Here is a 144,179-nt window from a genome sequence, read left to right on the forward strand (position 1 = left end):
ATTTGGTTCAAATAATTTGTCAGGGATATAAAAATAATACTTAAAAACGTACAATATTTTAAACGAAAGAATTAAAAAGTACAATATCCCTGAAAAGCGAACATTCTTAATTTCTTCGAACATCGCATTCATTCTTGAAACACCATTTCTCCAGGTATTTTTCTGAGGTCATCGGGTGAAGTTAGGCGAAGCCCGATGCATTTCACGCGTGTCGCCCTCCCGTCTTGTTCTATTTGCCTCTTCCTATAATAAGCGGCTAGGCGCGACGCAAAAGAGAGCGTGAAATATTTTCTTGCTCGACGTTTTTTCCTGGAGGTGTGTGTGCGCGCGACAGGCGATCGCGTAATCGTTTATTTATAACGGAGCAGCCGGCTGCCCACGGTAAATAGCCTACGCCAGCCAAAGATTCCCGTCTTTCCGTCGGTGAGTCTGCTCGGCGAGCGAGCGAGTGGAGGGCCGGCCGCGACAATTTTTCGAGGCGGTTCCCGCAATCTTCGCGAGCCGAGCCGAGCCGAGCCGAGGTTGTCGGGTTGCTTTCGGAATGAAAAGCCAGCAATTAGCGGACCTCGGCGCAAACACGGGGGATGAAAAAGAACGAGAAGCAGAAGAAGAAGAAGCGTGGAAACGGACGACTCTTTAACGGACTCTTGACGCGAGTGAGCTCCTCTGGCCGGATCCCCAAATTAAAACCGTCGAGGGGAAAGAAAAAGAGTGCAGCGGTCGGGTCCGTGTTCCCTTCGCCTGGCCTCCGACGGCCACCGTCTCGACGGAGGTGGACGTGTAGATGCATTTAATTGTTAAGTCACTCTCGAGATGAGGGACCGAGGGCAACGGAAAATAGATCGAAGCGGAGGCAGTGCTTGCATACAGACAGATAGAAGAGACAGACTGAGAAGGCTCCTCATTCGTAGCACGGAGCTCGAGATCGCAGTGGGCATCCATTGGCCAGAACTATGGGGTGGGTTGGCAGCGCTATGGGCTACTATCGGCTCCTTGGGGATGTTTCCACCCCTATTTCTACCAACTACCCCCCTTACCCGTGTACACCGAATACACTGGTATAGTTATACAGACTCGTACGTGCCGGGCTGTTGGGTATTGATCGTCGTTGCTTCCAGAATACCACGTTCTACCCATTTCTCCTTCACCTGCAGTAGCACGTCCTTACACATCCTTGTTCTCGTCCTTCTCTCGGTCGGGGGTGCATCTCTCCCCTCTACACCTCCTCCTCCATCGCCTCCTTCGCCAACCACCTCGCACCCGCCGCCCCTCCTGACACGGTCCATGTCCGATTTCTATCTCGCAGTTAGTCGCGGAGTTCAGCCAGAATTTCGATATCGAGATTTGTTACGTGATGCCGATATCAAATACCCGTTCTCTGACTTTTTGCGCGTACACGTTTTTAGGGCGACTAGGACAGACTGGGACAGCTTCCAGAGAAAAAAGATTGCTTTAGAATTCTTGATACCTTTGCTAATCAAACTGTTTTTACAGATCCAAATAAAAAAGAGTCTTAATGCTTTATAGGAGCCTTTTTTCACTCTCTTATATTCCACCTAACAATATTCTTTACAAGTCCATAAAATTAATAGTAACTCAAACCATGATTTGAACATACGTTTCCTGTCTTCGCATCAATTTCTGCAGCTTCCAAAAATAATTTACGCTTAATGAATAAATAAATCAATTAATAATTTACCCTGCACAGTTCCCTATTCCCTATAGTTCCCTATCCAGAACGAACCCAACAAAGACCGTATTGTTTAAATAAGAGATGCCATAAAATTATTATGCTAATATAATCGTCTCCATGGACTTACAAGCGTTCAACTGGTCGACGAAAATCCGTGACGACCTCTTTACGGAAATACTTGCGGTGCAGCGAAAAAGTAAGAACGGATAAAGGGCGGAGAAGAAAGGGCGCATCGAGGGGCGAACCGTGGACGCGAAAACCTCCGGTAATCGAAGACTTTTATCTTTATTGCTGAAATTCCGCGTATCTTTGGGAGCGAAAGGACCGATGGAAATGAGGACATTCCGTTCCCCGGCTGGATTGGGTTTCGACGATTAAGGATCCTTCTAATCCTTCCAACCTGACGTTGTATTCTGCGGCCACTATTCCACTCCCCCCCCCCCCTCCTTCTCCCTTCCCAGTGATCTTTCTCGTGTACGTTTCGTTCATCGGGAACTTGCTCGCATCCGCTGGATTCACAAATAAATACGCCGACGAGCTGTGCAACTATTTTCAACGTCTCGGCGGAAACGTAGTCAATATTGAACGCGTCGCAAAACAGTTAACGCGTTTGCTGCTCCGAAAAATTTCTGCAAAATCACGTGGCTTAGTTATGTCTTAGTCGGTCATCTGGTTCGCGTCATTTCCAAATTAACTCCTTGCACTATGATTCCTTTTTCACTATGCTAATTAGCACTTATTTATCTTTAATAATTTCTCTAGTAGGATCAGACAATTTTTCTTTCTTGTATTGCCTTTATTTACTTTCGTTTCTATAGTTTAATAACAGAAGAAATAAATTTTATTTCGATTTAGAAAAAATTAATAATATTTATGCTTAGCAGATCTTAGATGAAATCTTTATTACGAGTCTGACTCGTGATTATAGTGCAAGGGGTTAATCATTTCGTTAACGAGACTATACTGCTTCAGATATCGCTTTATTCATTCTTTTAGATTGCACAGATATAATTGAAATTTCGTTCACGCAGGAATGTTGCAAACGAAAATTAAATCGTGTAAGCTATGACGAACGCAGCAGTCAACTCGTTAAGCAGAGACTGCATAATGCATGCTATTGCACGCAAGTGCTTGTCCCGCGTTGTTTACTCTTTTATTTTTATCTTGACTTGTTTTACGACCCTTATTATAAGGAAAACTAGTTCACGCGAAAGACCCTATTGTATATTTTAAGTGTAACGAAGATAGGGGCAGGAAGTTACCTTTTTCGTGCTACTTGCCATTAAAAAATAATGTTCGATAGCTACTCCGCGGTCTTTTTATTCGAATTGCAATAAATTGGAATAAAACAGAAATTTGTTTCCTTTCCAAATAGGAAAACTAATTGATTTTTCCAATGCTTTTGCCGTTCACCTGTTACATTCATAAAATTCGCAGTCTATTAATAACATCGGAGAAAGAATGAACCTAGCAAAGGAACACATTGGATACAAGAGGCACGGTGCGATCGTGGAACGTGCCCGTTATAAATCGCGGAAATAAAATCCTGATAACGCGGATAATATCAATTGAGCGACGCAGAAAGTGAAATGAATAAAACGAAGTTCCGAGGTTCGAGGAATACCCGGGTATAATTCCATAAGGATTTAATGGAATGTGTTGCGGCTCAGCCGCCGGAACAATGGCAAACCTTTTCTACTTACTCGGTTTTCCAATGGAAGCGCGATCGATCAAACACGGAATATATGATGCCGGGATTTAATCGGCCTGAATTGATTCAATTGACCAGTTATTCGATTATACTATTCTTCCGTGATGGGAACAGACGTAAGAATTCACCTCGCGGTGAATTTATATTTTAATATCAACAGGAAGAGATTGTCAATTCGTTTTGATTTGATAGAAAAGAATCTGTTCCATTCGTTTAATCAACGTATTAAAAAGACGTTGTTCTACATATTACTTCGAAATTTATTTAAATTTTGGTTACCGGACTTCGTGTCGCTGGGAGTGATCATTTCCGGTTGGCTGTTAATTTATTTATCGCTGAATGTTTAGACCTCCAGTGTGCATATCAGCGTGCTCTGTCTCTTTATTTAATATACCTTCGCGGTAGTATATTTCTCTTAATCTTTCGATAATTTTACTCGGTGGTATATTAAATTATTTTAATCTGTTATGTTGCACTATTTTATCAATTTGATATATTAGAAAAACTGTGTAAATGTGATTAAATCGTCGCGATTAAAATTTCTAATCGTTAGGATGTATATTTTTATTAATTTCTCAATGACTGTATTTAGCCAATTGTAAGACAAAACCAACTGGTTATCCAATAAAATTTATTCGCTTGGTCCGGTTAGGATATTTATTTACGCGACCATTTATTTCTATATTTATTGCAAATGGATGCAGGGGAATTCTTTTTCCAGTAGCATTTAAGTAATACGTTCTTCCACCTCATTTTCCTCGAAATTAATTAACGATTCGCTACGCTTCCAGCACTCTAGGTAGATGGCCTCATAATTCATCAGAGTATTTCTTATCTAGGGTGGAAAAGAAATTCACGTCTTCGCGATAGCGCCTTCTCATTGTCCGGCGAGGGGTGGGGGTAAGTTAGAATGGTAGATGCTTAGGGTGGGGCGAACGGCGCGGGGAAACACGTTTTCTAGAGAGGGTAAGACGAGACTAGCGGTGGTGGTGGTGATGGTGGTGGTAGTCTAACATTTGCAGGGGAATATGAAAGGGGTTTTGCAAGGAAAGGCGGGGTAACAAAATGGCCGCGGCCACCGACGTAGGGGAAGTAAGACATTTATCCGTAAACAACGCTGCGTTGGCTTTTGCTCCTCGAACTTCGAAAAAGTAACTCGCTCGTTCGAGAATCCATGTTAATTCCCCGAGACTGTCTTTTGTTAATTCGTAACGTTATAAACTAAAACTGTTCGATTAATTTTGCACCCCTGTGTAAATTCGCAACTCCCTTTTGCGATCATTCTCTACATTTAACAGAATTACTATTAAAATACAATTTGTTTCCTTATTTATGAGATTTCGTATTAATTCTTGCATTGCATTGATTAATTAATTATTTAAATTAAACAAATTACTGGCACATTACGAGCAACAGAAACATTGATAGATCTACAAGAAGTGCCTAAAAGACAAATTTTGAGATGTTGATTTTGAGAATTCTAAGTCATAAATAGTAATAATTGTATAATTGTAAGAATGGCTCCCAGTCCGATTGTTGTTATTACAACATAATATATTAATATTATTAGATCTCTGTATTTATCATAATTCGATATCACGTAAAATATATACGATTTTTCTATTCATGTTAGTTAATTTAATAATTGCTTCCACGTAAAGGTCGAATAGCAAGATCATCGATATTACGAAATTATTAATACGAATAAGAAGATTATTTCGAAGGATTAGTGATGCCGTGGTTGCACCGCTGCTCGTACAATTTAAAATCGCTCTCAAATACACGAGACATCGTTACATTAATTATTCGTAAGTTTATTTTGAAACATCCTGTAGACACACCGTGTCGCGTATCACAAATGTAAGTAACCCCGTGGTCGACCCGACATATGCTTCTAAATTAACTCCGGGTCTATTCTATTAATTAATCTCATTACTTTAACATCTCTGCGGATCTGCTTTCCGAAATTTACATCTTTTGTCTTGGAAACGTGTCACCGTGTTTGTCTCGTTTCTAAACAGATTAAACTCTGACGCTGACTTCAATTCAATACGTTTAATAAAACAAAAAAACATACGAACTTTTATTTTCATATCGAAGTATGAATTACACGTTCCAAAATTATTAATTATTCAATTTTGTGTTAAATATAAGCGTGGAAACGTTCTACTGCGCTTTGATTCAATCCCTAATACCGTAATCACTATTTCGTTAAAATTATCGATTTTATGTAAAGATGATAATGCGCGGGGAATTATTTGCTTGTTGTTGAAATAAAATACTCAATGATTTTCGGATAGGAAAATGTTCGCGGTTGGCCGTGTCGCGCGCATCTTACAAAATCCAAAGACATTCGGCCGAACAGTTGCCTAAGGTTCCCGACACGATCACCACATTATTAACGTCGCAAGCTCGCATCAAATTGTGGTTAATACCCAGCCATTCGGTAATCCTTTATTATGGAGCGGAGAGCGGCATTAGCATAAAAACATAATTATGCAGGTGCGTCAGAGTGCACCGTCCATAATATTCTGTAATAGGGGGCTCGATAAGTTGAAAAGAGCATTCTGCATATTTCGTTAGTATCATTAACCGTAACAAATTTTAATGTCATACATTTTTCTCGCCTTTAGTTTTCTATCATTTACATGTTAACGATTCTGGTTAGCAAACAACATTTTGCCATGTCATTTGTCAGACACGAATGTTTATTCGTGCTTATCAACTTTTCAACTTAATTGTAGTAAATTTTATTTTAACGGTAGAAAGGTCAGGATCAAAATCATTCGCAAAAAAATCAATTTCAGTTTAATGTTCTTGCTAATAATTTGAAAAGGAAAGTGTAGCTCTTAGTATACTACTCTTTTTATTTTATGCTTAACCCTCGGGCGGACGCGCCTTTTTCGACACCTCCAGCGAGCGCGTCGTGCGCGCAGTGTACAGGATGAACGCCAGGGTAATTTCAAAGAATCTGGCATGTCATCATCAAATAATCATTATACACGGTATGTCCAGGATTCGAATGTATATTCTATATGTTTTATAAGCGTATTACAATAAAGTATTAAATAATAATCGTATTATGTATTAACAATTTAGATACGCGCAACCCTGGGAGTGCAGGTCTACTCGAACCCGAGCTCTCCCCATCATTGTGCAATTGATAAGCGTCCTGTTTAGTTTTATGATTTCATAGTTCCTTTAAACGTAACAGCCACACCGCTAGGATCGTTGAGAAATATATTAAACAATGTAGTTCTTCAAAATGTTTAAAGGAGTTCCTCACTTGTCGTCCTCACGTTAAAAATGAATATACGTAACCGTTGACGCTGTTTCAAAAATCTAATAATAAATTTATTAGCTACAAGGAACCACGACTTTCAAGGAATCTTCGAGATTATTTATCTACCGAGTCACCGAAACAGCTAATTGGCACGTAGAAACCACGTATCAAGGGCAACCCTATAGCCACCCTCGCGGCGAAATCGCGAGCTACGCGCTGACAACCATGATTTTTCCGTGGGCGCCGTAACGAGGGTCGCGCGCGACGTCCTCGATCGCTAGCCCGTGGAAGGTTACACGGCTTATTGAACAATTAAACGGAGGGCGCGTCACGAAAAGTAGTCTGGCTCCGATCGGAGAAGGAGCCCGGGCTCGTCTTCTCTTTTTCTCCTAGTAACGGGCGATCGTGAAAGTGCGGTCGGTCGGGGTACGCGATCGATTCGGTAGTAAAGTGCCACCCGGTACTCGGGCGGAAAATAGCGTTCGGTGGATGTTGACTACAACCGCTCTACCCCTTCGACAACTTGAACGAGAATGCCTGGTTGGATGTATATAGCTTTACAGGAAGTCACTCTGTACCTTCGTTGAATGACCAGTACACGTGGCCGGGCTTTACGTGCTGGTGTGTTCCATAAGTATACGCCGCCGCGGCGCGTCGTGTCGTTGTGTCTTTCCCCGTGTGCCGTGGCTAGGTTCACAGGGTTGCATGAGCGCGAGCGCTCGCGCGCGCGCTCCCGTGCACACGTTCATGTACGCGTATGATACGGACGTACCTAGATACGGATGGCCGGGCAGGCTGGACAGAGATGGTGGTAGCTGCCCGGACAGAGAAATGAGAATAGTGTCGGTCTACGAGCTGAGTGGAGTTGGTGAGCAAATTGCTCAAAGTAATTAATCGCTTTTGCCGGGTTGGCTTGCCACGCTGCCGGCTGAAGCTCATCCAAGGGGTGGCACCAGGTATCCTAGGAAAAGCTATCGAGGGACTCCGGTTAAAATGGCTGACTTAATGAGTCTGCCGTCTAGGTACACCTGCAGAATCTTCGAATGACGATCATCGACCGTTCACGCGGCCGCCTGTTGACCCATCTTGGCCATACGCGATCTCGTTTCCGGGTGGTCGTCCACCAGAAAAATCCTCCGCGACCCCTGTCGTCCGACGGTGGGGGGCTCCCTGCATATCCGACCGGTTCGGATAACTAGCTGTGCCCGATGCGGCTCTCCGAGCGGGATCATGAATTATAAAATAATTTTGTAATATGTTGTGTATTTAATATGTGGTTCGGTTGCGTCGGGAACAGTGTTTGTCGGGTATTTATTTTGGAATCATCCTGCTTTGCGGATATATGTGGTCCGCGCAAATATTGAATCGTTGCCATGTAAAATTGGTAGACCGTTATTACAAATTCCCCGGAAAAGCGATTACATGCGACCATGGAAATAAATTATGTGATGCGATTATTAAATCCGTGCGCGCCGCCCGCGCGTTGTTATAAACCATGTACTCAGCAGAATATCGAATTAAAATATTTTAGGTAGAAATGCTACTTCCGACTTGTGTATGTCCCCGACCATTGTAACCCGATGATGACACGCGTGATAAACAGTACTGCCGCGATTATCCTCTCTTTTGGCGGCTCGTCGATCCTAATTTCGTGGCCTCCGCACTTCTTTCTCGACGCAGACAGATTTCTCGGAAGCCGCCGAATGAAATATCAACGACAGCAAGGTGTATTGGCGCTGATACTTCTTTGGCAATTTATGAATACTTATTTTTAGACTGTAGTTATTTATGCGATCGCGCAAGTCAAGTTCTTCCAATAATTTCGATCCATCGAGCACGATCATCAAATTCTTCCACAGTTTTTACTGTTTAACATTCGTTCTCTTCATTTTAAAAACAGACGATCCACGGTCTACCGATTTTCATGTTCCATCTTCTTCGAAGCTGACGGCACCGTCGCGAAGAGATTTTTCTTCGGCAAGCCGGCGAATAAAATCTCGATGACGGTTCCTTCGTCGCGAAAACTCCGGAAATAGCAAGTTGCCGGTGTGCATCGACACTCTTCAGGGAAACATTCCAAAACCGAGTGGCCGCGACCTGAAATACCGTCATATCTCGCGCCAAGGGAGCTCCGGAGATTGTTACTCCTTCTCGCGAGAGGCTGCCGGCTACGTGTGCGTGCGTGCATGTGCTTGGGTTTCGACGTGTCCCACCGCGCGTGTCTGCGTGTCCGTGTATATTGCAGCTGAAACTCGTAGAAATTGCAACTAGCAGCGCTTGCGCTCCGCTAAACGAGAGAGGACGGAAAGGGGGTGAAAAGCTCGAAAGAGCAGGGAGGGCGGCGGAGTGCGAACGCAGGATAAGACGCAGACAGGTTGCTCGACGAGCAACAAGGAAGGGCGAGAAGGAACACCGGCTGGAACAAAGGCGTGAATTTGCTGAGCGCCGTCGGTGGAACAAGGAGGAACGGGAGACAAAGCGATCCCGAAGGAAGACGCTGAACAACGGCGAACAGAGAGAGAGAGGAGGGGGGGGGGGGGGGGGTGGTCTCGGCGTTGATGAAAGATGAAGACAGTTTGCGTGACAAACAGAGGGCCGGGAGGCAATGGAAGGGTACGAATTGGGCAATAAGAGACGGACTAATTGAGCCGCTGGCAAATGGAAAAACTCGGAAGAACCAGTTCTGCGAAGGACAAGAATGAATCGCTGGGCGAAGACGCGGGAACGAGAGGATAATGCGCGGGCGGTGGACGAATCGGGGATACGGAGGAAGCTCGGCGATTTAACGAGGACGAAGGTATACCGGGACCTGGCGGTGGGAGAGAGACGTCGCGGATGCCGAAATGGAGAGGATAAGATGCAGACTGGCGCTGGTTGAACGAGGAACGGGAGAGGTAGACGCAAAATAGGGTACGGCCGGAGTAAGCAAGGATTAGAACGAGATGCGAATATCTGGGCTTAGCACGGCAGCCGAGGGTGGGGCGGTTCGCGGCGAGAGGGAAGGGGATGTTTACAGCGAAAAGGAGGAAAAGAGGACTTGAAAGGCTCCCCACCATCGGGGGGATACGCTGGGTCGTTCAGGAGGCAGCCGTCAGGAGTCGACGCCGCGAGCTTTTACGTGCCTCGAAGAAGAAGAAGAAGAAGAAGAAGGAGACGAAGAAACGACTTTCCACCTCCAGAAGGCGACCGCCTCGGGTCACCACCACCACCCAACGGAGCCTAGAAAAGGGGTGGTTGCCTTCATCCGCGGAACTGGGCGCGACTAACCTCTATTGATCGTAAGAAGACTTCCACACCTACAATCCTCACACTTTCATGCCGCAGCCTGTACCGGGTGGTTCGCCGGTAAATAAATGATCGGGCTGCCTTCGCGCGCTACAAAGCTTATCTTTGCGGTTGCGTTTTTTTTTCACTGCCGCTTTAATTAACATTATTGAAGAACCTTCATAGCTGTAATCAATGAAGCTGACTTAGCTTATTCTAATAGTCGTGCCGATACAATTAAGCCTTACACTTTCCATTATTGCTTTAATTTTCATTATTTATGAACCTTCTCCGAGATTTACAATGAACGTAGTCAACTATAAAATGTCTCATTTAGATGAAACTAACTGACACTCAAATCAAATTGAAATCATGTTTAAACAAAGACGTTTAATGACGTACAAATATGACCTCTAATGTCTTAATTGCAGTTGACGAAGAAGAAGTTTTTAAATATTATTATTTTCTCTAAGATCCAGAACGAATCTCCTGAAATATGTTTGTATCGTTGTCAATCGTATATCGAGAAGACTAAGCTCGATAGGTGTTGAATTTTTCTTTCGTTCGGGCACACCCGTTAAGTAGTAGATCCATTCAGATAGGTTTTGCAGGTCTCCGCGGTAAGAAGCGCAGCTTCGGCCACGACATAAGAACATTGTTGCCGGCGATGGTGGTGGCGGCGATGCAAAGGGGTTCGCCGGAGGTTGCCACGGGGTGCAAGGAGGGGGCGAGACGGGAAACTAAGTTGTATTGATCCAAGGTTGCAGGGGTGGAAACCAGGCAGGGTTAGTACGTGTTCTTAATCGCCAAGTGACCACCCTCGCTCTCTTCCTCTTTCCCTGTCCCCCTGGCTTTCCTCTCTTCCTCGGTCCACGTCTCCTCTTCCTGTTTCTCCACCTTCCAGCCCCCAACCAGCGCTATATCCGACCGGCTAAAGGGGTCTCGGTTCTCACCCTCGAGAGAACCGGGACCCTCCTTCCACCTTCCGAAATCGCCGACGCAATTCTGTCCGGGCATTGTCTCAGGATTAGGTAAGGAACAACGGCATTGTTCTCTGCTCTATGATCCGCTGTTGCATCGATGAAAAATACGCCTCCGTCGAAATACCTCTCCGATAATTATATTCTCGATTCCCTCGCCCTTCGACGTTTCAGATTTCGGAGCTGAGGGGTGGTTGTCTTGTGTGCGAAATAAATTTGTGCTAGTTTCTCGTATTAATCAAACGATTATGTAATTGTTTTATGACATTCGAGCTAGGATATAATTGTGGTTGATATAATAAGATGCGAAAAATTTTGTGAACGAGTTTCAGTAAATATTTTGTCCGAAAAATGTTGGAAGATCATCGGGTGCTCATAAATACGTCTGCAATAAAATATTGAAATCGATTCATTGGTAACATAGCAATCCAAATGGTACTGATACGTTTCACCAAATTCTTTTTATTCCACGCAGTCGAAAGTGATCCCTGTCTACCGTTGTAGAATTTGCAACTCTAACTCACTTAGAACAGCAGAGAAATTCTAGTTCTCAGCGATACAAATAAAATTCAACGCCGACCCTCCCTCGACGGAGGAATGTCTTCGAACGAACGAAATCTCCGTTACCGCGAGATCATAATCTCGTTACGGGTTCCCGTGCCGAAGACATCCAACGCGGCCCAGACAATTTCATTACAGCCCCCGCTCCACCTCCCGATGATCCGAAACGGGGCGTTCAGTTTTCCGTGAAAAGTGAAACGGGCCGCGGTAGTTCGAGAGGCTGACAGAACGTGTCTGGCAGCATATTATGTCGCTTAAAATTCAAAACGGTGAAAGATATCCGCGGAGGTGTCAGCATTAATTGGATTCTGTTGAAACTCGTATGTTACTGTCCGCGCCGACTGGGAACGCAGGAAAGGAATGGCGCGAGGTGCCAGGGGGCAGCCAGGGGGGGGGGGGGGAGGTCGAAAACACGATTAACGAATATGCCGGCCGCTTTGCTTAAATTCGAAATTGGCCAGGTCAGATCGCAGCCGAAATTGTGTACGACTGCCGTCCGCTCGGCCGTCACGCGGAGTAAATTATTGAATGATAATTGAAATTATGGAACATAATTAAGCGCCGCTTTTATTCGCGTTGGTCACGGCGAGGTGCGGAGGGGGCCGGCCATCCTTATAAACATTCGCATTAACGAACGGCGTGGAATGAAATGAGCGATCTCATCGGTTAATCGAGCGAACAAAAACTATTTTTGGAACCGGTCTTGTCCGGTCGACGATTCCCTGGTTACGTCAAGAAAGAACACCAAATGTCACGTATTTATTACTTTAGATATGTTTTTTCTCAAAGCTGAATCGCGTAATATCGTTTAAGTCTGCAGAATTTGTTTCCAAGAATCTACAGTTGAATTAATGCAATTGCAAAAATTATGAGATGCAGCGGCGTCCCTTTGCAGCCACAGAATTGATCGGGTAAAATGGATTCGCTTCAACCGACGATCGATAGAGTCTTCCAGTCGGGGGCAGGTTCTCCCAAAAATTCTCTAGACTAGTTCCAGAAGAGGACACTGTCCCACGACCTTCGGACCACGTCTGAAATTCTTCCCCTCGCGAGAAGTTACCCTCTTCGAAATCCGGATTCTGCGGTCCAGGGATTCCAGTAGAGGAAGCTGACCCGTGGGATTTTCGGATGCAACAGTGCTGGACCCTCTATTTCTAGTTTTTCCGCTCTATTCTCGAACGGGGATCTTGCGCTCGCAACGAGATACGACAAATCGTGTTTCATCTCGTGGACATTTATATTATATTATATATTAATATATTGGGTTGGCAACTAAGTAATTGGAGATTCAATGCAAGAAGGAAAATTCAATCCTTTAGCTTAAAAATATAAGTTTATTCAATTAGACAAATCAATTTTGACACTGCCTTCCTTTCAAGGCTTCATTTTAATATACTGTATATGTCATATACATTATGGTATACTGTATATACCATAAAAATCGTGTTTACGATGCTTGCTTTTTTGGAAATAATGTAATAAAATATGTCTAACATGCGCTTCTTGTCCTTCCATCGTCAAACAGTAATAAAAACGAAACTAAATAACTAAGCGATACAATTTTCTTACTAAATTGAAGATGAAAGTCCAGACGGTACGGAAACAATATAACTTAATTACTTCGAATACGTTGATAAAACAGAAGAATGTGCTAAGACCATCTATTAACAAAATCCGCAATCACTGAATTGCCAACCCAATAGATTCGCAGATGTTTCATTCGCGTGCGTATTGTTATATTAAAATTATTTTTTAAACGGAGTCCACTTCAAGGAGATGTCTGAATTTATTCGATTGGAGAAAAACACGTTTGACAAGAATTAATTGCTCGTTTCCTTCCGACGTGCGAAGGAATCTGTTGGAAATAGTCGTTTAATTAATTAAGTCCGCGAGATCACGGCGTCGGAACACCGTTACAGAATTCTTCTTCGATTAATCATGTTTCTAATGTTGGTGAAACGTTGAGCGAGTGTAACACTTAATGAACGTTTCCTCGACTGCATTATGCTTTTGGCGGGGATCTTTAATTCTGACAAATTAACTTAGCTTCCACTATCCCTGTAGAGCAGCGTAATTTATCAGGAAAAATGACCGCTCACTGATACGATTACGAGCGACTGTTTTGTATTTTATTTATTCAAGTCTACGATCAAGTCTGCGTTTACGATTGTTAAAATGATCGCCATAGGAACGTTCGTTCGTAATCGTTTAATTCACAATTTTAATATTATTCCTTAATTAGTATCGCCGTTAAATAAGTTCGACTAAAAACAGTAAGAAATGCGAGCGGTTTTTCAAACACGACGAGATCGATTAAAGAGAGAATTGTCATTTAGAAGAGAGACTTGGAGCGCGTGAAGCGCGCGGTTATTTCGTGGATCCCAAAAATAGGAGATTCGCATTTGGTCCTTAATTTCCGTCCCGCTGGTATACAGAAAGCGGCGCGTTTAGGCGACCGGAATTCGGAAAAAAAGTCGACGCGGCGGTGCCGGTTTTTAATTTCCGCGCGCACGGCCGGCGAGCGCAGAAACGCGTCCCGGAACGATTCTCCCGTGGCCGTGGACGGCGTCGGTCCGTTCCACGGCCGTACTAGCTGTAACACGGTCCCGCAGTTACAACTGCGCTGATTGTGTAATTTCTCGCGTTGCTGTGATAATATTTCCGCGTTGGCTCATTGGGAGGCGCGGTTCGGCCGCAAACAAACCCCGAAACAACAATTGATTCCGGCAAACACGTCGCGTCGAGGATCCGTGCAAAACAACGAACAAGGGATTTTCTTGCTCGCCATCGGACAGGGGGCCGGCCCGGCCACGAAATTTACGGGATTGTATCCGTGCGAGGGGCTTTTTGCTCGGCCACGACACGAGTTTGCTTTGTCGTTAATTACGCGCTGATAAGTTCTCAACTACGTCGCGACACCGATTTTTTTGCCGATCCTTCGCTAAACTTGTTGACCGCGCACCAACTAAGATCCTCTTTCCTTTTTGCACGCGCCGGAGATTTAATTCCGCTGCCCCGATCTCTTTTTCCTCGGCTCGAATGGATCGTCTCCCGGTGTCTTTATCCCCAGGAAATTCTACCGGAAAATCGCCGTCGAGAGCACGATATAACGCGCGGTGAACGAAGACTTCTAATGAGACGTTCTTTCTAATAGTTTATTAAACCCTCGCCGTACTTTGACGAGTCTGATTCGTGATTATGATTTCCAACAATAACCTGTTAAGTATGAATGTTGTTTCGTCTTTTTAAGTTGAAATAAAATTCTGTATTTTTACCATTAATATTTAAGCGCTGCAGTAGTTGTAAGCACACTATAAATATTAATTTTATCTCTCCTCTAAGAAATTATTCCAGTCTCATTCCAGTTTCATATAATACTTCACAACCAAGTTTTATCTCTGATGTAATTTGTAGAATAATCAGTTCAACGATTCAGTAATTTCAAGATCGTGTAAAATATGTACTAAAAATATATTTAAAGTATAATTGATCTTATAAGAAAATTAAGCGTTCACATATAATCTGACTGCATTGAAATGCCCATTGCAGCGCATTAATAACATTGTAGATTGTAAATCCGCGTATCACGATCGTGAGCAATAAAACACCAGGCCTCGTGACAAACACCAGTCCTGTACCGATGCTTTTTAATTCACTCAGCGGTTGCAGCGCGTTCGACTGTGCCCGATATGAACAACCGCCCGAACGCAAAATCGGACAATTTGCAATTTAACCCGTGAACGCGATGCTTTTACTGTTATTGCAACGTAAAAGCCGTACAACCCTTGAATTACCATACCCCTGGCGCGACACTTTCTCGTGTAACTACATCACGACTCTATGAACCGGGCTACTATTTAGCTAATATATTATGTCAATTCCGTCCTTTCAATTGCGAAACAATATCGGAGGTAATTTTCTGTCGACGAACTTCCGAATCCAGTTGATCGGCTAATTTTCAAAGTTTTAGAATCTCTGTTCGGTAACTCGGCTGTTAATTATGCGCATGCTAATTATAAGGAGCCGGAATAAGTGACATTTAACGCCGCGACTGAAACCCAAACAACCTTTTAAGCCCGGAGACGAAACGTGCAAATACTCGAAGAAACTCTGGTTAATTCGCAAACAGGTATATCGATCGTGCGGTGTCCGTCTTTTAAACGCATTTGCAGTTTTACTTAATGTCCTGCACAGTTCTCGAACGATGGAAAGTTTCTTTGAAGCTGTTACACTGCGAAACGACCATTTGATTACATTTCACTCGCACCAGATTACGCGAAAGGAATGCGAATTGGATTACAGTTCGGTAGGAGTAATTTAACTCTTCCTTGAGGGAATACCGGAGAAAAATACGAAGGAAATTCTAGGAGCCTGGCCATCTTTGCGGAAACGTTAAGTAATGTAGCCGGAGGGGCGCGATCGGTTTACTCAGGATCTCCTTCGTCGGTCCCTCGAAAATAATTACACTTTCCAATTTTACGTTCCCTATTACCGTTTCTACGTTTTAGTCGAACATCATTTAATTATTGCTTTTACAATATTATGATTAAGACAATTGGTCAATTAATAAAATTATTTTAATAGGACAAAAACCACAGATCACGAATAGCGAAATTTACTGACTTCCAATAAAATATTTCGTTTCGAAAAATATATATCCTCTACGAATAGTTTTAAAAAACTGAAAGTATAGGACGACGTTTCATGCATATAATGCGTGATTGTAGATCTCATAAATATGGCTGGGCTGTGATTTTTATGTAAGTCTAACAAAAAGTGAGATTACGAAACTATGAAGCTGGTATAGAGAAGTAAAACTATTTCACCTATTAGAATGATTAAAAAGGAGGATCACAGTTTCGTTAAACATTCTTTTGCTACTCGCTTCCTTTCATAAAAATTACAATTTTTTGAAAATAGAAAGGAAGAAATTCCAAAAGCAGAGGAACAAAACAAAAGGACCCAATCGCATCGCAACGAATGATTCATGTAAGCAAAGACCAGGCAAAGGTTAAGAATGACGTCACTCGCCCTGAACTTGCAGCGAGCTCGTATTATTCACGATGCGTCCAAATAAATTCTATTTGTTTGTTCAACAAGCATCGGGAGCTGGGCTCAAAGTTCGCGGCAAGGGCTTTCGTCCCGAAAATCCTGTTTTCCATCCGAATGTCGGGCCAATCTTAATCGGCCGACGGAAATATGTTGCGAGATGTATAATCCTCCGTAGGAAATGACGTCATCACTCAGTGCAACGTTAGAGGGAGACAGGAAAAGGAAGACAGCGGCGGGGGAGGGGCGGCGTGAACGTTGCACGAGGAGCCGAAGGGGTTCGTTCGCGATGGAGAAAGAGGCCGCTAGGCGGATCCGCGAAATAGACAGAGATAAATAGAAGCCGTGATAGACTGTGTGGGATGGTCGGTGTGCGTGGTATTGCACGCAGAGGGTGTACACCAGAGACAGATCGTGGGAGAGAGAAAACGCGCGAGGTGGGCCGAGTGCTGGAGAAAGACGGGGCGAAATTGCGAGACAGAGAGAGGGAGGTTTTCGCGAAATCCCGGCAGGTAGCCTTGGTTGAGTTATGCTCGAATTTCCCGTCAACACATCCGATGATGTCTACGGTAATGTAACCGAAATGTATGAACGTTTGCACGTGTAAATGTCCGCCGTTGCGACCCTCGCGACGCTCCTGCGTGTAACTCCACGCGCGATCAGAAGTCCGTGTCACGAATCGTACGATTTACACGCCGATAGGCCCGTTGATTATTTATTGCGGAGACTTTTCACGAGCCAAACGCATTCGGCTTCCCCATTTTCGACTTTTTCTATCGTTGGAGAATTTTGACTTCACGTGCATTTTTGAGAAATGGCATTTGGCATTCGCCGAATCGTAAGAAGAACATATGGGTTAATGGTTAAACTGATAAGCTAATAGTTATACTACAAATTTTTATACAAATGAAAATACTATTAGTATTTTTAGAAAATTAATAGTTGCAACAATGTTACTTTAATATCTTTATGTCAGTGATGCTACTTTGGTGATCTTTAACTCCCTAGTTTACTAATTTTGTTCATTAGATTTCTAATAAACTATCTGGTAAAATAATTATTATTGTAACATAAGAAAATTGAGAAAATGAGTACAGTGATAGAGATATGAGAATGTTTCACGTTTCTTGAAAAAGATGCTTTGAACAAAATTTATTTCAAAGCATAGAATATTTTGAAATGCCGGAGCTACAGTTTTATGTTTAAATTTTGTTATTTCGTTTCACGGACGCTCGTTACTTATATTTGAAAAACACCCTGTAGATTAAATGCGGGCGTGACGTTCTACGCCGACTTAATCGCCTATTGATCGAACGGAAGCATATTTTACGGTGATAATAATTTATGTTATGTAAGAACTTAATGACGTGTAAGAATGGGTTCTAAATGTGTCGTTGGAGACACTACACAGGGTGGAGCAAATGAATCGTAACACCTAAATGTGTCGACAGTCACGTCGTAGGTACATGAATCTACGGTAATTGTTACTGTAAAAATGCGGAGCTGTTTTATTAGAAGACGGAAGCATTGTTAAAGCTGGCTCATAAATGTACTTTTGTATTGATTGTGAAATGTGCTTCTGTAAGCAGTTCTGTATTTTATCTATAAGATAGTTTCTATAAGTAACAAAGTAAAAATTGAGTGTCAATTCTAAATGAAAATAAATTACGTGAATAAATAGAAATTATGGACAATTCTCTTGAAACACAAGTAAAATGATTTCCAAATATTACGATTTACCAACCTTAAACTATCTTTATATAACAAACAAATAATTTCGACAATTTTTTCGTTTAACATATACTGTTTGGGTACGATATAATGTTTGTTACAAGACTCTCGACTGTATCAAATTAATGCATAAAAGACACTGACAATAAACAATTAACAAATAATTCAAATTTTCAACTGGTCGGTTTCACCCGACCCAAATATGTATGCCGTTTACCCAAATAACCTCAGAAAACTGTGTTTCCTTCCGTGACGAGAGATCCAACCAGTATCGTCCAATAAATAAGCCGTGGATCGATAATTGATCTACATTCCGGCGCCTTACTTTCTCCGTGTAGCATTTTCTGGGTGAATTCGGGCTGCGGCACGGAAGGATGGAAAACAAACGGCCAGTTCGATTCTCTTTTAACCCCCACCTCGTTCCTGCTGAAACACCCGCATGCGCCGTAAAAAAGCACAGCTGCCACGGGTTCGTTTTACTCTTCGGCTTCGTCTACGGGTTAGCCGATAAAAAAGCTCTCCGGCCGAGAGACTCTCGTTCGACGCTGCCGCGGCGGACGTGTTTCCTTCCCGACGATATTTCGTGCAGAATTTGTTGTTCTATCGCGTATTCTTGGTGCCCGGATAATCGTTCTACGTGCCTACGCACCTGGGATCCCGAAGGGAACGCTTGGAAACGATCGGGAACGGTGGAAGAAAGCGTGAACGAAGAGGGAAGAGGATATTCTCCCGTGAGACGCGAAGAAGAAGAAGGAAGAAGAAGAAGAAGAAGCGGAAGAAGGAAAACAGCAACAGACGAAGGCGGAAATTTTAAGGATATTACTTAATTATCTTGCGCCACCCTCCACCATCTGTTCTCGTGAATGTTCTAGTCGACGTCCATGGCTTCCACGTCGGCTATAAGGGATGCTTCTCCGTGGAAACCCGGGGGTGAGAATAGGAACAGACCACGCCTCTTGTCTAAGGTTACCCCCACTTTGATCCTCGAGCAGTCTCCCTCTGCCACCGTGCGGGAAACCTAAGATTTTTCCACTTCACCCCCTTCCACGCCTCTTGCCGCCAGTACCCTCTTGGCTGCTACCCCCTCCCTCGCCGCTTCTTCACCCCTTACATCCTCTCCGCCGCTCTCCTCGAGGAGAGTATCAACCCCCCTTCTTCTATTGATCCGGGTCTAAGGTTGTTTCTTGTGCCCTAGGAGGTGGTTACTCAAATCCCGCTGGACCGAAGAAAATCCGGCTTCCACTCCTTCTTTTTTCTTTCACTTTATCTCCCTCTTCTTCTCTTCCTCGCTTCTTTCCCGACACCCGCGCGTAACCTTGAAAGTCAGCCTTTTTACTCGCCGTCGCGTAATTTACGGTGCACTTTAACGGGATTTCTCGCGGTCGATGCGACTCGCGCGAACACGCTTTCCTCCCTTTTTCCAACGGATTACCGTTTTCACGATTCGCGATCTTTGTTTTTCCATCTACGATCGGCCACCGATAATTCATGTCAAGGTTATGCCACTTGTTTTGTTACACGGAAATTGGATTTCGACATTTTTCTTGACGCTTTAACTGCTGAAGGTATTCTCAACCCTTGATTGGTCAGGTGCTTGTTTCTGTACCTTGAATATTTTTTAATAGCTGACGATACGTCGCGATTTATTAGTAGACTGTGGATATTTGCGTAAAATCGAATGCTGCAGGATTTATTTATGGAAACTTATTGATGCAAGAGTCTTTGGTATTTTGAAGTTGAACCGGAAACATTATTCGATTTTATGGAACCATATCTGGATGCATAAGTATCTGTAATCTAGTTAGTATGAGTATAGTTTTTGTGATGTTACTTATTTTACTTATATTAAACGTGTCTATCTAATTGTTAGTATTTAAAGAAAATCATAAAATGCATCAACAAAATCATAAAATCGTCAGAACCAAACTAAGGGTTGAAAGAAGCGTAATAAAATATTTAAATAATAGTGTTTCGATTTGACTGGTCAACAAAATTTTTGTCATAGCTTAAAATAGAATATAAATTTCTAACCCTCCTAGTTGAAATAGACGACATATTTATAACCCTTCGCAACTATTACGTTAAAGGATCCTCATCAGTTTCCTTCATTTTTATCAGTTTCGTTTAAATGTCTTGAATAGTTCGACTTTTGATGCTTCATTGAATCATGCCAGATTCCAGAGCTCTGTAATTTCTATATTTAGAGAGTGTCGGCACTATCCCGGGTGTCATAAAAATCCAGAAATCTTGCACCGCGCGAGGAAACGACGAAACTTTCGCCGACAAACCGCAGCCGTGGATGTACAGGTAGTTTCAGGCGTGGGTGGAACAGTTTTATAGAATCTCCTTTGGCAGTACTGTGCGTGTACAGTATGTAACACCCAGTCTACGTTCTATGGTGAATGAACGCGGTGGTTAAGAGAGCTCGGGGCGGGGAAGCGGTGCTTTAGCCAGCGGCTGTTAAACACGCCGGGTCTTATCGGTAAAACTGTTCTGTACAGGACCAGCACGTTCAGCCATTGGCCACGAGAGTATCTGTAGCCTTATACTCGTCTGCCAGGTATACATGTCGGTACATTATACAATATTAATGCCTGCTCGCTGAAATCGCTCATGCGAGGGACTTGCGGTTGGTAGCCGGGGATGCAAGCGAACTTGTTTTTCGTCAGCTGGGATCGCTGCTCGTCGGCTTCGACACCATCGATTTAGCTTCTTCCGTTTCCTCTTCTTAACAGCATTCTCCTAGGTATTTTACTTCGATATAAACACTTCGCATCCGTGAGACCTTGATTCTATAGCTGAATGTTCCGCAGCAGCGTCGACCCCGCAGGGTCCATCATCGATCAGCCATTGAATTTAGAAGGCCTCCTATTGAGAACGCGGCGCGAGCAAAGAAAGTTCAACAAGTTTCCAATGAATCTAGTTCACTCGATCGTTCCAGTTTCAGTATCGTATGCCGAACGCGTCTGTTACTTCCACAGGCGAACGATTCTCGGTCGTATCGAATTTTTCGATCTCACCAGGCAGATTCTAGCGTGAAAATTCTTGGCCGGGATCGCGGGGCTGTTTGCTATTCTAGTCCTCCAGCCGCCACGAGACCGTATCCACTGAAACATTAACAGTCTATCGTGGAATCCTTAGAGCCTGGCATCTCTAGGGCAGGAACATCATTTAATTTGCATCGATATTTGCTACTTCCCAGAGCTCTGCTCGATAGATAGGCTGCGTTATATGAGTGGATACATAAGCTGGATCACTTATAAGCCTATAAGTACATATGTATTTGCGGCAGCGTTTCTCGACATTAGGCGAGCCGGGGGGGAGAGGATAGGGCCTTAGAGGTCTCCTGGCAACCAAGCCTATCAAACTATCTTACGGTCTCACCCTTACCGTACCTTTCCCGAGGCCTTCCGCAATCTCCCCGCCTCCTCCCGGAATCTCACTTAGAGCCTTTAACGACTGACCCCGCGGGAGACACGGCGGAATTGAGAAAATTATCCTGGCACCGATGTTACACGGAGACGATCACTCGTTTCTCACGTACCCTTTGCGCATCCCTATAACGCCACCCTCGTGCCCGGCCATGGGGCTTTACACTCGCGCAAGAAATCCGGCCGGGAGGGCGAGCTAAATGGCCGACAGGACGACTGCCATCTTAGTTGGGAGTTAAGGAAAGGGTGGTGGCTGGCAACCCTCGGGGATAGTCTCTCCCCCCAATTGCAAAGGGTGACGCTATGATCCATTATGTTTACCCTAGAGGCTTCCACTGCGCCATGATGCTGTGCTATGGACGCCACGCAATAATTTTTGCGAATGTTTGACCACGCTGATACGCTAACATTTTCGTTTCAGCGTTCTCCATGGCATAAGTTACGTGAGAAACAAACAGTAAAGATGCGAGATGAATTTATATGTTATTAGAATTTTGATTTGATGCTCGTTTATTGATAAATATTTTTGTCTTGCGCGAAAACTTTCATACGAATGATAATGTATATAATTTGGTATAGAAAACAGTATATATATTTATTTATTTATTAATATATTTATATATAATTAAATATATATATTTATTCGATTAATTAATCTCTTAATTGCATATTGACAAATATCTCTTTTTCCTGAATTCTGATCTCTCTTTTTCTGAACAAATGCATCACTGTACACAATATTCCCCAAGACCGAGTGCATATAATGCATATAATGTTCAATTTATTTGCTATATTGTAAATTCATTTAGACTTCCAGGTGTCGGTCACACATGGGAACGTAAAAGCAACAGGAAACTTTATTCCGATCGACGGTTATTCCCTTCGCGATCGATAAGGAGTTAGGTACCTTGAAAAATGCACTAGAGACGCACGATCGTACGTGTGCATCCGAGTGCAGTGTCAGTGGACACAAGTGTGTGGATCGTAGAGGGACACCGAGGACCAAAGGGTCGGTCTGTCGTCATTCTAGTACGGTTACAGCGGCCGCGGAGCTCGACAGAAGTTGTAAACTTTATGGTAAACCGTGGCGGCGGCGCCGGCCACGGCCGGTAAATGGGGAAGGTGCCGGTGCAGCCGTGTGCTTAATCCAATCCGGAGTTTGTTCTTTCGACGATCGACGTAATCACCGGCCGCACGTAGTTTCCAACCTGGCTTGACCGACCTAACACTTCGTCTAAGGTTGAACCCTCTCTCTCCGCGTATGTATCTAATTTGTCGGTGTTTGTCGATGCTCGCGCTTCCCGCGTCCTCGTGTTCCCCTAATTGCTCCCGATCGCCGACTTTTCCCGAACCGACCGTACGAAACGATGCGTGCGGCCATCGCTATCCTAAGCGGTCACGGGAACACGCCAACTCCTTTTCTTTTTCTTACGCATCCTCTGTAGTTCGTGCTCTTTTCTGCATTTATTCTGCACATTTTTTTTGGCAATCAGTAAAATAGCAAACAGATTCAGACTTCGTTCAGATTTTCTTCAAATATTTTCTGAAATCTTTGCTCTTCGGAGTCTTTATGGTTTGCACAATTTATCGTAAATTGTAAGCAACTAGTATTGTACCTAATATTGCATAGAGATTACTTGAAATTTGGTTTTCGAATTAAAATGTGAATTTCAACTGATAAAGTAGAATTTTCAAGGTGTAGACCGTTTTCACAGCAAAATTATATTTTTTTATTTAAGGAAAGACTTCCACTTTCTTATTCTTAGATCTAATCGTGTTAAGACGATCGCTATTATTACTCATTCGCTTGAATCGTTTTTAATAAACATTGAAGTCCGAATATTCGAAATATGAGAAAACCAGGGGATGACTGTTTAAAGAGAAACCTTCGCGACATTATTATTCCAAAAAAGTGGACATCAATGTCACTTCGCAACTCTATGGAGATTCCATTTAGCTATAGTGATGGACTGCCTCTATCGGAGGGTGTTTCGCCTGGGACCCGATTAATTATGGGGTTCCTTTTGGGGCTGCGAAACTCGAGGCTTTGAGCTCAGTCGGGGGCGAGCGGGTCGGGTGGGAAGTATAAGATACATCCATGGCCACTGTAGACACTCGGCTTAGCTTCCTCAGAGTATTAGATCAATAATTCTAACCTTAAACTGGCTCAGTCACGGGCATCGAGAACGGTACTCGATGTAACGCGATATTGCTTTGCGTCGAGTAATATTCCCGGGCGCCTTTATGCCGCGGGAATATAATGTTCCGATGTAAAGTTCGATATTTCGTTTCACCGAACTGGTCCCGACTAAGCTGAACACCAAATTCACAACTTCCCTTATCCCAGTTACGATTCTTTTTCCCATTTAATCGAAGCGAGACTATTGAAACCGTATCATCAAAATACTGCGTTTAGAAGCAGACCATGAATGTTTATGAAAATTAAGTGAAATAGAAATGACGAAAGTTATCTCTTGCTAAATAATATTAACGCGTTGATTATCACTTATGAATTTTTCTCTGGTTAGCTTTAGAAGCAAATTTTTAGTTAATTGGTTAGTAGTTATAAATATTATCTTCTAGTTTCGATTTTTTCGGCGATCTCGTTCGATTTTCTAGCAATTTAGAAATCAAAATCTAATACACATAAGCGTTGATTTCTTTTTGTTCGGATTTCTTTCGTTTATCACAACGTCATAAAATCTTCAGTTTAGCAATTGTTACAGCCAACTAGTTTCTATAACGAACATGTGAAATTTCACAGTCCGTTCATAATTTCCGTCGGATTGTAATAAAATGATAAAAAATACTCACCATAAAAATCGTGATGATGTTCCGGTGATTAGGCCAGATCTTGCGGAACCTCTGCACAGAGTCACCAATCGCCAGCCGGTACGAATTTTATAGCGACACTTTACGATTCGCGTTTCCGAGAGCAAATTTTTACGAGAGCCAGAGGGGCTCTGCGGCGCGACGCGACGGCCAGGAACTGTCAGTAATCGTTGGATTATGACACATTGCTTTACGAGCAAAGGGGATGCTGCATGGACCGCAGCATCCCCAGCACTGACCGACAGACCCAGATTTCCGTCAGTTGAAATACGCGAAACTGGTTCCCCGTCGATGATGCACGCAATTAGGAAGAGGAATTTTCTTCTTGGATTTCGAATCCCGCCCCACTCCCGGCGATCGTGTTTTTCGGGAGCACGGAGGATGACCATTGGTCCACGGGCATCGTGAGAACTCAGGGTGGTCCAGCGCCTTGTCGCCCCGTGTGGCCGGAAGAACAGGTTCTTCTTCGTCTTTCGATTGTCGAACCGTCGATTCCCCCTTCACGGATTTATGACACGTATCGCGCGTTTCTAAATTGTCGACAAATCACGTAGCAATATGCGGTTTGGTCAGCTGCCTCGGGGAGAGTAACCGTTGAGAGACTTGTCGTTTCTAATTGCAGAATCTCATGAGTTTTTAGAACTCGTTGCTGGGACATGGCAGTGCATATTTTTAAATTATTTTAGCATCTCTGAAAATCTTTTAAACTCTCTGGGGATCTTTATTTAAACAGGCAATCTTTGTAACTCAATTTTTATATAAATATGTTTTTAAATTTTTTTTTACTTTGTTTCTCACCTACATATTTTTCTAGCAAATACGTAAAATCCGAGGTCTATATAAAGTAACAAAAGAAAAAAAGATCTTATTTAAATTTTATTTTAATTTATTGCATCTCTTGAGAACTTGAGATTATGTTTTTTGTAATATATTCTCACAAGTATAGATTAAGAAAATAACAATTAAATATTTGCTGAGCGTTGATTAAGAAAATACCAGTTTAGTTTAATTTTTCATATTCTGTCACTCTTATGAGCAATGTGTAACAAGAGTAGTAATATCAAGTTACAACTATAAATATTAAACTATAAATATTAAACTATAACTATAACTATACCATTTCGTAAAAAACCTACAATTATCACTTAACTTTTCGTTTAGCTATCTTTTGTACAAATTAATATACAACATCATATTTTACCTAGAATTTTTTAAACAATATTTGCATCATCTGTTTTTCATTTGACGACATTATTGCGTAACAGACATCTGCAATTTGCATCTTCTATATCCCATCGTGTATTTTCAAGAGCCGCAAGTAGTTGCAACATCCGAGAATATGGATCTTTACAAAGTGGTATTAAAATTTGTATTAAACCAGTTACGACCAGTTTCGCTTTCCCGTTGTTAACACGCCAAGGGTGCGCAGCAGATCCTTGCGTTACTCTCGCGTCTCGAGAGATGACCACAGGTCAGACACCGTGAGAAAAGTGCTTGGTCCAGGACTGCTTTACGCTGGAACAGGTTTTCACGAAATCAGTTACGCGACATAGCGGACCGATCCGCTGATCTCTCTCCTTGACTGGACCTGTTCTAGGGAACTTTCCTCCAAGGGATGCCAGGGGTCCAGTCCTCTGAACAAGTTTAAGAACGTATTTAAAATTAATTCTGCAAGAAGCTCGCACTGACGGTTCCGAAAATATAAATTATTATAAAATTATTTAAACGATATATTTATAGGTAGAACTTAGAGATGGAACAATTATCCAATAAATTACATCAATATCCGGAAACAATGTTTAAAAGATTTGTTTAATCTACTTTTTAAGGAATAGCAAAATTGCTACGGATTTTTACTTTTTTGAATAATTATAAATTGATTTATTATGTTATTAAACATTATAGGAAATTTTTGGTATTGATATGTTTGAGATGAATTTTCTGAATTTATTTTGTTCATTTCAAAGTTGGATATTTTTGTATACGATCTTAATTCTTTACCGATATTATTAACCAATAATTTGTTATCTATTATTGAAGTAAAACGGTTAGATTTCATATTATTACATAGTTTTTTAAATATTAGATATTTTTCGTAGTGGATAAAATAAATGAAACAGATAAAATAAATATTGTTCAATGCTAATATTATGAAAATATAAAAATTTTAGTTTACGACCGAATGATCGGTTGGTAAAATGTTAATTGACAATACCTAATGATACAATAGAATATATAAGTTGTTAATGCAAAGTTGAAGAAGAAAAAAGAACGTAGTCGTGTACATAGTTTGTTCGTAATGGTTGATTGAAGCATCCAGTGAAAACATTGTGTTTCGTCATTTCATTAGGAGCGGCAGTTACAGATTTACTGGGTGTGTTACTCAGATAATTAAACGATTAAACGCACCCGAGGGGTTACGTCGTCTTTCTCAACTTTTCACCTCTCCGTTCATCCCACTTGGCCACGATCCTTTACGGATTATACGGATCTATCGTTTGCAAAATCGTATAATACCACAACGGTGCTTAGGCGTCCAAGGGTTGAAACATAGGTTTAGGGTGAGTGTGTGCCGTACCTAATGTTCGTATCATTAATCGAGCGTCAAATAACTTCGCGCAAAATGGACCCCCATATTCAACGGAATTTTCCCTACAGTCGAGTAATTCTATAGAAACGTTATTGAAATGAAGCCCCCTTTTGAGCACACGTCATCTATTCACATCGCGACGAACAAATTTTCACTCGGTATCGTGCTCCATCGAAATCATACGATTCACCATTTTTTTTTTTTCGAAGTTAAAGCGTCGATTAAAATTTATTTCTATCGCTAATAAACGAACCGATAGCGTTATTTTACGGTCGCGGAGTTCGTTTCGGTTTAAAATAAATAAACGCCGGTACACACCGTTTCTAGTAATTAGAAACAAAAGGGAAACGTTATTCCGGCGAATTTCCGTTCCACGGTCCGATAAGGAAAAACACGTGCAAGCATAATTGAATCTATTCTATTCCTTGAATTTCATTTTAAAATTAATTTCGATTCCGCTACCAATTGCCCGGCGGTTTGTGCACTTAGCTTTTCATTAAATGTCTTATTCCACGATTATGGCGGTCTTCGTGATTGCATAACTTCAACTACGATTGCACACGAATTCCATTTCGAGTCGATTGCAGTCACGACGCAGTAGCAGCCATATTTGCATGGGTTAGGAATGGTAGTAACAGAGTCCGTTGATTTTCCGAGAAATTTGTGCAGAGAGGGGATTGCCGAAGACACAAACCGCAATTCCGTTTGTCGATATATGTTGTTTGACTTGAAGAACTCGATATCGAAAACATTTCCCGGAAATTCTTGTTTCGCCGAACGACTGCTATTAAAACAGCCGAACAATTATACCGTTTAGTTCGCTCGTTAACATAACTTGCAAGCGTTTCTCGAATTCTCTATTTAAAATGTAGCAATTGTCTGCGATTTAAGTCACTTGTAATGTGAATTTATTTAATTTCTTTATTTTTTTTTATGAAATCCTAAAATTCAAAGTGACTATCGACTTTTTAAATATTTTCAACGAAGGAATAAAGGCTGAATTCTGTATATTATTTTCAAGAACAATTGTTTAGTGAAATGTTTGTACTGTGAACTCTTTCTTGCAATTTATCACATAAAACCTATAAATTATTTAAGAACATGATGCGAGTTCTACGTCGAATATAAACATTAATTTTTCATTAACACAGCAAACCGAATTTTCTTAGAACTCGTAAGACGTAAGCGTGTGAAACGTGTAATCACTGTGATAAACTCGAGTACGGTAGCTTCAGTCTCATTAACTAAATTGCTTCGATCTTGCGGGACTTTTCAGGGTGGTAGTTCAGCAGTCGGCGGGTTAAAGCGAACCCGATCGTAATTATCTACGCCCGTGAAAATCGTGGAAGAATGAAGCAAACCTCTCAGATAACTAAACATTTTCTCTTTTTACGATACAAGCGTCGTACACACCTGACGGAAATTCGTTCTCAGCGGATCGATACACAAAAGTCTTAGACTAAGGGTAGATTTAGATTTCACTGAAAACATTCTATTCTTTTACAATAAAAATATTTGGAACGAATAACATATTTCACACCGTTGAATTTTCTGATCGTTGCTCCTGTATTTCAACAATTTCAACATCTGTTAGGACATCGCATACTCCAAAGCAACATTCTTTTAGACCCCGATCTTTTCCCTCCGCGAAGCATCTTTCGATCCTCGCGAGGCTCGCAGATGTTGGCAGTCTGCTGACTAGTTTCTGGGAGGAAGGTAGCCCGGCAAGGTAACGAGAGGCTCTGGAAAGGGTTGGAAGACGGGGTGGAGAGGAAGGGAGAGACACAGGGCCGGGTGGGAAGAGTACGAGAAAGCAACGACGTCGGTGGTTGCGGGGCGGCGGTGAAGTCGGGGATGGAGGTGCTGGAGGCCGTGGTGTTTGGAGGTTAGACCGCAGTTACAATATCGCTTGATTAGAAATGTACATAGCGTATATGCGCGCGGGCCGCATATCCAGATGGTAGGTGGTTGGGTCGGGTCGATGCCTGGGCAACTCCATAGTTTAATGCACGAACCGTAGAACTTGCAATAAGGAAGGGTTGAACGTTGGAAGGGGGCTCGGTGAAGCAGAGGTGAACAAGGGAGTGGGTCCTGGGGGTGTACCGGGTCCCCGTACGTACGCGGGCACACACGGTTAACGGGAGTTCCAGTCTGCAACATAACGCGATCGCACTACTTGCACCGTGGATGCTGCCCCTCCAGAGAGAATGCCCGTGGTCTCATATACCTTTGTATATCTTCGAATTCCCACGAAATGGTTCTGTGGTACCGTTCTGACGTCACCCGCCAGCCTCCTCAACCCTCCTCACGGTTGTTTCCTACGAATAAGCTCCGTGAAGAGGCTCGCTTCTGGGATTCCGTTTGATCGGGGATTCGTTAATGGCAGATCCGGGAACGGTGGAAGACGGATGCGAAGAACCGTGGATACCGTTGCTTCTTCTTGATTCGAGATTCTGGGTAAATTCGTTTGCGATATGGATTTTCTCGACATTCAAGAAAATGTTATCTTGATTCTGATTTCATTCAATTTTGGTAATTATTCTTTGATGATTATAACAGGCAACGTATTAACGTGAGAATGAGGTATGGAAGACAGTGATATAAAATAGATAGACAATAATTAGTTAGGGAAAGCTTGCTATTGACAAACGGTTAAAAATATTATTTTGAATTATGAACTGGTTTTATCAATTTCGTTAGTTTTCCAATACGAATGGTATCGATTATGGGAAAGCTTAAGACGATTCCAAAAAAGACGCAATATTAATTTTGCTAATAGCGCATGATGCTTCGTCGAAATATACAAAAAGTTGATCAATTAATCAGGCGTATTTTAAACTTGTATAATTTGATATCTTAATGGTTAACGTGTTAAATTGTTATTTATTTCAGATTTTCTACGGAAGTAAACTCGTTAAAGGTGTAACTATGGATATTAGTTAAATGTTCGTTCTTTTATATATTATATCTTTTATATATAGTATATATTTTATATACCGCAATCCATAAATTACTAACAATTTGTTTGAGATATTCTAAGATCATATAATATTTAAATGAGCATAATAATTAAATGAGAATTATGGTAGTCTGAGAAGCAGATACTTGTATTTATACAAATCTATTTTCCACCATTTCCGTACGAAACCCAACGTTTTTCCAAATTTTACGCAACACAGGGCACGGTTCGAATAAAATCGATATTTTCAGAACTCAGCCATGCATAGAAACAATGATTTGCTATTAACGTCGGTAAATGGCCGTATACATTTAGCAAAATACGCATTTATGGCTGTCGGGCGTCTGTGTGCGAAGACGGTTCCTATATTAGTGTTATACCTTAGTTCCTAAATCAGCGTGCGCTTAGACGTCTATGCTACCGGCCACTGCAGCTTCGTCCTCGAGGAATATTCAACCATTCCTCCTGCTTTGCCCTCAGCTTTCTCGTTTCTCGGTTGCTGCTTCTCTTCCTCTGTTGCTCTATCCTCGATTCGCCTAAAGTTTGGAGAGCTCGCGCTTGAGAGGAAACGCTGAACGTCACTGCAATATCGCCTAATGTTCTCGAAGAAGATGGCGGTTGTAACGTTTGATACGTTCCGTGTGCTTGAAATACACATGATTTCCCTTTGGATGCCATCCATGAAAATTGGAAGCACGATACAGGACCGTTATCTTCTTCAAAGAGGTTCAAGTGAAAATCTAAAACCGAAAATAATCCCGAATACTTGTATTCCAATCTCTGCGGATTTTTATATGAAACAACGCGTCTAGACGCGGCGCTATAAGAACTACAATCTCGTGTTACACACTTCATTAACCAGAGTACGAGCCAGCAATCTTCAACTAAAGAGTAATTAACCACAGCTCGATTTACCTCGATGCTTGTAATTAAATCGGCAAGGTCAAAGGGGAGTATCTTTTGCACCTGTTCGCACGTCGAATGTTGGCTCGCCTAAACGCGATGTTATTTTACATCCTGAACACTTTAATACCGCGATTACCAGATTTTATTCAGCGTGACAAAAATTAGTAACGATCGGTGCAGAAATTTGTCCACGACAATACACAGTTCAATAATTGATTAAACTGTCCGAAGATCGTTTAACGTTCAATATTTCGTAAAACAGCTATACGCTACTTTCGTTTCACAAATTGACTTACGTTTTTTGTCCGACCACAGCCTTGCTCACAAATGATTCCATTATGGACAAAGCCGTGATTCACCATTTCAGCTACCACAACAATGAACAATAATCTTCTGTTGGCTCGACCGCGTTCAGAAACGATTTCGAATTCGAGGCTGAAATATTCGTGGAACAATGGCGACTAAGTTCCTTGAAATCCTCCTGTTCTTACTGCAGCGGAAGGACCGTGGCCGGGCTGACTTGCACACCGGGGATAGCCGGAATAAGCCAGGCCCGTGCCTACGGCAGAGTGTCTCAGAGCGGAGGCGCAAGACAAACGACATTGTTTTCGGGGAGATACCGAAAACACCGGGAGGAGCTTTCCTAGCAGTTAATTAGCTGAATAATGCAGCGTTAATCTAGTCAAAATTGCATGCATCTGGACCACGCACGTAGTTTCGTTCTGGCAAACTCACGAGCTCCGCCGTTCCCCGGGCCAAAGTATATGTACACGTGTACAGACGCGCGCTGATACCTAGGCCGGCTCTGCAAGTACGGGCACAAGTTGGATTCACTTCGGCCGTGCTGCGAACAGCATCTTCTGGTCCCCTGAATATTTCAAGAATATCATTTGCCGGCAACCCCCCCTCGCAACCCAAGATACGGCCGTCTCCTATAATAAGTTCTCTCCTTCCTGGCGCAATATTTTTTTGAGCGCACTGTTCGTTGCCTCCCTTGAATATTAGTTACATTTTCGTACTCTCGTGTTAATAGAATGGACAAATTAAAGGACATGTTGTCAGGACTTGGTACATTAACTCAGAATTGGTTTATGTAATTGGTACTTATGAAATTTACGACCATTTCGTTGTTTTTAATCTTTTTCGTTGCCTTTAGTACAATATTGTAATCTTATTTTTTAATTAAGATATTGTTCATTTACACGTTTCGAAGAATACAATTTTGTGGATATCTACGTTTTAGAAATTATTCGATATAAATATTTTTATCAGTGCTCGTTTCGTATATCTACATTTAAGTTTTAAGAACATGGTCAATTATAGTAATTATTTTTGAATATCTCGTTAAAAGGTTAATATTTGATTTATAATTTCGTCGATCAAAATTATAATGGAATATATCATCTGACAGAAAATGATAGACAATTTCGAAAATTGCAGGAGAATATTTCGTTTCTTTTCCCCTATCTTTATTTCTGATTGTTCGTTACTTGATAGATTCGGACAATAAAAAGCGGTTTAGTGGGAAACAGAAGACTCGAAGCCGGCAAGATTCTTCATTGTTCGCCACCTCGAAATCCACAGTAGCGTCTAACCGTGTGATCGAAAGTAATTATATTAATTGCGTTGTACATCCCTGGCGCTGTTGCATAGTGTATTGGTTCGTCGCCTGTTCGGTCAATTTGTCGTGTGCATGCGTGTTTGTCAGCACGTGGCTATCCGTGTGTACATGGCTCACGTGCCATCCTACGCAAGTGTCGAAGGGAACTAATTGTAAGTGCGCAATTAAATGTTAACGAATTTACATCTACTCGATGCACTACGTCGTCGACCCGAAGGGGCTGGTCTCTTAAATAAAGGCTCACCAATCGGTGATTCTTATTTTAATATTTCGCCTTTATGTGAGTTTATGTGGTTATACCAAATTTGTCTAATACGTCATTGTTATCGTTATAATTATTCTATTAATTATTTTATTAATCATTTTACTAGTGATTTTAATAATTATTATAATAATTTTTTTATTAATTGTTTTATAGAGATTTGAATGAAGGGGAAATTTATTTTTGTATCTAATATAAATAAATGTACTACTAATTTTCGTGAGACTTCTTGAATTTAAATATTTGACACGTACCATAAAATTGTTTACTGTACATGAAATAAAAATCGCCTCAGATAAATAAAACAACATTGTTAAAAAACAAAGTGAAACGATTTGATAAAATTCTCGTTCATTGTCTATGGCAATCTGTTTCATAATCAATGAGGAATATGAGAACTGACATTTCGAAACATAAGAACACTTTATTGAACATTAATTATTCGTAAAAAGTGTGAAAAGTTTTCCCTGATATAATCTAAACAAAAATATTATCTAAATAAATTAAATCTAAATTATATTATCTGAAAAAGAATTCTAATTCGTGACGTTTTTTTTCGGAGGGATATTTTTATTAGCACGTATTGATTATGTTCTATTTAATCGCGTAGCTATGCCGACAGAAATTCCAGTATCTATAGAACCGAAAATTCTGGTATCGTTTTCGAAACACGGCCGGGGCGACTTCGTATTTCAATTTTCTAGCGATGGAAAGGGGAGCTGGACGAACGAGGACGCGAATCCCACGCACGGTTCTCAATGTTAGCCACCGCACAGGCAACGCCCGTCATTTCCTTATAATTACTCTATTTCCTCCTGCGCCTATAGTTGTCTGCTGGTAGTGGTCCGTAGGATGGAATCGGTGGTAGAAAATTGGTAGATATTGGAACGCAACATACGATCGTGCGGGTGAAACCAGTAGGAGGGGCATAGCTTGTTCGTTTCAAGATATCGAGGAAATGAATGGGATTGGCTGCCGGGCAAAATTGCACTGTGATAATTACCTATTAGCTGCGCTGGCACCGTTCGCTATCTAAAGAACAATACCTGTCTTCCAATCGTGCAAATAATCGTTGAATTTTGGGCGTCTTCTTTGATACCGCCAGCTGTCTGAGATTGCGTATAATCGATACATATTGTAAATACTTTAATTCGAAAAGAGTTGTTCATTAGATAAACATATTCGATGGCAGTAACATTGTTCATATTTCAAAGTCTTAAACAAGATTTAGAAAACATTCGCTTTACCGATATTAATAAATTTCTGTCTGTTAAATGCTTTTTATGAGATTCAAGTAGTACAATTTAAACCCTATAGACTGTGATCATTAGACTGAGAATCTTTATGCACTTATGGCATGTGCAGATTTTTAAATTGGAGAAAATGGACAAATTAAAAAGATCTAATAGTTAAGAAGAAATAATTAGTGAAACTTTTCTCTAATTCTAATCTTTGTAAAATAATGTTTGTATAAATATTCGCAGTTCAATAACCATCATCGAATATGCAGTCTAGTTTGAAGGAAACTCTTCTATCATTGTAGAGTGTCGTGTTTTATCACGTGTTTAATCGTGTTTAGAATAAGTGAAATACTTAAATACCATACTATTTATTCAGAAACAATTTAAAAAATATATTAAATTTAGCGATATTCCAGAATCTAGCCTCAATGGTCATCGCACGATGAAGCATTGAAAAACTGGTCAACCAATCTCCTTTGATCTTAGCTCAACAAAAGTCAACGAGGAAATATCAATATCCACATATCATAAATTACGTTTTATAAAAGGCAGAACTCCTTCTAAAGCGACCAGCAAATATTGCAAATATTTTCGGATCCTGTGGCGCGGAACAAGATCCAAGGATAGAGGAGGATACACGAAGGTCTAGCCCTAGCGGACATCGCATGCCAATAACATGAAAATCTAAGAACTGGCCAAACAATTTCCTCCAACCCGGACTCGGCAAAGGTCAACAAAGGAGAACCAACATCAAGGTACCGTGATTTCCGCTGGATAGAAGGCTGAAGCATCGACATCGTCCCCGGCGTAAGGAGACCCGGAGATGACGTTCGATCGGCGCCACGAAATCCTCGGTACGCCCGACGCCGGTTCTGGGCACGTTAAGAACGCTCTGAGAACTGGGTCGCCGAGCGCCGGGACGTTCAGCCTTTCAATCTTCATCCCGGCCGATAGAGATTCCGGTCGGTGCTCCGTGTTTATGCGGTTCCAGCGGAGTGTGCAGCAACAGGGTTACTGTGGCGGTCCGACCTCGTCTTTCCAGATAGAGAGACGTCTCTCTGAAGACTGGAAACCCGCGATCCCTGGTGCAGACCAGCCGAAATGCCTCGGGGTTGATTGATTAGAGGGTACGCCGTAGGAGAGACCCGTAGTCGAGCTAGAGTTCCACGGTGCGGGTTAGTTCGGCAGGGACCCTAGGTTATTTGGGGGCGGTGTGGAGACGCGGCCCGGCGTTCGTTCTAGCCTGCACCGACCAGAGGCGATGTCGGGGGTTGCAGGGGGCTGAAGGCGGCGGTGGCGGCGGCGGCGGCGGCACGGGGGCAGGAGGAGGGAGGGGGTCCGGGAAAGGAGAAGTAGGCGGAGGCGGAGGTAACGCAGGGTGCTGGGGAAGAGGTCAGAGGAGAGGAAGAGAAGGAAGGCTGTAGGCGGTAGTTCGAGGTGCTACAGTTTATAATAGTTGCCACCGCCCTCGGGCCAACCAACCCTGTCCGCAACTTCTACAGAGTTGCTTAAACCTAACCTCCTCTCGGATCCTGGACGATCAAGTCTGGTCCAGCGGTAAGGTCAAAGAATCGAGCTTCGGTGGCTGCCGCCGTTGAAATCGACTTCCGTTTCCTCGCGTCCGGAAAGAGCTTTCACGAACTTTCCACTGTTTTCGAGGTACGGCTCGCTCGGTTCGGATTTGGGACGATAAGGGCCGTGGAAGGTCTTTGGGGCAGCCAATAGTATAGCGGCGGCCGGGGACATGTGTGCTATAGATTAGTTTGTAGTTGGTTGTTCAAGAAAAAGCTGAGTTATTAGTTGCGGCCGAGGCTCGGGGAACTGACGGAAAGATGACGAGGTCAGGTGAGTTCCCCGCAAGGCTTGCTCGCAATCGCAGCATATGGTTTCATGTTTTTTGGATGGTGGAAATGAACTAAACCCTTCTAGTAAGGAGTTGTTATATTATACTGAAACGATAATTAATGAGTTGGTTCATTGGACTTGGGAAAATAGTGTTATCGAACCAGCTGGACTAAAAAGTTGCATCACAAGTGCGTTCCGAATCATTGCCACTTGACTGATACACTTGAAGAAGAAGATTCGATCACTTTTTCTCTGAGTGCTTTTCATTTTCCATGATTAATCTACATGGGGGTAGCTTATTTTGAAATAACGTAACATTTAGTTTTGTACAAAAATTCATGAAAAAAGAAGGACTGAAAAATATCCAAGTAAAAAAAGCTTATTTGCTTTACTTTTTGAGACGCGTTAATCCGGTTGGTAGATAACTACTCTTGTTCTTGATAACGTACTTGCGACGAAAGAAGCAGCTTGTACGTCCACGGGCATACGTGTTCTCGAACTACACAGTTTCTCGGTGCTGTGACAGCGGCCTCCGTTATAATTCTCTGTTATCTATGGAAATTCTAAACCGTACTAAACAACAATATATATCCCAAAACTATGTAATTCTCCGCGAGCGTGTACACGATATACAATATTTAGTAGCGGAGTCCCTAAACCGATCCTCCGTTCTACTTTGTATTATTCTACCGGATTTTCGAAAAAGCTCGATCCTTTCGATAGATTTTTGTTGAAAGGAAATTTTTTACACCGCTATCAATCACGCACAATAAATACCGGGAATCCTGGAAAAGTTTTTCGTTCGACATGACGTTTTAGCCGTTTTCCATTCGATATTTGTCATTATCGGTGATATTTCGAAATTGTCGAAATTGTTGAATGATGCGACGTTACAAAATGGATAATCGATGGATCCTTAAAAAGAGCAGCGCGTCGAAAGTTAATGAACCACGCTTCTGTTTGGACACTGAAAATATATTCGAAAAGAGAACTGTAAATTGCAAGTATGTCTAGATGAAAAAATTTGACATTTTATTAATCTGGGATATTGCATATACCTCAGCCTAGCGATCTTATTAAATACCGATTGAATGAACAATGTACCGGCGCCTTCAGACTACGAATACCATCGTCGTCGAGACACCTTGTGACGTCTTTTAGACATATCGTGCGCGACGTCTTTCCTTACCACAAATTGCAAAGCTGGGGGCGGTATAAAGGGCAGGTAGTTCCCCGACGAATTTCTCTGAACTCGTGGGACTCCCGATGACGTTATCAAACGTACGGAGCCCTAATTAAATAGGTCCCGCGGACCGTGAGCTGAAGCTCTAATCAGGCGTCTCTAGGAGTTTTCACGGTAACTGGAGCATACGTTGAAGACCTAAAAGACCTGGTACATATATGGTTGGAGGGACAGGAGGACAGGAAGATGGATCGTTGCTCAGGTCCTGCAGCAACGTCCTTCGAAGCTGTCTGTGCCTTAGGACAGCACGTAATCATACCAGTCCGCTATTACTTCCTATAACGCTATCTACGCCAGGAAACGCCATTGCTCGCTCGTTCCTACGTAGGTACGTGGTCCAGGGACGCCGAGGATGATGAGATCTGCAGGCTTGCATCCTGATGAGACTATTAGGATGGCTTGATAAGTCCATAATATTCTGGTCGATGCCGGCCAGCGACGTCGAGTCCACCCGGTGTCCTCGCCAAACCGCTACTCCCACCCCAAGCACCCGTACACCCCCACCGACACCCGCCCCCTTTACGTCCAGATATACGTAGACTACCTTCGGTCAGATTGACGACGAGATAACTGATGCTTCCATTGACTTTGTTAACCTCAAACTCCGATCATTCCGCAACCGAGGTAATCGTGGCTTTTGGTCGCCGAAGGATTTTACACCAGATTTCACGTCAATTGTTCCTTCGCTACCATCCACCCTTCTCTACCCTTTCCCTGTCGCCATTTTATTTTTCTAGCGACTACATTTTCCCGACGTTCCATAGTTATCGTCAAAAGGAGCCAATATTTGTTGGTTCACTTTATTGTTGCTGAAATCGTTAAGGAAACATTTGTTGCTATTGTAATTGGATCTGGAGAATTTAGTTAAACAATAATCTGTTCCACATGTTACTAGACTGCTTATTTTATACAAATAATACAAATATTTGAAGAAATTAGAAGTATTGCTGTATTACCCATAACTTGTTAAAATTAGTTAAAAAAGTTGCTGTACACAATTTTTATTTTACTTAAAAATTCGCAGTTTAACTATCAAGATTATTACAAATTGTCTTTAGATGTAATTGTATTTTTCTCTGATGATATTCTCCAAATGCATGTTTCTAAAAATGTCTAGATAAACACTTGACAAATTGCTAGTTTCGTTCAATTATTTTATAAAAATCATATAAACAAGGGAATAGCATCTCTGATGAATTAGAAATCTTCGTTCCTATCAGTCGCTTGTTTTAAAATTATTTATAATATAATCTAATTGCTGGTTACGACCATAATGGGATACGTGAACGGCGAATTTGAATTTTCAGAAGCGACGCGTTGGTTGTGCTCGTGAAAAAAGTGAAACTTCCGAGACTGTTCAATCTTTGTTCCGCCTCTTGTGTACGACTAGTCGGTGTCACCCTCTCCGAGCGGTTGGAAATTAACTTTGAGTATTACAGATGTCGAGGCGCGCCGCGGCGAGAAGCTAGCACCTTGTTAGTCTGACAAATTCAGTCTGTCCGCCGTCCCCCCTTCCTTCCGTCTTCCACTTTGCCGTATCAGCATTTAGCTCCGTTCCCAGAGAAACATTCGCAAGTGAGCCTCTTAGATTTCGACGTGGAGGTAGGTCCATTCGTGAATTACGATTTACCACGTTCACATTGGGCCAGCCATAATTCTCTCGAACTAAATGCCTCGTTTCGTAGGCCACGGTTACCCAATATCATTTAACGATCCCCGCAGAATCCTTTTTTTTGATAGATCTTCTGCTTAGTGCCACCCTTGGCTAAGGAGTCTATTATCCGTCTTAAATCGCATAATTTTAAAGGTTTGGTTCACTAGCCTCGATCAGCAAGTCTCTTTTGAAAGTACCTTTTGTTCAGCATCTTTTCAGACTGTTATTAAAATTTCCTTAATTTTGTTAAATTGTGATATAGGTAGTTCAATAATATTCTGTAAATTCGTCTTTAGATTTGTACTTGTAAATTAAGAAAAAGAAGAAGCTCCAGAAAATTGCTTATACGTTTATGAAATAATTCTGTATCGGTTGTCATCAATGGAAGACTTTAACCATTCGACAATAAAAATAAGATTAACATCGAAGACGTGACAATATCAAGAGAATGCCAATGAATGTAAAACAGGAACGAATCTAATAAATAATCGGCGAAAACAATAAATTTAACTGACAAAGTTAAAATGCAAGGCAAAAAAGGAGGAAAAAGGAAAGCTTGAATGTCTCTCGAGCCGTTCATTTTTGCAGCAGCTCGTATAGCTTGATACGTGAAAAAAGCGTTCTAATTTATTTGAATTGATGCATTCAAGCAATGCGGCAGCTCGAGGAATGCCACAAGCACCTGTCCCCGGAGGGCGGTCGTTCGAAATTGGCGAGAATGGAATCTCGAGCAGTTCCAGAAGTCACCATCCTTCCAGAGGGTGTCGATCGTTGGTGGAACGGTACTTGCTCGCTTAATCGGCCAACCCCGCGCCACCCCGACCGTTCCAAGCCCTGGAAAACCCTTTCCACTTTCCTGTCCACGGTACAGGGAATGACTATCGGAAAGTGATATCGAGGATTTCCAGGGCTACACTTTGGTATTGCACGATTCCGTGGCACTTGCTTTGTTTCGTGCCAGCCGAAATCGAGGCTCTATCCGCCCCACGACCCGGTCGTGTGTCCGTTACGGGTGGGGCCGAGGAATGGGGGGGTGACGAAGATCGGGATGAGGCTCGGCCGACGACACACTGCCGCTCATCCGTAAGGGTAATAGAATTGCACGGCCGAGGAGTGCCAATATCCGGCGCGGGCTTGTCGGCGGCATTTAATTGCATTAGTATTTCATCGCGGAACTCGAACAGATCCGAGACTTTTCGGTCGTCCGTCCACCGAACCTTGCTTACGTATTCCTTCGGGTATTCGTAACTTCTCCGGAGAGAAGTCGCACGGAGAACCCAAACAACCCTCTTTCTTTCCTTTTAGGAAAGATAAAAGGAAAAATCTTGGCTCCGGATATTATTCTTCTGTTTATTTAAGTACCTTTTCGAAACTCTACGTCTCAATTACGAATTTACCACTATCATTTATAAATGTATGTCTACGGTAAGTCTCGATTATTCGAACATTCATTGTCAGGATTCTCTATTGTACATATACGTTCCACACGTGTTGGCACAATACTAAGGTAATCCATATGCAAAACGAGTTATCGTATACATCAATAAAGTAAAAATGAAGGATGACATTTCCCAGTATTCTTTATTATCTTCATTCTTTGAAGCTTAATTTCTTTTATGGTATGTGAATTGTCAATTGAAATAGAGCTAAAATGTGCACTGGATTTTTATGAAGTTTGGGGACAACTAGAAAAAACGTAAAACGAAATAATGTATCAGTCAAGGTATTTAAATTGTATGGTACAGGGTGATTCACTAAAGCTCTGACAAAACGTAGCTCCGTTAATATTAACGATTAAATTATTAATTAAAGGTCATATTTTTCGAGATTTATATGTATATATATATATATATAATATAATATGATAATATATATAATATTGTATATAATGTATATAATATAATATAATAATATATATATAATATTGTATATAATATATATATAATATAATACTATATGTTTTTAGTAAGTTTTTCTTATGCAATGATCTCCATTTTATTACGAAAACTGAAGACTTCAGCTAACATTATTAATTTTATCACGTTAACTGACTCTTATAACATCGTTTCTGAATTACCAATTGAAAAACAGCGATTTTCTAGAAGAAATGCTGCGAAAGTTGCGGGTCATCAGAAGGGATTCGAGGCAGAGTTGAAAGCATCGGCCGGGAGGGTTACTGTCCGGAGAAAATGATGTGAGAGCTTATGGAATGGCGGTCTAGTCCGGCGAGATACCTATGTACAGTGTGCTTTCACCTAGCAGCGAGAGATAATACGACAGGGTAGTAACAGCCAGAGGTTTATCTTTGCAGAACCATAAAACTAACCCGTTCTACACTTGACGATGGGAGCGGCGCGGATGCCAGTCTACAGCTCGTTTCAAAACTCGTTCAGAATTTCATCGCGTAATGGGGATTTTAATGTTTCTACTCTGATTATACTACACTTTTACGTGGTCGGCTTGCATTCGAATTGGGGGCGAGTTTCATATTTTCGCAGGAACTCGTGTTGCGCATAAACACTCGCAACGAAACCATGACCATCGCGTTGCTCCTATTTATTTAACAAGGTTAATGCATCGTTATGTTATTCGACTAATCTTTATATTTGTTTTTAGAGAAATATAGACATACTTCAAGTGTATGAAAATGTAATAAAGCTTATGTTTCGAAAGAGTATGCAATGTGATTTCATTGGATTCCAACCCTCTATTCTCGACTACTTGTATGTAGTCGTTAACAATTTATAAGGTGTGTGTGTAGATGAGGATTGCTGCTGCTTTTATTAATGATGTTGATCATAAATATTAATAACAAAGTATACAACGGTAAGAGAATAAATTTCATCTTATGTAAAATGTAATAAAAGTCATACCAAATCTCAGACAAGCTTAAAATCTATTTTAACCTCCGTACGTTCTTCAGGTAAGAATTCACCGGATATAATTTAAATACTGCAATTAAACTCTCTGATTGTAATATAATTTTACTGGTTGGTTTAAAATATATTATTACATTAAAATATAATATTATATAAATAATGTTTAAACAACCCCTTGTGTTATATCAAACATAACAATCTAGAAATCCTCTGAAAGATCAACGGACCGCCGATTTTCTTTTTAAATAAATACAGCCCCCCCCATTAACCGTAGAGTTGTTCTACGCAGGCGTTCGACAAATTAGTCTGTAAAAGTTGAACTTGCATAAATATTGATCTAGTCGGAGGCTCGTATTTGCTTTTGAATAGTTACCAGAGCAAACGATCGCGAGATCAACTTGTCGACAGCAGCTGAATAAAATGAGAAGCGCTTTGAGGCGATGCTGCGCGTCTCGCGATTAGGGGCGGCCGTCTCAGGTCGACGGGGAGATCGAGGGGGGGTCTCAGACGAGTCAGCGTATCCTTTCGGCGTTGAGTTGATATTTCAGAGGCGTGTGTACACGGCGATCGTAAATTGTAAAATCTATCAAGACCAACGCGGTCGACATAACTCAGGGGGTTGCTATCCTGGTGGTATGAAGCATGGCGGCCAGACTCGGCATAAATACCCGGTAGCAGAACAGTGCAGGAGCAGAGAGCAAGCCCAGACCCGTTGTGGCGTGGCAACATCATCTATCTCGAATAATTTATTATCGCGCGACTACCGCGTCCTCGAAATCCGGACAAGAACGCAACTATAGGAACTGCGAACAGGAAACGAGTGTCGTGCATTGAGATCCTGTTTGCGGATCTCGAGATCCATGAGCGAGATCCCCAACAAAACATCCTCCCCTCTGCTGCGCGACGAATCTGGTTCCTTGGAACTAGGCCTGCGCCGAATTAGTTAATTTATTTCAATTCAAAAATCAGACTGATATCCTCCTTAGATTGTCTTAACTATCTTGATTGTTTCTTTTGTTATGTTGAACAATGGAATCGATGACTTGAAGCTTCTTTAAATAAGATGTTGTTTCTAAAATTTATATAGGTTTATATTATAAATTCGTACTGGTGAGTATAATTTTTTAAAAGAAGGAAATACCTTTCAAATAACATTTCTGTGATATAAATATAAAATTTATTAGCACACACCTATGTGTGTACTATATTAGACATAGTAATTTTGTGTTACTCCTATATAAGATACAGATATTTTTAATTCGTTTTTATTAATTGTAGAAATATTTATATCAAGTAAATGTTTAGCATTGTTAGTTAATACTATATTGTTTAATGGCAGCAATGTATAAATTGGCTAACGATGATTCGAACTTTGTCTACAATTAAATAAATATGATGTCTTTGTAGGTAACAATAATTGGAAATAAAGTAGCGTATTTAAAAGCATTTATACTATTAAATATTTTTATAATAAATTCACTGGAGAATTTAGGAAGATTTATGCTTTAAACCAACGTATTCAACGACTCGAAAAATTAGCATCCTCCTCTGCGAACGACAAAATTGGGTATTAAATGGTGTTACGAGCTGAGCAAGACCAAAATTTAGTAGGATTATAACCTGCGAGGAAGATTGTGCAATGGTTGGTTACATAGGCAGCGCTTCGGAGACGTTCATTGAATGTAAATTAGTCGGAAAGGTGGTGGAGATCGCCGTGCAGTTAATCAGGTAAAAAATGATGCACCGAAAGTCATGCTAGTAGCTGATAATGTTCATATTAAGTTAAGTAAGTTCTTTAATTCGCCAAAAAGAAGTTTTTAATGTTCCCTTATGGTCTTTCTTTTCTGATCTACAAAAATATGTGTCTATATGTGTCTTGAAAATGTTTTAGTTTTATCTTACAATTTTAATATAGTTAATTTTTGAAAATTTGTTCTCATGAAGATAAAATAATCGGTAAAAAAATGTATATAAGTATGATTAGGTGGTACCAGTTTTGAATCCTTAGTATTTTTTTCAAGAATGGTCGAGAACGTGTAACCATCGTTAAATTTTGTCTCCGAGTACATTTTTTCGTTTTTGGAGGATTATAAAATTTATTGATTCGATTTTAATGACACCGTATTTGGAAGTCCGACCATTTACCATCCTATACTACTGCCCTTTAATGTCGCATGGCATTGGAACAGGACCACCTAGGAAACTCGCAAAAGAGCACGGGACGCTGAAGTGCATCGTTACACGTTTATCGTAAAAGTTAGCTAAATGCCTTTCTCATTAAAACTTTGTTAATTTCGTTTAGCATCGGAGCACCAGCAGCAGTTCCGAAAGAATGATCTATAACTTTTCCTAGAAAAATTAATCATACCCGTGCCGAACCATACCCTGGATCATTCTCTATGAAATCGAGAACAAAATATCACAAAAATTCGAATACCTAATTAACAATTTAACGTTTAAATAATTCTTTCATACATCGCATTGGTGCTGACATCTACCGGAAGAGTCGCGAACATCGGCAGCAATTCGAGCTTCAAAGAACGCCTCGTCCGAAAAAATGACGACAGATGGCGCTGGCTGGCTCTCTCCGACTCAAAAGTTACATTTTTTCCCTTTTTTGGGTGCCATGCTTTTTCAGCTGGCGGGTACTTTCAAGTTTTCAAACCGTCAGCGATTCCCGCGGTTTTCTTCTCGTCGTTCGAGAATCAGAGGCGTATGTAAATGGTAGTGTTCGTGAAAACATTTAATGGCTTTTTTCATATTTTGTCTAAGATATTCAGGGTTGCATTTTTACTGATCCAGCCCAGCCCAGGTGGGTGGTCATGGGTGCCGGGCGTTGCGCGTTCGAAGTTACCCGGCAGTCATCGATTCGACGAAAATGGCATTACCGGGCTGCTGGATCGAACGAATCATCCCCATACAGCATCGTTTCCCCATCTTGGTATGCGGTTCAGGTGTAGACGCGGCGGAGGGAGCAAACAAGGGGCAGCACTCTGTTGGCGGGCAGATTTTCAAAAAACTGGAGGGTCTGCGCGCGCTTCGCCTTCATTGATCGGAGGGTTGTGACCGTTGGCCACCCTCTCCGCTGCGCCACGGACGCGAACTACCCTCGACGTCGGCCGCCGGCCGAAGAGGGACTCGTTCGTTCTCGACTTTCAGGGCGGAGCCCAGGAATCTCCAAGGACCTTTCGTTCGAAAAAAAATTTTGAAAAATCGGCGACGAAAAAAACGGAAAAAACTGCGGGGAAAAAAAAAGCAGAAAAAGTCCGGAAAATTTTAAAAATCTCGCCGTTCTCCGCCGGAACTCCGACCTTTTTTCCTGGCGATGCCATTTGGGAATTCAAACGAGGGGGGGAACTGAACGATCATCTTTCTTTAATTAGGAGATTCTATTTTATTTCACGTTCCACCGGCAAGAAATACACTTTTCATTCGACCGCTCGAATCGCGCATGCCTGAAAAATCGGAGAGAAAAATTCAAAACGGGAGTTTGCCGCCATCGGATCCTCGGATGCATTTTCTCTTGTTCCCCTATAACGTTCGTTTCTAATCAGTATTGGAAGGGAAGTCTACGGTTCATAACGTAAGCCTGTAGCTGTTGAAATGGAATTACATCGAGCTCCGCAGGGTGCGGGGTTAGGTCCGGTGTTCTCGGTGCTCCCTGTGCGCTGGTTGGTGGAAAATCGGCCAGCGAGTTTCTCATTACAGTTTCGAGGGGATTTCGAAAAGGCCCCCCTTCTCTCACCTTCCAGTAACGGACCGGTATACCGCAGCATTTTTCAGTCTACGGGACCAAACCCTGGCAGGTTCTCGGGGGTTCGCTCGAGGGGGTTGAGGATGGATACACCAAGGATCGGTTAAGAGGGAGCAGGAGGGAGAGCAGGAGAGACGAGAACCCCTGGGCCGAGGAAAGGACGAGGAGGAACGAACACAGCGGTGGTGGAGGAGGCGAGGGAAATATCCGTATTTGAGACAAAGTCGGCCTCGGCGCGAGAAAGGGAAAGAGAGGAATATGGCAGGCCATAGAAGAGGAAAGAGGCGAAACGAGGGTGGAAGCGAGACGGGGCGAGTTAACCTAACCTCAAAATTCCAGCATCAATTCTGGAGCCCCTCTAGTGTCCCACCCAGCCGGTGCAATTAGGAACTACCCCTTCTATCCTATTCTGGCTCTATCCTCACTTCCCTTCGACCTCCCACCGTGGAGAGCGGCGGGACCACGTGATCCGGCAACTACACTCTTGTTTTTAGGGTGGCGGCCTGGGTGTCGGTGTTGGCGGGCGAGGGAGCAAACCGGAGGAGGTGGAGGACGAGGAGGAGGTGGAGGTGGAGGAAGGGGACGAGTTGCCGGGTAGGAATACCATGTCCGCGTCGCCATGGCTACCGTGGGGGGTGGTTTATACTTGAAGGGTTACCCCCGAGGTACAGTCTCTGCAAAATCCTGAAAACTACCAGGGCCATGTTACATCTGCAAGCGGAAAAAGTGTCGGCTGCGGTCGACGTACTTTTGGCCACGCTTTCACCCAGGGGCTTTCCCTTTCGCGACCTCCACTGTTTACATCGCTTAAACGTCTAAGACAATTAATGACCGGGTTTTCGGGGATTTCCCTTGGTTTTTCGAGGCACTTCTCTTTTCTACCCCGAACCTCAGCGATCGTTCTCTCTCTCTCTCTCTCTCTCGATCTCACTCTCTTTCTCTCTCTTTCCTTCTCCCATCTCTATCATCTAAGATCCCACATTACTGCACAAACGACTACTTCATTTCATCCATATAATTTGGTTCTATCATTGCTCTTTGTCTTAAAATGTCTTAGGAATCCATATGTAACATCAAGAATGTTTTTAAAGCAATTAATTTTATTTTCAACATTGCATATGCAGATGACGAAATTAAATATTTCTATACATTCGTAAAGTGTAAGATAAAAGTGTCATTATCAAACGCTTATTAGATAATATAAGTACTACATAAATACTTTTCTAAGCCATTATACTGTTTAAAAACTGATTGTTTATTGTTCTGCCGAATAGTCTTTATAAGCGAAGATCCTGGTTGCTTGAAGTACACTCGTGGATCCGGTAATGGACAGTTTCATTTCTCCAACGTGCGTATTCGGCGGGGCACGATCCTGGATGATAGTTATGAAAACGATTATGTTTATTATCCAGGAATGTAGTAAAAACGAACGATATTGTCGAAAGTGACGACGTCCGGGCATCGCCGGTGTCGTTTGGTTCGCGCAATTTTCCAACTGCAACGCCGCTCGCACGTACACCGGCCGCTGTTCAAGATAAGACACCGGAGTAACATCTAACGTTATCGAGCTGAAAATGAAGCGCGCAGTTTTTTTCCCTGGTTTCATTGGCTTTTTTTTACGCGGCAACTTTAGATAACGATTATTCGCGAATCAAAACGGCGCCACGCGAAAAGGCACCGTATTAAACGCACGTCGAGTCACGCGTTTCGAAAATTTGGAATTTCGTGGTGTAACACGCTATTCCTAATCTACTGACGAGACAAACACGCTGCGGAGATAACGTGTCGTCCGTGCAGGTTAGTTTTGTGGCCCGAAAATTTCAATTTCCCGTTCCCTCGCCTTCGAAAAGGATTATCGATCCCGAGTCACGGTGAAACGACATCAAGAATTCAAGCTCCCTTTTAGGACGGTATTTTCATTAATCCTGTCCCGCCCACAGTGATCTATAATTATAACATAAAACCGACGAAATTCGCAAGTGCCGGGCGGACTCGTGTTTGTTCGTCGAAAACTTTCGCCGGACGTGTGGATCGGTGTGTTCGTCGAACTTTCGGAAAGCGGGTTTTTCTGTATCCAGCCCCGATCGCGCTCAAGTTACCTGCTTAGCCGAATTATCGATCCACTCTGCCGCGTTCTGCGACTCTTCCGGCTCGTTCGGCTCGAGCTTTACGCCCGAATCGAACATCGAGAATTCCATCGGGCTCGAATCGATTCGCGTCCGATGAAGAAAACGAGTTTCAGCCGGATCGAGCCGTCGATCTTCGCCGAACTTTTTCCGCCCGGTCCGGCTCCGCCGTGAGAAGGGAGAGGAGAAGTACGGACAGCGCCGCCGGGGGGGAAAGGGGGTGCGTAATAGGCCGGAATCACAGCCAATAATTCAAGCCCGTCTCCCGAGCCTTTATCGCAAAATTCTAAACCGCCCCCGTGGTCGGCGTATCGTTTACGCGTAGCAGGTGCGCCAAATGGAAATCTATCGATGTTCTACTTGTTCTACCTGGCCGTTCAGGACACGTCCGGCTTCCCCATTGGCGGACGGTTCGTGGGCTGCAGTAGAAATGTATCCGCTCTGGCCAAGAACACCTCGCGGTTTCAGATAATGCAGCCGAGCGGAGATCCAGCGTGCCCTAAGCTCGTTAGAGTTACACGGCCGGCGCTAAAGGCAGCGGGAGAGGAGGATGCGGACTTGTCAACACTCAACGGACCGAATTCGCTAACGTGCTGAACCTAGTCGGACGCCTCGAGCACAAGCCACAATCTAATCATGGCTCGCCGCATTCGCATCCCTCATTTTACAGGACCTACAAAATACCGACCACCTTGTATCGGTTATTCCTTTTGAGTTTTATCGCCGACGGCCGCGAAACCAGTCTCCACTCCGCCCCAAGAGCCATCTCCTTGTTCGGGCCAACGGCATGCGCAGAATTATTAAGGTTTGTTAGGATCTTAAGGACTTCGTCTTAGCTGAAATTAGGTATCTATTTTAGAAGCTGAACGTCTAAGACGTATTCGTAGTGGTCAATGCATATACCGCATGCTCCTGCGAGAGTCAAAATCCGAAATTTAACAAGGAAAGCGTCAGACATAGCCGCGCCGATTCAACGAAATTTGGCAAGCTAATGTATCTGTATCTACGATAACCATTGCTAAAATTTTAACTGCGCACGGGCAGTCAATTATGAAAAATTACGTGTAAGATTTGTAAAATATTTTTCAGGCTGCAATGCTTGTACTACATAGTGTCTAGTATTGGACGTCGACTGTTCTATTGGAATGTATGTGCTCGCTGGAATTTTTACTAAGTTTACAAGTAATTTTCTCATAATTGACCAATCATACGCGGCTAAAATTTTAACCACGCCGATTTCAAGTATCAATGTGTCAATCCGCCAAATTTTCTCGAAATCGGTGAGCGATCTACGACCGATCCACCTCGCGTGGGTCTTCTGCGAATTAATTAAACGCGTGAATAATTCTGCATTAAAAATAAATATCCGGGTTCTCGGATGGAAGTCGTTGCCAGCGAGCCGGAGCTCGCTGCTTTCCGGTGTAGGCAGCAGAAATGATGCACCCTGGGCGTGCTGGTCAGCGACGAGTCATCTACAGATGATCATCTGATTCGGCCGGTGTAGTATCTAGGCGGCGATCAGCCACCACTATAGCTACTAGATGAAGGCGGAGTCTACCCCCGTAGTAACATAGCATTAGGCAAGCTTTTCATTTTATTGATTTTTCGAAAAAGCGCGTGCGCGGCCGGAGCTGCCCTCCGCACTATCGCCTACGAGCTGCACCGTGGTCGTGAAAAGCACTCTCATCCCCTCTTTCGTACTCGAAGAGTCCTATCAGGTTGCGCAGCTCTCCCTTCTCCCTTCCCCACGGCCGCGCGCTCGACGAGCGTCCTACCGTTCCCGCCGCGCGTCTACGATTTTTGAATTTTTCCCCGAGAAAAACTCGTGGAAAATTTCACCCGTTTTTCCGACCCGCGGAGACGCAACAGTTTTTCTCCCCCCCTCTCGGTAATCGTATACGGCTCGCTGGAGGTTTTCTTTCCTGCAATTTATTCTCCGTCCGAAGAACGAGTCTAATTGCTGGCATCGTTTGATCGTTTCTACGGTGATAGATTTTTTTTTGGGAAAAATCTCACGGGCTTGGGAATTCGCACGATCCCCTCGCCAAACGATCTCTTTTTTTTCTTAAGTATTACGTATCAAAAAACATGAAGACGTAAAATTAATTCTGAAAAAAGGCAATTGTTTCTGAAAATAAAGTCGGATCTGTTTTATTTTTTGCCCTATCAGTTTTAATAGGTTGGAGATAATGTATTTCCAAATTTTTGGTTCGTTCTTATCGTCCAGTGTTTCGCTAACACTGAGTTTATTCGAACGAATCTGCTGCGACGTTGTTGGCCGACGGGTTAAGATTCGACGCTGCACCATGTTTTTGTAAAATTGCCGTCGGAAATTAGTCGATATCGTACGTATTAACGAAAGCAGAACGATAGTGGAAAAGTAGCGAAGCACCGCGGGTCAGCGTTCGATCGTCGGCGAGGATTCGTCGGCGACCGCGAGCCCGGCGGAATATCAGCGAAATTAGGATGCATTATGCTCAGGAGGGAGACAGCAGGGTTTGGTGATTGAGCCTGGGCAGACGAAGATCCGTCCATAGGTCGAAGCTGGGAAAATGAAGGCTTAGCCGGCGGCAACAAACATTCATTATTACTCGACGCAAACCCTGTTCGTTCTCTTCCACCTCGTCATCCCACCCGGTCATTCTCTTCCTTGTTCTGTCTCTGTCGCTCCGAGGACGTCATTGCGTATTGCTGGTTGCCCGGCCGGCGAGTCGGCGTGCTGCCATTGGTCGACGCGGCTGCCGTGTTTTCCGAAATCATCGGGTCTCTCGGGCGCGCCTACTCAGACAGGCGAGCCGGCACGCATAAGCGTATATACGTGTGCCCACCTACGATGAGTATGCATAAGGCGTTGTTCCACGGACGCGGGACCAACACCATCGAACTGTCCTCGGCCGGTCCACGCTTACACGCTCCCTCCCACGCATACACGTACCGACGTAGTTTGCCGTCGTCATCAATCATCGAATGCCACCGACAGCGCTGACATTTCCCGCAAAAAGCACACGCACGCACGCAGCCACCGTACGCACATCGTGTTCACTCTGCGTCGCCAGAGCACCCGTGTCTACGTGGCTCTCTCGCCCGGGGAAAGGGTCGACTTCCCTTAGCGGCGCGACCCTCTCCTTCTCGCTCCTGCCGTCTGCCTTTCGTCGTCTATCGTCTGCCGTCCGCCGTCCGCCGTCCGCCGTCCGCCGTCTTCCGTCGCGTCGCGCCGCGTCGCCGTCGCCGTCGCAGGACCTTCCGCCGTGGGCACACGCACACACACGCGGGCCGTCGCGTGCACCGACGTGAGAGGAACCGCGTCGCCTTGGACCGACGTTCGGCTATCGAGAAGACATACCGTCGCGATTTCGTCGATTCGCGAAATCACAACGGGACGAAAGAACGGGAGCGGTTGCCGCGCCGCGTAAAAACGCAGAACTGAATCCGCGGCCTGGCCACGGGCACAGAGGGGTACGCCGTGGCAACGTATGATTGGCAACAATCGGCACTCTGATCGAACGTTTGTTTCAGAACACATATGCATTCGTCTCGCTCTCTTCGCCGTCCGTGTCAGCTCGCTCTCTCCCTGTCTGCTACCCTCTCTTTTTCTCCTTTCCTTTCCTCCATCCCTTTCATCGCATCGCCGGTCTCGCTTCCCCGCGCCGAGCCAACAGTTTTCCTCTCCTCTGTTATCCACCGTGCCCGTTTCCCGTTTCTGTTCCCCGATTCCGCCTCTCGCTTCCACGGCCTGGCCTCCTCTTCACCTCCTCTTCCCTCCTCTTCGGCCGCGTTCTTTGTCCGACACGCGGGCTCCGGTCGACCGCTCTGTACGTGCATCCCCGGGCTCTTCGTCTCTCTTTAATTTTCCTCTTTTATTCGTCGCCTCGCCTCCCGCCGATAACCGGCTCGCTCTCTTCCGCCAAAAGGGCTGCCACCCCCTGGCACGCGTCGTCTCGCTTCCACCGGCGCATTCTCTTTCACCAATGTTTATATATCACGACAGGTTGGTATGCAGGGGCGTACATCATACCCGGCTAGGTGTGCGTGTACACATGCAACCGGGTTGCGCGAGACCACACATGCACCAGCCGATGCTTCGGCACGCCTGTGTGTTTCCCTGCCGCCTCCGGCCTCTCTCTCTCTCTCTCTCTCTCTCTCTCTCTCTCCGCTTGTCCTCCTCTATTCGGCGTCCCTCCTGCCGCCGCGCCAGAGGTAACACCGTGTGTACGTGTCGCCTATCCCGAGCCTGTGTACGTGGCAAATGCGAAAAAATTGGCGGATGTATCGCTCGGAGCTGTCAGTGTGCAGAGGATCGGCCACGTGCACACCGTGTACCGTCGATGTATCAAACCCTCGCGCACGCGTGTACACGCGGACTGGGTCAGTGGAGGATCTTCCCTCCTTTCTTCGTAGTTTCTTTTCGTATCGGCGAGCGTTAAAATATGGATGATCGATTTTTAGTCGACGCCTACGTACAGCCCCCACCGACGCTGTTGCGTTGGTCATTGATGGGGCACGATCGCGCGCCTCCGTACGCGCCGTAACACCCCGGGTCTCTTGGTGAAAGTGATCCTCGTTTGGGCTTTCCTTTTATGCCTCTGTTCTGAATGATTTGCTTCCTCCAGCGAAATATCGTTTCTCCGTGGCCGTTCTTTTTTCGCGTAAGCGGACTTTTTCTTTCCTCCACGCATTCGGGAGCTTTTTCGTTGGGAACTTTTCCCACCGAACGACCTGCGGGGGGTCGAGGTTATTAATATTAATAGGAGCTGAATATGCAAAATGAAATTATACAAAAATGGATTTTGTGTTCTAGTTTTGAGGCGCTTTATTAGAGCTCGATCTTTTATTAGACTGTATCATGTTATGGACGCTGAAAGTGGTCCCTTTTTGTTGCGGTATACGCGGTCCGCCGGATCTTTGAACTTGCAGCATTTGCGAATTTGTAAAACATGGGGTGGGATTTATGTTATGAAAAATTAATAGCGTTGTTAGTTTAGGTTTGTTGCGAGGGATCTAGTAATCGACCGAGGTCATTGAATGAGTGGAAATATATTTCAACGCGGTACAGTTGGAGGTATTTAAATTTTCGGAAGAAATCAAGCTCGGTGTTGCACTGTCTTTTATAACACGAAAGGATCTTTTAGGAAAATTCATTTCAAAAAGTAGAAATTTCGCCCTCTAAAATCAGCATGAATAGAATATTGTTAAACGAAGTTAAAATAGTTCAATGTCGATAATTTCAAGTAATGTAGCATTAAAACAATGAAAATATAAATTGACTCCACAAATTGCAAAAATACAGTGATCGCAACAACGTAAACTTTGTAGTCCACATAAAAAATGATTGCATTACAAAAAACTATCAATTTCCGTCTCAAGCATCAAATTATGATATAAACACGCCTCGCACGTGAAGAAATCCGTTAATTATGTTAATTTCACATTTTAAATTTCACTGCGTGATTAACTTAAAAAAATTAAAATTTGGATTTTTTATGTTCCGCAGTAAAAATACTCCTTCCGATTTTTCCGTAGTTCGTTAATTTTTTTTTCCCCGAGTGTAAATTCGATCATCGCCGGTGGCGACCCTTACGAAATCGCAGGGAATTCGTTGCAGCCACCCTTAGGAAGCATGGTAAGTCAGTTCTCTTCTTCCATGGGGAGCGGTCGGTAAGGATGTCGCTCCTGAGGGGGTAGGTTTCGCGTCGTCGCGGCGGGGATTTGCGGTCGTCAGAAAACGAGATTGATCGTGGACACGAATTTATTGGAATTTAAACGTTTAATTGTTCGATCGTAACTGGCCGCGGTCGGCTCCTACGGCGGGTTATGTAATGCCGCAGAAATATCGGGTGTCGGCGGCGTAGAGGTAGGGGAACCGGGACGGTCAAAATAGCAGGGATAGATCCTTTTTCCGTAAACGGGCTTTGGCGGAGCAGCCGCGCCGAGACAAACCGCACGTCGATTATAAAATCGTTCAACATCGTTCCCGCCGGCCGAATTTCCGGGGCAAACGGTTTTTATCCATGAGGTTACCGGAAACCGTAGAGTCAGCCACTGCGGGCCATCATCATCAAATTTCACTTCTCCCGCATTTTATGATTATGCGCCGCGGCCAGTGCATTAGCATCTTTCCCCGATCGTTGGTACGGTGATTTTCGCGACGGCGCCCCTCTTGTTTCGATCAAAACCGTCCGCGCCGGGCCGCCTGCAGCCCCGATTTTCCGTGTGCAGCAACGCGGCAAGGAAAAACGAGAAAAACTCCGGCACCAAATAGGGGAAGGAAGCGTATCGGCTGGAGGAAATAGCCGCCCTGGCCTTATTGCTTCGCCGTGACACCATCATCGTCGAGAATGTGCTCCTATTTCGCCTCTGTTGCTTCTTTTTTCGACTCGCGCCACTGTCGACGACTACATTTTACGTGTCTCGTACAATTTCCCTATTAACAGAATCTACGACGACTCGAATGTCTTCCAGCGCAACAAGAAATTATCAATCCCTAGCCGTTGGTCGCATTAATTTCTTTCATTATTTTCTTGCTGTGAAAATAGCGGGTCATTATACGAATATATGTATTTTATCATGCATTGTTCTTCAGTATAGAATTTATTCGTTACTATAATTTGTTACCTCTAGCTCCGTACCAATTTTCAGATTACAATTCATATTTTTTTATTCAGACTGCCTATCTGATTTAATTTTATTCTATTATATCTGAGTTAATTAATTATTAACAAGAGAGCTGACGATTAGACTGAGTATTTTTATGCGAAATAAAAAATGTTTCTATTAATCGAAAACGATACAATAACAGTCTCGAATTTTTTAAATCCACAAAATCCGCAATCTACCGGTGTTCATTAAATTCGCGATAATAATTTCAGATATTTTTGTCTTACATTACTCTACCAGTATATTTCACTTTTGGTAAATGAAAACGAAGGAATGAAATTCGAAGGAACTGTAGCAAAAATTTCGATTAACTCGCCGACGAGCTCCCTGACCTTTTAAATATCGATCGTCACGGGAACAGGCCAGGTCTCAATCGGTTCATTAAGAACTGTCCGCGCATTCTGCCCACTTTTCATGACTCTTCGCCGTTAACAGTGCCCGGTGGCGGAATTCTAAGCCTCGATTGCGCGGCACGGTAAAGTTCCAATGAGCTCTTGCCGGCGAAATGAGCACTCAGCCATCTCGCTGTATGCCCCATAAAGTCGCACGGAAAATCATCTCTTAGGATGAAACGACGCGTGGGTAAAACGTAAAATGTTAGGACGTAAAATCGTCTCCCCCTTTCCTTTTTTTTTTCTCCCTCTCTCTCTCTCTCTCTCTCTCGTCCCGGGGACCGCCATCTCCGTGTGGGCACCGGCATTTCGGGTTGAATGAGGCACGCCGGGAAATCGTTCTTTTGGTACCCCCGGCCAGGGAATACCACCGGGACCTTCATGTTCTTCGGACGCGGAAGGTCGTTGGCGTTCCGTCGAGACCATTCAGAGGGTGGCCGTGGCATTTTTTTTGTTTCTGCAAGTTTAATCATGAATAGGGATCGTTATACTTTTACCTTATGCCGTATTATTCAGCGAAATATTTCATGATTCTGCCGGGAACGGAATTGGTGGGACGCCGGCGACGCCATTACGGTCATTTGCGACTCGGCGACTTATTGTCCAATGATGAGGGTCGAAATATAAGTATTTGCGAGCACGGCGATGCGCAGTTGAAATGGAAATTTCAAACGGAATTACGACTTTTATTCGGATACTTTATCAAATTTATTGTTTATTTTACTGTATGCGGGATGATGCGCAACTCGTTGAATCGGGTAGTTAATGTAGAAATATCAATCGAGCATAAATGGCATTTTGGATCTTCTGCTGCAAACATGTGCACACGTTGAAATCATTTTTAGAAGATATTGTCTTCTTTGCATTTATTCTGCTACGTATGTAAATGGCAGAACGATTTTATATCGAAGAGTAACAGATTTAAAGATTATAATTACGTTCTCATTTCACCAATTTGAAGATGAAGTTTGCCTATTAACGATTAATAGGTATCCAACCAGAATATCGAGTTATAATCATGAATAATCAATGTATGTAAATTTAATGCAAAACGTGATTTAAAGATATTATTATAAAAAGTCATTTGACAAATTACGTTAATGTACTTATATATAGTCATCGAAGGTGATATTCAGAAACATTCTAAAACGGTATACAATTTTAACAATCGGACTACATGAACAATTTTATTTAAAAGACAATGAGCAACAAAACATGTCTGTTTGAAACAACAATACTAGAGCATGAATATATGAGAATTTTTTATGATCATGCTACATCGAAAAAGCTTAACAATTCTTTTATATAACAATTTCAAGAACTTTTGTTGACTTATTGGTTAACCTAATCGTATGCGCTTCGTATGAAACGAAATAAAAGTCTACTCTTCTATTATCAATATTTAAATATTGAATTAAAGATCAACATGTAATTAAAGAAATTTTATATACTAAAAAAATTTTTTATAATTTATAATAGTATAAAGTTCAATGTAATTTTAATGAATTAATTTATTCTGTTTAATCTATTTCTCTTTAATCCATTAATTCTCGCTGTTGATGCAGACAATTTTTGTTTCTCATAAAAATCCGCAATTTATTTATTATTACGAAGTAGTGCTTATCAACATATGCTTAAGCGTATCTGTGAAAAAAAGAATTACAACGCGAAGGCTTAAGATTTTCATGTCGCGAGTCAGACGAGACCCGGGCATCGTGGTCCGAGTGTTAAACGACAGATTTGTCGGCCGAGACATACTCTAATTTCGCATATGAGGGGAATTCGATTGACTCGATAGCGGCGCGTAGCTGTTTGTACGCTTTCGCGCGCCACATCGGGCCGTCACTAATCGATTTCCCCGATGTAGTCGCGTGCAACACAGAATTGCACTTTTTAGATTGTGTGTCGCGCGTGGCCGCGAACGTTACCCTTTTTTTCTCCCGTCCCCTTCCGTCGATCGGAGCAAACAAAAAAGAAACAAGCGCGACAGCGCGCGCGCGCGGGCGCGAGCGAGCGAGCGAGCTAGCGCGATCGCGAGAGTCGATGCCCATTGTGAGCGCCGCGATCAGGCATTTTTGTTGAAATAATTAAAAAAAACGTCTGTTTCGGTAACACAATGCTCGAATGAAGCGTCGGCTCCGCCGATCCTCGATATTTCAGCATCGGAGGACCGGGCATTGGAAGGACACAATCCTCTCGCCTGATTAAACAGCACGCTAATTCGGCAAACTCATACATCCTGAAGCGAACGCACGGTAAACTGACATCGTGTAAACAGGACACCCGTTGAATCCTACGAAAATATTGATTGGCGGTAGAGTTCCGCAGATATGACTTCGATTCCTTTGTACGTGTGACAAATACACGTCTGGTCCCGCCTATTTAGGATCGTTCCCTAGATTAATCGAAAATGCAGGTGGAGGCCGAGAGCCGGGCTGCCGGCGGGCCGCGTCGCGCCGCGCCGCGCCGCTACAACCGGCCAGGATATATTCCTGATGGTCGATTGAAAATTTTCTCATCGATTGCAGTGCCACCGGCGAGAAAAAGCCGGCGCGCACCGATTCGGGCTACCGCTTTAATCACCTGATGTACGCCTGAAATCGTAATATAAGATTAAATTAACGCTCTCCGCGCCCACTGTTCCTCGCTTTTTGCACGGCACGCAAGCGTCATCTATCCTATGGGAGATTATTTTCCGATCGGTAATGGCTAGTTTGGCGCCGCACCTGTGGTTTTCGCGAACGAACCCAAAAGTTTCGACGCGATAGAATTTCGTTGTATGAAAATAAACGGCTCTAATGAAAACAGGGGATGATAGATCTTAGGATTTTGGTGATAGTCATTGTTAAAAAGACGAGAAGTGCCAACTCGATCTTATTTAAAAAATTCTTGGTCTTGCTTATTTTATCTAGCGCGAAACGTTTTCGAAGGTCTAAGTTTACTTCCTTGCCTTAACCAACGTTTAATAAAATTTTTAAAAAATGTCTACGATAATTACAATAGCGGGTTTTTTATTTGGAAATTTCTAAACTTAATTCAGGCCGTTTCCCATGTTCAGGATAATTTCTGGAAATATCTGTGCTCATTAATTCTTGCATTCAACCACCGGCACAAAGAGCGTTCGCCGTAATGCGGCTGAGAAGTTTTATAAACGCAAACTCCTAGGAAAATTTTTGTTTTTGTCTAGGAGCATGCAGATCCCCCAGTCGTAGTTTAAGCTTAAGGTTCTACTAATTAAGTTCTTTCACATGGTTTTATTTCCCGGTCCAAGCTTTCTCTTCTGTTATGTTTTATTAATCTACAGAAATAGTTTCCATCGTTGATTTCAAATTACCTTGTTAAAAAAATTAAGCGGAAGAATTTCGAATGGTTGAAAAACGTGTGCAAATTGAAGGCGGATTTGAAGAAGTTTTTTCGAAAGAATGGCCACGCGGTGCAACGTAATTAATGTAATGCCAGTAATGACGATCGTTACTCAAGCTGATATAAACGTCATTTGGTCTACAATTATCTGATGTATGGCCCATTCTGTGGTTTACAACGTCCGAGAACTATACGCTATTCCTATCCGTTGACAAAGCGGAACTTACACGTTCCATCTTCTGTGCTCCTGCGCGAGAATTCCATCTCCCCATCTGCGTCACTTACACGTCGCTTCACCCCTGATCCATGATTCCCTCATTCATGTGTGTACACATTAGCGCGGTGACGATCCGTTGTCCTGGTATGTTAAGATATTTGGCAACCGAACGACTACCAAGTCCCCCTACTGCAAATCCAGCTAATTGCGGGAAAACATTGATCGATGAAAATCGCTGAAAGATTGAAACCGCGAGCGTTCGGAACACGATGATCGATCGAATTGTGAGAACCGACCGATTTTCGTTTGCGAACCGATTGCGTGTTAAAATATTTCTACCAGCGAAACACCGCGCGGAACGGTGTACAAGCGTCGTAATTTTTGTTGTGCTCGACAGCTTTGTCCGTGGCCGTTATTGAACTTCTTTCTCGCGTGCTTAAGTCTGTACAAATATTTGCGAACGTTCGATTATGCCCGTACATGCCCTATGGTCGCGTTTCATACTACGCCCGACGTAATTTCTATGAAACTATTATCACATCATCCGGACGTCAAAAGTTTAATAAAGCCGTTGCTCGTATGGATTGCTTGGCGAGCCGAGTGCCGCTTTGTTTGATAACGCGCACTTCAGTTCCGGCATAATTAAAATTTTGGAGACCTCCGCTTTAGCTGTGTTTCAATTTCACAAATTGTCTGTAAGATTTTCCGTTCGGTCGCGTCCGTGCGCTCAAATCGCGGCGTCGTTAAACTGCAGTTAAAGCGAAAGCATTGTTTAGAATATTTTCAAATAGTTTTAATGAAAGTGCCAATTAAAGTGCTAACGAAAAGTGTCAACAATTAACTTTTCATAAAACGCCGAAAAACATTGTTTTCAGTTTCGCCAATAACTAGCCATTGAACAGCATTAATTAATTGCTGCTTAATGAATTGTTTGCAGGTTTGTCAATAATCGGCTATTACCTTCCAACAATTAATTCCGTATAAATCGTCAGAAAATGAAACAAGTTAAGTTGTGTTCAAATATTTTATTCACCATTGAAGAAAAATATTCTCATCCAAGGTCAAAAGTTATAAAACCAATCGTCCTCGATCTTCAGAAAGGTTATCCTCGTCGTATTTAACCCTTTGCACTCAAGGCCATTTTAGCACTAAATATAAAATAATTTTTCTGTCTTATAGTATTTTCATTTTGAGCGACGAAGTGTATTTTATATATATACCAAATTAATTCTCGTGATTCATACTAACAGTGGCATGTTTAACAATTTTTCTAAAATTAAACATTGTTGCTATAAAAATTATTTTGAAGGGTGAAAGAACAATATCAGTGGTGCCTGAGAGTCACCATTCGAGCGCAAAGTGTTAACCCTCATAGAACGAACGTAGGTCACTCGCGATCCGGTTCTTACGTCGTCAAACATTTGTTTATCGGGGATTTTGTCATGGACCAGAAACGGCGCGAGAGCGTCCTCCGCGGGGTCCAGCCTCCTAGGGTTAAGTAGCGCTCAGCGTTACGTAGTTGCGAGAGAGTGTTCTTAGAAAAAAAGGTGCTCGTTTCTGCTGGTCCGGAGGAGTTTTGACCCCGGGCCGGCCGCGATCATTCCGCCGTGCAAATATTTCCAAAAAGGACCGTTCTCAAGTATTGACTGGAGTCCGGCAGGCCGGCCGAGGGCTTTGACGTTTTCGTCAGGCCGGGGGGGTGCAAAGTAAAACTTGCTCGTCCCACTTCGAAAGTCCTCACGTACTGACGTTTCGACTTTCTCTCTTTTTCCCCGTCTGTTCGTCGCTTTCCGCATACAGGTTTCAGCAAACTGCAAACTGTCGGGACATTCTGCGGGAAAAGCTCCGCGTCGGCCGAGTGTGTTCACGGTGGACGTTCTTCAGCTTTGACTTTGCATGGGAATGTTTTTCATTTCCGTGTAACGTAGAAGAACGCGGGAACGTACCGCGCATACGTAAAACTTCCCCGCAATGTGAGCAGTCGTAATGGTTCTGTTATGTAAAGCAGCCCCCGGTGTAGCAGTAATCACACCCCCCTCCCCCCCCTCCCCTCAAGCCCGGCCAGCCATCCCCCCTACTTCGACTCCTACGGTTTGCGTTCGCCAAATTAAAAATTGCAATTTCCTATTCGTTACCGGCCGGCTAAATGCGTGCATTTATTAGTAAAAAGGAAAAAACCGGAATGCGTTCACCCTCTAAATAGAAAATAAAAGGTCAATGAGAGGGAAAGAGAGAGAGAGAACAAAACGCCGGAAGGTATTCGGAAGGTCGCCGCCAAACGGTACCGCTCGATTTCAAAAGTGTACTGACGCGCCCCACGTACTCCGTGACCTACAAGTGCCGAGTTCTCGATGTATCAATGGACAAAACAGAGCGTCTCGCATCGCTCATCCCTCGCGCCGTCACTCCCACCCGTCGCGGGTCTTCTCCCTCGCACCTGCGAATGCGTGCGCGAATCCCTGGCTAAACGGTCCGCCCGGCGCTGTTTCACGGGGGAAAAAATTCCATTGTGACACGGCGTAGCGTCTCGCAAATTCTGGCATTGTTTCAGGCGAGGACAGCCGCCATTTTTCCTTCCGTCGTGCCGAACCGTCAGGGATGGAAGCGGAAAGAAAACTGGGAAAGAAGCGCCTGATGTACGCGAATAAAAAAGGGCACCAGGAGAAATGTAGGAATATAACGTACAGTAGAACCTCGTTTATCCGAACGCGTTGAGGGGACAAAGACAGTTCAGATATCGGAGATGTTTCGATAATACGATTGTTTTTTCAATTTGATCCTTATTCACACAATTTCTACGGATGATCGAGTAGAAAAAAATTTACCATTATGTTTTAATATTATTAGTAAAAGTTAATTGTTTTGTTTGTTCTTCTGACACATTATCCTTTTACGTCGTGGAGAATAAATTGCCTAGTATAATCTTGTTATTCCGTTTTGCAATTTGTACTTACATTTAAGAATACGCGTTTCTGTAATTAGGAATATGCTCGACGGAAGTTCGGATAATGAAGACGCAATTATGAGTTCGTACGTCTGAGGTAGAATATAAATTCGTTTTTATGAACAAGGTGCGGACAAACGCGAGATCCTATTGTATGGAGGAAGGAAGTGAAGAAGAACGGAGGTATTTAATTGTAAGTACAGAGACAGGCGAGGCCAGACAGGAATTTTAGAAGGAAACACCTGATATATATGCAGGTAAATGCGGGTTAAAGAGACGTGAGGAAAAGCAAGGGTGGCAGAAAGTGGAATATGAAAGAGGGTAACTAGAAACTAGAGCTAGTAGCTTCACTAAGATATGTGAAAACCTCGAGCACTCGTTAGATACCTGAGAAAAATTACCCGGGTGCCTTATAGAGCCACGTGATTAGACTGCGAACATTCGTACAAATTTTAGTGCGGCAAACTGTACGAGCTGACTAAAGTAACTCGATCACCTTGAATAATTATTAAACGGATTTTTTTTTCTTATAAAAACTACAGAAGACGCGGCATTTTACTTTATTTTTACGCGGCAGATACGTATTTTTTCAGGATGGAGACGTTTAGAAATTTTTAAGGTTATCTAGGTCTGTAAAAACCTTCTTTAATAAACACACCTTTGTAGGCAATATAATATTAACAAGGTTGTTAATTTCATTTACGATTGTTAAATTACAATATAATTTCGACTGCATTCTTGCGTTGAAGTTGGAGTACCTACTGCAGCTTCCAAGTGTCAGGTATGTATAAAAAAACGCCTTCTTTAATCTATAATAAGTATTGGAAAAAATAATAAATTTTAATTTCATGTTAAAAATGTTTATAACATACATTATTGGAGGTTGCTCGAGGTGAGCAAGTGGGACACCCTGTATATTTTCATTTTAGATCCGTGCAACAAGGAATAAATAAAATAGGTTTTAAATACAACTATTTTAATTAGTACATGAAATTCAATATGGTCGCAGATATTATTTATTTTTAAATTATTTGTATTTCATCACTTTTGTAAGGTTATGGCTCGATATTTTGATAGAATTTCCTATTTAACGACAATACGTATAAAGGCGTAAAAAACACTTCTCCGAGGCGTTCTTGCATGCGAAGAGATTAAAAATATTTTTTCATAAATAAATGAAACAAAATCAAAATAATGGACTTGAACGCATCTATTTCGTGCAGCCGAGCCGCCGGTGAATTCTCCCAAGTACCAGCTGTGTGAAAGCGTTGAAGAAAAACGAGAATAGGAACGGAGGTGGTAAGGAGGGTGCCGCCGCAAAAGAAATAACGGGAGACAGTGAAAAGGAAAGGAGGTAAGTATAGAGGGACCAGGCTGAAACGAGAGTGAAAAACGGAGGAGATCAAAAGACAATCAGCCCGGGGGTGGGGACCAAAGGAGGACAATGACGGAGAAGGCGAGAGGGAGTACGGCCGTGGGAGGCCTAGGGGAAGCGGATCGAGCGAGAGGGACGGCGAATTAGGGGTTGTCTCCCCTGGAGAGTAGTGGCGGTTTCCTCCGAATTCGGTCGGAGCAGGATTGAGTCGGTTTTCCCTGCCGCTATATTCGTGATGCGTAACCTAGCATAATACCGACGCGGCCGGCGGCGCGGCGCGGCGCGGCGTGGAGCGGCGTGGAGCGGCGCGGAGCGGTGCGGCGCGGAGCGTGGCGCGTCGGCTGTGTCGGCGGCAGCGTCGGTGTCAGCAGGCGACGGGGGTGCGGCAGGCGTCGTCGTGGACGGGCTGCCGGTCTGCCGACGTTGGCCCAGGCTGTGTCTCTCATTGATTACGCGAGAAAGAGGGAAAATTCCGGCCGCTGTGTGCCTAGAAAGGTGGCGTAGGCGTGGCAACGCGTCGGCGTCACGGCGCCTTATTCGTTGAAAACTTCGCGCAAAAGCACCGCCCTCGCTCGCGCGGACGCCGTGTCCTCGGCACGTGTGCGTAGCCCCAGCTGGGCTTTTCGAGGGCCTCGTCTATTGTACGTACGGCTCGCACGCGTACGTATTGGAGGAAAGAAGGACAGGGAGGATGGATACCACCCCAACAACACCCTCATGCGCCGCGACCCTTCTCTGCCTCGAACTCTTCCACCCCTAGCCCAGGTTCTCTCGTCGGCGGCGGCGGCGGTGGCGGCGACGGCGCCATCATTCCCCGCCAATTTTTTTCAGATTTTGGCTCCCTCTGCACGGTCGGCCCTCGAAACTTTCTCTCCGCTTTCTCGCTTCCACCCTCCTCTCGTCTTTCGCCCTTTCTCACCCCCGGCTATCACGCTCTCCCTCCCGCCCGGTTTCCCTCTTTCTCTGGCTCACCCTGTCGCGTCGTCTCTCCTCTCGTCTCCTCCTCCTCCACCTCCTCTTCCTCCTCCTCCTCTCGCCTCACCCCGGTACGCGACGCGCGCGTTCTCCGTTCAGGTTCGCTACCTCCTGAAGAATGGAATGGCCAGGGTAGGGATCCCCGTGTCGGCTGTTGGGGGGAGGACGCGGAATAAGCGGAGGGTGCAATAAAGAGGGAAGAACTCTCGAACGACACGATAAACGACGAGAGGAGCCTCCGTGTCGAGACGCGGGGTCGATTTCCGTTGGTGGAAGTTTTTTTCGGTGGGGACCGACGGACGGACTCGGTCGGCGGGAGGTGGATGGGGCTCGCGGGGGTAGCCGAGCGCGCGGGGCACCGCGGGGTATGCCATCGCGTCGTCTCTGCCTTCTCCCGGCCTTTTTCTTTTTGCCACTCTGCAATTGACGACTCTATTACTTCTGCAAAAGAGAGCCACGTACAGAGGGACCGAGAGGGCGAATACGAGGAAGGGGAGGAATGGAGAGATAAAGCGGCTTCGTCTTGCTGGTAACTGAGGACAGGGGTGAATGCCGAGGATGGAGGGAAATATTTTTCTTTGTTGTAAACGAGAGTCGTAACGTAGAGACGATTACTGTTGGCTTTCCAGGTGTTTCTCTTGCAGTCGCTTTTGAATAAGATTGATAAGCTTTGGACGTTTAATAATATTTCGACCGTGCACGTGCACGCACACGCGCCATATTATTCCGAACGTCCTCGACTTCCATTCCCAATATTTTCTCCGGTCGCGTTCACCGTTAATCCTATTGCAATTGAATTCTTCAGCCGGCCCCTTTGGACGATATCAACATAATTTAACGCGCCTCTCGATCGGAGTTTCTGTTCACTTAGGTAAAATAAAGTGCGATGGGGTAAAAATCCTTCTAACCGTATCGTGTATAGTGTGTCTAAATAGTGATATGATAATTTGTCCCTTTTGAATGTGTAACCATCTCTCCGAGCCAAGTTTCTACTGCTGCATGTAGTCTATTTAATTTGTAAATACATTATGGGTAGCATTTTTTAATTACGTAATTGGTAGCTGCATCATTTTACAAGTACATTTAATTACGTTTTAGATCTTGAAGCCTGATAATATGCGCCGTAATTATGCATTTTCTCATTCACTTGAGGTGTGTGTGAACTCAAAATGAGTATGACGTAATCATCAATATCCATTCCTGTGTTTACGTATCGTGCGTCCAAAAATCTGTTAAAGAAATACTTTTTTTCGATTTTATAAAAGGTATATATATGTGTGTAGATTGCTATGTTCATGAAGTTGGCATTTACGAAACTCAAAAAATTGATATTTTGCTTTGACCAATCCTGCAGACACACAGATTATATTCCTATAACTTTATATAGAAATTCAAGGTATCCATAATTTATCCAGCAGTTTTTTAGTAGCTAGTAGACGAAGTCACGAAAGAATAATTAAACGATCCTTTAACAACGGTCCTTTATCTTTCAATTTGTAAAAGAGACAAACTGTACATTTTTCGTTCCTAGTGCATAGTTCCTCGTGCTTTCAAGCAAAGTCAAACAACTAGGTTTGAATAGTTCCCATTTTTCATATACATTGATAAATATAGAAATTCGTAAACTAAACTGTAATCGTAATACTTATGTACCTAAGTATTGTGGAGCAAATATACTTTACTGTCAAGTAAACAGATCTGAAAATTTCAGCAAGACGACGAAAGTACGATCAATCTCTGCGCAAAGAAATATGAGAGATTATATTTTAAAACAGAAATTTCCTCATTATCGAGTGGTCCCTTGGCGTTGAACACCATAATTACCGATGAACCGTGTCGTTGAAGTAAGAGATAGGGAAAATTGCCAACCTTTTCTTCGTTTACTCGCGTCCGAAGAAGGAGGCGAGAAAAATTACGCGAGCAATCCAGGGATAATGGGAGGAATAATTATCTGTTCATTCCGCGATCGTCGCAGGCAACGTTCATTTACCATAACAGATCGTCCAGGTATCGCGCCAGTGACCTAACGACGCGGATCGTCTTGGCGGGATTGAGTTATCGTTGCCGTACGCACGTGCTCGAATTCCAGAGAACGCGTGCGCGTATTGACACTCGGGTATCGAACACACTGACACTGTCCATCACCGGGGCAAAAGACCAATACCCCGTTACCGGTGTGCTCGATCGCCACGACCACGTGCCCGAGCATTCACGAACGAGCCGTGAGCGGACGGACTCGCGCGGGGCGGGGGGTGGTGGAGAACTGGACGGGGTTAATAAGTGGTCGCGGTCGTCGTGCGTGGTTCGTTCGTGCCTGGAGCGTTGAAAAATTAGGTTCCTTACAAAAAGCACGACGAAAAGGGGGATTTTCCAGGGGCTCCGGCCGGAACGAGACAACCGTTATACGTTGCGGCGGGTGGGGGAGCGGAGCGGCGGGGGTGTGGTTCGAGCGGGGGGTGGCAAACGAAATGAAAAAGTTACGGGACGAGGCGGGAAATCGAGCAACGTAAATACGAAGCACGTTGCTATGCGCCGTAAGCATCCCGCCCAGGCGGCCTTTTTACAAAGGGTGCCCCGAAAGTACGGTACGTGTTAGCCAAGCGGAGTAGAAAGGAGCGAATGAATAAATTAGCCTCCGTCCGTGTGACAACGGTCAGCGGGCGAAGGCGGAGGGAGCAAAGGGTCGGGCCACCGTTGGGCTGACTGCCTGCCTGCCAGCCTGGTTGACTGTCGGCCCCCGCCATTTTGGAGAACCGGGCCTCCCCAACCGGGAAAAACGACCAGCCCAGTGAAAGGTTTTTCTGGCCGTGTGTCGCATTTTACGTAGGTCACCCGTGTTTTTAATCGTTTTACATATCTTCGTCGGAATTATTGCGTACGGGCACCCCTGTTGTCCCCGGGCCTCTTTAATTTCCGGCGGACCGGCCGCGCCGACGGCGAAACCGGAAGGCCGCGCTGAATCTTGAGATTAATTTGAAAACCGGCGGAGATTAATTATAGATTCGGACCGGGCTGCGCCTCGCGGCGCCGCTACGCGTGCCCTCGGGGTCAGAAGCAACACTTTGAATTTGATTGTACGATTGTACGGAAATTATTACGTTTATCTAAAAAATTGTACATCAGATCAAAGATCGTGATTTGCAGAACTTGGTCGTTCTTAATTGTTTCCATTTGTATACAAGACAGAGAAATAATTGAAGCATTAGCATCGACTTCAGTCGTTTATAACCTTTAAAGCTAAAGAGAATCATTTTAGTCTATTCATCCAGGTGTACTTTGTACAAGAAATTGCACTATGTCTGATAAATTCGATCTTTTAATATTTTATAATTCTAGCGTGAAGAGATATTGTGTTATGAGTAGGGAAAAGGTTGTTTCAAGCTATTAAATAGATACTTAATTCGTTACATATATAAATCAACTACACATTTATTACAACACACTGGCTGTAACAGATTTTGTATGATTTACATTATTTTCATCCTCTGTTACTTTCAGCTCACCAAAGTCCAATAGATCGTTTTCACAGTTCGTTGGCAAGAAATTCAGCTCATTCCTTCTCGACGATTATCTAACAAAGAATTCTACACAGAGAATCAATATTTCTGCGGGATGACGAACGAGATATCTAGCCCGATGTATGTTCCGGAATTCAAATAAGCGATTCGTTTGCAACGCGAACGAATGTCCGTAATCTTCGCGTACCCGCAGACTGTTAAATATTACTGATTCGATCGGCAGTAATGGCTCATCGTGAATTCGAAATGGTAAATAGCAATAATTAAATCGGAAGTCGAGCGAATTCTGCACGTTGCGCCGATGAATTCGACATAATCGCCGACAGATTAACCAATAGCGTGGCTAATCACTGCCGGACACGACGAGCTCGCGTTAGTTGCGTTTTAGTAATAAATCGTGTCCCTCGCCGGCGGTCATCGATTATATGACCCCCCCGCTCTTCTAAGGAACTTTGCATTCCTCGAAAATGGTGCACGCCGGATCGATCGATTATTCGATACTCGAGCCACCGTTGCAGTCGATGTGCATCACAACTGTTCACACGCGCGTCCGAACGTCGCGTAAACTTCGCTCGTTGTAACACGATATTCTTCTCTGATTACTCTTTTTTTTTTCCATTTGACAAACTAGCAAATGCTTGTACCATTCAGTCTGGTAAACCACGCGACAAACTGTTATGGAAGAAAAAAAAATACTAAAAGAGAAAAGAGGGTAAAGGAAAACGAAAAATTGTTTGAATACTTTACAAGTGTTACAAGTGTGAAAATAATTTGTATAGAATTAGAAATAAATAGGGGAGGATCGCAAGAATATTTTGGACGCATCAAACTTTGTAGCTAGCGAAGCTTCGATGAGAATACCGCGAGCATTAAAGACGTTACAGAGAGTAATTAGTATTTATGAAAAGCGTTCAGTAATCAACACAATTGTTCACACCTTTAAATAATTGCAGGTCTCGTGGCCGCGGGTTGATTAATGTCAGCGGCGTCGATAGGAAATTCCCATTACGCGAGTGAGGCAATCGACACGGTCGATTATTGGCGTTCGGATCTTAAGTCGTTCATAAATCCGTTTTTTATCGTTGTACACCGGGGCATTGAATCAGGGCCGGCAATTGCCGGCGCGGGGATGGAACTACAGCAATAGGTGGACTGGGGGGGAAGAAGAAGGCTTTGTTTAATATCCAATTTCCGAGACGTCAATCCCTTAACAAATTACCGGTCATCTCTACTGTGTTCCAGCGGAGCTCATCTCATTTCCCGTTTTCTCTACACGAACACGATCGTAAGGAAGCGTGTCTGTGTGCGAACTGCGTGCACGCATGATGAGAGGCCAGAGGTTGTCGGCCAGGAGCGCGTGCAAATCAAATTTCTTCGACTTTGATATTTTCTTTGTGTGTTCTGAAAGACCAACGCGATTACGGGGCACATACTTTACGGAAATTCTTTGTGATCTAAGAAGGATAAATTAGGCACTTTGTGGTGACAGTCTCCTGAGAGTTTTTAATTGTAGGTAATTACGCGTGGTTTATAATGTTGGTTGAACTTGTACGGCTGCGCGAGGTACATGACAGAAGGCAGGCTTTATTTTTTTAATACTAGGTTCCTAGAAACAAATAATTTCAAAGTGTGAATTATTAAAATTGTTGGAACATTGCTTAATTTTAATATAACTATATTATAATATAATTAGTATAGCGGAATATGAAAATGCATTGGACGTAATCGCATCTCAGTACAAATTTAATACTAAAATATATTTAATTTGTTTCAGCAGGATTTGTAAACTTATCGAGCAAGAGGTTAATAACTCCACGGAAATTAAAAATAAGAACAGGAACGAACCTCTGTATCGCAAACTGACGGTGAGCAAATGTTCCCACTTGTAGCCAATCAATTTTAATAAGTCCCGATAGGTTAAAATAAATTCGCCGTTTCAGTTTCCTTTGATATCCTCCCGTCCGCTTTTGTCTGATCCATCTTGTTTCAGCGTTTTTATTAATTTTTATCGGAGATACGTATCCGGCATCGCGCAGTCCTCCTCCGGCACCCTCACAAAGGACAACGACGCAGGGAATATCTGACAAATATTCCGTGACAAGTGTGTAATGGCGGCAGGGAGCGGACGTCAGACACCCGGTCGCGTAATTTTCGCCGGTTTTCGCGGCGCGCAGTTTCGAGTTTCGCTTGTACGTAATCACGGCCGGTGACCAGTATATTTTTCGTTCGTTATTTTCATTTGCATCCACGGGGAGAGGTCATTATGTGTCACGCCGAAGGCTGAATTACGCCGCGCAGCCCTTCGTCGCAATTAGAAACGGAAAATCGGCACGGGCCAATTTTGTCAGATGGCCGCCGCGTGCCCGGAATACGTTGATACGATCGAATCGGATTTTTTGTTGGTCGCGAACTTGACGAGGCCCTCTGTCAACTTTTTTTCTCCGCCGCCGCGCGCCCCGCGCCGCCCCTTTTGCCCGCGGAAAAATCGAAAGTCCGCGCGTTCTAGCGCGTCTCGCATTGGTCAAAATGGTCCATCTACTTGAACAAAAAATTGTATTCTTCTTACGTAATCGGTTACAATCATTCCGACTGTTATGGAGAATTTCTTTTCTCAAATGATCAGCTGTTTTATAATAACATTCATGTTGATATAGTTTAACGATCGCTTCTGGTAGATCCGTTGAGAATCCAGAAAATTGTAATTACAATTCATCTGTGTGTATGAAACAATTTACAAATACTGTAAAAAACTAAAAGTAGCTAATAAAATGCTACAAGCTCCGATTAAATGTTCCTTACTCCCTTCTCGATCTTTTAACAAACTTAACTGACCAATCCACAGAAGTTGTTACATATGTTGCGAATATAAAACAGACAGGACACGAGAGGCGAGGTATTCAATTGGGTATAGAGCTGCTATGAGGCGTGAGCTGGTGGTTTTCCTTTAGTAAAGCGTGGATGATGAGAATTTCCGTGGTCGTTGCTAATCGAGAATTTCGACCACTGCTTGTCGTTTGACGCAGATGACTTTCTGTTTGGTCACCGGCAGGGAGTCGATGGAAATTGCTTACTTAATGGAGGCCCGGGCCCTGCTTTTATGGACTCCCTTCGACCCCAATGAAAATGATTTAATGAATCATTAATGCAAAATCGATATTATAATAACCGTGCGTGATGGATGCTTCGGGTTTAATAGAATTTCTTTCCACATAATTATCCGGTTGGTCGTATCGAACGTTCGCCGCCGGTTTCCTTTGAACTTCTACATGAACGGGCCCGCGTTTTTCCGGGGCTCGCGATAATCAGCAGCTTTGTAACTAAAACCATCCCCTCTCGTTCTCTCTTTGTGTTTTTCAAAACGCTCGATTCCCTTTAGCCGGCTGATCGTCCAGGAACACCCTGCGCATTCCCGTTGTAAAAAGTCTCGCGAAGATAATTTAGAGCTCCCGTATAGTAGAGAGACGCCCGATAAATAAAACCGTAAAAAGGTCTTGTGTCCCCCAATACCGGGTTTATGCTTGTCTTTTTAAAAATCTCTCGTTGCTCCTCTTTCCTCCTTTCCTATTTCGAGTCGGCGATGGGAAGCCCGTTTCAATCGGCGACACGGGTAGCGAATCCAGAATTTGGAAAAATTATATTCGGCTAATATCGGGGCGAAACTGCGTTTTGGACACGTGACACGACTATTATGTCGCTCGTTGACTTCGTGGAATTTTTTTATTCGATCGGCGCGCTTTTATTTTATCGGAAAATGAAGAATGTTAATGAACGTTTCAGCAGGGATTCGTGGAAAGGGTTTCTATCGGAATTTTGGCGACATCGATCCACCTCGCCGAAGTGCTCTTTCTTGTTGCCTCTTAATTATTATGCGTGTTTCAAATAATAGGCGATTAAATTTCTCGACTTTTCTGTCCAGCAGATTCTGACAAGGAACAAATGGTTTTAATTATCGGCTCTCTGGTAGTATAGAATGATAAGCGTTTGATCATTGTTTCAAGAGACTCTCTGTCCCAGACTGAAACTCTTTGAATGTAAATTCTGCTCTACCTTGGTCCACCAATCGCTCTTCATTGAGAAAGTTGTCGAAACTTCTAAACGGATGGTAATCTGTGTAAGGCGAGACAGGAAGACTGCTGGTTTGATTGTAACTACTTTTTAGTAGTTTTTTCTCCAAGTTGCTAGACGGTTTTCTGCAAAATTAAAGAATAGACTGGGTCCAGCGATTACTATCTTTTATTCACGACTTCGGAAGGAACGTTAATTTCTTCTTCAAGAATAACTAAAGATTGATGATAAAGAACTGATAATTTCTTAATAAATTGTTTAACACCGATTTCATTCGTACATCAACGAGCCACCTCGAGCAACATAATTTAGCAACTTTTTGTAGGATTACATTAAAAAAGAATTAAACGACCTGTTATAGTAAAGCCACTAAAAAAATCTACACGGTGGCCTGCGGTAGCTAAAGCGTCAAGTTTACGTCACCACGTGACTGAAAACCGTCAAGCGTAAATTAATTCAACGCTACCAATTTCTACATAGCTGAACGAAGTTACCGATGAGTTTCCACTCTTAATTGAAAGTCAAGTTTAACCCAACTTCATACACAAAATATCAGTATAACGATCAACTGAATAATGCAGAAGGGGTAAGTGAGTTCATAATGTAAAAAGTCTGAACACGACCCCAGAGGCAAGGAATTGAATAAAATATCCTCAGCGTTTAAAGGCATTTTTTAATTCTCGACTAAATAAAAATTAAATTGGACCTTCCAATCGAGGTTACAGAAAAAGTCGATAACAACCGTATTTCTGTAACTACTTAGGGAATGATAGTAAAATTTAAACTTAGCAGAATCGTTAAATAGCTTTAAAACAGCAAAAATTTATAAAAATTCCAACTCTCGCCATTTTTCGACTAAATATGAATATTATTTTGTTTCTTTAAGTCAGAATGTATTTTTATTCTCTTATCATTAATATTTAATCATTAAAGTAAATATAAATTATCTTCTGCTAAGAAATTGTTACATATCAAAAGATTTGCAGTTATTGTAACTGAGATGAAAATAATACGGAAAGAGGTTAAGGATGTTGCAACATTTCTGTTTTTCCCTTCTGTTGCAACTGTTCCAAAAATGTTGACCTTGCGCAAAGCACCGTGCATGGTCATATCCGTCGAGAAAAAAGAAATGCTCGCGCTGTGTTACGATCGATACCGATTGACACTGAACTGCGGTGCCCGAGAAAGAAAACCACCCGCAGTAGCGTAAAAAAGCGGGTTACTTTGGGGTGACCAATTGCTGTGTCTTTTACTTGTTTCCGAGAATAATTAACTGCATATTTATCGTATAAGATATATTAAATTTTCTTATTCTTTTACTTTGATTAGTTTCGAATAATAAAATTTAATACATCGTATTTAATTAATATAAACTTACCCAAGGCACAGCCATTCGTCACTTCTCAGTAGTCGGCTCCAGTTACGGATAAAATTATTCGAGCGCGTGTCATAAATTGCGTTTAATTTTAGCATCAGTCAAAATTCAGGCATCCTCTTAGGATAAACGTGAAGATGACATCCTGCAACATCGACTACATCGACTCGTGTCCTCGCGTTTCTCATAAAACAAACGGCCTGTTCCAAACCAGCCGCAGTTGTCGTGGAAGATGGATCCGAAACACCGGCCGGTAAGAGCAGCGCTACAGTCCGCAAAAAAAGTGGCGCGCGAAGGTTAGATTAATGGTTGAGAAATGCAAATTGTCCGGTAACCCCTGGCGGGAGCGGGTGGCTCTTGGGTGGGTGGATAACGGCGTCTCACCCGCTTACCAGCCAGCAAAAACCCCTTAGAAATATATCGTAGGTCATTTCCCTTGCTAAACTCGAGGAAAAAAAAAATAACCGGCGAACCCTGGAAGCCGAGAGAGCGTGCTACATCCAACGAACCCGTGCTACCGGCCACCACGGCTACCACTGGGCGCCCTCTCCTGCACCGGCTACTACCCCTGCGCCCGTTCCCGGCAACCACCCACGCAGACCGGCCACCCTGCGACGGGCGCCCAGAAAAGCAGACCAACCGACCGCTGCCTCCCGGCGCCTTTTTCGCGGCGCGGAACACGCGCCTCCGCGGAATAGAAGCGCGGGAATATATATGCGGGCCACGGTACAGAAAAATGGCCGCGAATTTGTTTTGCGAGAGGGGGTGGCGAGGCCGGCGCGGCGGAACGACGACCGGCGCGAGGAGAGACGGACCGGCCGAGGGAACCGTGGAGGGGTGGAGTGCTCGTATCTATAGCATATACATACATCGGGGGCCGAGGAACACGCCCGTGTTGCCGTGTGCGTTCGCTCGCGTGTACACGCGCGCGGAATTTGTATCGCCTGAAACGCGTCAACCGGACCAATCGGGGCTGTAGGTCATTTTTGCGGCTGGATTGCATGCTCGATTTATCGGGTATCGTCGATTGATTAGCCGCAACCTCCTACGCGCTCTCCATCTTTTCCCTTCCCCCTTGGAATCTCTCGACCTTGTTCCCCGATGTTTGCCCACTTTCCACGCGCGGAATTCACGCGCCGGATTCATCGGGCATATTCGATTGATTAGCAGACTCTTTCGCTTTCCTTCTTCCGCGCGCACCCTTGCAGCCGCGACCTTGCTCGCCGCTGTTTGCACGCTTCTTCGCGCGGAATTTGCCCGCTCGATTTATCGGGCACATTCGATTGAATAGCGAACGATTCCGCTTTCCTTTTTGTTTCTTATTCTTTATTACCGGTACATAGGTGGGTGTGCCGAAAATCGTCGATGCAAATTGCACTGGCTTTGACCTCGACAGATCTCACTGAACAGCAATGACGACAGGCTTCGTCGAGGATAACATTGATTAACTATATTTCATTTCTAATCTTTGTTAGTTAAGTTTGAAAAATATACATTACCGAACTTGCAAGAATCTTTGATATTCAAAATCAGATAAATGTATTGACAAATGTACGCAGAGAAGCTTCGATAACCTCGAAGTCACGAAAGAAATGATCTCGATATGAGACTGTTTGCATGGTTTATTGTAAATACGGTTCGAATATAAATTAATGAATATGAAGAAACTATTATTAATTAACTATTACCTATTAGTTCTTATATTAATAGCTATTATCAATTTATTATATTAACATTCATTTTTTATTGCCAAAGGAGATGAACCAGTTTTCTCTATTAAAAATCCAACACTCGAAAAAAAATTTCGGTGTCGCAACGCCGATCACAGTAAGATGCGATATACGCTCCCGAAACGATTTGATTTTCGTCGCGGAAGGCGTAGCTCCCGCACGCTCGATTAAACGATGATCTCGATCCCGCGCGGATAAAACTCGCGGCCACGATACCGGATAATGAGAGCAATTTAAATTCCGCGGCGATCTGTTTGACACGTTTTATTTGTTGCGGCGCCGCGCCGTAACCGGGCCCGGATTATTCGCGGATCCGCGACGCGCGAGTGTTTATGCTTGTACCAATTTATTTTGGGATTTAATTAATGCCGTTCCGGTATTTCCTTGGCGGACGGGTGACGTTGAATTTCAATGATTTCAGAATCGATTTCTCGCGGGCGCTGTCGCCACTTGGGCTCCCGCGTCGTGTTTGCACGGGCACCGATGATGATTTAGTTTTCGTTCGAAACATTCCGTGTTTTCTAACCGTACGATCCGTTTTACAGTTTATTGTTTGTGCTTTAAACACGTTAATATTGTACCGGCAAATAAACGAGGCCGGCGGCAGGTGTGTCTTTCGTTTTTCAGAATCAGCAACACAGCTTTCGGTGTACACGTGTTTGTCCAATTCGGATTCTACTCCAAATCGAACACAATATTATATAGTATTTGTTCGTTTCATTATATTTAGTGAATTATTCATCATTTTTACGTTCAATAAGCACGTGTTTGTGGACGCTTATGGTTTCATTTTTGTTGGAAATATTTTGTATTTTCTAACCATTTAATGTGTTTTCTATTGTATCGAGTTGTTTATATTTTTAAAATGTTAGTACTGTGTAGAATAAGTAATGAGGATGTGTTTGTATTGGATATAGTAACGGATATATATTTGTGTTTTAACAATCAGTATATTTATTAATGCGTTTTTGTAAGTACATGTTGTAATTGGAATTTAAATCTAGTACAACATTCTATAGGTACTACACATTTATTTTATTTCATTTCTTCGATTTTAGGTTACAAAAATGCTTTATTGGACTTTTAAATCCTACAGTTAGACGATTCTTAAGTGTACCACAGATTTATTCATTTAATTAATTTACAGCATTTGTAGCAAGCCTGTGTTTGTTCAGAATTTGGGGTTCCTTGTTTATGTTTCAGAAATAAATTTTAACACACTCGTAACAACCATATTTGAGTAGAATTTCATAATTTGATTGAAGAAACAGGAACAACAGATTATTTGTCTCGAAGCCGAATAACGAAGTAATTTAACATTATAATTATCAAAAAATTGCTTCGGATAGAATAAAACAAGTAATAGCTAGACTATAGAGTTTATGCGTTTTTAACAACAATGGGCAGAAGAGATCTAGAAGAGTAGAAAGAAAAATTACATAAAGCTTGATTTTGATTTTAAAAACCGGAATTTATAAAATTTTGTATTTGAATGTTAAAATCGAATTGAGTTTGGACTTTTTCAAATTATCAAGCACACGATGAATTTTGCACTGCGCCCACGTTACTTACAAATGGTAATAGTTTAGAAATTACTCGAACGATCGACAGGCCTGCTTTACAATTAAAATACAAGTTTCTTGTTACATCCCAAGCATTATTAAAATTATTTGAGTTTTTCGCAGACCAAATTGGTTAACTCCGCTACCCAAATTTTTGAAAATTTTGATTGTCAAAGACGTTGTTCGATTCTTAACTGTTTTCGTATACAATGCCGTTGATTAACTCCTTTGGTTATGTAAAAATTTAATAACAATCGTTCCAAAAATATACTTAACATACGCATTTCACATGTCTTTACAACTATGCCTGTAATCTCATAACTAGACTGCGGATCTTTATGCAAAAAAAATTATTTTTATCAATTCCAATGTAAAGAAGTCAGATAGAAATTTATTTTTTGTTAATCACTTAAGTGAGTTGGAAATAATACGCAGATGTCCTTAAATTCTTTCAATATTTTCATTGTTTCAAATGTTAATTACCCATTTTTGTTACTATTAAGTCCGCAGTCTACTCGTAACATTCGTATGATTTCGCATTTCAAACAGAGCTTCGAAAAACAATGTACTATATACATACGTACTTATCCGTTTCGCGGAGTTAAACCATTCGGCAATATGAGCGGCTCATTTATCCTAAACGGTGCTCGTGACTTTCGACAAAGTTCCGGCGGTGCGTCGAACGCGAAAAACGTGTCCGCGTATTTACCGCGCGCAAGCCCCGAATCTCTTTATATTTGCAACAACAACGATGGAAATTAATACTTCGAAATCCCGCGGAATCGTGGAATTTTGCGTGGACCGAATCGGGAGCCGATGAAAAGAGAAATTATCATAATTGAATAATTTAATACGAATTACTACGATCACTCGGATCCTATAAATCGCGTGGAAATCCGTGTCCGGGGCGCTCCGCTCGGCGTGGGGTTGCGGTGCGGCGCGGCGCGGAGTGGCGCGGCGCGAGACCGATTTTCCCGGCGTCAACCTGTGGCATTCTTTTACAGGACCGTCGACACAAATTCATTCCTCTCGATAGTTCGGTTGTTGCATCAATCGCATCGGCAACACGCGGTACACGCGCGCGTACCGTCCGCCCGCCCGCCCGCTCGTTTTCTTTCTTTTATGGTTGTACACGCGGTGGCCGGCGCGCATGCACACGCGGCTGCGGACACCGAAACGCCGGCACACGTTTCGTCCAATCAACAAAATCCGCCGGCGGACCCGCTCCCCCGCATAATAATGAAAAAGTCGCTACGGTATTTCCCGGTTAATAGGCTTCTTAATCCCCCGGTAATAATCGAGAAAATATTTCCTGACCTTACCGCCGCGGTCTTCCCGCCGATCTACGTGATTCCTCTTCGCGCGGCCGCGGTTTCTGCGAGAGGTAATTTAACGCTCGGAAATTATACGCGATCCTCGCCTAAATTGTACTCTTTATCGTACCGAAAGTTTTCCTCCTCGAACCATAATGGTACTTATTTTTCCTTCGATTTTTCCTACGGGAATCTTTTGTATTTTATTTTATTTTATGCGAGAGACGATAAATTAAACGTTGCTCTAATATAGCTTTAGAAATGTCCTATTGTTTTTGATATATTGAAATTTAGTTTGCCTTTGATTTTTCCTCCTGGAATCTTTCGCATTTTATCACGCGAGAGATGAAAATTAAAGTTCGCTCTAATATAGCTTTAGAATTGTTTTATTATTTTTGATATATTGGAATTTTGTATGGGGAAAGAAGATTTTTGTACGAAGACGATGTTCAGAAAACTATTTTTGAAAATTGGACTGTGTTTTAGATTTTGCTGTTATGATATACTGTTATTAATCTGCAGTTAGTTTAACCCTTGTCGTAAGATTATCTTTACAGTCACAGTTTCTAATTTTAATACTTTCGTAGAAGGAAAACAAAATTTATATTTACTGTGTGTCTATTTTTACTTGAGTTCTTAAATATTGATGACAAAGGAACAGAATTTTATATTGACTTAAATGAACAGAATAATATTCGCACATTATTACTAGAAATCTTTGTGAAGGGTCAAAATCGTCAAACTACAGCAACAGATTATACAAAATACAAGTTTTCTATTTTATACGTAACAAAATGAAGTAAAATAGAATTTATCTTCTTTTTCACAGGATTTAATGTTTCTTTTGTCTTTGTCTCTTCTATTTCTTTCTTTTTGTAAATTTGTAAAATCCGCAGTTAATTTATTTGTAATACTATTAAATTTATTAAAAATTTGTGTTAAAAAATTTGCTAAACTGTGATTTCTGAAACAAGTTACGATTTTCATTGTATATTTTAAAAAAAAGTCTGGATCCGTATAAATCTTTTCTCATCGACGATACTCTTTCTTTTTATAAATATTGAAATTAAATTACATTTCTATATGCAATCGTTCCTTTGTGTTTTATAAATGTGCACAAGAGATATAAACACTTAAAGATCAATAATAGTCTACTGGATACTTTTATTCAGGTTCGAGACTGCCTAGTATAATTTTGCTTGTGATATTTGTAATTTGCAGATATTTCTATGTTTGCCCGTTCAACACTGTTTCTTTCAATATTATACGCTAAAGTGAAAAGTCAATTCAAAGTTTTATACCGTCTAAAAGTATACAAAAATATTCCAGGACGATTTGTGTTTGTTACTCTACTTCTTTTGGAACTTTTTATCGGTTTAAATAAATTCTTTTCATCGTTGGATCAATTTTTATCTCGTATCATGTATACTTTAAAAGATCTTTATAATTTCGAACGCATACATTTCTGCAAAATATCAGTTTTCTATACAAATTATGAGCATCATGAGTCAAATAGGAAAGCCAATTCTTCTTGAACTATTTTTAAAATTTATAAATAATACATAGAGATCGCTCAAATCTATTTACTCTATTAAATTTACTTTTGTTTGTCATAAACGTATCTACTATTTAACTGTTTTAAGTCGACATTATATCTTTACAATTTCGTGGTATAGATAAAAATATTTAGTGAACAGTAATAATATTTTTTATTGCTGCGATCAACTTTTTCTATCATTTTCTACGAATTCCAACGAACAAGTTTTTATTTAGACATATTTCAAATCTCGATTGTCTCCAATTGATATTCAATAAAAATTCACGCTATGTTCTACGATCATGCCAATTCGTTTTCATACCGTGAAATTATCCAATGCGAATTAATTAATTTCTTCTTGCAACAAGTATCCCCGATCACCAAATACCGAGACCGGCGAGCCAGGACAGGTTCGATTCGGTACGGGCATCAACACGGATAGCCTTACATTGTCGGTGGCTGGTTCGGGCTCGCGAATAATTCGCAAACATTTGACTAGGCAGGTCTCAATTAATCAAGGCCCAGATTAAAGGCTTGGCCTTGAACGATTAAACGGACGGGCGGCACGGGTCTACGCGGCCCCGTGAAAATTACATTTCCGCTTAATAGACCGAAGCAGTAGTATTTTGTAATTAAAGCGTTCCTTAATCCCGGACTAACTGCTAAATATTTCCGCGTTTCCTCGGCGCCCTGGTACCCCGGAGGTACAGCGGGGTCCTTGGTGGTGTTCGCGTTCTCAACGTGCCAACAATACGCCCGCGATTCTCGGTTCAACGCTCAGAAACCGCCCGGCGAAAGTTCTTCGCGCGTCTCTGCCCACGCTCCACTACTTCGCCGGTAAATCTTCGTTGGATTTTCCCTCTTGAGAGGGGTAAGCGTGGCTTAAAAACCGGAGTCAACCAGGAAAAAAAGGTGGGAGCGGCGGGCGGGTGGGGCCGGGTGGACGGAAGAGGCTGGAGTACGGGAATAATGCGGTGGCGGAAGCTAAAAAGGGAGGAGAGACCCCGGCCCCGAAGAAGTGGAGCGAACGGGAGGGTCACGCGGAAAGGAAATGAAGAAAAAAGCTGGTGCCGAGGTGAGCGAGGTACACTTATTTTCATTCCGGCCACCTCAGTCGGAAAAGAGTCCTACGGGAGGACCGGGCAGCCTCATTTGTTACCCTTAATGTCCGGCAGCTCCTGGTCCTCTGGCGCCCCTAACCACCGGCCCCGATCTTATACCCGGCCGCCATATACGTGCCCGGCTCGTAACCGCCGCTCCTCTTCAGGAATAATTCACGAATTACTGGGGAATTCTATCGGGACGATGGCCGGTCGTGATTTATGGCGCGAAAGTCATAATGGAGAACGTATCGCTTCCTTCGGCCGCGCCGCCGTGCCAGGCCGAAACGGTCCACCGGACAGTGGAAATTATCGCGACCATTCCTTTTCCTTCACCCTTCTTCCTCGGTCGGTTTCTACCGACTCCTCTTCTCTCTGCCTTTTTCTCTTCTCTCTCCTATTCCTTTTTATTTCATTGGACAGAACTCCCACCACTTCGGCGGTTCTTACGGCAAGACTATTATCGGCAATTCCGCTCGCTTCCGTGAGCGATGGCTGACGGAAGAGGGTCGGTTGATCTATGGAGAACGGTCTCCGTGTTCCTTTTCTCCTCGATTTCCGGTGTTTCCTTTGCTGCGACGTTTCCGAGTTATTCCACCGATTCGTTTCGTTTATGGTATCGAACGCGGACCGGATTGTTGATGTTTTAACCCCGCGGTTAATCGAATCTTATCGAACCGCGATGAACAGGGGATATGTCGAGCCTGTTTTATCTCGTGTTCGATCACGCACTTGATTTACGTCGTCTCCCAGAATTGAACCGATCTTAATTTTTGTTATTGACGAGAGTTCTATTTCAAATCAAACTTTAATGTTCCGGTTGATTTTATTTGAACCTGTTCTGCACTATTTTACGATCTGATCTTTATGGTGATTTATTATTATAGTGGACTACGAAGCGTTATGTTAAATATAAATTGTCTGCGTTTATCGCAAAATGTAAGATCTATTTCGATATTTCTTTCAATTGTTTATCATATTCAATGAGAATAATAAAATCGAATTTTGAATGTTTTAAATCGTTTTATTGTTTTGCATTTCATCTATTCGGTTTTCTGAACGCATACAATTTGTAAACTGTTCGAAAATATTGTTCATTCCCGATGTTTTAAATATTCTCTATGATCCGTAACATTGTTGCCGTCAGTAAACCTTATCTAAAAATATTCAGTCGATTTTATACTATTTGCGATGATTGACGTATTTTAGAAGTATTTCATTTTATTGAACAGGTTTTTCGATTCCCTCATTCAGAATGCGTTTTCTGCGATATTTAAAGATATTTAACTGTTCTTAATTTTGATTAATCCTTAGACCAATCGAAAAGTAAATTTTCTGAATTATCTATTTTATTTGACTATGTTTTATAGTGCTTCACGTCGTGCTCATGGCAATATTTCATTAATGCATTATTCTTCTGTTTTCCATTTTTCTTATTTCGAGGATGTTTTCTATGATCCGTGAAGAAATTAGCCATTTCATCATTTCTACGTTTATTCGTCTATTCTTTCTGATTCTTTTGCTCAGACACCTCTCTCATCTTCTTAGTTTCGTCCTCTACAGTTTCTGAAACGATTTAGAGCGTTCTTAATTTATACGAATTCGCGCTCCAAATGAAAGATAAATTTCCGTGTTATTTCGATCGCTGGAAAATAATGCCGTCCAAAATTTACAGCGATAATCTCGCACGCCGAAACACGCGTCGCCGGTGTAGATGTTTCCCCGTAAACCTCGGCCGCCATTTTTACGCCTGAGTCACCCTCCGAGACTGCCATTGGCTCCCTTCCACTCTCACTTTCTTAGGAATCAATGAAAACGATGTCGAAAACAAGAAGGGTCGTCCGATTAAAATGAGGAATTGCGGCTTAATCAATTTGACAGACGCGCGTAATACCCGTTTACTCGGGCCGAGAGCACTTCAGCCGTCATTCGCGTACAAATTGTTCTTCCTTTGGATCGTTATTGCTCAAATTGTGCGTCATCCAACATCTTTCTGCCCATCAGATCGCTTCAATTACGTAAAAATTTTCCGTCGTTCCCGAGCAATGCTGCTAAATTCCTAGTGTAAACTTGCCATTGACTCTTCCCAATGAGCGTTTCCCGGAAATAATTTCCATGCCCGCGGAGAACTTGATGGAAAAAGTAAAATCGTGGAAAATTCATTATGGAGCCGTGGCACGCTGCAAATAATTCGGACACGATAAAACGCCGGGGGATCCCGGGACCGGCAAGCGGACTCGGGCTGATCCTCCAGTCGCCATTCTTGTTCTAAATTCACCCTCGAAATCTCTCATTGGCTCCCTTCGGCATCGGGATAGAGGCTCTCGGGGCCGAAGACTCTAACACGATCAATACGTTCTTGTTCCGCGGGCCTCTCACCCTAGTAGCACCTTTCTCCCTTTTTACCCTCGGACCTCTCTTTGTCCACCGGGAGGCGGAAGAGGGGGCGTGAGGGGTGGGGTGGGGGTCCAAAAGTGCCGATATTTTTCAAACTGTCCGAATAGAGGAGCTCCTCGGGAAGGAAGTTGCCGGAGTAATTAACGATTACCAATCAGCAGCTTCCACTCGGCCAGGCTCAAGGACGGGAGGGTCCGTACACCGTTTCTATCATGGTGAGGGAGCGCCGAGGACCGAGAAAGAGAAATAGCGGACGGCGGCGTATGGTCGTTCGCTAATATGAATACCCTGTCAGTAGCAGCGTCTCCTCCTCACCCAAGAACGTACCGTTTGTTAATATGCCCCCGCTACGGGGGAATATTTACGAGGGTGAAAAAAATATCGCCGATGATCCCTCTCCTCCCCGCCCCCGGCCGCGAGTCCCTTTTTCCTTGTCCCGCCATCTCCAGTTTCATTAAGGGCTGGTCCATCCGCGCCACCAAGACAGAAATTCATTTTTTTTTATTTCACCCTCCTGCGACCCTCTCCGATTTCCCTTTCCGAAGCCACGACTGGAAGGAAGTTGTTCCATATTGATCCTCTTTTGTTCTTTCGCTCGGCCGACCTGAAAAGATACCTGCGACACAGAGAAATTTTTTTTGTCATTATTTTATATTTATTTTTACGCTTTATTCGCCGACAGTTTTGCAATAGTTCTTTTAAAATCGAAAATCAATGGTTAAGAGTTTCTTAAAAAGTTAGTATAAAACTACGATAATTTTCTGTATAATCTATCGAATTATTTAAAGCAAGAACTTCTGTCAGAAACAATTAAGCTATAGAAAAATCTATTAATAGACATCCAGAAAATAATTTGTTAACTATGAAGAAATGAATCATTTTACGAATAAAGTACCTGTAGTAAAAAAAATGTTAGGCAGTTTGACGTGTATTATTTTTATCATCATCTGTCGTATTTCCAGTTATATTTGTTATCATTGCTTCGTGCATCTGTTTTGCAATTATTTATTCATCTGTTGCGGTTCCTTGGTGGCATTTTCTTCTTATCATTCTTCAATCCTCGTGTTTATTGCTTCCAGTTGTATAATCTTGTTTATTTGAGCACCATTATCTAATACAATTTAAAGCATTGTTAACATTTATCATTGGAAATAAAACTTTTATTTTCTATTCTCTATTGTATTCAATTTATATTATAATTAAGAATTGTCAATACCTTGCTGTTAATTTGTAGAATCAGTGGTTATGGTTTACGAATCCAGAACGAATTAGTCTTTAAATAATATTTCTGCTTTTGAACGTTATGTCAATTATAAATAATTTAGACAATCTATAGAAATTATATTAATATTTCATAATAATATATATATCGCACAGATCCTAAATTTTATTAACATTTCAGTGCTCCGTAAATTTGTTTAATATCATCTTCCACTAATTGTTGCAGAAATTACAAATTGATTTATAATCTTGTAGCGTGTACTCGCATAAATTCGTACACGATCGTACGGAACATAAAATGGCGACTTAAATGTCAGTGGTACAAAAAGTAATCAATATGTCTGCCCCACCACTTCAGAATAGTCCGTGCGACATGCTGTACCAGCGATGTTTACACGAGGGTTACGTATTAAAATTTCAAATTTTCCTTTTTGGCGCCGGACAAAAGCATTTAAATTACACCACTGTTTGTATTAATTTCAATTACCTTAAATGCCGGGACCCGTTAGCGTGTCATTGTAACGGTCATTAATTTTTACAAAGAAATTAGAACCCGGATCTCGTCGACGGTGTTTTCCACGTAACCCTGTGGACGATGTACTAATGAATGTATTAATATTTAACAACACAATTATCAATATTTTTCTCCCTGCCCATTAATAAGAAACGTTGAACAAAACCAGTTCGTTAACAAAAATTTCTCAAGTTACATTTCTATTAAACGGGCATTGCTCCGACATGTTCAAAATAATAAATTATTGTCACCTAGAATTCTTGAATATAATGCAGTTAAAACACCTGAAACGAACACTTCGCAAATGGCAGGAAACTAAAAAGAAAATTTTCACCTGAAATTCTTAAGAACGGTCCTAGAATTTGAAAAAGAAAAATTAAAATTGAAATATATTAAAAGAAAAATTAAAATATATTATAACAGAAGAAGTTAAGAATGGAAGAAAATTATAAATTTGTATAATGTTTACCTGAAGCTATTTAATATAATTACGTCGACGTTCTCGTGTACATGTAATATCTAGATGAAACATTTCGCACGGCAAATAACAAGAATCGATATATTAGATCAGGCGAATGTCGCGACAGGCGAGGAAGTTAACAATCCACTTTGTTTGATTCCGCGTTTATCCGTGTCGAAAGGGTCGAACGTAGCCGGGCGAATCTTCCATTATCAAGATTCCGAAGGTGTATTGGCTCCCAGGACAAATACATTCCCGGCCGATAATGTCCGGCCTCGTATTTTACGACCGATATTAAGATTCTAATCGTTTTTAAAGTCTGCCGGGGCCGGCGTGACCTTTCCGCCATGCTTTTTCTTTCCATTTCCTCCACATAAATTACAGGTATTTCCCTCGGCGTGCCGGGTGAGTCCCTTCGATTTACCCATAAAAAGGAAAGGCCGCATTGTCGAAGCTTCGTTTTCCCGAAAGCCGCTGGGCGGGTTCCTTCGTTTTTTTTTCATGTAAATTTTACTGCGCAGCAGAAGGAGGCCTAATTTTTTTCGCAAGGGCGGTTCCCGCCGCCATTTTGCCGGGCTGGAAGGGTCGGACCGGAGTAGCCCCTGAATTTACTCTAATTACTTTCCCGGGATATTACGGCTCTGCAAAAATGTTATTGATAACAACGGCTTGTCGAGCCTGAATTATACTTCGGTCCGCCACCCCTCTCGACCCTCTTTTTTTTTCTCTCACCCTCCGTCACCTGTTAGACCTGCTGCTCCTGGATTATCTTCGAATCAGTTATCATTTCTGATTTTACAGACATTAGATAAATTAAAAGGCACCGCCGTGGCAATGCCTAACGAGCCTCCGCAATTTCGTCCAATTCAAAAATATTGCCCCGGCCAGACAAGTTTGATTGCGCTGTATGTCATTTCGCGTGCTCTGATGTACGTGAATATTATCTCTCTCTCTCTTCCCCTCCCTTCTCTTTCTGTCTCTCTGTCTCTCTCTGTCCCCTCTCTTGATCTCGCTCGCTCCGGTTAGATAATTATTAAACACGTTTACTCGAACGCCGACGAATACAGGCAGAGAGCGTACTTCACAGAAATTTCAATTTCAATTTCGATTCTTTGTAATGTGTCTAATCAATGTCTGTTAATGGCTCATTGATTTGAATAATTAACAGCAAGTAATGTACTCGTGTTTCGTATTTACGAATAATTTGATCGCGAGCGCGAAATTAAAACCTGGATTCTGCCTGATGATAATTAGCAATTAGGGGAAATTAATTATGCCCGAGGAATGTTAAGAAGCGGTGGCTCACGAAACTGTTACTTCCTGTAAGTACATACGAATTTATGTTTGTTCAACAGTTTCCAGTACAGCCAGGTTTTTCTTCCAATCGATCTGCTATCGTCAAACGATATTTCATAGGTGGAGAATCGTGTGTTTGCGAATCTATAACACTTTATCGAATGTTTACAGCTTTGGATGCATAATATTTTTTAATCGAATGCTCGAGCATTTTCATAATTTATTTCTTATCACGAATCACTGTCCTGTTCAACAAAATTTGAATTTCCTGACGATCACATAATGTTATATTAGAACTCGAATTAATGTCAGTAAGATTTTATTTATATTTTTTTCAGTGCCCTGTGCAATGTAATTAGGTAAATGAAGCTTCGGGGAAGCCGGTGGAAAAACGCGTCCCGTCGGATTGCCGCCATTGCTGCGACAACTTTTACACGTGTTCTCAAAGGCACCTTGACGAAACAATTGTACACAATATTTTTATTTCGATAGTGTTTTCAATTCTTACTCTACCAATTTCTGACATTATAAAGCACAAAATTTCAAATACTAAAATACTGTCTATAATAAAAATCGGCTACACAATTGCTTGAGTATATTTCGTTGTACTTTTTTCTTTTAATTTTCTTCGTTTTGGAATTTTTAAGTTAATCTTCTCCAACGAATTTCCGCTCAACAATCCAAATAAAATAAATCATTCTTTATCACGGTTGACAACTGTTTTCCATTATTGTATAATTTTGAACGCGACAAATGCTGCCCGCTTGTTTTTCAGTTTCGCATAAGTGTACCAGTTCCGCGCGAAGTCTCGATGCTCGCGTTTCAATCGCGCTCCGTAAATTCGTCGCAAAAATTTCGAAAGTCGAAAAAGCCAAGAGCGGAAAAACGGAAAAAGAAGATTGGGGGTAAAAAGAAAAAAAGAAAAAAAAGAGGACGTCAGTGATATTTTACCGACAGATTAATACCCGATACCGGAGATCGTGTGTCGCCCTCATCCCGCCGAAGTTATAGCCGACACGATCCATTGACCGTTCGACCGGCTGCAAATTTACCGAATTCAAGGTCCCCGGATAGGATTTCGTAGGTCCGCTAGAAATTGTGGAAGGAATTAGTTGCATCTTTGTTAGATCACTGATAGTTTAGTACATTATCGTTATTTCACGATCCGCGTACTCTGTCGGGAACGGCATTGTACTCAAATATTTTATTACCAAAAACAGTGCTCTTTCAATTTCATTGCGTCCGGTTTATTTTTCAAAATTTTGGTTAAATAATCGGTCAGTGTTTTTTAAAAATTGCAGATTCAGGGAGAAAGTTTTCTAGAATTATATAGATCCAGACATTGTTTTTCAATTGTAAATTTTGCTTGGTCCAGTTTAAATAAATTTTTATTATCTGCTTATCAATATTCTAAAATTATGTTTTATCCGAAACAGTGTTTTCTATTTTTTCTGTGTCTAGTTTAGTCTATTTTTTCTTACTGTGCCCAATTTAATTTTTAGTTTGTAAATGTGTGCGTATTACAAATGAATTTTGTATGTACCCTGGAATTTAAGGGAATCCTTGATTATGCACAAATGAATTTCTAAAAATATCACGTACAACGAATCCAATTTAGAATCGAGAAAATAATTATTCTATTAACCGAAAAAGATTTCTAATGTTTAGTTCGGATACAACGGCTTCCACTGTGTTATATAATTCGGCCAATTTGTCAATTGATAAATAACAGAAAATGGCTGGCATAGATTGATCGGAGGAAGAAATTTTTTTCGAAAAGCTGGTTCGATCATTTAACGTGGAACAGACGTTGCATGTAATCAATTTGGGTAGGAATTCAGGATCATAAAATTAGAGCGGACACAACTATACGGTTTTAAAATCGAGGAAGGCTGAACGAGAGATATTAGATTTTTTTCGAGTAGAGTCCGTTTTTGAAAAATCGACCGCCCCACGCGACATGACTCGTCCAAGTTAAAAAGTTCGGCTCGGTTAGCTTTTATCAAAATATTCCTGTGCACAATGGGGTTCCGCGGAAATTAGTTCGGCGGTTGTTTGAAAATAATTGAAAAGTTCGATCATGTAATAAATTATGATCATTGTATAGCCGGCCGTACCAACTGGACTTTCCAAATATTAATACGAATGTCCAACGCGAAAGGAATAATGTAAGGATTTCGTTCAGAAGCTCATTACGAAGTGTTCAAAATATAATTAATTACGCGCAAGTTTGAGCGTTTTCTGCTGGCAAACTGCGCCCGCATAATTGGAGACATCCTATAGAAGTTTCTTGACGCCCTCGAACGGGAAACAAAAAAATGTTCGCCACCCAGGGGAATGTTTGTTTCGCGAAACGGACGTGCTAAGAGCAGTTTTTGGATTATGCGCGACAAGTTCGTTACTTTTTACTCGATAATGGTTCATTGGCGTTCCGTTGTTTCAATAGTTAACGAATTATTTTCCATTACGTGAACTCGAATTTTTTTGCACGAGTTTAATCAACGCTGCTATGTAAGTAAATATATAGGAAGGAGTAACGGAGATCCATCATTAACATTCCCCATTGTTGCATTTTTTAGTAAGAGCCGAATGAATTCTGGAATAGAAATAATTGGTGCAATCACGAAGGTGCTGGTTTCCCTCGGAAAAATACATAACCTAAAAGTAAACGTGCGTATGATAAAAATTTATCAAGAGCTTACTCGTTCCCGGAAAATTCCTTTCAAAATTTTACCAAACAATGGGCGATCGAAGAAAATTTATTTGTTGGAATTTATTGAATCAAAGAGAAATAAAAACGTCGTACATCCAGTAATTTACAGTTTTAGCTGCGAGGAGATTTTATTCTGCACGTCTAGTTGAAAAAGTTGAAGGCACACATTTTAAATAATTTGCAATAAGACTTTATAAATGTTCTCGTTGAGAATTTCATTCTTCTGGTGGAAAGTGTTTAATTGTGCAAAATTATTGTGCATTGAAGAGAATAAGTTTAGAATGCAATATAGCAGATATATTAATAACAAATAGTTTTGCCAACGTCTTGATATTTTATAATTATAATGAAATTATTTAGCGCCAAAGAAACATTTGTTTTGTATAAGCTATATTGACGTTCAGCATTTCCATGATCTTTTGTCATGTCAAATGGATGAATTCGCGTTGCAGTTTAAGCCATCAAAGGAACGAGAGAGAGAGAGAGAGAGAGAGATATCAGCTTATTACTTGTAATTTTGATACTGAGTTCACATCGAATAAATACCCGAGTCTGCGTATAACACAGAAATCATTCAAAAACAGCAATCGTTTTGCGTAAGAAAATTATTTCTCGATCGTAATTCCGCGGCCGTTAAACGTGCGAACAACAGTCTAAAGAAATCAATATTATCTTGCGGCAGTTTTAATTTTCTGTTCGTTACTTTGACAAAATATATATATATATATATCGTTTGTGTTTCAATATTTTCCGTGTAATTATCATTAAAAATAAAGTTGAAGCAATTTCGTTCAAACAAATTGAATTACTGTGCATGACGGTTAATAAAATTGTCTCTCGCATAAATTGATATAGCAACGGGCTCTGTTCAATAAATTTTGTGCTTCGGTAACGAAGCCTCCGTAAAGAGATTTCTTGCAAATAGGCGCCGGTCGCGAATGGTGGATTAACATTGTAACTGTTTTCCCGTTCTTTTTCTCTTTTTTAATTCGGTCAATGTACCATGGAATTCGAGGACACAAAGCGTCTGACACCAAAAGATCCAAAAAAGTTTCCGATCGATTGAACCCGTGTGTCGAACACGTGTCACGTATGTAACGGGTTGAGTTAATCCCGTGCCATTGTTCGTAACCAGAGTTCTCCAATCATACAGCGTTGCGTCCGCACGTTACTCTGCGCCGTCGTGAAAGATTCAAGTTAATTCGGAGGCAACGACAAGGACCGCACCGAAAATACGGGTCATCGATGCAATTCGATGTTTCAGATCATCCGAATAATAGAAATGAATTTTCGCTAATTTTGCATCCGGACGGATCTTGTCGAGAATTTGAATATATGGTGCTGGAATTTAATTTTCATTTATTACTTTATATATGTATATCGACGTAATTATTTATAGACTTATGAGATAAATACCTATTGTCTCAGTTATATAGTTGAGTTTTAGATGCAATCGCTGAGCCATTACTTCTTCCAGAGATTTTTTTGAAAGCCCATAAAAAGTTAAACAAGTGTGATTTTGTATTACGATTTTTTGAAGTCCATTAGCGATAAGTATATTTTTTCTGCGATAATTTTATATTATTACAGCTAATCTAGTAATCTCGTTTCAATACGGGTGAATTTCTGTTTCAAAAGATGGCGGCGTTGCTTTGATTTTCGTGAGTGTAGTTCGAATTAAAAAATACCTGAAAGCTTCTCAAATTTAAAGAATATTTTAGAAAATTATTTCCTGAAACTGATTCAAATATTCTTCAACTTTAGTAACTTAACATTCCAAAAGCGTGTTTGTACTTTTCTATTAAATTGTATTATTTTTCTACTGTACGGATATTTACACTTCTTGTTAATTTCTGGTTGTCATTGAATCGTATGCATGTATCACGGCTAACAAATGTCGGTTGATACTTTCGCATATACCATACGCTTCCGCGGCGAGTTCCTCAAGGATCATAGAAAAGGACGCTCTTTCAAGGTTCCCGACAAAAAACCGAGAATCGGAGAATCTGATTAGTCGATGGTCGTCGAATATTTCGGAAGTGATCAGACTGAATAACGGTGTTAATTGAAAAAAAAAAATGGGAAGAAAAGGGGGCACAATAATAGGTTTGTACTCGAGGAGGCTGCGCATTGTTCCTCGAGAGTATTCATTGCCGGAAGTACCGGAAACCATTTAAACTGCATCGCCGCATAATACACATTATCCGTCCCGCTGTAATCATACGATCGATTGGTTATCTGAGTCAGGGTTGTCATGAACATCGGTTCTTTGTTCGCCGGAGATTTCCATTCCTCGAGGAGAAATGGGCGACCGTTCGTTTACGGAACGGGTTGTCCGGTGGGAACGGTCGTCGATCTTGAAACCCGGGAGCACGGTTCTCTCGTTCTCCTCCAATTAGACGAAACAATGCGCAGGAAGAATTCAATCTACAGTTTTATTAACGCGTCCGATCGCCTCCGATCCGCGGCACGCTCCTCTGACCTTGCGCGGTTTTCGGGACTCAAGCTGCGTACGCACTTTGTTCGCGAGCCTCTCGCGAATTTCCATAGAACCTTTGATTAAATTCATTTTTTGAACAGACTTTCATTAAAAGCATGAACCGTATAAATTCTTCCTCAGGACAGGCACGATTTTTTGCTCACAACATTTTCCAACAATATTCTTAAATGCTTGGTTAAATTGAATTTTAAACAGATCTCCACCGAAAAAAGTAACGTATACAAATTTTCCTGCATAATGTTTATAATTTTTACTTTACATTACCCGTCGTTTTTGTTCGTGTATTCGTATTTTCGCTCGATTCTTCTATTCCCGATATAATTCTTTGCAATTTAGAATCTATTAAATAATTTCATGAGATTTTTGTGGCTGTATCTTAAATTAAATTGATCGAGGATTCGAGTTTTAGTGAATATAAAAATTACATTTGCAACACGAATCGACGACGATTACTTTCGCGAGAGGTTCGCAACGTTTACTCTATCGTCCGTACTCAGCTTGGTCCATTCTCTACGCATTAAATGCAAATAAATATTTAGTACCAGCTTCTTTAATCTAGAAATTTCAAATTTGATATTTTTTACAAATTTAGACTCGGTTGCTTGGAAAACCAAAATTTCATGGAAGTTCCTGAGTTTCGTTGGTTTAGCTTTCAAAATGCCAATTAATTTCTGTCGTTAACAAATTTATATGTTAAAATAATATTTACTCGTTTTCGAGGATAATTTCTGTAACGTCGTAATAATTCCATACATTTGCATCTTTTTCCTAGAAACTGGTGCGAAATTTCACGGCATTTAGGAGATAACCTCCAGTATTTGTATTACGTATTTTATTAAAATATATGCCTGGTTAACCGCGGAATATGTTAGAAACTCGGGGCAACCTTCGTGCCGAGTGCTGGACTTAAAATTACAGAGTAAACCCCGGCCGGAGGATCCTGGAGGCATTAATAGCATATTTTTCAAGTGTACGCAGACGAACGGGATCTTGTACTTCTCGCGAGATATCACAAGCCAATTGCTTTTAGAGCTAAGTATTACAAATGTTCGAAATCACGGTTATCTCTAACAAATAGATGGTAAGGGAACCAATCCCTTGCATCCCAAATTCAGCCTGAATTTTTCTGGGTTGGCAGCGTGGAAGAATGGTGTTCGTTATCTTTACTATGAAATTAATCCAGAAATGATACCCCGTTGCCTCAGACTCTATTACATTAATCTTACAAATAGTGCAAAATATTTGTCGAAATATTTTAAGGTTTATAGATTTATGCTGCAAAATTCGAAAGTTTCAAAGAAGTTGAAGATCCTCCAGATCTCTAAATGTTTTGCAATGAATTAGTAAAAATCAGTATTATTGGAGTTATGAAAGGTCCCAAGGTATCTCTGAAGGTGTAAAAATAGCAGACTATAATACTTCGTCGGACATTTTCTTAGTATGTCTTCGTCGATATTAATTTTATCACAGTTCCATTTCCAAGAAAGCTGATTTGTCACTGGGTGTCTGTTATTTATTTATTTCTAAAACTAACCATAGCGGATTTTACAAAATTTTAGACATTATCAAAGTGCTTAAGACATTGTTAAAAATTTAATTGTAAATTGAGTTAATATTCAAGGTCTAACGATATGTCTTAGTTTCGCGATCAAAAACAGCTTCAAGTACATGGAACAAAGTATCTAGCCAAATCTTACTTCGTACCAAATTATCCAAAGTAAAGGGTCACCCACGCAGCCAACCAAATTATGAAAATCGAACTTCAGATAATTTAAAAATTGTCCAGTGCCTTCTATTGGCGGATGCCTCACGCATCCACACCAGATCTGTGAAACCGTGAACGGCTCGGTCCGAGGACGCCCTCCGACGATTCGAAAAGCTCTTCGAGCCGTTATAGTGTCAAGTAGAAACGGTGGCGGGCCGTTGGAGAAAAACGGAAAAAAAAGAGAGATCGGGCAAAGGGAAATCGTGGTAACCGGTTAATCCTTGAGGAAGCCGGTTTGCGGGAGCGTATTGCGTTGTTCTCCGGTAGGATTCGGTCTCCCACGGGGGGCTGGAACGACATCGCCGGCTATGCTGCGGCGCATAATAAGCATTATCCCTGCCGTTATAATCGCGCGATCGGCCGCTTATCCAGGCCAGGACTATCTGGCACGGCGCGGCAGCCCTTTGTTTGCGGAGACTTGCTTTTTCCAAGTGAAACAGGGAAACATCGGTGCGGCCGTTTCGGTTGGGGGGGTGGTCGTTGGAGAGAGAGAGTGAGAGAGAGAGGAAGAGGGGCGAGCGTGGGGGACACATCGGCCGAAAGGGATCAGGAGACGAGAGAGCCCGTGCCGAGGGAGAGAAAGAATTCGAGGGCGAGGTACATCATCGTCCACCCTTTTCCCTATCCGTCTCTCTCCGTTCCTTTCGGGCCTCTCTTTCCGTTCGCGGCGCAACCCCCCCTCGGAGAAACGAAAACGACGACGAATGCTAAACGATCCCTCAACCTCAGGCCAACCCTCGGCAATCCTCTTGTCCTCGTGTTTCTCCGCGTTGTACGGCCTCGCTGATAGGGTGGCCCACGGGGTGCTCTCTCTCCGCGTTGATGCGAACCTCTTGCAGAAGATGGCTGCCCTCCATTGTCCCGCCCGTTTCGGTTAGGCACTTTGAAATATTATGCCGGGCCGTATCGCAGCCCTTGGTAGCCACTCTCGCAATCGCCACCAACGGAATCTACCGACGTAGGCCCCGGCCAACAATGAACGATATCGCCGGTAGTCGCCGAAAACGACAAGAACGCGCATCGGCCACCATCGCCGTTTCGCGGTGACCGTGAATCCCTCCTTCTTCTTCCTTTCGCCCTCTTTCTCGCCCGTCGCCTCGCCCGCGTTCCGTGTCCCCTTTGTCGGTGAATTTTGTTTTCGGATAATTTTTAATTAATTTCCCAAGCCCGCGCCCGCGCGCGCGCGCCCACCCGCTCGCCCGCTACCCGGCAATGTCTCCGCCTCTTCCTGACTTCTTTTTTCTCTTTGGCCACCCTTTTTCGGCGTTGTTCCGTCGTCACTCGGCGCGCCGCGCCGGGTCCTTTGCCGTAACGACCCTTTTCCTCCACCCAGAATCCCAGCCCACCCCACCTCACCCCCCGGGCAGGCATCGTCCACCTGTCTTCGTGACGATCCGTGGAGTTCATCAGAACAGAAATGGCTCCTTCCGCGGCCTTGATAGGATCCCTTTCGGCCGCGCGGACGGAACTCCTGCCGTTGATGGCCACGAATTGTACTTTGATGATGACGAAATGCGATCAGCCAGGCAGAATGCCTCGACCGCCCCCTCGGCGAGCTTCCCTTCTTGGTTACCGAGCCACCTCCGCCGCCCCTACCGTTGGCCAGAATTTCTGATTAACTTTTCCAGGGCCTCGATGTGTGGGCGTTCAATTACAAGGTCCGCCGGGGCGACACCCTAAGAAACTGATTGTACGCCGAACCAAAATGGAACCGGCCCGGGCCAGGCTTTAGAAAACCCCTCCGGGCCAACGGCGTCTGTGTCGCTTGCGAAATTCAATTTTACCGGACACGCAACCGCTACTGTTTTCACTTTCTGCTGGATGGAACAATGTTTTACTCTGTAAACAGGCCGCGATAATGCGAATCAGCTTCCTCGGTACGTTTCGTCGATTTCTGGCTGACCGCGGTGGTTGTCTTCTTTCGCTTTGTTACACGTTCACGTGTTTCTTCGTGGATTTTGCATGTTTCACGATCCTTTATCTATTTATCGCTTTTGTCGATGACCGTAACGCGCTTGAGAGGAGTTTAACCATTTTTATTGTTGCAACAATTTTTATGAATGCAACGATTTCCAAAGAAAATATGGCATACGAGGTAATTTATGGACGATTCGTTAAACGATTCTGGGTCAATTGTATTTAATTCGGAATGGAATTTTGTGTAACTACAGATAAGTAAAATTTTATTTGTACGCTCTCATAAAATGGCAATTGAATGGAGAAGCTGTTAATTAAATATGGAAATACGTTCGAATGAATTTATTTAATTTTAGAATGAATGTATGGACAGGCACGAAAATTTGCTTCGTTTTTGAAGTAATGCAAATTTAGAATAGCATTTAGACAGTCAAGTGATGCGGTAAAATAAATAAAAATGTAATATATAGATCATTAGTGAAATGTTGAATGTCCTGTTTATGTACTTCAATCCATTATTATTTATTTTCTCAGTAATTAACGGGCATGGAGTTGTCCTAATTAATCATGAATTAATTAATTAAGATTTGTTCACGTTAGCTAAGAAACATCCTCTTTCTGCAACAAAGTGTTTCTATTGCTGGCGGTTGTCAGATCGAACGATTGCTTCATCTGAAATGTTGAGTAACTAATGCGTTCGCTGCGCAGTCGATACACTAATCGGCAAAGGTGAGCGAGAATCGCAAACACGTGCGCGTCCGTTCCACTGCAGGGTGAAATTTCATTAAACCCGCCGTAGGCGAATTGATTGGTTAAAATGAAATACCGAGAAAAAGTTTTGCGAGTCAACTTCTCGAAATAGGAGTGTTAATAATTTGCGGATCGATCGCGATCGTGCCCGTTACCATCGGCATCGCGTCCAGTTTTTTCGCCTCTGATCCTCGCCGTTCTCGCTGCGTTACATTAATACCATCGGCGCTCGAACTTTCTCACTTCCCCGGATTGAAATTATTAATCCCGTTTCTTCTCTCCCGGCGATCAGAAACGAACCGTGTTCTTTCGTTTTTTCGTTTAACGCTTTGACTGTCGGCGTCACCGCGGATATGGAAATAAATGTTTGAACTATTCTATTCCCTCTGCCTAACTTTATTGGAATCGGCGAAGCGTAGAAATGTTGAAGAAATAATTCACGTCACGCGACTTAACTTGTCAATTTCAATTGATGGATAAATGATTTAATTAATTAATTCGATTAAACGGATGCGTCAAGCTGGTATAACGTGAGTCTTTGAGAAGATCGATTTTCTTGCATTTTCTTGAAAAGTATAGGTTTACACGTGCAACCGAATTCTTAAAATTGACAAAGTTATAGCGAGTATGATATCCATAATATTAGTGAGCAGTATTGGTATACAAAAAACTTTAAATGCATTCTTCTTGAAATATGTTAAAACGAATATAGGTGTTTTTTAGTATACTAATTATTACAAGCTGTAACAGAACCAACTCAAAATTGTTATCTCTCACATTTTTCTAGCTTTCCAATATTAAAAAATCAATCGGACAAACCTGTGATCGAATTTCAAAATGTCTCCATTTCATTAATTATTGACTTTTCTCTTTTATTCCAGTACCTATTCGTATTAATTATTGTGCATTGATATACCTTGTAAATGTGACCGTAAAAGGTGTTACAATTCCATCGCAGAAACGTTTCAAAGAATGATAAACAAAAACGATTGTTTACCTGCCAGTCAAAGTGTTAACGCATTTGCCTTTCAATTTCTCGAACTTATGCAAGTGAAATAATTGTCACGTGTGTTTCTTGCACGACGGATTAAGATAACGCGCGGCGATATTCTTTCCATTTTGATTAGCGATTGTCAAAAGGGGTACTTTATAATTTCGATGCTTATACAACGGTTCGCGACGAAAATAAACACAGAGGGAGTCGTTTAAATACCGCCACATCGTACGGGCACGTTCGAATGGCAATCGGTTATTTGCAAAGAAGAAATATTAGCTGCTATTCGGTAGTAATTGAACGTAGGTTAATGCACCGCATACTTTATTGGTAATACGTTCATTAATATTTCCGCCCAAGAGCATTGCAGCTGGCCTCGTCGAAGAAATTTCGCATAATTTTTTCATTGATTGAATAATAAATTATTCTTGTGTTAAATTCGTTCGATAAACACGATATCGGCGCATTATCGATGCTCCTGCCTGCCTATTAGCAATTAAGTTTCGGTATCGTATCTCGTAATTAAATTTTTAGTATCTTATGATTTGAATAATCGATGAGCCCGCAAATGTATCTACGCGAATCTTTCAAATACTATTTCGTAGTTTAGCGTTGGTCGAGCGAAGATATTTTCGGAACAATCCAGGAACTGATTTCGAGTTTATACAATCATTTTTGTTGCTATTAACTATAATTTTCGGAGAAATATATAATTTTGAAGAATTGTCGAATATCTTTTGTGTTTGTATTATCAAGCATGCACAATTAAATATCTGGTTCAGCCAAATGTTTTTTAAAAGAATTTTTATATAAACTTTTCCAACATAATTAAATTCAATCAGCAGCTCTTTTTGTTATTCGTTATTATACTGTATCTATTTTAATGCTGTATACTTTTGGAAAACCATAAAATCTTTTTGTATCTGCATTAGGAATGAATTATTCAAGTTATCCTATTTTATTTCCGAATGCCCCAAAAGTTCATTGAAAATTATGTTTGCAATCTCTGTTAAAAACTATGTAATTCTCGTGTTTTTAATGTTAACAAATTATCCAAAACATGGAGTCTTACCTATGAAACACAATTGAATTATGCGAGCGTCGAAACGGAATAATTTTGATCTTTTATAAGAAAAATAATTTTAAGTAGTAATTTGGAATAGTATATTTTAATAGATAATTTTTGTTAAATGTCCAATAGATTTCTAAATTTTGATTCCATCGCATGAAACATCTATTAGTTCGAAGAATAAACTGAATAACTTTCGTATTTGCATTAATTATCAAGACTGTATAATTCAATACGTAATTGGTCCGAAAGTGTGACGAAACTTGCGAGAACAATGATTACACGAAATTAGAAGTCGTAAATTTTTAATACGAACGAATTAACGGGGACAAATATCCGCAATGATCGGCCATAATCAAATTACGGGGGAGCCACGGCAAAGAAAATGAACGAGCGCTTCCTTCGCGTGATTTTAAAGAAATATGGAAATTGGAAATCGATTGATACCGGGCATCGTCTCTTCTAGGTGACAATATGCAGCCGATCGATCCATTTCCGGTTTCACTCTCACTTGCTATCAAACAGTCCGTACATACGCAGGCACCGGTAGCTTTATGTAGTTAATCTATATACGCGAATGTACATGAATATGCAATCCTGCGGTCGCGTAGCGATATCCTCGAGAAATTGCCTGGCGAACTAAGGAGGACGACCCAGGAAACACGCATAAATAGGATTAAACCGTTTCCCCGCGTTCCATCGGAAAAGCTTTGTCCTTTATTTTCGCCCGATTTTTTCTTTTTTTTTTTTTTAAATGAACGTCGGTTCTCTTTTTTTTTTTTAAATTCGATAACTTTCACTTACGCGAACGAAAAAAAATGTACGCGGACAAAATTTTTTGATATCGTTTCGCTATTGATTTATATGCCTCCACCATTTTGTCGCCGGAGCAAAGGTTATACTGGGTGCCCGACAAATCCTCTCGTGTTTCCCGGGGAAAAAAACAGTCGCTCGCGGAACAGTAAAAAAATCACTCTCGCGTTTGTCACACATTTTTGTGTCTTACACGAAAGATTTTGTTGAACATGGAGCTACGTTATTTTATCTAATTTTAAAAATTCCTTCGACAGTATTTTCACTTTGAATAATGTTCAACGATTTCAAGATTGCAAAAATTTGACTGAAATATTGTTGACAAAATGTAATTACGTGTCCGCGGGTTCGATATTGACCGTGGACGTTAAGAAAGCTGGCCATGGAGGTTTAAAAATATCGACACGATTTTTTGCACTGACCAATTGATTTTTTTTTAGCTGACCCGTCAAACAGACACAAATAATTTCACGTTCACCGCGGTGTTTGTAAAAACCCTGCTAACCAATAAGGGCTTTGATTTTTCCGTGTTTTTTGCTTCCCCCCTTTTTTTTTTTTTTTTAACCAGCGCAAAACCAATTCGGTCGGAATTGAGCGCGCCGACTTTCGCGCACACCGTGTACATTTCACAAGCATTGTTACGCACATTACTTATAATTGGTCGGATTTCTAAATTATCGGGGCCCCGGCACGGAGAAATATATAGAAGCAACTTTTTACGGATAAACCGATTGCCGATCATAACGCATTCGTATCCATTCGACGCGCACAGTCAATACGTCATTTCGATTAATATAAGTTTGCATCAGCGACCCCGGCGTGCCAATATATTCTTCGGCGTGCAATATTTACGGGAGAAAAACGTAAGCTAAGTAATGTACCCGCCGGTGTTCATTACGCGCGTTTATTTCTGCAATCCGCTTCGTTTCAATCCGAAAAGGTCAAGAATGGATAACAATTCAACGAATCGTCTTTGGATGCTTGTTTGAAAAATACTGCTCGCCGTTGCCTCATTACTAACATTAATTTTAATCATTAACCCGGCATGAGAATTATTCGATAGATTCGATCAAAATCAGAGTCGACCAAAGCAAAGTTAATTAAAAATTTGAGTTTTCTAAACGCATTGCTATTTTAAATGATATCCAAATAATGATAATATTGAAATAGTATAATTCCAAGGACAGAAATCTTTAACATTACATTTTCCAAACCATCATTCAAAGTTCTATTAATTATAAGAAATTAAATCTTGCTACGCCATTAAAAAGTTGCAGTAAAACAACGTTTATAGTTCGGCAGATTCGGCTCTATATAATTGCGAATGAATAATTTAACGAGTCCTTTAATCATAATAATTGGCACGCGATAATAATGTTATGTTCGAAGGAAAATTATGTAATGAAACTTAATTCGGAATAATTAAAATTCGAACGTGTGCGATTTCTGAAGATGCGGCCGATATCGGAAAAGTTTGTTTCGGTTCCATTTAGACCCGGCGACCAATGTCCCGGGTGACCTTTCGTTCTTTTTTTTTGTTTTTTTTTTTTTTTGGGAAATCAAACGGCGGTGCTTCGGGGCAAATTATAAATTTGTTAGAACGAGGTCGATGTTCTCTTCGGCTTACTTCGAATAAATTTTTTCGGAATTTCGAATCGACTGGCCGGATAGTCGGTGACACGTGCGTGCGCGGCCACGTAAATTAATCAAACGGTAGAAAAATTGGAAGAGGAAGCTATTGACAGCCGACGCGGTATAAAAAATAAATGAAATTCAATACTCAAGCCAGCGGTGGACGTTTAATAAGCAAAAATCTGACAGTCGGCACAACGATACACTTAATTAAAGTCGTTTATTATGCCCGGAACACTGGCCATGTAACTTTGCGCCTTTCGTTCGCCCGAATCTTAATCATCTGTTGCAATATCTTATTCAATTACCGCGGCAACTAATTAACAACTAAGCAGTGCAATTATATAGTGGATCGCGTAGAGTCGCCTCTATGGAATTTAGCGGGTTGCACGATATAAATATTGGCCGTTGTTCGCAAGCTTTAATCAAGTGATTGTATTTGAATTATTTCGACTGTAGCCCAACGAATTTGGAACGTGGAACCAAATTAACTTATCGGTGAACTGTCTTAGAACAACGTAAATTTGGACGACGAAAGCGGAAGTTACGCATAATTCATTCAGCAGAATGATTTGTTCGATGTCAGACATTTCTATCTGGAATCTTTTAGTTGCTAAATCGAGTTACAGTTTCCTGAATGGCATCAAGCATGCTTCCATATATAACGTCACTTATCGACATTTAAACGAATAAAACTGATTCGACTGTACCAGATCAGACACTTTGGAAAAATATTGACTTTATGACGGCTACCGTGATTTTACCATCGCGAAGTTCTACGTTTTCTTCGAGTAAATGATTTCGAACATCCATTTATGCGATTTATTTCGTCTGAAACTTCGGAGAACTGCAAATTTCGCAGATGTAGCAAAATTGTAGAGCAATCAGTCTGTCACGAGTTACTTTAAAAGATCGGCTTATTGTATGCAGAAATAAATTGCTATTGAACTTGTAAGAGTCCTACGGTCTTGCATCTCCAACGAGAGAAGATTGATAATTCACGATGATTCCGGATCAACTAATTTCGAGCCGTTTAATATGAAAGTTTCGTCGAAACGGTTCTGGAAGTCGCACGTACCGGTATAAAATTCGCATATCCGACCGGCCAAAAATGCAATGAACACCGCCGGTGGGATCGAAATTTAGCGACTGCAATTTCCATGTTGATCAAAATCGAGATTAAAGGCGAATAAAAATTCAGCGCAGGTATATTAGGGAATTAACGCAAATCGCGGGATACACGCGGAGTCCATTGCTCATAATGATTACAGCACTTTGGAAGATGTCCGTGGAACGAGTACCGCCATTTTGCCAGATTTTCCGTAGAATCGGCCATGATTAAAAGCACGTCCATTTCTGTAACACCGTTTCTCTAGTTAACATCTGTTCGAGAAGAAAACCGTTTCAGTCGATTAACGAAAATCATGGCAGGCGCTGTCGGACGAAAGTCAGCGATAAATTTTGATAACGTTTAACAGTGGAAGCACGCCCCTTTTTCGAAGAAACGAGCCGGAGCATCTGCACGACGACGGCAGCCTTCGGACGGTTCGTGATTTTCCAGGAATTTTCCAAAGTCGTCGAAGGAAACTCGGGTTTTTTTTCGTAGTAAAATGATCTCGCTGGATCACGGTAGGTACACGTATATTTTTTCCTAACGTACGTTTCAGTTTCTGCTGTTCCATCGAGCCAAGCCTTCGGAGATTTTTACCGACGGCACGCAAAAATATTGACGGACTTCGAAAAAAATGCCTCCGCGTTCCCTTCCTCGCGATATATCGCAAATTGGAGAACGCGTATTTCTCCCGAGGAGAAATGACACGGATGTTTCATACACTAACAGAATAAACACGAGGAATTTTCACGATGCTTGAACTATTTTCATGCTGCCGGGATTGCTCTTTCGTTTTCTTCGAATCGGTTGATTTTTCCCATCGCGAAATGCCAATGCTTCGCATTTGGTTATTAAACCGATTGGAGATGTGCGCTTATCGCGTATTCATTTGCAAATTTTTAAGGTCACGGTTAATGTTTAAATTTCGCGTGCGCCGCTCGCTTTTACTTTCCGCGTATTAACCCATAATTTTCCATCGGTTTTGCTTCGAAAAATGTTAATAACTCGAACGATACCGCCGCCGATGAAAATTCATTTGCTTAACGAATTAAATAATCGCCGGTAATAATATCTCATAAATTATAACGAACCGGCGACGACTGAATTTATTTGTTCCGCCGTATTTAGGTATTCCAGTTGCACGAATCGATTGTCCGCGAATCGATGCATCAACGATTTATCGTTCCCGGTGGTTTCTTTTGCCGCGAATTAACGGGACAACGCGCGCACAAAATGGAGGCGTAAGTCGTGTCCGCCCGGACTCCATTTTTACGCCGTCCGACGGCAAGCGTCGCCTCCATTGCGCGAGCGGCTGCCATGACTGCACACATTTTTCTCGTTTTCCTTCACCGAAACAACGATTTTCACTAGCAAACTCACTTGTAAATAATTGTTTACCACTGCCCACAGTTCATTCGACGTTTATAAATTAATTTTCGTCGACACTTGTCATAAAAAATATGTGCACAAAAATTTTCCGTTATTTCACTTGTTTTCTTCCAAAAATCCTAAAAATATGAAAAAAGAACGTTTTTAATATTTTTAAATTATAGGCCAGAATTTTCTCAGCATTTTTAAACCGATTCCTTTGGTATTAGAATTTTTGAAGTTTTTTCATGGGTTCTGAGTTATTTATTTTTATGATTTGATAATGTCGTTTTAGATTTGTGATATGAGTTATCGTAAAATGCCTAACGAGTCTGTGAAATTGTGTTTTTGAAGTAATATTGTAGCGTAGGCTACAGTGAGGCCGCCATAAAAGTCCGGTGACTTCAACCGTCGGCAAACAGATGGCCTCCGTGAGCTGCCTTATTTTTTCGCTATTTCTTAACTGTTTAAAAATTTATCAATTTAAATGATCGTATCCTCGTCGTTAATATTTTCTTCACCACCATCGACGATCAACATCACAAAAATAATTTTGCATTAAATATTATCGTCCGTATTTTGAAATACTCCAAATGTTGCACAGTTTCTATAAATATTTAGAACAAAAGATGGCTGCTTCGTTTCAAATCACAATTGTCGTATTCTTTTTTGTTTATTCCGTTTGCAAGCAGTTCAATATTGACAGAAGTGTTTCGAGAAATTATTCTTCGCCTTTAGTGCTCGATTTAAAAATGTTTCCGATTCCTGATTTTCAAAAATGTTTATTACAAACAATATTCGGAGATGAACGCATTAAATATCGAAATTTAGTACAAGAAGAACAGATAAGCGTGGAATGCCGTGGGAAAAATACAGATGCGATGCGTTACTTCAACCTTTTTGTTTTGGATTGTACGCTCCTGCAGTTTTTAGACAATAACCACAAATTTCCAAGAGCCTAAGCAAAAAAGTATGATGTCGGGTGCTGTGCAGGAGGATGTGAAGCGAAAATATTATGACGTACGGAATACCGAAACCGTGCATGGAGCTGCAAGAGATTTACGCAGTGAAAGATGGCGTAGGAATTCGAAATGAATAGCTAAATTAAAATAATAAAAAAATAAGGAAACATATGAACCGTCAGCGGAATATTAAACGGTGTCCGCCGCGTCGCGGGAAATTTTAACAATTTACTTTACGGTTTTTTTTTCGCATTCAATTTCAACATTTAGCCGAGAAATATTTTATGCTTCCACCTTACTGCATCATTTTCTTATGAGAGAATCGTGTTTAATTCCAAAGAAACATTTCCAAGCCTCGTGAACATTTATCCTTTTTTCGCATAATTTTATGTCGTTGGTATTTGATGGTATTTATGAAGAAGGAACAAAAACTATAAAGTACAACAATTCAATCAGTCTTGAAGCCAAACGTCTTGTTCTAAAATGTTATAATAGAACATTTTGCAAATTCTAAGACTCGATTCACTCCTCAAACGTATAATGTTCCAAAATTTGCAACTATAATTTTCATTTAGAATTTTCAGTGACAAATGTTCAGTCGCGGCAAATGTTATTTTTCAATGCCATAATGAAAATTACAAAACGCTGTCAAGAATTTAAATAAATCGATGCATTTGTATCGTCGAATTTTCTAGCGGACCTTCATATTCTATTGACCTTTATGCGAATTTTACGACTGCATATTTTTCACAGTGAAGAGCGCAGGGGTGTGTGAAAAATTTTTTGATAAAAATTTGAATTTTTCAGGAGAAAGAATTTATTAATTTTTGTCATTTTCACTATCCGGACAAACGCCGCGTAATAACTTAATACGACCATTATCAGCGCCGTGAAATTAATAATTTTTATTCGGTGAATAGTAGGCAACGGATAAAATCAGTAAAATCATCGTAATCATCGGTATCCGTATTCGCTCGCGTCGATGGAGATTATAGAAGAGAATAATTTTAATGAGCATCATAATTAGACCGGGAAATTTATGCATTTATAGTGCGTAGGATATTCTCAAACACGGAATAGTTTAAACTTTGATCAATTTTAAGCAGCATTTTGTAATTTCGGGCCTAATAGGGTTCTCAATAGGTTGCGCCAATTTCTTTGCTATTATTGATCTTCCAAAATTAATGCATGCAAATTTGTCCTATGCATAAACAGCCAACCGAACAATCAAATCATATTTATTCTTCTATATTTCATTATAGATTTTTCTTCCCGTTTCTGTAGTGGCAAAATGACAGATAGCTTCAATTGTGTATAGAACAAACTATGTTATCCCAGCTCGACAGTTTTGTTTGTTAATCTTGCGCACGATTTTCGCATATTGTTTTCGACGATAGACTGATACTGAAATTAGTAAGCATTGTATATCAGTGTTTCATTTACAAATGATGTTGAATCAACGAAAGAAATAAAGCAGACTATATTATCTCAGCTCTATTATTTTGTTGCATAATTTTCTCGAGGAACAAGTGTTTCTTTTCTGAACTATACCGAATCAATTCCTTAAACGGAAATCAAACAAATCATATTATTCTTGCTTACTCATTTTGCTTCTGAATTTTTCTGAATGACTACGAAGTGAAAACATAGAACACTGTGCTTTAAATATCCCAAACGTTTGATCCGTTTTATACGAAAGAGTATTCTAACATCAAAACAATTAGAGACTGACATATAGCGGTTTTTATTTCATTGAGCTCGTGTTATCCTCATTTATTTTGCTTCTTAATTTCAGCCAGCGACCGCAGAGATTCGGAATGTGGGACACGGTTCTTTGAACGTTCGAGCTTGTTCGACTTGATTTTGATGGACGCGCGGTATTGAAAATATCGAAGGCTGTAGGACAGTGTTCGTTGAATGCTTGAAAATTGTTGTGCGCGGGCATCGAAATGCTAACATTAATCAATGGAGAACGGCGGAATCGAGGAAAAGTGAACGACACCTGAGGCGATCGGTCGCGGCCGTATCTTCCATGGATTTCACGGTGCGCGGATATCAGAAATTGAAAGTGATCCGGGCGTTTCAGTTTCATCGCGCAATGGCCAGCCGAAAGAAAACAAAAGTGGCCCCCGCACGGCGAGCTCTGTTTTCCGCATTTTCGTTCCAATTGAACAGAATTAATCGGCGCTGTTTTACATGCAATTTGAATTATACGTAATAACCGTGCTGATACAGTTTATAATCGTTTTCACTGAGCCCGTCAACCGTACCGACACCGTTTTAAATCCCGCTGACCGAGAAATTTTCGCTGTTCGGTCGATTTTCGGCAGAAAATTATGCGAGCCTAGCCGTTATTTCGGCCGGTTCGGCGCGGCGATCCGTTTAAACGAGTCACTCTATTTAATTTGTCCCGATACGATGCCGTGTCCCCGTAATTATCCTTCTATTTTTTCTTTTCAAGAAATTCGGATGCCACGAAGTAAATGCATTTTCTTCCCGTCGTATATAATTTGATTTATTTTCTACTGCTTAATTTGATTCATTTTCTTCTGCTTAATTTGATTTATTTTCTTCTGCTTAATTTGATTTATTTTCTTCTGCTTAATTTTATTTATTTTCTTCTGCTTAATTTTATTTATTTTCTACTGTTTAATTTGATTTATTTTCTTCTGTTTAATTTGATTTATTTTCTACTGTTTAATTTGATTCATTTTCTTCTGTTTAATTTGATTCATTTTCTTCTGCTTAATTTTATTTTAATTCACCTGTCGATCGAGTTTCATAATCAGAATGCGCGTGTTGCTTGTCTGAGTATCGCCGAAGTAAATTTTAATCTTTGCACACTGTTCCGAATTAATGCGACTCATATTATTAATTAATTCTCAGCTAATTATTACCGAAAAGTAATCAAATATTTTCGTGCAACTGGATGTGTCCTGTACATCGGAGATTGAATTTTTCATTTGTGCTTGTTATCGTCTAGATGACGCGAAGACTTCGTGATAAAAAATTAACGAACTCATGTCGATCGTACGTTTCCTCTGCCAATGAATATCAGATGAGGCTCTATGTTTGCAGCGTCGTGGATTTTATCATTATAATACATACATAAAATTTCGTTTGTAACAAAATCTCGTGAAATTCGAACCTCGTTTAATTGCGATCGCGGGAACTTAATTATAGAATAGACTTCTTACTAATATTCATCCTGAAAAATTTCGTTATGGACAATCAATTTTTGTAGGCCATATGTTTCTTTAAGAGTGCGACTTTTTATATAAAATATAAATAATTTTCATGAAAACGAGTAGAAATAATTGTTTCCTAGTTCTAAGTTTGGCTTCTTCATTTCTAACAATTGCTGAATGAAACATGTTTGTAGTATTATCCGGACAATATTTGTAATATTTATTAATAGTAATACGCGTCCTTGCAGAAACTTATGAATAAGAATTTAGACTGACGACTTCCGAAATCTTGTCAAAAGTATCAGAAAAATTGATCACTATTCCAGATGAAGTAATACTTTAAAACCATATTATAAATAATACTTGAACACAAGCTATTGCGGCATAAAATTCACCGATCCAATAGAATAGACCAAATTGGCGTTTGCGATATATAGAATCCGTCGAGGAACTGACCAAATTAAATTTTGGAAATTGAAAAGCGCCCGGCAAACGATGATCACTTCTGAAATAAGCTCGGAAAGCTGATCTGGTTCGCCGCGATGGTTAATCGGGAAGGTTTTAACGGATCTTGGCCGGCCATAAAGACAGCGATAGGCGAACAAATTTCGGGGAAGGGGTGGATTTTCCGGCGGCATAGGCGATCCTCGTAAAGATTTGAAATAAAATTTTCCTGCTCGCCGTTCCGCGGACGCCACCGCAAAACGCAGACTATCGGAACGAACTTCATGACGATTTCATTGGCCGATAACCGCAATTGATTCGATGTTCGACCGCAGCCTCGTGATTCGATAAGGTATCGGGCGTAATAGCGGAAGATAAAGTTCCTTCGTGTTGCTGGAAAGTGTTTCACCTACGGGGCCCCGCCGCGATAGATTCATTGTCGCGTAACCCGCCCGAGCCCGACCGTAACGCCGGCCGCGGCCCGGCCGGGCCCGCGAACGCGAGCGCGCAAATAACTCGATTTGTTTCGTTCGTACACCACACCCGTTCGACGCTTTTCCCTCAATTTTTCGCTGTTCGGCTCGCACTGCCCGGCCGTACAGTTCAAAATATTTCATTAATATCCCGATTGAAGAATTAATTCCTATCGTATGATCGTCCGTTTTTCGCTTCTTCTTTTGTCGCTTGTTTGGATTTTTATTCACTGTTGCCCTATAGAATATCGCGTCGACGATCTCGCGGAACGATGCCGTTTTTTTTTTCTTTTTTACTTTAGGCCGCGTCGCATTTGTAAGTGTTACGGACACTTGGATTTTGGAGAATCGGCGTTTAATACGCGTCGATTGAATTTTGTTGCGATCGCCCAAAAATATCCGATGGAACATCGAACGTTGAAAAATTCCTTGTTGCCCGAAATGTGATTTCCGGTGAATTTTTTTAGTAATTTCGAAAGTCCGTTGGATTTTTGTCGCGGTCCCAACACTCGATTATTGAAACGTAGGCGCACGTAAACTAATCAAAATTCTAATTTTCTCTGTGAAACTATGTTAAACATGAAACACGTGTATAAATTGATACAGAGATTGTGAAATGTTCAAACAAATTTATTAAATTTTCTGGTCAAGTCTATTTTCAGTTTCCTTATATGTTTTCTATAAATATATGCCAACTCCTTACTGAATGATTTTTGTCTCGCTATAACAAGAATTTGTATTTTCCATATCATTAAAAACCGAAATATTGACATCAGAATGACAAGGTTTTATTGTAATAATTTAAGATTATTTAATACCATCCAGATTTAACTGTTTATGTCTCGATGTTGCACAGCAAGGAGTTGCATATCTGATTGTCTTGGAAGACTATAGAAATTTTTGGTAGCTGTTCGCTTTGACGTTAATAATAATTTCGAATCATACAACAGTCCTTGTCTTTCAGGTGCGCGAGAGGATAGTGAATTTGCGGTGAATATCGATGATGGATTGGAACTGATATATGTTTGTTGAAAATGTATCAATAATTTCGTACGTATTGGCATGTAAATTGGAGGACTAAGTCTGGTATGGTGGTAGGTTAAAAAGCGTTACATAAACGATCGTGTAACGGGGAATTCGCTCTGCTAACAACACCCATCAATGTCGACGGCGATGGTAGATATTTATTGAATAAAATAGCACACTGACGTATTCAACCCCTGAACGCGTCTACGGCAGATGAACGGCAGAATTAACTTTCCAGATACTGTTGGGAAATGTTTTTTAATTTATCGAAACGGTTTCTGTCTGTTAGCTGCCGCGAATTCTACCGAAAAATGAAATAATTTAATATCCGCCCGCGGTTTTCTAATAGAATTAATTCTTTGCGTATCCGAAAACTCATTTCTCTTTTCCGCGTTTCGATTCCACCGCGCCAATTACGGATTTCTCGGATCTCTTTTTCTTGGTGGATCCAATGTTACTCCGATTCGCATTTTACCGTTACAATTAGACCGTAAATAATAGCTTGTCTACTAATTATACAAGTTTCGTGACCCGTGTTGAATAATTTATGGCTATTTATAGTAAACTTAAAATATTATTAAATACTATCTCAGTCTCTTATTTTTCAATACTGGAACCATCGAACGACTAATACAATTGCTTTGTTAGTATATAAGATTAGATTTAAACAGCATTTTTCATAATTTTGATATTAATATGCGTTGAGTAAAGAGGTCCTTTAGTAAAATTTCTCACGGATGTATTTTCCAAATTTGAATAGTTGCCAATGAAAATATCACGAACGAGTAATTCAGATCAATCCGATAGTTCCAGCGTCAATGTTGTATTATTAATTTACTATATTATCAATTTTCCCACCAAATCATCTCGGTCCCCAAAAAATGGCAAAAGTGCCACGTTAATACTAAAAATTAATTGAAGTGATTTTTGTCGAGATTTACCGAAGATCTCGTCTCGGTCCAAACAAAATTTGTTAAAAAAATTATCGTAGAGAATAAATGAAAATTTTTGTTGTTCAGCCGGAAGAAAATTTGCAGTGGCTACAAAAATCCTGAACATCAATTAAGCGAATATTTTGAGTGAATATTGTAAAAATCCAATTTTCTGTTATCAATTATTGACGACGAACAAATTCGCGTTTGAAGAACATTTTAGACCGCACTGTACACTCTTCAGAAAACGTTTTTGATTCACACTTCGACGGAGCCATTTTCGGCAGAATTTGCTAGACGTTGTCACTGAACTGTCCCGATTAGAATTTCGCGAGTTAAAGTGCTCGAGGTAAACTCCCGATGGGCCCACCGCCGAGATCGGTGGACCGTCTGAGCTGACCATGAGCCGTCCTGGGTCCTATGTACCATGGGACCGAGGCACGGCTCCGCATCGGCAGCCAATGGGTGGCCTCGGCGGGAACGAGTTCGGGGCGCTTCGTGGGGGACCACCGAGACCATTATTATGCACATGCTACCTGCACCATGGGCAGGACATGATATTATTATGCGTAGTCTCGTGAAATGGGACCTTAGCTGGCGACCCCCGGTCAGACGATCCTTTCAAGAAATGGGGTTACCTCAGCTCGAGAATCGAGCTGGGGACGTTTTGTGGGAAATGTCGCGAAGATGCCATTCAACGTTCTTACACAGGTTCTGAGGACAAATAATAGCACGGTCTGTCTGGACGAATTTTTCAAAGAGTTATGCGCAAGGGAAATCACGGGGCTGCAGCTGATTGTCATTCGAACGATCATACTGTGCATCTTGTGCATTTCAACGAAGACTACAGACAGTGAAAAGGTAAGGAGAACGTAAAAATATCGCAAAAAGTAAACGTTGATAATAATTTATATCTATCTATTTATTCGCTCTATTTCATCTTGGCCTGAAAAAATATTTAAAATACCATTTTGAATATTACAGATATATATATAAATATACAAATAGATATAAAATATAAAAAGCAAACGTTCACTTATGACGAGTACATCTGTTATAACAGAAAATATAGTCATTTCTGTACGACGAATATACTCGTCAAAAGCTTCGTAACCGATTAAACAGACAATCGAATTTTTATTTACAATTGATAAGTATCATTTCTTCTCATAGCATAGCAGTTGCGCATTGAAAGAATGCATTGAAATAATCACGCGCCGTTTCTGCAGAGAGATTGTGAAACAGAATTCTGAGTCTATATAACCTTTTAAACTTTTCAGCGGCTCGTATATTTAAATTTTGTTTCTCTATTGTTTCCGTTACAACAATAACTTTTCATTCCATAGAAGAACGTTAGACGAATTGGTACAATAAATTGTCGGAAGCGTAGAGCCTTAACGAACAGCAATTAGCATGCTGATTTAGTTTCCTTTCTTTTTCGTTCAGAAAGAAGCAAATGAACGGCGCAACCCCATGAAAAGCGCAAGATTTTTCCCGTGTAATATTTCCTCAAAAGCGCGCCGTTACTTTTTCGTCCCAACCCTTTCGAAACCGAAACAACATCATTCAATTTTCAACGTTGACTCTGGTATACCACTGTAAACGAGCCTCTCTTTTTCAAACTCTCCATTATTAATCCTCCACCGGCTGAAATATTATTGATTTTGTTAGTTGCCTGCAATGGAGAAACATTTGGTTCATTTGGCTGATCGCTTATCCGGATATTGGTGCGAATCCTTTTATTAAGTAGTAATTTGAATAAATAACGATCGGTTACCCTAATTGGAGAAGAAAATAGGGCGTGTAAAAGGGAGTAGAGATTCTCTAGAAGGTTAATAAAAATAACATTTTGCTGCGGTGATAAATATAAATTAACTGTTATATGAGACATTAACGTAACATAGGAGACCGTCATAAGGGTACCCGGGTACCCCGGTGATAGAATAAATATAAAAGTTGCCATGGTTATTCCCACCACTGCATATTTTTCAAGAGAATATAATAAAAACGATTTTTTTCAAAGATCCACGCTGAAACGCCCCGTTAAACCAGCCGCCTCCCCCCCCCCCGTACAATCTATTCCGCCATAGAAGAAACGGTTTGTATCCGAGCGTAGCCAGCGTGACGACAGCGACCGAAACAATTACGTCGCCGGTGTTTACACGATCCTTTCGCTGTCAGGAAAATGACCGGAGCGCGTTTGTAAAATTCGTCGGACTACTTCTGTCGCGGCCGTAGTATACGTGGGGAGGGGGGATTCTGTTCGCATGCGAGGTCGCGGCGTTCCATAATCAAATGGCGCCAGACTCGCGACGCAATCCCTCCTGATGCAATCCGCTTCAGCCCTGCGGCTGGTGCATCCCACGCGCCGAGGCGGACCTTAAATATTTCCGTGCGTGTACGCCGCGGCCGCTCGGCGAAACGGCCCCGAGCCTTGGCGCGCAGGGGGGTGGGGGGTGGGTGGTCGCGGGGAGAGTTTCACGGGGGGGTTTTTTCACGGGAGGCGGGCGGGCGGGCGGTCGGGGGTGCACGGCGAAAGAAAACAAAAATAAGTAATTGCACGCACGTATTACCGCGGAAAGCCCTTCGTTGGCGCACGTACCGGGCGCACATGAAAGACAGAACGACAAAAAGGAGGAAAAAACGTGGAAAAAGAAGGGCGCGAGACACGCGAGAGGGGGAGCAAGAGCGGAACAGAGAAACAGAGTTTGAAAGGGAAAATGAGACGGAGGGAAGGAAAACGGGAGGAACGGCAGGGAAATCAAGAGGAGAGGACAGGGAAGAGAAGCTCGACGCGGTCCAAGGTATTTTTCGAAACGCAACACGGGCACGAAATTGCAGGGAACGAGGATGCGACGAGGCCGCCGAGCTCTCCGCGGCCGCCTCGCCCGCCCATCCCCGATTCTTTCCTGCCTGTTTCCTTTTTCTGTTTCCCTTTTTCCTTTTCCCTTTTCCTTTTTTTCACTGCTACGCAACGACCGGAGCCCGGAGAAAAGTGTCGCGAGAAGGGGGGGAGCGGAGAGGAAAGAAGAATCGCGCGCGGCCCGCGTTGTCCGGCCAATGTGCCGAAGCCTGTCGCCATGCTGTGTCTGCGACCTGGCGCACCGGCCCCGGCCCACACGGATTTCGAAATGTTTGCCGGCCGTGCAATGCAAATATTAATAAAACGTAATATCTTCCGAATGCGTGGCCTCCCCCCCCCCCCTCCGTGCACCGGACAGAGAGCCTCCGCCGTGTACCTTTCCTCATTTACCGGGGAGATAAATGCCTATCGAGCGGCCGCGGCCGTCTCGATGACTTTCGAACGATCCCCCTTTTTTCATCGACCGTGCCGCCGCTGCTTCTACTCTCCATCGGTATGCTCTGTGAAATTTTTGCGTCTGCTTTTTCTGTTGTTTTAATAATATCGTGTCCGTTCGCGTTATTCCCTTTTTATTTTTTAACGCTTCGAGGTTCGGTTAACGGGTACTTAGTTACGCTGCTAGATTAATTTTTGCGTGGATTACTTTAGATTGTTTTATTCGAGACCGGTTGGAATGATAATGAACTCGGTTGCTGGAGGTTCGAATAATGTACGTAAATGATCTGATGGTAGGGACAGTGACTCCATTTAAGTAGGCTTTGGTAGAAAATTGTACTGTTAGCATGGTGGAAGAGGTCCTTTGTTTTAGAATGACTGAAACTGTGAAGACAATTTTGAACAAATTTATTGAATGTATAGTTAGTTAAAAAAGTATTCCAACATCTTTTAAAACGGAATCACTTTTCTATAATTCGGCCAAGCGATATAAATTTTATTTTGGCAGTCTAGAGAAAATGGTTTAGTTGCTAATAGTTAAACTATTATTTTCAAAAATTTGTCGCCACGATAAAAGAATTCAGAAGTACTGCTTTATCAACTTTTTTATCTGAACTCATGACGAAAATTTAAGAAACGCGTTGCGTAGATCCTGGTACCTTATATGCATGCCGCAAATTTCACCAGTGTCTGTTGCTTTATAGATGTTCGTGTAATATTTAGGCGATTACCGAAAAGTAAGATTACTCGTGAGGCGTAGCCCTCGCGATCCTCTTGTTTCGTGCCGGTTAATTCCGAGTCTTGGTTTCAGCATCAACAACGTACATTGTAATAAAAATAGCGAACGAACTGAATGAATGTAGTCTTGTTATACTTATAAAACGACGTAAGCCAATCACAATTAATGCTCGTAACTTTTCGCATTATACGAACGCTCATTATACGAACGAATCGGCACTCGTCGAACAACGGATGATCGCCGAAATTAATTTTGGTTTTTGGGATCGGCGTTGTTCGATCGGTATTGGTTTATGTTTCTCGGTGATACAGACCGGGCTGAACATTGAGAATTAAAGAAACCCTGTTATTTAATGTAATAACGGTTTTAGCGGATATCTGCGTCGGAGTTTAGGCTGATCTATTTAATAGTAATGCGATTGAATGCGAACGCCCGGCCATGTTGTAAAACAATTGGACATGACCATTGAATTATATATTACACCAAAGATAATCAATATCATCAAGTTGTAACGTACGAAATATCCGCCACTCCATACCGCCCCCCCCCCCCCCCGCCCTACCCTTCACCCGGTATTAAATGCATAGCACATTTGCTTTTACATTTGGCTGAAACAATATTGTTAATTCGCACAAATGCAATTCCAGTGCGGAGGTTTTACTTGTTTTCAATTCCGTTTTTCTGATCTTCTTTTAATTAAAAGAATGATTCCTTCTATATTCATTCGAAACCTAAGAAATTGCTTACGAAATAGGTTATGTACAGAGTGTGGATTTTTCTATGAAAGCAACTCTCTTTTATTCTTCACCCTCATATACAGGACACTTAACTGAACAGGTTGTTTTGCTACGATTTTTTAAGAACTTTCGATAGTCTGTCAAAAATAGGTTTCGGATACAAGTTAAGCAGTATTTAATCGGCTGCATATTCAAATGTTACAAAGTACGAAAATTATCGCTTTTCAACTAAAATTCAAGGTTGTCTTGACTTTTTTAAGTAGCACCCTATATTTTCGACTCCGTAGAATTATTGCTGGCGAAAAAATGAATTCAAGGACCTACTACTCTATAACCTTTAGAACGCCTTGAATACAATAATTTAGGGTTTAAGAACAAAATCATTCGTGTATATATTACGTAATGCAATAATAATATAGAAGTGACATTTCAATAGTAAATAAAAATATATAAGCTTGACAGAAAATAGTGAATCGTCTCTTATTAATATTGCATGGATCCAGGGCTCGCGAAAAATAGATCCTTGAAGTATTAAAATATTTTGTATCACGCGAGAAGATAAAAGTAATTATAGTATATTTGCTATTTAAAAAATATATTTATCTCTAGTACGAATCCACGCAATCTACGAAGAATAAATCTTTTAAAAATACGTACGTATAACCCGGTAAAAGGTTCAACGAAGAAACTAGATCGTCGTGTAATTCGTTCTGTCGCGGATAAACACGGCGAGCTACCGAATGCGCATAAATGTCTGATCCGATTAGAAAGCGCCGCCGATTTTAAACTATCACGGTCCGAAGACGGGTTCTATTTCGAGGGGCGTCGCGAGACACGATCAATCGCGATGCAATTCCTCGAGACAACGGACCGTTTCCATTCTGAAATGAAATCCGGCGGCTGACGTCTCTTTATTAGTCGCCTGTTTTGCAACGAGTCAAACAAATTATTCAGCGGCGAGTGCTCTAGCCGGCGTGCAGTCGAAAATAGTGGTAACACGTCGTGTAACGACCGTATAAATTCCGCAGAATTGCCCGATGCTCGTTCGTTATGTGTGCCAACAGAGGCGTGAGAAGGAAACCGTGTCCCCACCGGCTCCGATTCGAGGAAAAAACAGAGAGAGAGAGAGAGAGAGAAAGAGAGAGAAAGAAAGAAAGAAAGGCAGAGATTGAATATGTGTGTGTATGAGAAAGGGAGAGAGAGGGGACAGAGAGAAAGCAGTCGCAGAGTCGTAGGGAAAATGAAAAGTTGAAGAAAAACCGTGGCGGTATTTACTGGAGCCACCGGTGGAAAAACTTTTCAGACGGTGGCTTTTGAATGGTCGTCGATCGTTCGACGTACTCCACTGGTCCGTTTCACGATGCTCGGGATTTACTGGACATACGCAAGCTCGTGCCCTCTCGTTCCAACCCGAGGACCGACACCCCCCGTCCCCCAGTTCCGTCGTTTCCCTTCCCCGCCGCTCGTTCGGGCGCACCTTTTTATCCTTATATCGGCGAATTCGTCGTAAATTTATCGAGCGCCATTTCCAGCCCCGAGCGCCGCTGAAACGAAAGTGTAACCGTGCAATAAAACTTTGTTTTTCCGCCGCGGTGAAGTTTGAACGCGTAAGCCCCGCGTTTAAATTAAGACGCGGCGGCGGCGGCGGCGACCGGTGCCACCCGGTAAATTGCGACCGGAAGCAATTAACCGTCCCAACCTGATTACCGGTGCGTCGCGTCAGAAATAGCGGTTCGAACTTATGCCCGCGATTTTCTATACGTCGCACCCTCGTCGCGCCATTCGGCGTTCTGAAAGCATCGGCGAGCAACTGTTGAACATTTTCTGGAAAAAGCCGAACCGGGGTCTATTTAGCGCGGAACAGAGGTATGGCCTGGCGGGTATCCGGGTTGCCCGTGAAATACTCGGAAAATTGTCCGTGGATTTACCCGGGTACGTCGCGAGACGGCCGACTACTCGAGTACAAATTAACCCTTATCTCTATGGACACTGAAGCAGATCAACGAAGCGATACTTGATTTTTAGGTGAGATCTTGATGGTCCTAAAGGTTGTCTGGACGATGTGTCTAGATTGAAACGATGATGCAGCTTCGATTTTTGTCGCACGCAACGCGTCATTTTTGCGAAGCGGTGCTGAACGTTTCATTAGACACGTGGATAAACGGTGTCGCGTGACCGGGCCACTCTAGGACCGGATCGGGCCTGGGCGCAGCACGCAGCCGGCTCCTACTTTCCATGCGTGCCTCGCATTTTTCTCCGTTGATCCGACTCTTTATCACACTTTATGCAAAGCGCTCGGTACGTGGGATTCCGCTCAAGGGTGGTGTTGAAGGTAGGAGGGGGGGGGGGGGGGGGGGGGGGCGGGAGGTCCACGTTTTTTGAAACGAAACGCGATCCTGAAATTTGAACATTGTTTCAAAAAAACCGGCGATTCGACGATCGGGACCGACCGGGCGCAGCGCCCGCGGTTCCTTTCACGCGTATCGGATTGCACCGTGTGAAATGAATTTTATTTTTTTTTTTCCCCCGGCCGAGCTTTGTGCGAGCGTCCAATCCGCGAGGAAGTTTGTACACGCTGACGTCTAATTACCGCGATTCTCGAATCACGATACGGCCGCGTACTAATTAGCAATTACCCGTCACGTCGTAGTTTCTGAGCGCGCGATGCGCCCGCTCGGATCCGCTCGGCGGCCCGTCGGTTATAGCCGCGAAACCTCGAGCGCCGCGGCGGCGGACGGGCGGAGGTCGAGGAAGGGCGGGCGTGTAGGTCCGGGATGGAAATGGAAGAAAAGGAAAAAAAAATAAAAGGATCGGAGAGAAAGGAAGGAAATTCATCGATCCGGTGCGGCGTGTTCGTCTCGTTAACCTGATTTAGGGAAATCATGCGCCGATTCAGCGCCGCGCGTTAAAACGTTTGTTTGCTCCCCCCACCCCCCGGCGCCGCCGCCGCGGACCGACGAAACAATTTCATTCTTCGTTTAAGCCGCACGCGAAAACATCAGCTGATAGCGAGCAATGGCCAGGTAACCCCCGGGCTTCCAAGTTTGCCAATTACATACGGATCCAGCGAGCGGACCGAAGGGAAATTGAGAGTACAAGGCCGATAGATTCGAGGGTTCGTGACACCGATGCGCGAAGATTCGGATTGCGGCAAAAAGTGGGTCCGCTGGCCGGAGAATCTCTTGATCGTGCTGTGGTTGGCTATCGATAGAACATGCATTCTGGGTTTAGCATACATTATGGTAGAAATCGTCATTTTTAGAAAAATTTCGCGGTAACTGTTTCTCCATTACAATAAGTTACTTCCCATAATTAATGATTAACACATTTATATCGTTAGGCTTATACCCACGCTTCGTTGTCCTCGTCTGAAACGACTATATAAAAAAAATCTAAAAAGAGTTGACTCGCCTGTTTATCACGAAAGAAGAGAAGAGATGCAACTTATAAATGTGATACCTACAAAGTAGCTTTGTACACTGACCACTTCAAATATTGCTGTAAGTACAATGCGATTCCATTATGTTTCGTTGCTCTTTGCTCCGCAAATGGGTTAAGAGTAAGGAAATGTAGTTAAGCATAGAAGCCATTTGTGTTTTAAAAATCAGACACGTAAAAAGGTAGTTGTAGTACCAACAAGAGAGAACAAATATTAACAAGCGTTGGTTTACGTAATAAAGAGATTATACTGTCCTGAACAATGATATTTTCTTGCTTCGATTGCATCGCACTCGAATTTCCATCTCTCTTCAATAATTTTAGTTAGCTGAAAACGACGTATTTGTATTCATAAATTTTTAAAATTGTTTCACTGTTCAAAATTTCTTCCACTAATATTTAAACGTATGACATTCGTACTTTATACATGATTAATAAAATCATATCTCATTAATAAATTAAAAACAATTTTTGGTAAACATTGGTTATTTACAGTAAATAATTTCTTTTCGACAGGAATACACTGTATGAAACAGTAATGATGCAAAGCCTGGGAACAGCCCTGAAACCCTTCAACATGGCGGACACGTCTGCCCTAGCAAGTTCCTGAATTGAATCAAATTGTTAGATCCCAAAAAATGCAGCTCGCGAGAAAAGTATTTTCTCCTGTGCTATTTCTATTAAAAGATAATCCCTCTGCCGAGAGATAATCAGCGGTATTTATTTTAACTATCTGTTTATTTTTAACAGGATTTCCTTTGATTTTAATATAATAATTGCTGAATCTAATTTTAATTAATGCCTAATTGAACATAATCGAATGTGCATGGGATCCCGATGAAGGTTGGATTAAAAGCATACAGAATTGCATTAATTTATTAATCAGAAATAGAGCGGCGGGCATTAAACATTAAATCGTGGTATAAATATAATCCGCGGAACGTTATTTATAAAAGTACCACGTGCTTTCCGTGTTTTTAATGTATATCAATAATTCACGTATCTCTTAACAAGTCGATTTGACGATACATCGATTTATAAAAATTGTATGTATTATGCATTTGAGAAAGGCTGGGTCCTTGGGAGAGCAAAATTAAACGGTATCAAAAATCACACTAATTTATTTCTATAAATGTCCTTGACTTGGAAATAAAATAATACGAATAAAATAACTCATTCTTTTTTATAACGATGAAAGGACTGTACTCGTTTAAACCTTTGATCATTTTTGTTACAATATACAGATCGATTAACAAATTTATTTAATCATTATTTATGGAAGAGTCTCCATAGTTTCAGTAACTTTAAAAACGATGAGTTTAGTGTTAATTAAATCACTTCCATTTCATTGAAAATTGAAAATGATTAGAATCAGAGCTTCCAAAGAATCCCAATCTTTTAACTATCTTAAAAATCTTAGATCCATCAACATGGACAATAAAGTTCCATTGCGCGTTAGGTGCATGGCTTTCGTCGAATTCTATAAACGTCCTCGGTTCAATTACCAGCGATCCGCGGGGTCTGGTATTCCATTAAGCGCGTCGGGGGTCCGCATAACGCCTAATATCAATCTAATTAGCGGCAGCCTTAGATCGGCACACGCTCGCAGCCAGCAGCCCCCCTCTCGGTGCACTTGGTATCATGCACGGTTGCACTCGGGCGCATCCGGCGACGAAACGAAAGCGTTGGCGACAAGAGACGACGGCGGCGATGAGGCGGTCCGGCGTTTGAGCTTTCGATCGGCGGGCAGGGTGAGATAATGCGATTAACGCCATGCAAAATTGGACCTCTTTGAGCAACGTGTCGTTCGGTCGACGATGCAACGCAGTTACCGCGGAAAAGGGCGCTGCTTCGTGCAATAACCTGCACCTACGGCCCCGTGTGCACACGTGCAGAGAGACCCAGCTACGTATGTGTATCGAGCGTCTCTGCCCGGCCTGGGCCTCCGCTCAAAGTGTGCAGATTTTTCGGGGAATTCGCAACGAGCAAATTTACCTTTACCGCGCGCGCGAACCGTCGAAGCTGATTTGGTGTTTCCGTCTGGCCGACGATTAGAGGAACGTTCACGGTACCTATCATTCCGTAGGATTTATTTCGACGCTGTGCCGCGCCGAGATACGAGGGATTATCGGCTCTTCGACTTCCGTTTGGCCTTTGACGCCGGCCAGACCTAAGAATTCGACGGTATCCGCGGTCATCGGCTATTTAATCTTTCAAGGGCCAAGGTGACACAGCTCGACACTCCATTACAGTTTTTCAGCTGCTTCTTTATTAACCCTTGACACACGACTGGGCACTGATTCATTCGTTTTTAACATCTAATTTAACTTTTCACGTGTACCATTAAGGTCCATAGCAGAAGTAAAATGTTTAGAAAGAGTATCTTGATAAAAATTGGTAAGCAGTACTATAAGTGATCTTGAGGATACTAAATTATATTTTTCATAAAATGATCCGCCAATATTGAAATATTAACTAGGGGTGCCGATGAAAGATCAATCATTCAAAGATTAATATTTTTATAATAAATCAATTTACAGTTCTTATAATTAATCCTTTTAATTAAAAATTATTACTTTAATTAGACAATTTGAGGTTTATAGTACAGTATATCCGCAACGCATTTGTCTAGGAATAGTTCTATAAATATAAATATATGTTGTAAAGAAATGAGAGAAGATATCTTTTTTCCTCTAGTTTCCTTGCATTGAAATATCGGGTCTATCACTGTTCACATATGGTGTGATCAGTCCCAGCTCACTTTTCCCGCAAGGATACATCGACGCAGTGTTATTGTAATACAAGTTTGAACATGCAATCGCATACAAATGGTCAAACATTCAGCAGCGGTCGGGGATGCTAGCCAGCCACGAGTCCTACCAGCATCGTGTGACAGCAGTGAGAGTGAGAGTGATATACATGTTAGCCAATCGTATTGAGGAGCTGGTTTAACCGTAGCTTATCTTCATCGTTGCAGTTGACAATTATACTAATTCCTGATGAAAATAAATTGACAATAATTTTCTTCGAGCCTTTACACAATAAAAACTCGTGAGACGCGTAGATTTAATCCTTTGCACTCGAAGCCATTTTAACTATAAATGTGAAATAATTTTCCTAGCTCGTAGTATTTCTTTACTATTCAATAAAGTGCATTTTTATGCGTACAAAATTGATTCTCGAGACTCGTAGCAACAGTTTCGCTACTCAACAATTTTTTAAATCTAAACCTTATTATTAAAATTATTTTTGAACCTAATAGAATAATTTCAGTGGTGTCTTAGAGTCACTATTCGAGTGCAAAGGGTTAAAAGAAACGAATTAGATTTTATATCACATTAAAATAAAGTACCCAGTGATTTAATCTTTCAGTATAATTTATTATATCATTCATTGTTAAATATTATTAACCATTTTATATTGTGGTACCAAACAGTTCGTGATTATCATAAATCATTCATTTACGTTCTTAATATGTAAAACTAGAATAATTAAATTGGTTCTTTATAAGTTTACAGTACTAACGGGTCGGTTTAACATAATTACTCACATTAAGGTCGTAAGTACAATTATACCGTCCACGTGAACATTATAATCTGCATTCTTTTAAGCACAGTTTAAAATGGGTTGCGGAAAAAATGAAACGCGGGAAGACCCGCGCGATCTTCGCGGTCGCGATATCCATATATCATCCTCTTTCCCGTTCATTTAATTAGCCCGCAGTTGATGATAAATGAACTCTTAATCTTCTTCTAATTTCTTGCGTAATTTATTTTGCTGCGAAGCTACTCTATACAATTGTTATAATTGTTTTAATGAGAGATATGTTAATGGAGTGTGTACATCGCGATAGAACATGTAGCTAACTATTTTCACCCCTTTTCAAGTCTCGATGAAACTTTTAAGACACATTTCACATTTATAATGTTCATTTTGCAATCTCTTGGAAATGATTTTTATCGCTGTTGAAATTAGCAATTTGTTATGTGTAATTTCAAGAATATATCTTAATTGAAGTATTTAAAGTTGGTTTAATATTATTTGCATGAATATATTGGAAATGAGAAAAGGGACAGTTGTTAAAAGAAAGAAAGATATTGCTATTATATTTGCTAAATAGTTTCCATTTAAAATAAAATTAGAATGCGTTGTGTATCTATTGAACGATCGAATTTTCGTCGAGTTTGCTAAATAGTGTAAATTACGAGGAAGGGAATCGAATATGCGCAGACGGTACGAAATTAGGGAACGCGACTCCGAAGTTAGCAGAGAAGTTGCTACATGCTGCGCCGTGCACATGATCATTCGGAGTCAACGTTTACTATCCTGCGGGTAAATATCATTATTATGCAGGTAGACGTTGAAGTAAATACCGAGTCAGAGTTCTCCTCCTTTTTACGGGAGCGTTGGGAAGGTACGCGTCGTAACTGACAGTAACCGTTGAAAATTGACGTGGCCATTATCTAATATTTACCTCCGTTCTTCGACTTCGTGTTTTGACCACTGATTAGTGGTACTGTTTGTGCGGAAACGTTTATTCTGCCGTAATTGGCATCCCTTCGGGCTAAGTATTGAAATTCGGCGATGCCGGGGAATGTCAATCCCGTCTCGTTTTCCTTGCTGAATAGGTCAATACCGTTTCGGACGCCCAATATCACGATCCTGAGGATTCGGCGCTGATCTGTGCTCGCAGTTTCGTCACTTCGCGCTGCCCAGACCCACGGAAGTTGCCGCGTTTTATTTCTGTGCCGAGAAACGGCACTGTCGTAAAAGCTGGGCGATTCTCAACCTGTGCGTTCACTCGACGACTCCAATGCAAAGAGTTTCACCGATTAGACCCAAATAAAAAGCCCAGAGAAATGGTAGATTTTGTGCTTACAAATTTGACTTTGAAATGGTTCTTGATCTCTTACATCACAAAGTGTCATGCTGGGATTTTCGTAAAACTACTGTAAAATTTTTAATGAAACATTTTGGAGACATTAGATTATAATATTTAAACGTCCAGAAAAAGTTGAAGAAACCTAAAATTTGTAATTACTCCACAAAAAAAAAAATTTTCTCAAGATTCCAACTAAAGCTATGGTATTAGACTCTGGTAATAGAACTGCTCCAAAATTTCATTTATGTAATTCACGTATACTATTGCACGGGATATTATCCGGAGTAAAAAGTTCGTTTCGCTTAAATGAAAATGAAAATTTCGTATACGATCGAACAACGATAATATTTATAGGAACATTTCCTGCAACGTGCGACAAAATGAGCCGTCCGTAGCAAATGTAACAAAATTGGAACGTCTACGACGAAGCGACGTGTTATTGAAAACGAAGTGGAAAGTAGAGAACGGGAGAGCGTGCCTTAATCAGAGGGTATTAAAAGTGTCGGCAAAAGCATAATGCAAATCGACACAGCACCTAGCCAACAAGCTTCGCAAATCCCGACCACGTAGCATCAGCATCATATCCTCCAATAATCTCTTAAATCGCATCGGAAAACCGTGCGATAATCGTCGGCCGTGAGAGAGCATCGACAAGCAAACACGCCCGTCGCCGACAAGAAGAAAAGAAAAGAAAAGAAACGAGCCACGGTGAAAAAGGAAAGGGAAGAGACGCCGATCGGCTGAAAGCAAAAAGAAGGAATCCCGGTAGAAAATGAAACGATATCGGCAACAAGGAACCGGTGGCGGCGAAGGAACGATAAAACAGCGAAAAAGGAGCGAATGTCCTTGATGGCGCGGGAAGGGGACGGCGCAGGGGGGGGAGCAAAAAGCGAGAAGAAAGGCTGCTCATTCAGCTCGGACAGGTTTTCCTATATCGGTGTCAATCCAATCAATGGTTTATTAACCGATGCGCGAACGACGGCAACTAGCGGGACCCTGACGAAGACGGCGGCATGCCGGCGACCGGCGAAGGGAGAGAGAAAGAAGAACGGTGGGAAAGAGGCGTCGCGACGCTACGAATGGTTGTATCGCAGAGAGGATCGCGGAGAATCGACAGACGAACGGAGGACCAGATGGAGGGGGTCCCCGACGGGGGTCGAAGTGGCGGCTAGTCCGTTCGCGGTTTGTTTGGACGGAGAACCTTAACACGTGGTCCCGTGGTACACATGCATCCCCGTTGTACGCCGGGCCAGAGGGCTGTGAGAGAGGACCGGCGAGAGCGAGCGAGAGGACAGAGGGGAGCAGCGAAGTGACCGAGCCAGAGATGGAGGATAGGTGGGGTTGGTCAGGGGTGGTTGAAAAAGAATAACGCGTCGGAAGGAGACGCACGGGGCCGTCGGTGAACAAGAGGGACAAAGGTGAAGAGCCGGGGGGAGGAGGGGGAGGTGGCAGCGCCGGCACACACCCTCTCTCTATGGCAAACGTTGCATTGTTTCCATATTCCGCGCGTCTGACCGACGGAGGCGGAAAAATTGCAGGAGAAACAGAGACGACACCAAGGCGAGGGTAGCAAAAAAGAAAGCTTCCGAATAGAGAGTGGAGGGAGGGAGGGTGGGTAGGGGGTGGGGGCTATCGGTTATTGGAAATCTGTATTTTTGTAGGACATAGCTCTCTTCCGCGTTAACCCTCGGCATCGCGGGCGTCTACACTGCAAATCGCAGCAATGGGTCAACCCCGATCGTCTCCATCGGACGATTCAGAGACGCGGTTAATGGCGGGCGACGCTTTCAATCCGAATGCAACAGCCGACGGACTCCGGGATCGCCGGCCGCGATTCCAATCTAACGTACAATGCCCGCGTATTAAGGGTTCCGTTCGGCTGACCGCCCCGTTTATGCAAAATTACGGTCCGCCTCGAGTATCGGACCCGCGATCGTTTTGGTTTTTCCTGCCGTGCCTTCTCCCGCGAGGCACGCAGTCTCGTTGCTCGGTTTTGTGAAATCGCGCGGATTGCTGCTCGGTTTGATAGAGGCCTTATCGATCGCCGTTAATTTTTGTATATAATTATTGCAGTTCGGTTCTTCTCTAATAAAAATTACGGTTGAATTGCTGTTTGAAATTTGATTGGCCACATGAGCAATCTTTATTAATCCTTAAATTCTTTTGGTATGTTATCCTAAGTTACCGCGTCTTTGCAAAGTGTATTCAATAACTATATTATAAAATTCTATATTTTATTCCTATGCAAATGTGATAAAAATTGAAATCAAGAAATAAACTTGTATCCAAACAAACATTGTAACAATACAGGCAGCTCCTTAACGATAATTAGTGATAAGGATTAACGATAATGATACTCCTTGTTTTGAAATAATTTTTACTATTTTGACCATCGTTTAAAATTGAACTATAGCTAGCCAGTGGTCTCAGCGTTCTTTCTCGCGATCCGCTGTCAAAGTGAGATTATTCTTCCAGGTTATCGGCTATTGGCAGCGTCTAATATTGCCAAACCGAGGCTCAGTTTTGTCAGCAGCCACGGTACACGCAATTCCTCTACACTGGCAATTTCACAGGTGCACGGGCTTCGAAATGGGCCACGGCGCGTTATCATAGGGGATACACAGAACCCAACAGGACGTACGGCCATGCGTAATATCGGTCATTGACAGCGATAGTGTTCCGCAATGTTCCGGAGAATGTGCGTTCACGGTCACGATGCATACCGGGTGGCGCTTGCTGGCCATTCACAAATGAAGACGCTCTGCAATACGTCGAAATAAACGACAAATTGACTTTCCGGCTCCTCGGAGCAAACCTTTCAATTAGTTCCTCGTAATCTCGAGAATCATCCTTTACATCGTGGAAGCTGGAAGTGCTCTTTTCTTCTTAGAAATTAATTACTGTATTTATTATTTAGTGAAATTAATTACTGTACTTGTTTGTAGATTAGTAATGGGCCGAATTTACGTAACTTGGCAGATTATGGTTTGGGTATTCTGTTTTAGAAAACAAAAATTGTAATATGATAAATTCCTGTTTTTGGTAACGAACGAATCGTATGTAGTCGTTATATACTTAGTATCGTAATTATTAATAAATATCTACTTTTTTGAATGACATCATTGATGAATAAATTGCGAATTTTTCTGCATTAAATGTCGTGAAGATATCAAAAATTTGGGAAATCGGGGATTATTACAAAACTGATGGACATTTCATAATCGACGGAAGACATTTTTCTGCTATTCTGATTTTTATCAAATAATTTACGAAAATTGGAGTTTATACAAAATTTCGCAGACTTTGCCAATAGTGTACGGACAATTTTGTTTCGGTGACCACGCAGTGCATTTTCAAGGATATTTACCTATAACTAAACTGTAGATTTTACATCTAACTAAAATGTATAGACAGAAAATAAAACAGTGAATGCATGGAAACACTTTGAAAATATTGTTACATAATTTTCAACCTACAAAAGCTATTAAGATTGAATTTCTTCGTTAATTTTTGCTTGTTCTAATTGAGACACAACCATCTTTGCACAAGGACTTATAATCTAGCTATAAGAAACGATGCTCTAGATAATATACAAGGTGAATCGTATAAAAAGAACAATTCCAAAAAGTCAGTATACAACGTGACATTTAATAGTCGGAAATAATGAGTTGGAAGAGTCACACTTGACCCGAGTTAAATTAGTGTACTGTAGACATTATGAAATAAAATGTATAACATTTTGTTTTTTCAGGAATGATTCGGCACCGCAGGCAAAGCGTTAAATATTATTGACGTTTACCGATAAAATAAAAAATCAGTAATGCCTATTAAATATGTAGGAATTTCCAGGATTTCTGAGATCGCAATACCAGCGATTCAATGAGGAATTCGCAGGTAACGGGAAATAAGTTCGCGATACGCTCCCGTAAGCCTCGATCCCATTGATTTAGTGTATCAACGTTCATTCAGAGCTGCTTGGCCATATAATCATGGAATTGCATACCAACCGGTACCATCCACCCAGTATACAGTTCAGTTTCACGTACGTGGCTGTTAACGTGGGACACGTATGTACAATAGCATTGGACCACCGATCGGGGGTGGTAAAGGGATAGAGGGATACGAAGGGGGTCAACGCGCGTTAATTGGTCCAGTGTCAAGGTCAAACCTCTCTGGCGTGTCATCGCATTATCATCGATTATTGGACATATCTCGTGGTCAGTTTGAGACTCACAGAGCTGACAAATCAATGACAATGGAATGATAAGACGGCCGTTCCGGTTCCGCGATGATGGCGCATGGATTTTGATCCGAGGATTCCATTCGAATCTCTACCGATCGACGCTGGTTATCACGTTAAACTTTCGGAAATCTTCGTTTCATTCGGTACAATTGTTTTTAAGTTCTTTAAAAAATATCTCCATAACTTGATCTTCGAAGTAGAATGTTATTTTAATTAAGATTTAATCGATAGAATGAATAGTCGAAGTGATGAACAACGATTATCAACAGGAAAGCGCGAATTTGTATGTAATGGTCACATAGCAATCATTAGTTGTTTTTGCTATTGTTTAAATTTGTCACGTTCTGTTTAGCATATAGGTTGGCGAGATTTAATAACTAGCGTGTGTAATGGATTATAAAACAAGACAGAAAAAGTTATACCGCTGTTAACAAAGCAAAAGGTTAAAGGGGGGATGGTATGCTTCTCTCTCTCTCTCTCCCTCTCTCTCTCTCTCTCATGTTCAGTTGAGTTACTTTATTTTACAATATTCGATAAAACAATAATATAATTCATTGGTGCATCATCGTTGTCGAATGGTGTTTGAATTCATTATTCAATGAATTTGTACTATAAACAATTTCGCCAAATCGGTAAAAAATTTCCAACAGAAATCGAATAACGCTTTTAATGCAGTTTATGCTGACACAATACAATCCGCTCGAAAAAGTCCCGTTGGACAAAATTAACTTCAAAATTCGCCGAAAAATCAGATTCGCAAAAGCTTTCGCGCGAAGTCGATAAATACTGTAAAGAATTCACCGTTACAATTTCATGATCGTGTTATTTAAACCTTATTTTAGAAATGTTATTCCACGAAAGCCGTATCAAATTTCGTTTAAATAGAGCGATCGGTTTCATCATTACATCGATTTATATTTTGCGTGAAGCGCCGTGCTAACTTTACTCCGCGAATAAAACGTGTTCGAATTATCCGGTCGGTTATCCGAGAAAATGTTGCGAGTGCTCATTATTATTATCATCCTGTAAATAATTAATATACGAACGCGAAACCGACGAAAGGAGATTTATCGAACGCGGAAAATTATTCGTTCAGTCGATAGGTTTTTTTTTCACGGTGTATCGGCGGAGTGATTATTTGTGTCCACGTGGACACGATGCATCCAGGAGCACGTGGGCGATCACATCTTCATCGCGACAAAGGTCGCGGATTACGCGGCGAGTATCGGAGAGATGGAAAAAGCGACGAAAAGGAGGAAAACTACAGCGCCCGGACGCGGCAATAAATCGGTCAGTCCAGCCATTCGACTGTGGGCGTTTCTTTTTGCTTCTATTCGATTTTTTTCCGCGGTCAGCTGTTGCATCGATCGAAAAACGAATGAAACGCCGCACGTTCCACCTGTCTACGGTTGTACATGCACACTTCGATGAAGCGGCGACTGTTTATATTTCCGTCCCATGTACACCCGGCTCTTTGTACAGATTTAATCCCGAATGAATATTCCGAGTGATCGTTCGAAAATCTTTTTTCCTCGTATTATACGTGTTTACAATGTAGTCTATCCGAATAGATTTTTGGCGGAAATGAGCTCGCTAACGCAGATCTTTCGGACTTATCGGACTTTTTTAAAATGTCTCACATTTGCCATGTACCTATGTTTATGAAAAGTTACTGTTCAACAATTATGAAAATTTGTAATTGTGGCGACTAAAATATTATTGCCTAATTTTTAAAATATGTGACGTCGTATAAGTTAAATCTTCCGATTAGATATGTTGCCTTCATTTTAATTTTTATAAAGTTATTTATAAACATCCGAAGCGTGAAGATACGTTGTTCCGGTGGCACAAATAATTCTTGCACGAACCTAATCTTTAAAGTGAGAATCGTCTGCGCAACCCTTTCTGTATCTTATTTCTTGCCGCCGTTCTTTACGATACCTTTTGTTAGGCTAAAATCAATAAACCTGTTCCGAGAGCTAATCTCTTTAGGGCGCCAGCTTCCAAACGTGTTTCCAGTTTTGGTAGACTATGTAGGCTCTTTCTCCTTACCCTCGCAAATTACGCTAGGCGACTTCTGGTTTAAATCGATATCTTACAGCACGTTATTCTTGTTACACGAACCTGTATAAAAAGTTTCGTTCAAGCAGCTCGAGAACACTGCCAAGAACGGGTGCATTTAATATATGAATCGAACTCAGTTTATTTTTTGCCTCATTAATTTACCTCGTATCGAACTACCACGTTCGTTTATTAACTAATCGAAGTAACAGCAGAAAATGATATTTTCGTTATTTATAACAGTAAATTCGTCCGATGCTACACGTGATATATAATAATTATTCGTTGAAAGTTCCACGACGGAGGTCACGAAAAGTGAAATCAGTAATTATTAAATTGTCGATTTTATGGGCCGGCGAACACGAGCCCGTTGAACTCAACAAACTGCAATCCTCAATGGAAGCCCAATAAATGTCTCATTTTATTCGCAGATAAAATCTTCAATGCGAGTATAAGTTACCAATTCCAATTACCGCGAAAGGGACTCGAATAATTTTAATCTGCATAAATATCCGGCGAATTATTGCAACTGTACTGTCTCATCGAATTGTTCCATTGCGTGCGTAATCGGCGGCACTGTTGTCCTGTGCTCGACACTAATTCGTCATGCATTACGACAAATGGACTTCGCTGTACCGCGGACAGCCAGAGTGCGGACCATTCAGAGAATTGTTCACTGATCGTTGTTAAGAAATTCGGTGGAAAAAAAACTGCTCTTTCGAAAAATCCTACCGCCGCATGCGCTAGTGCCACCGTCGTTGGAATTTGTTATTCGCAAGCTAATTTCCATTTGCTTCCTTCCAAATCGTTTTCATATCGAGCAAAATCTCACTATTTTTCACATTAGTGTAATTTTCTTCAAGTTGGCTACAGCGTGATTATATAATCTCTTTATATATCCAAATATGAAAGACTGTCGAAAGTACTTTACACCGCCTTACATATTGATCATATCTACCTTTCCCAAATAATTTACGATATTTAATTCACACTGTCTATCAAAGCCTCCAGCTGACAAAATCAAACAAAATATAATCTCCCACGGAAGAACAATCGCAAACAAATCGACATGAATTTTTTAGACAGTTCGCGTACATTACTTTACATTTTATTAGAGGCAAATGACGAGTCACCACTTGCTTTGTATAGAGCCTTAAGATCTACCTTCTCTTAATATCAAGCTATATCTGATCTCCCTAGGACCAATGGCAACGAAGATACAGATCAAGGAATTGGTATCGGCATTTCGGGAAACCAGACCGAAAAGAACGCATGTAAGGGCCCGGTGGCCAGTGTCAGGGCTAGGCACCGTCTGAAAACGAAAGTAAATGACGCGGTCAGATACGGCTGGTAAACGGACAATAACCAATCATGTGCAATTAACCTCTGACACTATGACACCTAAATACTACGAGATACCTACATAGCGGTTATGTTCCCATTATGTGGCCGTATCGACATGTGTTTCGTGCCGTGGCACGCCGGCGTACGGTGTGGCACAGGAACGGCATGGCACGCTGTGCCACGGTGGACCGGGACGCGCCACGCTCCGCCGTAACCGGCGCACGGTCGCGCATTGTCTGATACCGTTCACGGGATACGACGCATAGACAGGCCTGCATATGTACACCAGACATATTGATACACAGTACGATGCACACCGATTACATAATAGGCCTATGTCGCGCGCGGATCGGCCCTCGTCTCGGCATCGCCGACCTGCCGGACCGACGTCCCTTGATCTGATGCAGTTTACTTGACAGGGTAACTTGGTCCGACGTGCGTGATTTCTACAATATTTTCTTATGGAAACGTATCACCGAACAACTTATTCTTTAAGATATCGACAGAGTTTTTTGAGTCTTTTTTCTGAAGAAGATCGATTCATTGGATCGATTTGGTACTCCACTGCGTATCATTCCAAGTCAGACGTTTCCCCACAGTAGAAAACACTGGCAATGATCAGACACTGGAACGACTTAGCATAGAGGCTAGAATTTAATGCGAGTATTTAATCGATATTGTGAATGCTACATTACTTGCAGTTTTATAAGGTTTCTCAGATGATCAACTCATTTTGGAAAATTAATTGAAAATGTAGTAGTGGTAATAAAAATATGTATAATAATAAATGGTAATAAAATTGTTCAGATTTAAAAATTAATTTTTGTATTAATATATGCAGTACATATTTGGTTAGGATCTGCAAAATGCAAGAAGGTCGTTCACCACATACATCGTCAATTTTTAATTTGTAATTGTTCGATCAAACATTCTGTAAAATAGAATAAGTATTCTAGAACCAGATGGAATTACTTGGATCTTGTTCACATGTTAAAAAGTTTAAAACTACTAAAAGAAACAATTATATTTGAAAAATAATGGATTGTAAAAAAGAATTTTTTCACGATAGCAGTCAATATCGCTTTTTGGAGCCATATTATTTGGAAAACTAAAATTGAAGAAATATGAACTGCAAACAGTAAAACAATTCTTTCGACGATTATATTCGCAACTTCGGTTGTGAAATTTTTACTAAAGGCAGGTACTTTCTCGAGGTATCGTAAATATTAGAGAATTTTTGGAATAGTCGCCAACCGCAAAGTCTACGGTATTAAACGTAATGTGATTAATAAGTTTCCGGATATTTATTAAACCGGGTTTACGGTGCTGCGGAAAACATATGACAAATGTTTATTAACTGCTGGAATATGTACACCGATCCTGTTAATATTGATTCTGTAATTTAAAATGCTTGTTCTGCAATGGTTATCAGACGATGGAATATTTAAAAAAACCTGTGTTTGTTTCATTGTTATAATACACGCAGATAAATATTCAAATTTCAAAAATTCGACCTATTAACTGAGCGTAAAGAGGGTGAACAAATAGAAAGAATGTACGAAATCCAGGATAAATATGGAAGTGTGATCGTATCGGCTAGCGTGATTGGAACAATACATTCGGAAAATATAAAATATATTCTTGATTGCGCTACGCGCGGTTACAGACAGTCGTTTTCATTCCGCCGTATTTCTATTATATTTTCGTCTATGTTTTCCGGTATCGAGCGCACCACCATTTTATTTTTCGTTGCATAATTACTGAGACATTACGTTACCGTTACAGAACTCTCTTTCCCAAATACTACCGCTCCCGTATTTCGTTTTATGTTTCTACAATTACCCCATTCGAAGGTACAACCCGCATTATTAGAATGTTTCCGCGCACGTTTCATGATTATTTTCCACGCTTTCGCGAGAAAGAAAAATAATTGTTACTTAGAACATTATTTGTTAAAAGATTATTACGTATTATTTGCTACGATATTAAATATATTTAGATACCGTCTGCAGATGTGCGTTAGCATTCAATCAAAATTCGATTTTAGAAGTTAATAAACATCTGCAATAATTTATAAGTACAAATATTTTTTTATGAAACCCTTATATAATCTTATTATTCGATAGAAATAAATTGCATAATAATTTGGATATAATTGGACAGTGAGATATAACATTTCAAAAATCAAAGTTAAATAGAATTTAATGTTTTAGAAAAATATTCGGAAACTGCAAAAGCCATATATCGGTTCGCTGACAAATGCCAGCATATTGGTGCCCCGTCAGAGTGGGGTACCACCGAATACCTGTATAGGGTCAAAGGTGATACCCTTAGGTCGAGACCTCGGACCCCTTCTGCTCTCCTGAAGCAACCTGTTGGTCCTGTCTCCTCGACGACTCGTTTTCAACCAGTTTCGGCAGCTCTGTTAATCTTTTGAAAAGGGCTGCCCCGACCGGGGCATACAATATCTTTGCAGCAACCGGTTCTTCGCTGGGGGTCTCCGCGCGGATCATCTTTTTTGGGGGCCGATCTGTTTGCACGTTCCTCGAATCGCCGCGATTCGCTGGATCAGCTGGACTCGTATAGCTTTATTCATTAGGTTAATATTCTCACGAAAGGGTGATAGCTGCGAACAGCGAGCTTCATGTAAACTCCTCTCTCGCCGTTATTGTCCGAACCATCCTGAGACTCGAGGGTTGAATGCGAAAGGAGCGGTAAATAAATCCTCCGGTGGCGATTTAATGAATTTCGCTGATCTTGACGGCCCTGGCATAGAAAATTATGCGGTCCAGTCTGTGCACCGCGGCGGAAGATAAATGAATTGTCGTTTTATGCAGCGATTGTATGGCAACCGTGGCGTGCAGAGATCGAGATCGGCGAGCATGGGTGTCCCGTGAGAATTTTCGTGATATATTTCTGCTACTGGGCTGGTTATATTGTTTGATGTTTCTCTCTCTCTCTCTCTCTCTCTCTGTCTGTCTCTCTCTCTGTGTACTTCGGACTATTGATCACTATCGAGTTAGTTGTGTCTGTGATGAAGCCGATAGAGTGAGGGTAACATGAGATTCAGTGACTAATGGTATCAAATTTGCCCACTTATTTGTCGAATTTCTACTATTCAACTAATTCAGATAAACCGCACTCGGTGTAATTAGCGGGATATGCTCAGTCAACAAGTCGAGAAGAAATGAGTTTTAAGAATTTTCTTCTCACGAAGAGTAATACAATCAAACCTCCTATACATAGTACTTTGGAAATACGGTTTCGATGTGGCACGGTGTGATAATTGTGACAGTTCTCTTAGGATGCGGGGTTCTTATATGTTTCTTTTTCTGCCACAGCTCAGATTGGTAGCGGAAATGTTTCCATCGCGACACTGCTTTTTTGACATAAGCGGGGCAATCATGTTCCATTCGATCCGTAGATTATTATAGATAGTAAGGAATTTTTGGTTTGTTTAATTTTCGTATTATTATTATTTCGTATTACAAATTCTTTAAATGAATTTTTTAGATTTCCATTGCTTTGGAATTTCATTTATAAATATAGAACATGCATCTTGACTCGCGTATTGTTTTTTGCTTTTTTCTAACACAATTCCCACGTAATACGACACTTTCCTGGATTCGAAAAGCTGTATTTTCGAAAGTACCTCGCAAGTATCTCGTTTTAAAGTATTCATCGATTACAAAGTTGTACCAACAAGCAATGTTTGCTGTCACAACAGCGTATCGAAATTTTCGACAGGATCTCCGGTATACCATCCGCAGCATTACGATCAATAAATATTATTGAACAAAACAATTACGTCGCGCTCCCTATACTACGCAGTTTTATATCAAGGGAGATTTGTTTTATGAACTGCTGAAATTGTTAAGATAAAAATCCTCAAAAATCACTCTCCTTTTATCCCGCTAACTAAGCACAACTTTGATGAAATGTAAAAAAAAAGGGAGCGAAGCTTAGGCGACAGAGTTTCCGCGGCGAAGTCGAAGTTAATTTCGTAAAGCGCAAGGCGACGGCGAGAAATTTTTAATTGCGTCAATCCTTTTTTTAAAAATGCATTATTGCATCTGCTTAAGCGCGACGCAGCCGGTCGTTTAATTGAACGAAATAACTTCCTTCGGTATTACCCTCGAAAATTGTACCGAACACGAGATCGTGTTCAATAGCGTTTCATTATTCCCTTAACGATCCGAGCACGGAGTTTTTAATATCTATTAATAACGAATCGGAAACATTTAATAGTTGGTCATTTCACGCGCGGAAGAGGACGTAACCGTCGGCCTCGCGTCGCGACGAAAATTTGTTAATTACTGTGCCAGAGGGGGCGGTAAGTATTTTCAACAAAATTCATTCCGACCGCTTTCCGACACGACCTGGAAGGACTGATATGAGGGCGGAACTTTGTGCAAGTTGAAAGCATGGCACAGTGAACCGCAAATAGTTCGAGGCGCTGGACGTTGAAAAGTTCTCACAGACGTATCATGAGACGTTCTGGGATGGAGCTTGATAACGTCGTTGCATGTTTAAACCGCGGCCCAACTGTGACGGACCTTCTCAAGAACTTTTATTAAGCGTCACCGGCCGCAAGGAGACACAAAAGGGACGCATTGTTCCATAAATGTCACGAAAAATTCATAAACGCGGGCGTTTCTGCAAATAGTGCAAAGTTCAGGCAACATGATTTATAGCATTTCATTAAGTCTCTACCGATGGGGTTTTTCGTAACCTAACATATTTTTGTGCATTATTGTTTATAATTTTTATTAACTTCTTCATATAAATATAACTTACCCGCATCTTTTCATATTTTTGCATTATTACATTATTTTAATATAATGGACATAATAAGTTTTTAAAGGACATAATAATACAAATTGCATACAGAATATTTTTCTGTGGGTCAAAAGTGACCCTGTATTCGCTTTATACAATAGCTCTAAATAAAAATAGAGCATTCTTTGACTTACATTACATAGATTATAAAAAAGTATTATTTACAAAATTTGACTACTAATATTATACAAGTAAAAAATGCGCTTATTTAATTATTTTAAAAACTGTTAAATAATAATTTCCGTGTCGATTTCTCCCAGTTCAAACAGTATAGAAAAAGAAAAATTTCACGTATAAATTAATATCTCTCGTTGAATCTTGCATGTTGATAGATAAACATAATAAAAAAATATAAATCATCAAGTGATATATAAAACTCTTGTTTTTCTATACGCTTTTAACGTGGAGGGTACGGAAACTGAGATATCTACCCAACGTTAAGAGTTTACTCGAGGTGCGAGATTTCTCTGCAGAGGGCGTAAGATGTAAGTCTAAATTGCGAGAGTAAAGAATATGCAAACGGTCGAGAAAAGAACTCCGTATTATGTTACAACTTACGTGCTGAAGGTAACTTATGAATTCGTTCAGCTTTATTTATTTTTCTCGCGGTCGCACGTTCCCGTGTGCGAAAATTTTAATTACACCTCTTGCGAGATTTTCTTCGCACCCTTAAGCTCTTAAGAATTTCTTACACGTTTCGGAATCGCAATAAAATATACTTGCGTTACAAATTACATAGAATTTTCTGTGCTAATAAAAACTGAAATGCGTTAATAACTTGAGATATAATTACGCTTTTTGCATAATGAAATAAAGAAATTTCAGTTGACTCCAGTAAACATTATTATTTATAGAATTATATACAGAATTAGTATAATGTTTCGTTTAATGTTAAAAGAATTGTTACGAATATACACAAATTTTTACCATCAGAAAAGAATACCTTTAAGCCATCTTATAACATTTGAAATTTTCAACCCGTGCTACTCGGTACATTAAATTTGAAGTTCCAAAAATATTAAAATCAACGAGTTTATTAATAAAAGCAGTACGAGTTAATAAGCTTAACTATAAACATTTAATCACATTTTTAAGTAAGAAAATCTGTATAGCGAATATCGTTTTTAAACGTTATAAATTTATTTACCTTCCCTCTAAAGCTAAAAACTATGTATCAATTTCAAAAGTCCTCCCCTTGGTCCATTTTTGCATAAGTATTAAAGAAATGTGCAAGAGAAATTATTGTACTTAAATATTTCCAATCGATCAATTCCTACTGTGAAGCTAAAAATGGCAAATCAGTGTAGCGAGTAATTTTACATCGTTCTTTATTAACTCCTGTTAAATTTGTATGTACGTAGAAAAAGATTGATTCAATTTTTTAACGCAAATAAAGACAAACGACCGTTTCCTATTGGCCGTTTCTTCAACGACAGAGCTACCACCAAGCGGAGGATGGCCAAAGTTCTGCAGCCCCTTGCAGGACCCTACAAGCCGTTCTGCAGCGAGCTCCAAAGCAAGGGGTCGTGTTCTGGAGCTTTGCTGGGGGTCTAACAATGGACGGCTGCTGCACCATGAAAGGCGTCGGCCGGTCCTCCATGCTCAAGCCCTCCCTTTCCACCTCGATCTCATTCCGGTTCTTCGGTAGCTCTATGCAAATCGCCTCGAGGCTAGGATAGAGATCTACGAGCGAGGACTGTTGGTCGATCAGTTGAAAATCGGTCGCGACTAGAGCAGCTCGGGTTCCCGTAGAACATCGGTGGTCGTCGATCCCTCGGTGCGCGTAGATCTCGCGGAACGGTCACGGACCCAAATGTGCCGGGCCAAGGGGGTTACGTGGGGAAAAATGGCGGGAAAAATCGGGGTGTGCGTGGGCGCAGGATCGATGAAGAGCACAAAATGGCGACGCCTGGAACAAGATAGAGAACGCGGCGCGTAGGAGGGAGAGAACGGCCGTCGGACTGTTGCGGAGGGGGATGAAGGAGCGTGCGAAGGGTGCAGGAGAGGGTCGAGGAAAAGGCCGAGAGGAAGGTGAGTATCGGAGATAAAAAAGAAAAAAAAAAAGGAAAAGGAAACGGGGGAAAAAAATTGAAGCCACCGTTCGAATCGAACCGTGCGCTTTCTGGGTCAAGGATGTCGAGAGTGAAAATCAAAGGGTGCCGCGCCGGCCAATACGTGGCGGCGTCCCGTTCTCTTCTTTTTCGCGAAACCCTTTCTTTGTTCCCGCGAAATGAAATATCGTGTGTAATACATCCTCCGCGCCGGCTATCGCGTTGTAATCGCTCAATTTATCGATACCGACAGAGGTTGCCACTTCGATTGCCGTTGAAACGGCGCGGTCTCTCTGCACAAAGAGCGCGCTTCTTTTTAGCCCCGGGCGACGTTTTTCTCGAAAAATACTGTTATGTTGTGTCCGGCAAGTTTACCGTGGCTCGTTCCAATTACGTAGCTGGAAAAATTGTTCGAAGGCCGTTCAGAATGAATGTATCTTTTTCAGTGTGCTTTTATGGCGTAACGCTTCGACCTATTCAAGCTAAATTCTGTGATTTGCAATTAGTAGCGAACGTTTGTGAATCTCTAAACATGTTTTATTTATCTTCGTGATTTATCTCGGTGTCATCGAAGTTTTTGGAAATTACACGTTGTTTATTAATGAGCTAATTTGACGAAGTTTAGTGAGTGCTTGGTTAGAAAATGGTGCTAAAATTTTCATTGGGACGTCGAGATAACATTCATCTTTATAATTTATTAAAATTTCTGAGTCGATAATGTCCTCCTTTGAGCCTCGATTTCTGTGGCAGCGTTTAGGATCTGAGATAATAGTTATTTATTACATATGCATATGCTTTCGATTATATATGCATTATATTTTGCAGCGTAATTACGAACAAAGGAATTAAAGACAAAAATTAAAATTCAATCGGTAATTTCATTGTAAATTGAAAAATCATATTTCAGCATTCGAAATAATAAAAATGATTTATAATAATTTTTCCGGAATCGTTGGGCACTGATCGAGAAATACGTTTCAAGCAGCCCTCTGTAAATTAAAAAGTATTACCTTTATAATGAAACTGTACAAATACATCTGATTTAATTTTTATTTGAAAATTGAGTCCGCGTTATTATAAATGAAGTTCGCAATTCCCGGCGATCAATGCCGTCACAGTAGGATCAATGGATTGTAAGATAATGCGACGTAAAACGAATAATCAAAAAATAATACATTTGCTTCATTGCATTCGTAGAATAATTGACAAAAATGTTGAGGATAGTAGGGCAAAGTTTATAACAAACAGAAGAAGAAATTATATAACAAACTAGAATTGAGAAATTGTTTTAATATCAACAATTTTATAACTGTACATTTTATTATAAAACTTGCTCTACACTTGGTTCAATATTAATAATTTCACAAGTGTACATTTTATTATAAAATTTTCCCTGCCACTCCCAGCATTTTTATTATTATTCTATGAATGCAATGAAGCAATTGTATTATTTCTTGATTATACATTTCATATCGTATAATATCGCTTGTTATTAGTAAATTATGGATTTTTCACAGTTATTAGTCTATCATTTTCAATGGATTGGGGCAGTTAACAATTTTACGAAATTTAAAATACTAAATACTTTGATCAAGCTAAAGTTATTATACAATGTGAATAATGCTGTCTCGATATTATCATTCCGTTGTAGTAACGCTTTTGCTATCATGTCGGTCATATTTCAGTGACACAATTTCGTCATCAAACTTGAGAATCAATTCTTATTGCGATCTAAAATGAACCTATATTTGCTGAGATCTACACGATGCAAGAATTTTATACAATTATAATGCTGTAATAAGCTTTGTCCTCATATTTCGAAATAAGTTATATAATTCAATACAAATCAAAATATATTAGCATAATGGCAGCATATTACAATGATTATTCTTCGAATATTTTTACATGATGCTAATCCTACAGATTATCGATATGCGTGACAATACTGTAACAACAAATTTCTAATACGAAGAACAGTGTCACCCATAGAAGACTGACACAACAATGAACGGGTTATTTTAAAACAAATGCGATTACCTTAACACGAAGAAAATCCGCCGAACATTAATTAACGTCGGCGTATAGAAAAGCTGCGGTCGAACCAGCCAAATGACCGGTAAGAAAAGAGTTTCAGAGCGGACAGCCGCGCGATTTGTAAGTCGTTAACGGATTATTCCGCTTTGGCTCGTTCCTTTTTTCCTGGGGAAGGCTGCAATTCTGCCGGCAAGTTTCCTTGGCTCGGCCGGATATCGGCTCACCTTGTGTCCCGACGTGAGATTCATTAACTTACACGGGCTCGGCGAGGCAGGCAGGCAGTCAGGCAGGCAGGCAGGCAGTGACTAGCAGCAGCAGCAGCAGCAGCAGCAGCAGCAGCAGAAGCAGAAGCGACCAGCAGCGGCCCGTTCAGCCCGCTCGAACTCCACGGAAAAGTGTAATCGACAAAGTTTATCGAATGGCAGGAGGGTACGAAAAGGGTCGTGGACGAGGGACGAGTACGTGCCGGCGATTTTCCCTCGTTTCTCTGGAGAGTACCTACGGCCGGCCGTGGTTGGCTGGTGCTGCTCGTTTCTACGACAGCTCGTAAAATAGGAATGGTACGCCCACGAGACTAGGCGAGAACCATAGACACCGAAGGCTCCCGGTTAATTAGACGCCGAATCGATACTACCGGCCGAGATATTTATTAAAAGGCGACGACGACGACGACGCCGGACTGTCCCCGATGTTAAGAACGATGATTACGGGATAGCCGAGCCTGTCATGGTGGCTCGCGCCCGTTGTCTGCCGAGTTCGGAATTTATTGCGCGCGAATACACGCCACGGCTAAGGGGGTAATGGGACGAGAGATTTTTTAACGAACCGCCCGGAAATTTTGTTTTACAGTTGACCGATCATTAAATTCATTGCCGATCTTCGAGCGGTCCGACGAAATTATTGAAACGCCCGGGAATATTCCGAAAAACGAAAAGCAATTTAAGGCCGGGCCAGTCTTCGTTTTTATGCCGTGAAAATTATACAGAGTCTTGAGATTTATCGCGCGTATCATTAGCCTTTCGCACTATCATTTCTATTATCTTCATTCCTTTTTAAAAAATCGAATTACATTTGTAGTTAGTAAATTACGCATGAAAAATCGCCTCGAGTCTGACTGTTACAGTGAAACTGGTTTACAGGTTACCGAGTCTTATTATTTTGGAACGTAATCGTTGTTAGACACGGTTTTTGATATTCTAAGAAAATAAAATTAGAAAATAATTTTTATAAATTTTAAAATAACGTGCGGTATAATTACAGTAATATTTTGTGTAATAATCATGCAATCGAATTATAAATAATTTATAATTTCGTTTTAACGAAGTGATAGTGTCGTACGATAATTGTTTCGTTCGAAATTAAAGAAATTGATTCTTTTGCGTTCTGTAAGTTAGAAAGCAGTCTGTTGTTAGTTTAGCAGATTTTCGTCGTGCACAAATTAGCAAACTACAAAGCGTCGACCATAGAAAGGATACTTTGGTTAATTTTCCATCGTCTATGGAAACAGATATTTTGCTGAATTATATTTTTACCGCGAAGAATCCGGCGAACCTCCGCGTAAGTGACAGTCGACGTAAAGAACCGCATGCTAACAACAGCGGTATTAAACTTGTCGCTGACGTAGACGCGCGTGAAAATAAAAAGGTTCTTCGGTTTCGTGAACGGTATCGCGCGGCGAGGCAACTTAAATCGACGGGACTGCACGATTTAATATTTCTCGACGAGCTTGGTTTATGATGGATCGTATTTTAGCACGCGTTTTACGAGGATTTAACATCGTCAATTTAGGAGGGACAGACCAAAGACGATCGTTCTCGCGGACAATCTGAAATTCAATTACGCTCGCGGGCCGCGGGCACGGAAACATTTCGCGACGTCCCAGCGCCGTGCTTTTTAATAACTTTATCGAGACACTCGGCTGTGTCCGCCGTCGGTCAATTACGCCGCCTATCTTATTTATACTCCGCCCTGAGATTGTTTTCCAAGCTTTTGCCCCACTGAGGATATTCCTGGGCGGAGATAACGCGCCGACGTTTCGCGACAACTCGTAAAAACGGGACCAGCCGGGGAACGTCGGCGGCAGTACGCCCGGGAGACTACTCGTCGTGTCTCGAGGAGCGAGTTAATTAGATATTGAATTAATGCCTCCTAGGAAACGAGGGCGCGGCGGCGAGCGCGCGCGGATCGTCGAACAAGCAAGTCTCGCCTCCTGCCCGGTTCACGAAAAATAGCCTTCCTCCGATCCTCTTTGCGTCGCCCCCCCCCTCCCCCTCTTCTCCCGTCCTTGCGGGATTTTCCATTTTCCTTCGGTACGATCGGCGCCCTCCCGTTCGCCGTCGAGATCGGCCTCTTCTTCGCAGGATTTTAATTACCGGCCGTGTCCTTACTCTTAATTAATTATTGTCCCGCGCGACGCCTCTAAATAATTTTAATTAAAATCATCGAACAACACCTTTCGCACTCGGCCAGGGCTCGATTACGACATTTAATTACCCGACCGATATAAAGTGGTTCAATACCTACGCCACGAAACGATAAGAACGACGCGTGACGCGGTGGTGGTAGACCTTTACAATAGCTCCACGAAACTTCTCGGCTTGTTGTATTCATTATAACTAGACCGTGGATTTTCCCGCGTTTAAGAGAGAAATGTGAGATAGCAAAAAGATGAGGAACATTTAATAATGTTGATGTACCACCCCTCGGTCTATTGAAATTATTAAGAAAAGAACAGAATTTTTAAGTTACGTTTAGTATTTGCAACAAGGACTGGCGATTTTTATTCTGCATAAAGAACCACTGTCTAATTGTAACGTCTAGATATAAAGATACATTGCTTTTTAAATTCGTCTTTCTAAGAGATAAATAAAAAATACATTTTTCTTTTCATTTTATACTTTAAAATTTTACAAATTTTTCGTCAGGAACACACTAATTTTTCGTCTTAAAAGTAAATTTAAAGTGTTTATACGGGTTCAAAGTGCATAGAAAATATTTTATCTACGACATTATGAAATTTTGTTTCACTTAAAATTATTCATTAAAATTATGATTTCAAAAACTAATCTTAAAAAAAATTTCAAACATAAAATAATATTTTAGGAGTGATTTAATCATACTATTCTGTACAAAATTCTATCCTAGTTCTTCTTACTTTGACACCGTACTGCTTTAGATTTTTTAAATATTAAGTTATTGTCATTGAATTTTTCATTGCAAATTACTCAATTCCAATTGACAAAAAAAGTAGTAGCAGTTCATTCAAACATGAATCCAAGGAAAATAAAATATTTAGTAGTCAATCATACATGCTACCAAGTGGCACGTATTCCAAAAACCCTCCCTTAATCAATCATTTTGAACTTAAAACAGCATCAGAAACTCGCCGAACTGCACAGTTATCGACATAATTAATCATGAAGTTAGAAACGATGTTGGTTGCAGGAAAGAATCCGGCTGCCCGATAATAACGCCGGTAGACGATCCACGCGGGTGCAGTAATCATCGTAGCCACCGTCTAACTTCATCCCTCATTGAAAATTACGGCACGTTGTTCCCAGTTAGTACGCATATTTTGTTAATTCAACTAAAAACCCCTGATCTCATTAACCCGTCCCATGTTCCACCGGCGCAGTTACCTTCGGAACAGTTCCGACTCCTATACGTGCACGGCGCACAGACACGCGTACGGCGCTCACATTTTTTTCCTCTTTTAATACCGAGTACCAATTAGGACAACGGCGGAGTAAGTTCCTGTGCCTCTCTTGAGCCGCCATAAAGCTGGATAGTTGGTGGGCGCCAAGGGTAGGAGACGGCGACCCCTTTCTCTCGCGCGACTCCAGATGGGGGCTTCTCCCCAGGGTGGCGGTGGTGTTGGTTGAGCCAAAATGGTGGCTCCGTAACGGGGTGACCTCCGTGCCAGGGTACTTCGTAATGGCGAAGTTTACTTTGCCATTTGTATCGAGGAGAGCGGTGGGGGTGGCGAGGCCGCGCCGGTTGAAGAAAGAACCGGACCTGAGTAAAAATATTTGAAAAAGTATTGGAAATAGTTGATGAAATACTTTAGTTTGTGCGTGAAAAATGTTTAAAGATTTATTGGGAAATAGTTATTTATGTTGCGGTGAAAGGAATTATTAATTGAAGTAGCATTCTCTCTTTCTCCCTCTCTAAATTTTTATAAATTACTTGAAATTCTTTTTCCGACGACTAATATTTATGAGAGAAAATAAACCTGTAGAGATAGCACAAACACTTACCGTTTTGAAAAATAAGCATTTCCTTATATTTTCCTTAATTAATGAATGATGTAATAATAATAATTCATCTGTCTAATTTTAACGATGTACACATCCAAAATGTATGTACGAATGTCAAAACTAGATACTAGTTTGGTGAACGAAATTTCATGAAAATAATATTCAAGCGTTCTATTTAAGGCGCGATAAAATAAAAATTGATTTCAATTAAGTATTTTAGGTTCATACTGCAAAATATATATTTTACGCAGGTCTTGAATACATATTTGTAAAATCAGTTTATTATTTCGATTGATGTTCTACTTAACACGAAAATAAATTACTATCTGGATTGAAACACGTGTAGCATTATTGCGAAAAATAGTTTTGCAAATGTTTGTAACTCTTGTTTGAGATATTTTGATCCGAGCCTGAGAAAGTACGATCGTCGAGGGTGATCGAAAGGAGATAGGGGGTGTAGGAAGAAAAAGAGGGCCTAGTGGAAAAACGGAGCGAAAGAGAGAGAGAGAGAGAGAGAAAATGAGAAAGAGAAAGAGGGAGAGAGTAAGCGAGACGAAGAATGAAAGGGGAAGAAAGGGTGCAAGACGAGGGCGAGCAGGTCGCGAGGGGTCGAATCCTTGGGCTTCGGGAAGGAGCGGGCTGGCCGGCCATGATGATTCACGATACATAAAGCCCAGGGTACCCTAATGCCGAGGAAAGTTTGGGCGCAGCGCGCGTCCAGCGTCGATAAATTAGCTTAGACTTTTTCCATAATACGCGCTGCGCCGAGGAGGTGGCGGCGAGCGACTCTTCGGGCCGAGGAGGAGCCGCGAGAGGGTTGCGCCTGTCGGTCGTCCCCGTGCACAGAGGTGTACCTAACTACCTCAAACTCGTCTGCCTCCTCGGGTCAAATTAATTCCGGTATTAAAATTTGGCTTGCAAATATTCCCGACCCACGGGCACGCGCGTGTGTGCCGGGAGAGACACACGCATGGCCG

The sequence above is a fragment of the Augochlora pura genome, chromosome 1, assembly GCF_028453695.1.
Source record: "Augochlora pura isolate Apur16 chromosome 1, APUR_v2.2.1, whole genome shotgun sequence".
Taxonomy (NCBI): Eukaryota; Metazoa; Arthropoda; class Insecta; order Hymenoptera; family Halictidae; genus Augochlora; species Augochlora pura.